Source organism: Strongylocentrotus purpuratus, unplaced genomic scaffold (assembly GCF_000002235.5).
Source record: "Strongylocentrotus purpuratus isolate Spur 01 unplaced genomic scaffold, Spur_5.0 spur5_scaffold_17, whole genome shotgun sequence".
Lineage (NCBI taxonomy): Eukaryota > Metazoa > Echinodermata > Echinoidea > Camarodonta > Strongylocentrotidae > Strongylocentrotus > Strongylocentrotus purpuratus.
Window position 1 is genome coordinate 5944406 of NW_022145602.1, and position 121896 is coordinate 6066301.

Genomic DNA, 121896 nt, shown 5'->3' on the forward strand with positions numbered 1-121896 from the left:
GTGAAAGAAACGTTGTGGAATCGATCAGAAAAGGTTGATCATCTAGCATATAAGTATTGGTGTGTACTGCAAGGTTCTGAAATCATCAAAATGAAAAGAAATTTGGCCCAGTATAATAATTATAATAATAATTATAATAATTTACCAAATATATCAATTAATAGGCGGTTTCTCGGCAAAATGTGTATGATCACGTATTAGTCAAAACACATTCTTTCACATCATTGGTAATAAGAGCTTTCATTTCATTATTTGAGAGGGGGCGTTTCCAAAACTGGTCTTTACTTCTAAGTGCAAGTTCACTTATTATATTGAAAGGTGAGAAAAATACAGGACAGTGTCATCGGCATGTAATTGGACTTGGTACGATTTTATACATTTAACTAAGTAGTTTATATAAATAACAAAAAGCATATGTAACAGACTATGAACCCTTTTGGGACTCCACAGGTTATAACAGATTCAAATGAACGCTCGGAATTTTCAAGTATCTCCCTGGTCTGTCATATAACTTTTCAAACATGCACAAGGGATACCAGTTATTCCTATTTTTAAGCTTCGTAATCCAAATATCGCAATTTACCGTATCAAAAGCTTTTTTTAAGTCAACGAAAACAGCACTCGCATACTTATATCGATTACCTAAAGCCAGTCGTTACGTTCATGAGTGTAGTAAAAATGGCGCGGCCTAAAACCAGATTGTTTGTTGACGCCAAAATGTTTTTTTTTTAAGTAAGCTAAAAACCTGTCGTTGAACAGATAGGACATTAGCGCCGGGCTGGTATCCGAACCCTTTAACAATTGAATTGATGGTGAAGTGAATGAACCACTGTACCACGGCAACGGTGCATAAGCTACTTGCGTTCACAAGTTGATTACCGCAAGTAATAATGCAACAGAATGACGCATTCAGCGTGTTCAGCGTCCATTCGCGGATACGACGAATCATTTTAAACATTGCTTGCGCTAAAACCGTGAAGGCAAATATTGCATACACCCATAACAGTAATGCTCGCGCTGTTCAATTTTGTATTCATAATTTTTAGGAAATATTACTCTCACAAGTCATGACGCATAAAAGTTCGCGCCAGTCTTTGACGGAGCCCTGCGTCAAGCAAATGACGCCTCGTGTTCAACGATTATTGTCTTGCGATCTTGTGCCATACATTTGAATGTGCTAAAGCCAAGTTGATAATATTTGAGTACCAGAAGTGGCAGTGCTAGATGTGAGCAATATACGGGAACCCACTATCGTAATTATGATCATAACTACCCAATATTTTTATTCAATGCTAATTATTAAATTGCCTGTAATAGGTTTAAAATGTATACTAAGAGCAAATAAAATGGCACTCTTATGATTTTCCTTATCTCAAAAGATCTTTTCTTCTGTTTTTTGTTGTTGACGATCTTCCCCAGTTTCTCTCTTTCCGTTTCTCTTTTTCTGTTTTTACTTTATTATGAAAAATATTTGTTTATGATTATTATTATTATTATGCAAGAGTTTCATCAGGATGGCTGTAATAATGATTTTAAAGTTCTTTTATCGCAGCCCAAAGGAAAATTTACCCGTAACGGTTTCGATGTCTAGAGTTTATTATTATTTTGAATTCCAATTTTTGAACAACATTACTCTTTTTCATTTCATATCCCATTTTCGTTCCTTTATTTGTCAGATTGTGTGAATTTATTCTTTTATATAATTTTGAGCAATGCAACTATGTAATCTTTGTATGTATCAGTAGTTGGACTTTAACAAAAATAAACTAATTTACTTTCAATTAATCGACATAAATGAAATACAAAAGTATTCTACGATAGCCTCGTTCTCTAATTACAGCTATGGGACGATGAGATTGCAAGTTTGTCGCAATCGTATGTTAACCAATGCGACTTTGACCTCAACGGCCCTTCTTCAACATGTACGTTAGGCAGGAGCCTCGCCAATGGGCCCTATCAGCAAGATACACATTGGACTATGTTGATGGGAATTTGGCATAATAAGACGGAAAATTATAACTTCGAAGACAACACCTGTGCCGGTGATTGTGACCGTTACACTCAGGTAAGTTTCAAAGCTCAAAACCTGTTCTAGCCATTGGCAATACATACAATTAACTAATAAATTATTCATACCCTTTCCAAGTTTGGTCATTTTCAAGTCTGTGAATTTTTTTTTTTTCTTCCTTATTCATGTTTCCTGAAAATGTGACAAATTGCAGCTTCTGTTCAAAATTATTCAACAAAGGCCTGAATTCAACCAGTCCGCCTTTCATTCTTAAGTTTTAGTTACGAAAATCACACAAAAACATTAAATCAAAAGTTAGTAATATTTAGTGGCGGATGCAGGGGGCACGTGCCCCCCCCCCTCCCCCTCCCCCACTTAGCGAATTTGCAACAGGCGCGATTTTCAAATTTTCGGGGGCAAAACAATTTTTTTTAAATGTCCTCTTACCCCCACCCCCCCCCCCCCCGCTTATTCAGCGGCCGCATGAGTCGTTGTGAAAATTTTCGGCGTACGCTACTGATTTCTCCCAATGCCATTTTGTGCCCCCCCCCCCCCGGTTAGAAATTCCTAGATCCGCCACTGAATATTATTATTTTAATTACCATTATTATTATCATTATCGTTATGTTTCATTTTTGGTACAAACAGATGGTGTGGGCTACAACTTCTTTCGTTGGATGTGGCATGGCCGAATGTGCTGGTTCCAAATATTTATACTGTATGTACGAACCCAGGTAATTTATTGTCATCATGGCATGATCATTGTTCCCATTTTTCTCGGGGATATTGACACACACACACACACACGCAAATAAACACACAAACACATACACTTTTAAACAAGGTTCTTGTTTATAAATGTATATATATATATATAGATATATATATATATATATATATATATATTATATTTGGATACATGTACGCAATATATGATGAAGATAGAAAAGAATAATGCTTTAAAACCAACGGTTTTATTAAATCACGTAACGTAATAAAAACGGTTGGATTTAAAGCGGATGAACTCCTCTATCTTCATCATAGCGTACTTGTATTCATATATATATATATATATATATATGTATATGTGTGCGTGTGTGTGTGCGCGTGTGTGTGCGTGTGCGTGCGTGTGTGTTTGTGTGTATGAAATCCAACAGTTTTTAATAGGTTCTTATTAGATTTAAAGTAAGAAACTGTTCTTTTTATGTTTTTTGCGTCATCCTATATAAAGCTGCTTTAATGATATTTGTGTGAATGTACTTTACCACTTTCATGACAACTCAGAGTGACTTTAGTTCATAAAATCATGAGGAAACAAAGTTGGTCGAGTTGTTCGGATACAGTGAAACCCTACCCTGGACAGCTAGACCCAGTCGAGTTGTCCAGGGCCTGTGGTCGGGTTATCCAGGGTCGAGTCTGTCTGGTGGGCGGGCTGTCCACTCGTATATGTATATACAAAGTTGTATATAAAATTGAATTATTATGGAAATTCGCCCGTCATGGTTATAGAAATATATATTTTTTTTAATTGAATAAATTACAACATTACAAAAAAGTGCAACAAACTGTTAACAAAAAATGAGTACATGACTATGTACATTGCGTTGAAATGGTACATTATGTATTGTTACATCATAGTCATAATCATTTCATATCTATCTTTCTCTACTTGTGAAAATATAAATCGGAGAGACAGGAGATATTTAAGAAATAGAATGATAATTTATCGTCAACACATCAGAAAGAAAAACCAAAAACTTAATGTAAAGTAAACATATATCGTAATGTGCAAAATAAAAAAATAAAACAAAATTGATGCTATATATACAATTCTATAAATTTAGAATAGAAAACGAAACTTAAAGATAAAATCCTCTTCCTCTTCCCTCAAGAAAAAAGTACAATGCATTGTATTAATAAATTTCAACCACAGCTGAAGAAGTTTCAATTTAAAATAGTGAAGAATGATGGGATTATTAAATTAAACTTGTTACTAATGAGTTGAAGTCTTGATATTGAATGGTTCTTTTACTATCTTCCAGTGGTGACGAAACCCAACGCCCATACGAATCAGGTGTGCCCTGTTCTAGTTGCCCTGAAAGTGAAGGAGTTACATATAGCTGCGAGAATAATCTTTGCACCTGTAAGTATTCAATTAAATTCAGTTCAATTCAATTCAATCAAGATTAATTTAAAGGGGAAGTCAACCCTGGGATTAAGTTGGTATTGATAAAAGCAGAAAAATGAGAGAAATAGATTAGTGATTAATTTAGTTACGATTTTTTGAAGGTGTCATCAGTGGGAAACGAATTGGCAACACTGTGACGTATCATGCGAGCTCCTCTCCAATTCTCTCTGTACAGAAAATTTCATAAACTTTCATTTTCTTAGTAATTGGTGACAGAATATAAATTGTCATACGGGGGTTGTATAAAGACATATTTGCAATAATTATATTGAGGGTGAATTTATGATTGAAATCTTTCTAGTACAACCGTGGACCTATTACAAATAGGGACAATTGGAGGAGAACTCATAAGCTACGTCACAGAGTTGTCAATTTGTATTCGATTGATCGCACCTGCAACAATTAATAACTGTCCTATTTCTAATCGGTTTTTGCTCAAACTTTAACTGACCTGTTTCTTTCATTTTTTTGTCTCTATTAAAACCAATACAATATCAGGGTGGACTACCCTTTAAACATGACTGGTAGACACAAACGGAATTGTACATGTTTATACAGTGCAAGTAAAATACAATATTTATACTAGTTGCAGCAATAATAAAACATGTACAATAGAAAGGAATAGGTAAATGACTGTTAAATGCATTTATTTAGCATTGCATCCAATTACCTCACTGCTCTCAGTGTTAACATATTGCACGATAATAAACAGTACAAGGTCAAAGAAAAGGAAGGGTGTGTTTCTGGAAAGATAAGTCCTGCAAGCAACAGCACAGGAGATATTAGATACTGAATAGACGAAGAAAGAGAGTGATGGATTCTATTTGAAACAGGAGAAAGAAATAAAAGTACCTATTTACACCTGGGCTCCGTTTCAAAAACTTACCACCGATGTTAACTTGCCTGTCAATAATATTGTTGTAATACGTGGTGGATGAATTCGATGCGCTATATTTATAATAATAATAATAGTGAACATTTATAATGCGCCATGTCTGTAAAAATTGACACTCCTGGCGCAGTTGTGAAAAAAGTGTATAACTGTGGGCATACGACTATTAAATGCTAAGTCCATTCCAAAATTAATTTGCTTTGAATAGATGCAGAAAAACAAGTAAAACAGAGCCAAAACAATTTTACTAAAATCGGATGACTAATAAGGAAGTCATTATATTTTTTAAAGTATGGAAAACTAGGGAAATTAGAAAATCACTACACAAATTGCCAATTTGGTTATCAGTTTGTGACGTCATTGCCTCACTATTTATCAATTGCTCCATGTATTTTTATCCCATTGATTTCCCTTTTTATCCAAAAAAACTTGATTTCCCCATGCCTTTTGCCCAGGTTATATAATTTGTATGATATAGCGTGCATGACATTTCACAAAAATCTTTTATAAACTTTGAAGAATTTATATTATTTGTTAAATATTTTAAATTCATAATCATTGATTTTTATATAAATGTTTTATCAAAATTCACATCTTTCATTATTTAAATGAAAAAAAATTCCTCTATAATATTAGTGCATCCACACAAAAACCTATTATTATCAATATAATTTAGATGCTGGTGTGAGGAAATAAGATTTTTAGGGGGGGGGGAGGGAATTGGAAATTTATATTATCAATATTAGAAAACATATAGCGGACAGTGCGGCAATGACGTCACAGACTCATGATTTTTAATAGGTTTGTAATAGTTATCCAATTTTGCTAAACCTTTTTTTTATTTGTTTGCCTGAATTTTCTGCTTTTATTGAAAGTAAGTTATTTTAAGGGAACTTGCCCTTTAATTAGTTCAAGAAAGAAGTCAAATACACTTAAGTTTAAGTTTAACATCTTCTCATAATTATTCTCTTTTTAGTGGACTAATGGCTTGGCAAGGCTGACATGACAACGAGATTGGACTGAACTACCCAACGTCAACCCGTTCAAAGGAACTGATTATGTTGTTTTTTTCTTCTACTCATCAAACCGCCGCACAAACCGCGGGGGGGGGGGTCTTTTTTTAAAGGTTAAAACCTGCTGGTTGTGGTTTACTTCAATTAATATATATATAGAGGCCTTCTTTTTATTTTTATTTCGAAATCTGTGTTGGTAATATCTATATTTTTAAAGCAATGTTATATACTGCATTCTATTCAACATTGTCTTGTTCTTCAATGCTGTTTGCAGACATGGGAATTCTGATCTTCTTTCTTAATCTTTACCGTCTATGTCAATGTAACCAGTATTTGTTTTTATTTGATGCTCTCTCCCTCTATTTTACCATTATTTAAATCTTGAATTTGTATATCATCAATGAATTTCATCGTTGAAAGATTTACTTCATTATTATCCCTAGCATATAAATTTATTTCGTTCATTCAATTGTACACTTATAGTTCTTTTAAAATGAGAAGTCTTCTGTCACAACCCAACTGTATAAAACAAATTACGTCACGTTCTAGGGATTTCAGGTATATGCAGAGCGTCCCAGAAAAAATGAAACCGAGAATTATCGATGTTTTATCATAACTTAATCACAATTAGAATTAATAAATAACACATATTTGTAAATCTTAGATCCTCCTATTTCATTTGATGCAACTCATATGATGCATATAACACGCATGGGTGATTAAAATAAATTTGAAGAGAGGTAACCAAAAAGTCATGTGGCGTACGGTATTTGAATTTTTAGAGAGAAAATCACATTTCCAGAGAGTTGAATTTGTGCCCTTTCATATGACATCTCAATCAGGAAAAATGAGCTAGGAATAACGAAGTTCTGTTTGTGTAAAGTAATGCTTGCATTTCCGTAATTTCATTAAAATGTTTCGTTTTCACTGGGTGCCTGCCGTAATAACAAGCAGAATTGACAAAAGATAATAACAAGCAGAATTGACAAAAGACTTAAAGGAGCTACACAAAGAAAATTCACTAACAACTCGTAATTAGAACAAATTATATATGGATGGAAAGATTTTCTCTACAATTTGCTAAGAAATCATATAGATATCATGGAAAGGCGTAAAATGCAATTTTTCAAGAACCTCCTTAGACTCCCGAACGCCCCTAAACGTAAGTCAAACACACAAGCGTAGCGAGCTCTGAATTGTGACGTCACACACTGGACGAAGAGCTCAGTGCCGTGTTGCAGTATGCAGCTAGCCAGCCGTGTCCCGTATGTGACGTCACAAATATTGACGCTCTACAAAGGACCGCTGAAGGCAGAAAATCTGGATCTCAAAACTAATATTTTTAAGAGTTGATTACTGCGGGCCCCAAACATATTTTGAAGAGAAGAGTTGTTGTATTTGATCGGCAAGGCTTCCCCTTTGCAATGATATGAGTTTTGCATCAATTCAAAACACTTTTGATTCTTTGTGTGACTACTTAACTCCGTTTCGTTGACAATCAGCCACGCATGAAGTCTTTCGTCTAATGACTTTTTGGTTCCTCTCTTCAAATTGATTTTAATCACTCATGCGTGAAATATGCATCATATGAGTTGCATCACATGAAAGAAGAGGATCTCAGCTTTACAAATATGTGTCATTTATAAATTATAATTGTGATAAAACATCGATAATTCTCGGTTTCGTTCTTTTCTGGGACGCACTGTATTTACGCAGCGCATGAGATGGTAATAGAAGGCTCAATTTTACAACTTTGGAGGGGATTTTCTTTTCTTTCCGGGAGGCAATTTGTGCTTTAAAATCGGCAATAACAGGATTACTATCATCAGAAAGGGTGTGAATATAATTTACTCGCCTTTAGGCAATAGACCTATTCAAAATCTAGAAGGAAAATGTCTCAAAAGTAGACCTCATAAATTTGATTTTTATTAAAAACCTTCAGGTAACCCACCTTATACATCTGTCAAAGTTTATCATTTGACCTGCATATTCGATCCTCTCTTGAAGGTATTTTTGGTAAAGTTATTTGTAAGCTCAACTTTAATACATTTTGCTGTATTTCTTATGAATAAAAATCTGGTATCTAAAGGGTAACAATTAAATGTCTTTGCATTTGTTATTTGTCTCAATTGGGTTTTGATTTTTAAGTAGGCTGAGAGGCATGGAAATATCCATATTTTCCTCAAGGAAAGAAAGACCTTGTCAGTGATAAACACGCGTTGTAAAGGTTCGGTATAAAAATGTCAGAGGTAAAAATGCCAGGGGTAGAAGAAATGCAAGAAATGACAATTCTACACCATTAATTTCGACAGATACATTTCCATTTTGCCTCCACATTTCCTTTTCCTGGATCAATCAAAAAAGAAACATTCGATGAAGCTAAATTCCCCAACCAAGATCACTGCACTAGATGTTAACTTTTCATTATTTCTTCTTACCCCTTTTCACTTTTAATGAGTGCCCCCTTCACCTCTGATAATTGCCCAATGAAATCTGAGATGTGCCCCTATTACCTCGACAAGTGCCCCTAGTTTTGTGAAGAACGTAGCACTTCCTTGTCTTCATGTTTAAATTAAAATTTCTGTAATGCAAAGCATGGGTACTAATTTTCTCTTTTTTCTTCTTATCTTTAATTCCCGTCCATACTAGTTTAGAAAGAGGGATTAGACTTCCCTGTAAGGACACTCACAGGTGGTTATCTCATCAAATCAGCTCTCAATTAAAATAAGAAAAAGGGGATCTAGGGTGACCACCAGTCACCGATTAGGCATTGTTTGCTATATGGAGGGCACACGCTGAGGCAATATCTACAAATTTAGCTCTATAAACCCGGGGCCAAAGGCTAAATTGTTTTTCCTATGGTTTATCTATAGTACTTGCGTATGCGCAAATGGCAATTTTCCTCGACGACATAAATCTACGAACTATTTCATCAACTTAGTCAGCATTATAGCTATATATTTTGATGCAGCCGCGGAGTAAGGATCTTATTTTAGGGAGGGGCGGTAGTGAGCAGGCGAATTACTTAAAGAGCGCGCAAAGCGCGGAATCTTAGACGTTTCCTTAAATTATTAGGACAAGAAGACTATATATTGTACCGTTCTCGACTGTTAATCCTTGTCTGAATGAAGTCCCCCCCACCCTCATAGCTAGTCTGCAAGCACAAACCCTGGTTAGTCGTAAAAGTGAGTTTGCACTATCAGACTAACATAGGCCATGCACTATAAACCCTGGTCAGTCGTAAAAGTGAGTCTGCACTATAAGACTACCCTAGGCCATGCACTGTAGCTGCTCCTGACACAGACCGTGTGAAACAGTTTTTGGTAAACCTGTACAGACCCTATATTGACACAACCAGTAGGGTAGCTGGGCTAGGCTTCTCTCAAGGCACAATGATTTGTTGATAAAGTGTAAAGTTAGGGTCTGTGCTTGCAGACTACCCCCCCCCCCCCTGAAGCGCGAAAGCTTTGACGTTTCAGTAAATTATTATAAAAAGAAGTCGATTTGCTATACCGTTCTCGACTGTTAATCCTTTTCTTAATCCAGTTTCTCCCCTCCCGCGCAAAGCGCGGAAACTTTGACGTTTCATTAAATTATGAGAAAAAGCAGACGATTCGGTGTACAGTTCTCGACGCTTAATCCTTATCTGAATTTAGTTCTCCCCCTCCCGCGCGAAGCTTTTGGCGTTTCATTAAATTATTAGAGAAAGTAGACGATTCGTTGAACCGTGCTCGACTTAAAAGGGTGCCGAGACTAAAAAAAAGTTGAAAAACGCTGCCTATTCCAGGTAAGACTAGTAAAACTTTCATCACTTCAATTGTCCCATTGAGTATAAACAAGATCACCTCATTTGACTGCCATACTATTTTTTTTTCCAACCCATTGTTTTTCTTCCAAAGGTTTTAGTTGGCCTCCAAAGGTAAAAGATCAAGAGGAACCAAATATTTTTGAAATTGTATTGAAATAATTCGAGCTTTTAATATTCCACTTGCTTTTGTAAAAAAAAATAAGAAATTGATAAATTCTTGTGTGGTAATAACCTAAGAGAGAATAATGCTGTTTAAAAGTAAGGTTATTGATTGACCGGTGGTGGTAGATGTGATGATGAGGAGGATAATGGTTTTTGGTAGTTGTGGTATTTGAATTGAATTGAATTGAAATTTATTTCCATCATCATGACAACATATACAAAGATAAAATATGGAATATCGTAACACGTAACAATATTAAAATTACATATACATTGACACAAGAAATATGAAGGTTTAAACCATAGTACAAATGGAAAATGGTGCATCCAATGATGGTGATGATGATAATGATGATGATGGTGGTAATGTTGATAATGTTGGTGTTGATGGCGGTATTAGTGATGACGATGGTGATAATGATGATAATGGTGATAATAATCGTAGTAGTGAAGTGATGATGACAGTGATGGTGGTGGTGATGATGACGACTACGATTATGGGGATCCAAATCATCTTAATTTAATAGAGGATATAAAATGGGTTGAATGTATGTAATTTGCAACAGCTTTCATTAGGATCTTTAGATTCTTCTAGGCCCTGTATCATAAAACTTTTGTTAAAATCAATATTAACAAGTGTCACATTCATACAAAAAATTTGCTCACAGCAAATCAAATGCTTCGATATTACCAACTTGTGTCAGTTATTGTAACTTGTTATCATTATTATAGTTATTAATATATTTATCATTACTATTATGATTATTATTATTTATCTTATTTATTAATTCATTTAAACGGCGCTTTCAATACATAGAAGAAACAAAATATGGCAACAATTTTAAATAGACACTAGTGCACCAGAGCAAGCGGCCTGGAAAGGATAGGCTCAACTAAATAATCATGGTCCCGATGCCCTCCTTCCTATGTCTGGTACAGTGCACACGTATCTAAACTTTTGTTTGTTTAAATTTACAACATAAAATATATTACATAAGGAGGGAGATTCGAAAACGATACACATACATGAAACACATGAGAATCACAACATAATACAGTCACAGAGGGTAGTCCTGGGGAGTGTTTCACAAAGACTAAGAGCGACTTTCAGTTGGACTTCAATATGACAGGCCATTTATGCCACTGGTTTCTCTCACCATTGGTCTCTTAATTATGATCTTTAGATAATATTTTTTATTTCAATAATGAATTATCAAAAAAGCTCAATGCTATAGATGTGTGACCATGATTTGTACGTCCCCTGAGAGACCATTGCCAGTAAACGGTGACAGCAAACAGTGGCATGAATGGCCTGCCATAGTTAAGTCCAACTTAAAGTCAATCTTTGTCTTTTAAACACCCCCTCGCCTCTTTTTTTCTTTCTTCTTCACATGTCTCAGTGATGTGCGCGCCTGCTCGCACACTTCAAATATGTACAATAGAATTACGCACGAGTTTTTGATTTCTGGTACGTTAGATGAGCTCGCGCACGCACTCAAATGTAAATATTTGAAACGACAAGAATCTGGTCTGCAGGAGGAGCAGAGGTAGGAGCCAATTCTATGAGCACGTACTTTAATATTGATCACAAGTTTTATCTAATGAAACGGGGCCCTGCTCTCGATCGTGTGTTTTTTAGCGCAAGGTACTAGCACAAGATTGGCCCATACATATCAATAAAATCGTATTCAGAACTGAGCATGCGTAATTTGTTCCCCTTTCAATCTTGTCTCGCACCTCCAACGGTGAAAGATACAGAAGTGGAATCTTGTTCCTAAAAAAGCTATAAAAACAGACTGTTAAGGAACAAGATTGCCAAGATATGAAAGAGACTTGACATGGTCAGCTTTAAATTGTGTGAATCATATCAGTCTACAAGCAAGGGAATAAATTCTACCATGTCTGGCGTACTGCGTACAACGGGAGCTCCAAACTGGCTGACCAATTCGAGTACTTTGGTTTCGTTTACGGCAGGCGTCGATGACATCGTCCCGTTGAATCCCTACACTCCCGACGTTGTTATAATATTATCGGTCATCGTAGGAGTAATCATCTTCATAACCGTCGTCGGTAATCTTCTCGTCGTCGCGGCGTTTTGTACGACTCCAAAACTCCGCACTTACAACAACTATTTCATCCTGGGTCTCGCCATCGCCGACCTGCTTGTTGGCGCGGTCGACATGCCTCTGTTCGCCATCGTCATCATCATGGGACGATGGCCGTTTGGTGAGGTCTTCTGTGACATCTTCACCTTTCTCGATCACGCTTTCACTCATACCAGTATGCTCCTCGTCACCCTAATCAGCTTCGATCGTTGCGTCGCTGTCTCCGCTCCAATTCGGCATCGTCAACACTGGCGACGACGCTCTCGTGCGATCCTCATCATCGCCATCGGCTACATTACCCCCGTCATCATCTGGCTGCCAGCGACGACTCTTTGGCAGATCATCCACGGGAACGAACAGCGACCCTTTCCCAAAGACGTCTGCGAACCTTTGTACTTTCAAAGCGTCGTCGCTGGGTTTGTTCTCCCCGTCGCTTACTTTTTCATGCCGTTCGTTTCAACCGCCGTTCTCTGCGCAAGAATCTACATCGTCATCAAGAAATTCTACAAGGGGCGGAAGAAGCTGAGACTTGCATTGGGGATCATGCAGTCGACGACCTCTGTAGAGCCACCTAATGACCTCGGAACTCGTGAACCAACGTCATCGGTTTCCGTCTCAACGAAGACGATTGATGTTGGTGAGGAAGAAAACGCCAAAGACAACAAAAAGAAAGAAATTGGTACAGAGAGCATGAAAGGTATGTTGACAAGGTGTTATAAACACATTTATTAAAAATTGCTTTTAATGATTAACTTACTCTGTTCACATTGATGCATATTTCATATGTATTGTAATTTATAGGTTTATTCGTCATTTCTTGTTTTGTTTAACATTGTATTTTGTTTGTTATTATAATAGCGCTTAGAGACTTCGGAGGTAAGCGCTTTATAAGCACCGTTTTTATTATTTTTTTAGTAAAGAATTGCAGAAGTGCTCCCTTGTCTGAAAACAAATTCCACCTATCTTTATTGAATCCTGATACTCTGATCCATTTGGGATTTTTAATCATGGGATTATAATTCCTACCTGAAATGAATAGTAAGAAATGGAAACAACCGAAGTAATCCAAAACTGTTTTGGCGAGCAGACAGTACATAAATGGTAATATCATTGTTATAGATTTGAAGGAGATAAAAAGACAGGGACGAGGGTAAATTTATACCTTAAAAAAAACTACTTTTTCTGTCAAGGAGGAATTGAAAGGGCAAGCCAACCCAGTCCAAAAGCAGGAACATAAGATAAACAGAATGTTGAAAATTAGAAATAAATCAGACCAATAATAAAAGAAAAAATTATAAATGATTGAAATATGATATCATTAAATGTCAATTTAACAGTCTGTGTCAGTGGATTGTCACGTGGTCGAGAATAACTCTCCCGTTTGTATTGTAAAAGCATAAATATACATTTTAATTTTTTCTCCTGAGTGCTTTCTCCCACAGGGCACTATTCAAAAATAAACAGTGGATAGTAGGCAAATATTAATCGACTACGAGGGTAATGGTGCAAACTATCATCACCGAGGCGATGGTAGTTAGTATCCATTGCCTAAGTAAAGGGGGTTAATATTTGTTTTATATCCCACATCGGCAATAAGGTTTATTTAAAGTGAATTTTACATATTAAACAACTGATTCTGCAGACAGTTAAGCTTCAGCTAGATTTTAGAAAGCACAACATGCGTATATGTAATACAGTCGATGCGCGCTCATTTGACATTGACATTGACATTTCGCATAACCTACTTTGGTATGCTTATTCAATGGGAAAGTGGGGCAACAGCAAAACATTTCTAGACAAAAGTCCTATCGCAGGGAGATAGTACTTATCCATCATTAATCATGTGACCTCGTTTAGACCAATCAGATTTCAAGATTCTTGGTATGCGGGATATAACCAAAATTATTGTTATAAAGCGAAAGCGAAAAGACCCTCTTGACTGAATCTTCAATGTTTTACCGATCAATATTGTAGTCATTTTGTGTGTAGGAACAAACGGGAATGTGTCCGCCACAGAGACATTACCGATTCAGCCTAGAGTGATAACACATTTTTTGTCTTCATAACTTTCTTATTTTTCGTCCGATTTCATTCAAACTTTCACTAGTTTGCTTTCCTCTAGAGTATTCTGTTATCATGGTTGGGATTTCCCTTTAAAGGTACTATGTCCCATTTGCAGGCCCAACAAATGAAAAGGTGAATTCCAACGGCATTCGAAAGATAGTAGTAATTTAGAACTTCCCTAAAAAAAAGGAGGGGCTTGAAAATGTATTTAAGTGGGAAAATAAGGAGTATTAGTTGTCGAATCGACTTAAGAGCTATAGAGCCAATAAGTAATAATCTGATTTTTAGACCATTGTATCGAATGGTTGTACGTATGCTACGCAAAGATTCAATAAGTTTAATCTTGGCCATCACAAGAAGTGGGTTATTGATGTAATAATAATAATAATAATAGTGGGTTCTTATATAGCGCTCATGTCAGGCAGATTTGACCCTACTGGCGCTCCCGATTATTACCCTGGCTTTAGCACGGCTGTCATACGGCGCTCTAGCATTTCAAGCCAGGTATCCATTTACTTCACCTTGGTGGAGTGTGGCAAATGTAGATCAATGTCTTGCCAAAGGACATTAGTGCGGCGGCAGGACTCGAACCGCGGACCTTGTGATCGACAGTCCGGCGACGCATCCACTCGACCACACCACCTCTTATGTAGATAAATGCTCATGTACTCTTTACAGCTCATGTTATGGATGTTATTACCAAGAAAGAAAAAAAGGCCTGTCAGTCACTCAATAGTGTCTGACAGTGATTTTCATGCATAATTTGAATATTAGGACACTGCTATTGTTTAAATTTCACAGATAGGACATACATGACATTATTCATAATTCCTGCAAAGTTCTACAGAATTTAATGTTGGCTGCAAAAGGGACATGGTACCTTTAATGACTGTTACTGGATCTGTTGATTCATGGGTTTCAGAGTCGTCTGTGCCTGGAGGGAAAAAAAGTGACTCTTGTGCCTCTCCGATGAACGCTCCGGCTACATTTATTGAAATTTGTAATTAGTCAAAGTTATCGAGAAGGGTTAGGGTTGAGTCGTGTTTTAATCCAAATTTATGTTTAGGTTTGGGGTTAGGTTTAGAGTAAGGTTAAATTCAAGGGATATTTTAGTGTTGTTTCTGTTATGAACTACTGCGAAGTAAACATCCCTTGAGCTATTCAATTCAGTCAAGTTGAAGAAGAACAAAAACATGTAAAAAACGTGTAGGAAATAGGGGAAACCACCGCCGTATTGCCTTCGTTATTTAAAAATTATTATTATCAAATTATTGTCGAATCAGCGGTAGCATTCTAACATCGTTTACCCATCTGTATAATGAATGAATAATGGTTAGAGTAACAGAATAAAACAACGACAAAAACATGCCCTTGAAAAATCAACTACCAATTACCAAAACAAAAAACGTTATTTACTCTTGTAACCGTGAAAGGATTTATTGTTGGCACGGGGCAGACTCAAGGAATTCGGTTGCTGTTATGAACTATCACGGAGTGAGTGTTCCTGGGGCTCTTGAATTGTGTCAATTCGGACAAAAGAATTTATTTATCAATTACCATGACATTATTGTCAATTCAGCTGTAGCATTCTAACATCGTTGACCCATCTGTATAATTAAATAAGTAAGAAGTGAGAGTAAAATAATAAAATAACATCAAAAACACGCGCTTTGAAGGAAAAAAAATCGATTACCAAACTTACAAAAGGCGAAAGAACCTATAGGTCATGCAAAATATATCTTTCATCTAAACCTTTTCTTTCTCAGGCGTGCGTATCTTGACTTTCATTGTCACAGCGATGTGGATTGCCTGGTTTCCAGCAGTCATCGTTACCGTGACGTCACCTTTTTGCCAAACATGTGTGCCAAGTATCATCTATTCGGTGAGTAAAGATATATTTGTTGCCATGTTAACTGTGCCATACTATTTCACGTAATATTGGTATTCTCTGTAAATTGACATATGTCCCTTCAAATATCTTGTTTATGTTATATAATTCATTAATACTGCCTTATATTTCATATTGTAACATTATATGGGCAAATTCGAAAAGCAATGTTGACGCCATTTTATTATTACAAAAGAAAGCCATGCGTATATGCACTGATTCTTCCTATCGCGACCACACCATCCCTTGTTTTCAAAACTAAAAACTCTAAAAGCCGATGATATAAATATTCTACAAATAGCACTCTTCATGTTTTGCTTACAAAATGGTCTACTACCTTCATACTTCCCCCCATTGTTTAATTTGAATAAAACCATCCACCCTTACCCTACAAGGCAAACTAAAAAATTCCATTTAAGAAATCCTAAAAGCTCATTGGCTCTCAAATCCATTAGACACGCCGGCCAAGACATCTGGAACTCTCTGCCCATTGTAATAAGAAACCTTAGGACATTGTATTCTTTTAAGAAGGCATTTAAAACTATGTTATTGTCTAAGTATTGATCCTGTCGTGTGTAATTTTACTGTATTCATGTTCGTGTGTACATTGACTGTATATTCAACAATGGTGTGTAATCATCCATGATCTAGCATCGTTTTTCCATTCATGAATGAACCTGCATTCAATCAGCAGATGTATGAGATTCATTGTATTATTACCCTCGCTCCGTTTCCCCCTTTCCTTTTCTTCTCTGCAAGTCACACTCTTTTTATTTGTATTTGTATTGTTGTATCTAAGTTGAGGGCTGCTTGTTGTTGTTGTTGTTGGGTTTGTTGGCGCTATCCATCGATTTCGATGATTTCCGCCAGGCTGTGTGTGAGGGCGTCTTGCTCTCACTTCTGCTGCTCTACGTTTCTGTGATTCTGATACTTGCCCAGTGTGTGAGATAAAGATTTATCTTGGCCTTTGTTATTGGCTAAGTGCAAGATTGAAGATTATGGGGGGTTAATGTGCTCGTTACTCATTAATTTTAAGTCATTTATTGTTAGAGCTGGTTGGAATTAATATCATGGAGTTTCGGTGTCAATTTATAGGGTTAATGATAAATAATGTGTCTGATATTTAATAGTATGCGCATTTAATAATCGGCTGCCATCATTTATTCAGGCTTTCGTATGTCCATCATCTCTTCCGCCACTCTATTACTTTTTTAAAAAATAAAAAAAAATCCTGAAAAGCACAAGAATGATAACAACACAAAGCTGCGGGCACGTCAAGCTACTTTACTTATTTATGTAGCCATCCTGCATCTAATGTATGTTAATTATGCATTCAATATGTTTGTTTAATTTCGTTTATTATCTGTATAAAATTATATACACTCAAAATATTGTATCAAATCATAGTATGTTCATGAAAATGTATGATGAAAAAAAGAAAAAAGATGCAGAAACCAATAAATCAAATCAAATCAAATCAAATCAAACTGATTGATAATTGAGATTTAGCTCGCGCGCTGATCCGCTCTAGATTATTACTTAGTTAAAATAAGTCACCTTCCATGTATATGTATTTTTCTTTCTCGTAAAGTATTTGATAGTGAGGAAAGAGCTGCATGGTTCAGCTGCTTAAAGAGGAAGTTGAGTTCTGGGAAGAGGTGACAAATAATTTGTGAGCGTTATCATTGTATTATGCAAGTGTGATCTTCCCTGAAAAGCATGGCTCTTCAAATGCCTTAACATTCTAAATATGGCATGTAAAATTATACAAATCGGGAAGGATTTTTATGCCACATGTTTTTCTTGCTTTTCTCGCTTTCTTAGTCTTCCTTCGTTCATTTTCCCTATCGTAGCATGGCAATTGATACATTTTGTTTAGTCTCACAAGGCCTCTTTAAGAAAGATAAGGAAAGAGAAAAGTAACGATTTCTTCTAGTGAAGTATTTTTTGCGTTGTAAATTTTCTAAAACCAAACTTAACCGTAGTACTATATCGACTATGATAGGAAACTTATCTTTCACCAGGCCACAGAGCTGTCGGTCAGTTATCGATGTTTTTATTCATAAGGCAAAGCGAGATGCGAAATACAATGGTTTGATAAATTGGGGGGAAAAAATCATTTCTATGCCGAGTGACAGATCCAACGCCAGCGACAATTCGCACGGAAAAATAGTTTTGAATACATTTTCGATTGATTTGTTTGTGGCACATCCATTTATGATCTTTTCAACATGTTCAAGGATGGTATCCGCTGAAGATGGAATCTGCTTCTAAAATGCCAAAAAAATAACACTTTCAAATATTATCAAGCAATCTTCAGAATCCAATAAATACATGCCAACCTTGTCACCCGTTCTCCGTTTCACGGAGTGAGTGTTTTATTGTTCAATAAACCTTGTGTTATCATTAAACTTTTTTTTTTAAATCTTCCCATATGTGGTATTGTTACTAACTTTTTCTTGCGATCTCTTCATAGCATTTACTTTTCATAATCTAGATATCTAATTGTGATATAAGATTTATAAAATACTTGATAAATTGATGGTGATCCCTTAAAGAAACATAACACGAGCAGTGCCTCATCTTTAGCCTTTTTTTAAATTGCCCTTTGAGAATTATGTCCACGGCAAACAAAACATGGTTTCGTATAAACGTACTCATCAAAAGAATCCTGAATACATTTGCTTTCTCACGAAAACGTTTTTTGAGAAAAGGCAACAGAAGCTATAATATAGTTTCATATTTCATAAAGAATAATAAATTCCTTTGTGTCCCCAGGCTTGATAATGTCTTGCCAGTTTCAGACTGCATTGTTTGATCTTTTCTTATTAAAAAATTAAATAAAAAAGGCTAAGTCTATATCTCGAAAGTTTGAAGTCTTCCTCTTCCGTCGAATCCGATTCGATAATAACTACATCTGTAAAGCGCTTAGAGACGGTGTTTATTACTGAGCGCTAGTTAACTCCAGGGGGTCTTTCACAAAGATCCTAAGTTGAACTTATCATTAAGTTGGACTTAACAATTATGGAGAGCCGTTAGCATCTTTGAAAATATTTTGTAAAAGTTATTTCAAAAGGCATAAAATGTCGATTCAAATCATTCATATTTTCTATTATCGAGGAAATTTAATGTTCTTGATGTGGAATTTATGAAAAGTCAAAAAAACTGAAATTGTCGCTTTCTGATATGTTTTATTTTAAGGTTACAAATTGCTCTCCATAGTTTATAAATCCAACTTAGAGATAAGTTCAACTTAGGGTCTTTGTGAAACACGTCCTGATCATTATCCTTATGTTTCACTACCATTCATGCACTCTCTCTTGACATGCAGGTGGTGATATTTTGGGGCTATATGAACAGCCTGATCAACCCGATTTGTTACGCTCTTGCAGACGAGGCTTTCAAGGATGGATTCATACGGATCCTGAGCCTCAGATGTCTCCAGGGTAACAGGAACCTGCCTACTCTTAGAGTCGGCGACTTCTAGACAGATCTACCCTCTCTCCTTCGTAACGTACAGAGGCGCCGATATTTATTTTCTTCAGGAGGGGGGGGGGAGAAGAGGAGGAGGGTGTGGGGTGCTCAAGGACCGTTGAATAATAATCTGGACTTTCAGAACGGTGATAGACATTTGCATTTTTTTATAGAGCGAGTTACTTCGAAACAGGACCAGTAATTTTAGTTAGATGCATCGATAATAATAATAATAATAATAATCGTTTAAAGTCCGCTCCAAATTGTATTAAGTTAAACCAAAAATGGAAATGCAGGTGCTATATCAGGGCTGTTTTAAAGCGGTTTGTAATCGATAATAGATTGAATGATTACATCGAATGTTTCCAAACATTGAATTTTGATAAAAATGTCCAATCAAAGATTCACCTTTGCAATGATGAAAATAACGTTAGTTTTTAATATCTTCGCACAGCTACTTTAATACTTGCATACTAAAAAAGATGAAAGAGGGATCACTGTATACCGCTCCTTTTGTATTTAACTTTTGACAACAATTGGTTGAAAACAAGCGGAGAAATACATATATCATGGAGAAGACTTTAGTACGTGTCGTAATATAGCGAAAGTCGATAATGACATTAGCACACTTCGGTTAGAATATGATTTGGGTTAAGTGAAATGTTGAATAACACGGTGCGCATCTTTAAAAGAAATTGAGAATGACGGATGCACAAGATTTATTTTTGTTGTTCGTTCTGATCAGTCACAGTATGCTACAGTTTCTGAAGGACGTCTAGTATTAGATAAAGCAGTAAATTGATGAAATTATCCGCCTGGTTGTTACACATCAGAGTAATATCTAAATTGATTTTAGGTGACCTCTCATAACATTAGCAGTCGACACGTAACGACTTTACTATTAGATGTTTTAAAGTCATCTTGCATAAGACTGAGATGTATGTAACGTCACTGCTGAGTATTTGCTCCCCGAAAAATTCTTGCTTCAAGTTCGCTTAGAAGAAAGATGCAAACACATGCCTAGGTGGATTATAGAATTGTTCAATATTATTTTCCTAAAAGTTTATTGATACGTTTCAAAATGATAACCATCAAATGATAACTCACATATTATATAAATGATACATGTGCATGAGTTCATTATACGATCTATCCGCACTCGAGTTGAGGTTGTGTGTATCTATGGCACGAAGCCAGTATGCTGAGTGCGATAGATACACACAGCATCAACAATGGCGGATAGATTGTATAATGAACGAATGAAAACATGCATCGTTTGTTTTATACAACGAAACTCCTAGATCCTTGTTATTTGATGTAAAAAGAATTCATTCAAGATTGTTTCGTGACAGTATATGGCTGACAAATAAATCTCAAGTTTAATAACGCTTAATTTAGTGTGCACACATAGTATAGTATTAATGTCTGCTTTGAGAGAAATAGTTGTTTTTATACGCTCAAGGGAAGGTTAGAATTGTGCTATTGCCCCGAGGCGTGCCGAGGGCAATAGCCCAATTGCAACCTTCCCGAGAGCGTATAAAAACTACTATTTCTCGAATATTAAAGCAGTCATTAATACTTCTATATGCCGAAAACAAAAGAGGCAACTAATGACACCACATTGGCCTTTCTCTAGTTTATCTGCACGGTTGTTTTTTATGAGTGTATCTTTGAGAGTAGACTAGATCTAGATTCTAGTCTAAGCAAGATATTTTTACAATTTTGGGGGTGGACCGGCCCTGTGGGAAATAGAGTGAAGAACCTGCGCTTTCATATGACACCTCACTTATTGAGTATCACCTTCAGGATCACAACAGATAAAGGTTTGAATCTCGAATTGAAAAAAAAAAAACTTGACTTTTTTTGCATGGTCGCACAATGCACGTAGACTGCATAGAGACTGCATGGCGTGTAATCTCTATGGGAAGAATATAGCACACAACATCGGGTGCGCGATCAGACACCCTGACAACTAGACCTATTTTCGTCTACGTCTATGCTGGTACTCCATTTTCAGCAACTAAACTAACATGTTTATGGATAATTTCACGTACCCTTTTTGTTGTTCTTGCTGTCAGCGAGTCTTGCATTTGATAAGTTGAAATCTTGGGACAGTTTCTTTAGCCATTTTTGTCTTGTTTGGAATTGTCTTGTCTTGTATGAAAATACCGACCAATTCTTCGTACACGTACGGTATCCTCGATCGCTCAAACCATTTTTTAACATGTAAACCTATGGGGTAACCATGGAGACTGAACTATTTTCCCGGTAACCATGGTTACTGGGATTTTAGAACTGTTTTAACCATGGTTACTGGGAATTTTACAGAAATAGTTAAAGTTTATGAGTGCAATTTCGACCAATCAGATGGCTGGATTTCTTAAGTGAGGTATATAACTATAGATATAGCAAGCGCAAGTGCACTAATTACCTCTATACCCGTTTACGCATAGTGTTGCGCAAGAATAGGCTCATGCTCACGCAGTATTAAGCGCTCTAACCTCTACGCGCACTACTGCGCTCTGAAAACGAGTTCAAGAGTACTGGAAAATATAGCACTCCTTTTTATGAAAACGAGTGCAATAGGCTCAGTAAATGAATCACACGTGACCGCGCATGACCAATCATTTGATTAGGATCTGGGAGTGAGTTGTATACAAATTCATATGCACGAACTGTTTCTTTTTTAAAGTGTGAAAATGGTATGCTTTACGTTTTTGTCATGTGCACGATAAAGGAATAAAGATTTGGAAACACATTAAACTCAATATCTGGTATTCATATTTCTTTGATCATTGTTGGTTCTATCACGTTGTCTAGAAATCGTAATGTCTAATTAAAATGAAATCATGGCATTAACTCCAAAGCGATAGATCTGTATTAAGGCGTGCTATTCTGGATAGGACAGGTGGGTCATAGTCAATGCCCATTTTGCCGGGACAATATACCTCTCCCCACCTCACCCTGAGGGGTTAAATTATCATTGCTAATATCACATTCATGCAAAATGTCAGTCTTTTCAGAATAACATTGTCTAGAGACATACCATCATTGAACTGTCGATTTAAATAAATTTCAGACCGATTATTACATCGCTCATATTCACGACAATTCTTTAAAATGTATCGACAGAATTGTTTTCTAAACCATCCCTCATGCCCTTCCCTCCTGTCAACAAAAATGTATTTCCTTCAGGCTATCTGTTTATATCTACATGTACATCATCTATGCTCCTCAACTTGTCCTGTACATTTTTTCGTAATTTTATTTCCATATCCCTCTCTTTGGTTTTACAAGCTGTACAAGATGAACTTATTTCATACTTCTTATGAAATTCCGAAGGTTTGCTAGCTTGAAAACATTTCCAACATGTAACTTTATTAGTTAGTCCTAAACCACATCAAAGTTTAAAGGGCAATCCAACCATAATAGCAAACGACTGTAAAAAAAAAATCACAGAATCAGACTAAAAAAAGTTTGAATGAAATCTGACAAAACATAGGAAACTAATAATTTCCCCTTTCACTTTCTTATAAGAGCCTCTTTTCAGGTGCCAGAAGGACCCCCTTTTTTCCTCTGATAAGTGCCCTTTTTACTTTGACACGTGTCCATTTTGTTTTCTGTACCCTTCCCCTTTTTTATAATCTTTCTTATAAAAGCCCGCTTTTCACCTTTGAGACGTGACCATATCTAAATCTGATAGGTGCCCCTTTTACTTTTCAGTAGGGTCATTTCTCCTTCTAAGAATTGTCCTTTTTCATCTCTGATGAGTGTCACATCTAAGGTTTGAGAAATTGCCTTTTCTGGTTCTGAGAAGATACCCTTTTACTGTGCCTAATTTTTTTTTAAATAAACACAACAACAACCCTTTTACTTTTTCAGGTGCCCCTTTTCCTATTTAATAAGTACATCTGTTTTGAGTACATTAAAAGGGAAAGGGTACATACGGGGAATTCAAATATTATTGATACTTTTGTACATCAAATCTATCCAATTAAATTCAAACGTTATCCACTCTCTTCAAGTTCTCTCATTTCTTGCTTTAAAAAAAAATCGAGCTTGCATTACCTATGTCCCTTTTGCAGCCAACATCAAATTCTGTAGAACTTTCCAGGAATTGTGAATATGGCATGTATGTCCTATCTGAGAAATTTAAACGTTAGCAGTGTCCTAATATTCAAATTATGAAAGGAAACCTGTCTACTTGCTATACTTCACTGTCAGACACTATTGAGTGACTGACTGGCTTTTTTTCTTCTTTGGTAATAACATACATAAAATGAGCTGTAAAGGGTACGTGAGCATTTGTCTACATCAATAACCCACTTCTTGTAATGGCCAAAATTAAACTGATTGAATCCTTGAGTAGCATAAAACGTACGACCATTCAGTAAAATGGTCTGAAAATCAGACTATTACTTACTGGCTCTAAAGCTCCTAAGTCTATTCGACAACTAATAGTCGTTATTTTCCCACTTACAGACATTTGCAAATCCCCCCCTTCTGTAATGAAAGTTCTAAATTAGTATTATCTTTCAAATGCCGTTGGAATTTAACCTTTTCATTTTTGTTGGCCTGCAAAAGGGACATAGTACCTTTAATGCGACTCTCTTACACAAAATATAAAATTGGTGGAAAATTCAGACTAAATTCGTTGTGAATCAAAATTTATTTGGTAAGCAAATTAAAAGTATTTACAAGACCTAATGAACGTTTAGATGGCTATCATATTGCTGTAAATTATCTAATATCCAGGAAACAGAAAAATTATCTAGTAAGGAGAAAGTTTCAAAGTCCCACTAAATGTTGAGGAAGATGGAATCACAACTCGATCATAATAGACTTTATATCTGCATAAGAAACTGGAGTACATTTCATATATAACAGTGGTAAAACTTTGTCGCACAATCTCCATCTAGCGTAAAACTGCTCCCCCTTATATCCTTTTTATAAACACTTGCATGCCCCCCCCCCTCCCGCTTTAAATTTTGACAAAAGTACTTTATAATAATAATAATTACAGTGCTTTTATAGCGCCTAACACTTAATTTGTCAGAAGTCTCTAAGCGCTCTACAATAATGCAGCATAATTACCCTGGCTTTAGCAGTGCAGCTGTTACGCGCGCTGCGTTTCAAGGAATAAATTCCTTATAGGGGGTGTTCGTCAGATAATTTTGTCTCGTGCCTCCCCCCCCCCCCCCCCTCCTCTGCAAATTGTCTCGTAGACACCACATATTTGCTATTCTATAATACATGTCATGAACACATATATTTTGAACTATATACAATTGTAATGTCGTATAAATAACTAGAGTTTTGTTGCAATTAAATTAAATTAAATTTACCATTGCTATTAAAGAACATACATACGCGTACATGAGATAACACATCGTTAAATGAAACTAATATAATACATGTATATACACTGGCACTAGGATATCAAAGTTGTTTGTTAGGTAGCAGCCAGAAAGGAAGTGACCCTTAGAAGTGGTTGGCCTAAAGAACATTTAATTACAAGCTAATTGTATATGTTACCAGATCACATCGAATCATTCCTACAACAACAAAATCACATCACAGTTCATTAAATTATATAACGGTTCGATGAAATTTAAAAACAAAAATGAAATTAGTGAAATATTTTGCAAGAATAACTTTAAGTTGACTTTTGTTTAACCTCAAACCTTATATGTTAGTTTACTTTATTAGCTTGAGATCTTGATTTATCAATATATTGTTTGAAGCCAATTTGGTAGATCCTCTGAAATATCTTTCTTTAAAATAGACTTCTTCTGTTTCCATTGAAAAAAAAGCAATCCATGACGGGAAATCGAAGTTATTACCCCAGACACAAGGACTCCTCCTCCTCCTTGCAGAGCCGAAACCGTCGCAACTTCAAGTTCATCGAAATCGCGGATATTATAATTAACACACGTTTCAATGAGATGTCGGTGAACTTGTACTTAAAACGGTCTCGTGAAACGGTGCCCATGTCCTAAGGAGGACATGTGAGTGATATGCTCCTCAGCCGATTTCTTCATGTTGTCAAGTTCTTTCTCTACTCCTTCGGTCCTACCCTTGACTCCAGCGATGAGGATTTCTTTTTTCTTTGTCAACTGGAAGACTGATTCTTCAAATGCTTTTTCGATATCATCTGTACATTGCTTCTGAACATTGCTCACATGCTCCTTCTCTTCATCAATGAAATCAACGTATTTCTGAAAGCAAGAGCGTTTTTTGTCCACCTTGGATTTGAGGTCCTCGATACTCTTCATATGGTTGCTTTCATAAACAGCTGCCTCGATGACCAAATGTCCTTCGTTCGTATGCTCCTTGGCAGCGCACGCGAAGCAGGCAAATCTCCTGCAGTCGGAGCAGAAGCACTCCTCATCCTCTTTAGGATGTTTCCTGCATTTACGGTACCTACTTACTGACACCTTCCCTGATCGGATCTCACTCATGGCTAAGACTTCATGACTGATGAAGTCTGGCCACTGAGAGTGTTTGTTGTGGCAAGTGATACAGAGACACAATCCACAGTCCTGACAGTAGACAACAGCTTGAGGCTTGTCCTCGGATTCGCAATTCGTGCAAAACTGATGTTGATTCTTCACGTCTTCTATGAGAGACTTCAAAGCTAGATTTGCCGGTAATTTGCTGACATCTTGGTTAGGGACCTGGGTTTCAGCTCGGCAGACAGGGCATCGGAGCACCTGGTCGTTACTATGGCATTTCAAGAGGTTGTCCAGACAGGTCTTGCAGTAGGAGTGAGAACAAGACAGGATCTTGGGATCGGTGAAGGTTTTCAGACATACAGGACACTCCACACTCTGAGCAATGACATTCTTTGATGCCTCAGCCATGATTCGAATTCTACAGGAATACGAGATAAAAGAAAAGGAAAAAACGTAATGATAGTGAAGCTATATCAAATGATTGTATCAAACATTTCATTAAAGACGAGTGTTAATCATAACGCGTACACAGTATCCTTTAATAATCATTACATAAATTCAAAAACTAATCGAAAACCAGTTATTAGAAATTCGTGACCTTTGAACGAAAACAAATATGATCCGTGATTTACCTGCTCGATATGAGAAATATAAACATGCATAAATATTCTTAACATGGATTTCATAGGCTTTGAACAACTCAAAAATTTAGTAGGAAACATTTCGCATTGATTCTGATGATGTTTCAAAAGCAGTATTATATACATATGCACACTGTAATATACCATTTCAAAATGTTATGGAAAACAGGAAATTACAGATTGCTCTGGTTCGGAAGGATGGATTAAAAGGTAGCTGAATAAAACAATAATCTGACACAGACATTTTATTTCACTTACCTCCTTTTCCGTCCCTACGTATGGGTCTAGGTGTTATATTAATCAGGAAACATGTATAGTCTTTGCCTTTACGATGTAGGCCTAGTGTACGTTGCACTAATCATAACTACTACTGTACCGTCCGTATACATGTATGTACTTAGTTTTGCAGTCTATATTTAGGTACCGGGAATTCCCACCGACCTTTGACAGACAAAGAGATTGCGGTTTTAACGTCCTAAGAGTTTTCGCCCAGTAAAAACTCGTTCTCATTTTGCCAAGCGTCTGACGACCAAAAATATGCCCTTGTCAAAATTGAATTATACAATGAAACCTGTCTATAAAGAACACCCAAGGAAGACAAGAAAAGTGGTCTTTATAGGCAGGTGTCTTTAAGCACAGGTTCATTTTACATGTTCCAATGAGAAACTAATTTCAAGGGGGAGGGATTTAGTCTTCGTAGACAGGTGGTCTAATGGGGGTTTGAATTTACTACTGCCCCCCCCCCCCCCCCGCTGCAGTACACAACGATTTTAAAGTTAGACTAAAATTGCTGCTGCCAAAGTCTCATAAAACGATCCTCCTTTTAGACAGTGCAGATGGAAGGTTGGAGATAGCGTTATACATGCTAAACACATCCGGAAAAAAGATGAGTAAAGAAGTTATTAAACTGTGGACCTTTATCTTTATTGCAGTAACCATCATCTGGTTGAGAGAGCTAAGAAGATGTTTAATTTATTATAATTTTGGGTTGTTTATGGGCTTGTTTTTACTTTAAGTTCATATGCCTACAAGACAGGGATGTGATGGGCTGCAGTGCTGTACACCACCCCTCGAGTTTTAAAATTGAAATGAATCTCTTCTGGCACGGACAATTAACAGCCACCCGATTCTTACAGTTGCGTAATATCTAAACAGCCTAGTATTCTATTTATTATGTTTATATCTTATTTTGTGTGCCCTGATTAAAAGAAATTACAGTTGAAAGAAATATTCTCCCAAGCTTCACTAAGTTTTCATATCAACAAATAAATACTGATCAGTGAAAATATGTGTATACCATTAATGATGACAGTAATTTTAATATCATGTTGAGGTTGAGTTTTTATCGTTGTCCTCACTCCTTTCCCCTACATAATATAATGCGCACAAAAACTGATATTCTGTTTCATCTCAATACAACACAATTCGTGTTTTTCATTGATTGAATGTAGTAATGACGCTATGCTGAATGTGAACGATATCAGTATGATCACACATTTTCTAACGCGACAAAAGTTACACCCGGGGTCACGATCAGACCAAGGTTTAGACAAACCTTGGTCTGAAACGCGTCAAAACGCGTCATATGACGCACATAAACCTAGGTTTGTCTTCAAACCTCTTTTGTGAATTCGGGCCTTATGGTCTGGTTTAAAGCTTTGTTTTGTTTTGTTTTGTTTTTGCCGCCTTTTTCTTCATTGTCTACCAAACCGATTCTAAACACAAGCCATTCTCATTTTGGTCTAAGTTCAATTGCTCTCCATAAATCACCTCCAAGACATATATACCACTGAATTATACACAATGTCATGTAGCGAAGAGTTTAGTGATCTAGTCTAACTATTTCAGTCTCAGTAATACGACGACTTTATAAACCAGATACAAACAAAACCCTGAATGTGTCTAGGAGCCTGCTTAATATAGTTTATATAGACCTACGTCAATGTGAAACGAAAATATTGAAAATTTGTACAATTTTTCTTTTGTAAATGAAAGAGTTATTTTAATTTACTCACCTCTTTTTCCGGTATCAATATAGGTGTTATATTATATCAGTAAACAGGTATACTATTTGCTTTTACAATTTAATAGTGGACTGATCATTTGTCAGTCTGTTATTAGGCACTGGGTATTCCCAACAACCTTTGACATACAACCAGATTGAGGTTTTAATCGCCCTAAAAGTAATCGCCCAATAAAAACTCGACCGCATTTCGTTAAGCGTCTGTTGAGCAAATATATACCCGTGTGAATTCTGTTTATGTTACCCCCTCCCCATTGAAAAAAAAAATCTCAAGTGAGAGACAAATTGCTGTTGCAAAATGGCGTTCTATGTGCTAAACACATCCGGGAAGCGTTATTTTTTTATGCGGCACAGATTGGGGCATGGTGCGTGTTGAGCCTATGAGAAGTACGTTCTTTTCCTTCTGAATAGTGTCTGCACGTACGTGAGACTAGTCATGTTTGCTAGCGCATATCGCGCTGCGAAGAAGTTTGAATATCCATCGCGAACTTTGTGTTTAGATAACATTCCTCTTCGTTTAAGTTAGTTAAGTTTTATTGACTAATTATTGTGATGTTCTCCTTATTGACGTGCTGCCTCCTCTTCAAATTTCCAATTTCATTTTAATTGTTGATGTAATGATTTTCAATACGGTAGTGAATTACCTGTAACACTATTAAAAACAGACCTCTACTACTAGTACGCACACGACCACTATTAGTCTGTAAATCAAGACCCCTTTTTAAAAAAAGCCCCAATCTGTGCCGCATAAAAAAATAACGAATCCGGGAAGGAGAAAAGTAAAGAAGGTATTCAATCTTAGACCTTGACATTTATTATTGCGCAAACCATCATCTGGTCGAGAGAGCTTAGAAGTTATTCGATATAGTTATTATAGTTTTGGGTTTTTTAGGGGATAGTTTGTCTTAGTTTCATAGGCGCATAATATTCATACAGCCTATTATACTATGTAATAATATTCATATCTGACTTATATGTCCTGATATGTTTCTTTATGTAATACTTAAATACAATTCAATTCCATTCAGATCAATATTGATTTTATTTCCTTCTTTAATTAATATTCAACTGAAAAAAAATGTCATAATGACAAAAGTCATTTTAAGAGGGCTTAAATCATAACAACATAACCTAGTGTCGGGTACGGCCCTATAGAACAATACACAGCATAGAAGAAGAGTCGTAGAAAGGAAAGAAAATAAAACAAAAGGAAAATAATTTAGAATAAGGAACCTGGAAACGTACTACAACAATTACATACAAAATAGCATACAACTGAGCTGCATAAAAGTTACTTCGTAATTATGACACTAAAATGGCAAGATTGGCACTATGATACTGTGTGACTATTTTTTTTTCTTGAATCTGGAAGTTGATGTTCGAGCTCGACTTTACATTTTCCAAATAACGGTGGTACGACTATGCTGCGCAAGCTCCCTCACGAACTAAAACTGCTAGCCTTTTTCTTTTACACACGTGCCCCTACCCCCCCCCCCCTCCTCCGCCATTGAATTTGATAAAATACTTTTTAAGGGATGAACGTCAGATAATTTGACCAAAAAAAAATATCACATCACAGTGCAAGACATTACAGGTATTACAGATCAAAGAAATAAAAAAATTAGAAGGTTAAAACTAAATATTTTGCAAGAATAACTTTAAATTTGTTTCATTTTTATTTAGTTTATCTGTCTCTTTAATTATTTATTTTAAAATCTTGCTTTTTCAATATCTTGGCGGTTGCCGTTGATTAACTAGCAAATCGTGACGGGAAATCAAGTTACCCTCGTCACATAGACTGGCTTCCTTGCGAAGATGGAATGAATGACGTGTCAGGCCATCGTGTCACAAGTATATGTTCACCAAAATCCCGTTAAAACGCGTGTACTGTAACTAACACACGTTTCAAAAGATGTCGGTGAACTTATACTTAGGACGGTCTCGTGACACAATGCCCAGACCAACAAGAAACCGAATAAGAAATTGCATGTATATACACAGAATGGAAAAGAAATGGTTAAAGTTCAAAATATTCAAATTCGTATTTCCATTTTCAACAAGAAATGGTACAAATTTAATAGTCAACATTTTACAAAGTATACAAAAGTAATGATACAAGTTTACATGTTATTTCTTTGCATAAAAAAAACATCGTTTATATTATTCTTAATTAAGTTACAAAGAAATATAAGATAATCATATCATATAATCTAAATCAAGAAGAAAATTAAAACGTTGCTCTATATTTATTTACATGGAAAGTTCTGTGAGGTTGTTTAGGAGTCGGTTCGGCTTTAACGGGGGTGAAATAATGATTAGACAGCATTTAAACCTAGGGCGTCAATGCAGGGCCACTCTTTGCAACGAAAAGGAGTTTATTATTGACGATCAAACAATAGACTCAACTGCCAGTCACCGACGTCGACTGCTTGATAATAGGGACTTTTCGATTTGCACGACGGGAATGTGGACTAAAAGGACGTCACACGTGACTACCAGTGCCCTAAAAGAAAGTCACACGTCCACGCAAATCGAAAAAATTACCAAAAATTCAAATACAACAATTAGCATTGCATAGCTGTAATTTTATTTAGAGCAATTTCAGTTCCCAACGAAATCCTTCAGATGCTTAAAGTTAAGAATTAAATACAGGTACATGTATAACCTTCAAAATATGTTAGATTAAGATTAAGTAAAAGCAATAACACGAATAGAAATGTAAATAAGGTCAAAGAAATACATAATTTGAGAGAGAATGAGACTAATACACAGTTTTGGATATAAGAAACGTTCTGAAATCAACAGTATTCCCAGTGGATACTAATGCCCATGAAAAAGGAGGGTTTTGTTTTCCTTTTCAAATACAGGGATATATAATAAAAGGGAAGTCCACCTGACATCACGTTAAAGATCGGCACACCTAAATGCGATCACCTCTCCATTTGTTTTTGAAATTATATGGAAAATATCAAAAACATATGTTCATTTTTTTTATTACGGTTTTGATGATAGTGTATTTGTTTTACAGACAGGAGCCCTTATTAGAACATGTTAAAAAATTACATTTCGGCCACATACAAGTATGACCCACGAAATTGCGGGTTGGTCTTTAATACAAAGTGAACAGAAAGTAGCTGTAAAATCATAACTTTTCAGATTTGTCTAAAACTATAATGACCATTTTCTCTAAAAGGAAACACAAACAAATTAAATTTTGAAGTTCTATGCAACTTCTTTCATGTACTTTAACATACAGAAAGTAAACATGGAAAACAGAAATATCACAGTCCATTAAAGTAAAAAGAAACCCTTATTTTGAAGATTGATTTTACAATAATTTTGCAATATACATCATACAACCAATAGGACGACTTTCACAAATCTTAAAATCTTTAGTACACAACTCGAGAAATTTCAAGAAGTAGAAATTACTATGAAAAAAGTCGCATTTACTCTCATAAATCTATGTAAGAAATCAATCTGATTTGATAAATCGGACGGTGGTTTAAAATGCATTGTATTATATTAACAAAATAACAATTTCATTGTATATAAAAGCTTTACGATCACATAGATTCCATTACTTGAATGATTATCTCCTACTGCAAAATAATCTTTAAGTCTACAATTGCATTGAGTCAACATCATTTATACATTTACAACAGCTACCAAAAGTCAGATTCACATATTTAGTAATCATCAACAACCAAATCTTGAAAAATAAACACATCAGAAATATATCAAAAGAAAGATTACTTTTGATATTTAAGTAAGGTTCAATCATTCAAATTGATAAACACAATCTAGGAATGTCATTTACATAACAGTCACCGAAACTCCTTTTTACCTAGTTCATGATATAACTGATACCACTGGATGTATATACTTTATCTAGTCATAGAAAACCAGGCCTGTTCGAAGCTTTTGAAAGTGGGTCCATTTTTCAACGAAAAATTACGTTATTCTAATTTTTCAGCGTGGCTCTTTTGACGGGCCTGAAGGCAGTGATATCAAACAGTGTAAGTAAGGAGGATTCATCTATTATTTTTAGTGGAATATGTACAGTTTATCACGAGTACAAAATGCGATCTCTCCTGATCTGTACTGCTCGAGATAGTGCCACCGTTTCTGGGCCTTCTCAATCTTGTAATTATTGACGAGGTTCTGGACATGCTTCAACTTGTTAGTGTACTCGCCAATGCTGACCAAACCTACATTGTATTTCAAGGTTGCTATGAGGATTGTATTCTCTTGAGACACGGCAGCGCTTAGGTAATAACCCAATTTCTTTAATTCACACTTTAAAACACCTTGTTTGTCAATCAATCGTATCGTATTCCACGATGCAGTGATCAGGTAATCATTATAACTAGTAATCTGCACAGGTATATACCCATCACATGGTAACTCCTTGATCGCCTTCCCACCTGCTGGTGAGAATACCTGGATCTTCTTGGCTTTCCTGTAGCTAACATAGATCTGATCACCACTGTCTACAGTGAGCTTAGCATTTCTACCTTCATCGCAAATCAGAGTCTCAAACATTACATTCAACTTTGTGTAGTCTGGTGTGTACAGTGTGATATTGTTTGAGTAATCAAGTATAACATACCGATCATCAGAAAGGAACCCTACTCCACGAATCCTAACATCCTTGAACAGTTCCTGCTGGTGTTGACCATCAGTAGAGAATATCTCTACGCCACCTGTCCAACAGCCCACTGCCATTCTACCGTCTGGTGTACTAACCATGGCGCTCAAGCTATTTTTAGTAGGCAAAGCGGTGTTCTTTGCAACTGCATTCACGATCTCACCAAGACCTAGCTCGTTTTTTCCAAGGTTTCTCTTCAAACTGACATTTCTTCCTTTCTTGCTTGATTGCCTCGGCTGCTTGTAGTCAGGATCTTCCTGTTGCAATGCATCTTGTAAGTTTTGACATAGAGTGTCGTGTGCAGCTAAAGCATCCATATCTGACGGTATCTTTGTCCTATTGGTTACCACGTCAGCTATGGTGGTCAAATGAGTAATGTGCTCCATAGCCGATTTCTTTATTTCGTCGAGTTCTTTCTCTACTCCTTCGGTCCTTTCCTTGACTTCACCGATGAGGATTTCTTTCTTCTTTGTCAACTGCCAGACTGATTCTTCAAATGCCTTGTTGATATCATCTGAACACTGCTTCTGAACATTGCTCACATGCTCCTTCTGTTCGTCAATGAAATCAACGTATTTCTGAAAGCAAGAGCGTTTCTTGTCCACCTTAGATTTGAGGTCCTCGATACTCCTCATATGGTTACTTTTATAAGCAACTGCCTCAATAACCCGATGTCCTTCGTTGGAATGCTCCATGACAACACATCTGAAGCAGACAAATCTCCTGCAGTCGGAACAGAAGCACTCCTCATCCTCTTTGGGGTGTTTCCTGCATTTACGGTACCTACGTACCGACACCTTCCCTGATCGGATCTCACTCATAGCTAATTGCAATTTTTTGTTTGTTTAAGTCGAATTTTGTAATTTTTCTATAGTTATTTATATTTTGATGTGTTGATAAAATGTATATACTTGTTTGTGTCATGAAGGGCCTCAACGAAAACCAGTACTTATCTGCTGATTGGGCTCCCCTTCTTTTTAAAGATGTGTATTAAAAATGATAATGTGCTCGAAAGCATTCACGGAATTTCTTTCTGCCGGGTTCTCATTCACTATACACCTGGGTTTGGTGGAGAGTTGCAAATGTATAGTACTGTCTTGCCAACAGACATTGGTGTCGTGTTAGGACTCGAACCGTGAACTATGTGATTCACAATCAAGCAACCTATCCACTATAAACGACCACAAACCTCTACATGTATCGCAACTGATCATGCTAGTAGAAACTATACAAATCATAATTTGTGGTATCATTTGAAGCACATAGTTAAAGGCGAACCGTGGAAAAAGATATATATATATATATATATATATATATATATATATATATATATTTAACTATCAGAAATTTAGTTTACATTCACATTTTAGCACTCAGATAAATAATCATTACATAATTTCCTAATTAATCGCAAACCAGTTTTTAGAAATACGTGACCTTTGGACGAAAACAAATATGATCCGTTATCTACCTTCAGATAGGATGCATATAAACAATGGAGGAATGGAAATTATAGATTTCTCTGGTTTGGCAGAAGGGCTGAGTTGTATAAACCAGATACATATAATGCCTCAAAAGTTTCTGGGAATTTGCCTTATGTAGTATTTACACTTCGATGTAAAACGAAAGTATTGAAAAAATGTCGCCACATTTCTTTTGGAATTGACACAGACATTTTAATTCACTCACCACTTTTTCCGTCACTACAAAGAGGTCTAGGTGTTACATGCAACCAGTAAAAATGTATACTATTTGCATTTAAGATGTAGTATTGCACCAGTCATAATGTATGTATTTTAGTTGGCATTCTTTTTTTAGGAACTGGGAATTCCCACCGACTTTTGACAAACAAGCAGGTCGAGGTTTATCGTCCTAAAAGTGCTCGCCCTATAAAAATTCGATCTCATTTTGCCCTGCGTCTGGTGGCCAAATATATGTTATATGCCCCTTTCAAACTAGAATTATACAGCGAAACCTGTCTGAAAAGACCACCAAAGGGAGACAAGAAAAGTGGTCTTTATAGGCAGGTGGTCGTTATGTACAGGTTACTTTAGTACATGGTTCAATGAGAAACCATTTTCAAGGGGAAAATATGTTCTTCGTAGACAGGTGGTTCTTCTATACAGGTGGATCACTAAAGCAGGTTTGATTGAATTATTGTAAACTAAATTAACAAAAAAAAACCTCTCCCCTCAGGTGCGGATCCACGGGGGGGGGGCGACGGGCCCTGCCCCCCTGGCCTTCAAAAAAATGGTTTGAAATCATTTGTTGTAGTTAGTGCTCACACTAACCCCCCGCTCCCGCGCAAAGCTCCCAAGCTTGTACGTTTCATTAAATCATGGAGCAAGAAGACGATTCGTTGTACCGTTCTCGACTTTTAATCCTTGTCAAAATTCAGTTTTCCCACCACCTGCGCGAAGCGCCGAAGCTTTGACATTAATTTAATTATTAGAGAAACAAGATGATTCGTTGTACCGTTCTCGAAAATGATCCTCGTCTGAATACAGTTTTTCCCCTCCCGCGCGGAACGCGGAAGATTTTACGTTTCATTAAATCATAAGAGAAAGAAAACGATTCGTTGTACCGTTCTCGAAAATAATCCTCGTCTAAATACAGTTTTTCCACCTCCTGCGAGAAGCGCGGAAGCTTTGACATTTAATTTAATTATTAGAGAAACAAGATGATTCGTTGTACCGTTCTCGAAAATAATCCTCGTCTGAATGCAGTTTTCCCCCTCGCGCGCGAAGCGCGGAAGCTTTTACGTTTCATTAAAGAAAGAAGACGATTCGATGTACCGTTCTCGACTCTTAATACTCGTCTGAATTCAGCTTTCCCCTCCCCCTCCCGCGCAAAGCGTGGAAGCTTATACGTTTCATTAAATCATTAGAGAAAGAAGACGATTCGTTGAACCGTTCTCGACTCTTAATCCCCGTCTGAATTCAGTTTCCCCCCCCCTTCCATCCGCGCGCGCGAAGCGCGGAAGCTTTTACGTTTCATTAAATCATTATAGAAAGAAGACGATTCGTTGTACCGTTCTCGACTATTAATCCTTGTCTGAAATTCAAAAATGCTTTTTGTCTGCTCCTTTTTCTTCATACGTCCTCTTCCTTTTCTCTCCTCTCTTTTTTTTTGGCCGGCGTTTTTTTTTTTTGGGGGGGGGGGGCCGCCCCTACTGCCCCCCCCCCCCCCTGGCTACGCGCCTGCGGTCAGATGAACATCTTTTGATACCATATCCGCTCCCGGAAACTCACGGGATGAAGGCAAATTACGGTCAGATAAGTATTCAGGGGCCCGCCTCAGGGCCCCTGGTGGGTTTTTTTTTTTTTTTTTTCGGTCTCGAAATTTGAAAATTTGACATTTTTCTTCGTTGGGGGGGGGGAGCGGGGTAAGGTCACCTTTTTTAGGTTAGCCGTGGGCATATTTTTTTTTTTTTTTTTTTTTTTTTTGGTCTCGAAATTTGAAAATTTGACATTTTTCTTCGTTGGGGGGGGGGAGCGGGGTAAGGTCACCTTTTTTAGGTTAGCCGTGGGCATATATTTTTTTTTTTTTTTTTTTTTTTTTTTTTAATAATAATAAAAAAATATTTAAAAAAATAAAAAAATCAAGGGGGGGAGGTTTACACACATAAAAATACAAAAGGGGGGGGGGGTTTGAACCCCCCCCCCCCTGCGTACGCCCCTGTTTCACAAGCATCGTTGATCATCACTAGGAAGAGGATTGGGCCCAATTTAGTTCCTTGGGGTACACCAGCATAATTAGGTAAGTATTGAGATAGAGTGCCTTGGTATTTGACTCACTGTTGACGGTGTTCCAAAAAACTAATAATCCATTCAATGATGCATGGCCGTACATTGAGTTTGATCAATTTTCTAATAAGAATGTTATGATCCAGCCTGTCGAAAGCTTTGGTGAAGTCAGTACACACAACAGTGGATAAGCTCTTGCTCTTTTCGCCATTTTCATAGAGATTGTGGAGCGAAATAGCCAGATAATGAGTGGTCGATTAACGAGGGCGGTTTCCAAATTGTCTGGCGTCAATTTTGTCGACGATATCCTCAAGCAGCCATTTGGCTATGAACGATTCTGCAATTTTCGCAAATTGACTTGTTAGTTGCAATTGGTCGGAGGTTATTAATGGTTGCTGGTAATGATTTCGGAATAGGCGTTATTTGAGCTTGTTTCCACTGTTGCGGTACTATCCCTTGTTGAAAAGATGAGTTTATCAGATCTGTTAAAGGTACACACAATTCATATGCATATTCTTTCAAAATCCGAACAGGTAAGTCATTGGTTAATCCAGCTTTACTAGTCTGTAATTTTCTTAATTTTGAATACACCTCATAAACTTGAGCCTGAGGACATGAACATGGACATGGTAAAAAGGCAGGTAAAGTCTCCCTGTCAAGAGATGGAAGGTCAGATGCTATTGACACAAAATGGTTGTTAATTGCATTCGCTGCTACTCTAAGTTGTTTTGGATCAGTACCAGGGATATCAATAGTTACTGGGTCAGTATTTCTATTAGTAAGTATTTTTATTTGTTTGTACCAAGCTGATGGGTTTTCAGTTTTTAGATTACTGACACGAGTGCTATAATGATGACGTTTAGCCTCAGATAAGGAATGAATAACTTTATTCCTGAGCTTACGCCATAATGTTTTGTTACCTTTCTTGAAGGCCTTTTGCCTACTTTGGATTAGAGATTTAACATGTGGGGTTATCCACGGTTTATCAACATTGTAGGTATGTACTTCTTTTGTTGGAGAGTTTGCAGTTTCTTAATATATTCTTTATCACATAAATTAGAATGTCTGCATTGTCAAAAAGGGGTAAAATAATTGCTTTATAGATCAAGTACAAATTCGTCTCATTAATAAAGTAACGTAGTCTAGCCAAATATTTTACTAGGTTTCCAACCCTCTTACATAATTTATCTATGTGGACATCTCACTTAAGTTTGCTGTCGATAATGAACCCGAGATATTTTACATTATATCCCACATACTAAGAATCTTGCTCTACGATTGGTGAAAAGTAAATCACGTGAGGAAAGATAGTTCGCCCATTATTGATGGGAGAAGCAAAAAGTTCGTTACACTGTGTAGATAGTACTACTATCTACACAGTGCAACGCACTTTCATTGAAGATAGAGGTACTATCTACAAAAGGCAACGTACTTTCACTGAAGATTATCCAAACGCGCACTAAAACAGGCGTTATTAAGCGCGCATTACCAATGAGCGCAATTAAAGAAAACACATGCGCGCACCTAACCCTCTAGGGGTTGGGTTAAACTTAAACTTTTTTGGTGTGAATTTTGGGCCTAGGTGTCTTTTATGTAGATGCATACACGTCCTCTTCTTTTTGTAATTAAATTGTTTTAGATGTGGAATATAAAGCAAATAATCACCTTTTGGTTTTCAGGCGATGGCAAACTATCACTTCCTCGTCGATCAGAATATATACGCTATCTTTCCTCAGCTTCGCTTCGGAAAGATAGCTACATCCAGATCGCCTCGGAAGTGATAGTTTGTCCCATCACCTTCACCAACGGTAATTATTTGCTTACTATCAGTCTGTTGTATTGCAATATTATTTATATATGCATTTACTTTAGTACATTTACCTATAAAGCTGTTACATTAACTGACCAAATGCTAAAATCATTATTATTACACCGGTCACTGGCTTAAATTACTATATGCTGCACAATACATTGCACATCCTCCACTCCCTGGGGAGCATTCGAACTATTCACCTATTTTTACGGGCACACATATACCATTCCAAGCACAAAGACGTTCGCATCCTATAGGTACCAATTTCATTCATTCATTCATTCAAGATGGTTTATTTCAAATAAAATGTCATCGCGGCGTTTAGCCGAATTACACAAGTTTACAGACAAAATTTACAACACATAATGTAATATATAACATTGCATAACATGATATATTGAATCTGAAAAATAAATCAGTATAAATACGCGAAATAAAGCTTATTGTAACATATGGTAACACAAATCAGAAAGAAATCAGAATTAGCATAAAGTATCATAGTTCTTCTGAAATCATGTGGAAGAAGGACTGGAGTAAGTAGTAAACGGTATTGGAGCAAGTGTATTTGGTGGAAAATATGGAGAGTAGAATTGAAAAGTGGGGAGTAATGTTTGCAAATACAATGTAAATTATTGAAATTAAGAGTGGGAGAAGGGGAAGAGTAAAGGCTGAAAGGGGGAAATGTATAGAAAAAAGCAATAGAAAGCAACAATGGAAACACATGCATATAGGAGGATAAGAAAAAGAGGGAAAAGAAGAAGAAGATAATGCAGAGGTCGAAGAAGATGAAAAAGAAGGGGGAAAAGGAAGATCAAAAGAAGAAGAAGAAGGAGGAATATAAAGATGAAAGTGTTAAAAGAGTAAAAGAACAAAACAAAGTGAAAATGTACAACTATTTCTAGAGTGTACAAGATATGGGGGTGAAGAGAGGTTATAAACTATTGTCATGACAGATTCAGTTAAGTTCAATATGGTAAAACTATGGTAAAAATGGAGTGTAAATATACGTCATTAATTAAACAAATACAAAACAAAATTGGTAGGAGTGTAAACACAGGCATTAACGGTTCTCGGACAATAACCCCAATGGACAATAACCCCCGGCCAATTACAAAAGGGACAATTGACTCCCCAAAATTCTTAAAGGCCCACTGCACTACTTGTAGCTACTTGCGCCCTCTATATAACAAACGATGCCTAATCGGTGACCATTGGTCCCCCATGATCCTCTTTTTCTTACGTTAACTGAGAGCTGAGTTGATGAGATAACCACCTGTCTAATGACCTTGCAGGGCGGTCTAATCCCTCCTGTAAACTATGGCAGATAAGCTTTAAAATATTTAATTTCAAGAACTGACACTTGAGATGCGGTATATCAAACAAATTTTGACTGTATTTTTTCGGGTGACGATTAAAACTATTGCTCCTCGGGGACCTCGAGACTGCAATAGTTTTCCCCTCGAATTCAGTTTGGAGCACAGTACAGTTTCGAGATTACCTTGGGCAATGATTTTAACCGTACCCCTCAAAGCAGTCAATATTTGTATACATGTAGGCCTACTACAATTTATGGCATTCTTCCTGAATTAGGAAAACAAAAACGAATTGAAGTAAAAATCAAATTGATCAAGATTCGAGCTTCCATCAAAGATAACACAAACTATATTTCAGAATGTAACATCGTATAATTAATAATGATTGCATCAGAATATATGAAAATTTATAAAAATATCTTTAGTTATAATATAATTATATAGCATCTTGATTGTTGGATAAAACATCTATTACAAAATAGTATACTACATTGAAACCATGAAGGCAGGTCACCAAAGTTCAATATGATTCATACATGTATCGAGACCCCTCAAAAATCTCATGCAGACGCAGACGTAGACGCACTCGCACACACACTCACACACGCACTCAAACACGCGGTTTCCTTTCCAAACAAAAAACACATTGTATAACGACTAAGGATTCGATCGTGGTCCTTTAAAATAGGTACTGGAGATCACGGCAGGTTGCCAGAGGTAGATGCGAATCACACACGTCTTTAAAACCGAAGATATAAGCATACGTCCACTAGCACATACGCAAAAGCGCACTTGTGGGCTTTTTTAAACGCATGTTTCTCGATCATACACGATTGTACTTCCTTTCAAGCTATTTTCTTCACAACCAAATGATTTCTGTTCAGAAACCACGTTATTTTTTCTCGCCTCCATCTTTTTGCGGTAGAGTTCAAACGTCACAAGACGGTGTGGGGCGAAGAAGCGTTGATAAACAGGAGCCATTAATACACACAAGCCGGATACAGTGTACATCCCAATGAAAGCCCAAATTGCGTACGTGTAGGAACCCGTGGTATCAATACTCTGGCCTAGAAGACAATGAGACGAAGAAGAAGAAAAAAGTATTGTAGCTCAACATTTTATTCATAAGATTTGTATTTACTATCGTTTAAAATGTCTAAGGGTGCGTTTAATCGACACTTTTTCATCCTAGAATCACGGTTTTCAAAGACGTTTAGTTTAAAACGCAATTCGTTCAAGCGATTTTTTCGTCGGTCTTAAAAATAAACGTGTTTAAAAACACAAACATGAAACGCTGAAAAAGATGCGTTTTGTATCATGATTCTGCAGAATCACGGTCGCTAAAATTCGATTGAACGAACGTAGTCTCAATCATGATTCTATCGTGGCCTGTTCCGGTTTGGGCAAAAACCGCGCGCCTGCCTGCTTTTCATGCAATTGCGTTCACTATACCATGCTCTTTATCGTGGCCTGTTCCGTTATGTTATTCCTTGTTTTCCTTCTATCGTTTTCTCTTTCTGTCTTTCCTTATATTATTCTTTGTTTCTTCCTTCTATTCTTATGTTATTCCTTGTTTTTTCCTTCTATCACCTTTTCTTATGTAATTCTTTGTTTTAAGCATTCTATCGACTTTCTCTTTCTGTCTTTTCTTATGTTATTCTTTGTTTCTTCCTTCTATTCTTATGTTATTCTTTGTTTTTTCCTTCTATCACTTTCTCTTTTGTTATTCTTTGTTTCTTCCTTCTATTCTTATGTTATTCTTTGTTTTTTCCTTCTATCACCTTTTCTTATGTAATTCTTTGTTTTAATCATTCTATCACTTTATCTTATGTTATTCTTTTTTTTAATCCTTATATCACTTTCTCTTTCTGTCTTTCCATATGTTATTCTTTGTTTTTTTCCTTCTTTCACCTTCTCTTATGTTTTTCTTGGTTTAAATCATTCTATCACTTCTCTTATGTTATTCTTTGTTTTTATCATTCTATCACTTTCTCTTATGTTATTCTTTGTTTTAATCATTCTATCACTTTCTTTCCTGATGTTATTCTTTGTTTCTTCCTTCTATTACCTTCTCATTCTTTGTTTTATTATTGCGATCTATGCTCAAAATAGCAGTCGACAGTCGGCCGTAAACAATTCCGAAAAAGCGCGCGCCAAGGTTGACCTATGCTTCCTTGGTCAACTGCGCAGTGTGATGCACAGTGGCTGGGCTCGAAATGAGCTAGAATCAGCGTTAAAGAGAAATCGCTTGAACGCAAACCGCAGTGACCTTGTTTTTTGTAACGGCGTTTTGATTTGTGATTCATGTTTGTGTTTCTAGCTTCGAAAAATCGATTAAACGCACCCTAAAAATCCTCATCAATAGTAGTTTAATTTTTCAACATTCACAGCTTTGGCTACACTGTCTTTAGAATGATCTTTCTCTAGCGGGTTTCTGCGTGACCTTCGCTCCCCGACGGAAGCGCTGAAGGGCACCGAACTCACTCACGGTCGCCTTTTATACATAACATAATCGTATAAAACTCTTGATATCCTAAGTTGCCATGTAAAATCGCTCAAATATGACTTGATATTATTTGACTGCAGTGGGAATCACTGACAAAATAATGCAGGGAAATATTTTAAATTCATAATGGATTTCCAACAATACTTCCAAAAAGGCGAATGTTACTAGTTATAGATAACAAAAACTATTATTATTTTAATTACAGCTAAAATTATATAGCACACGCATCCATCCCGGGCGATTCTCAAGGCGCCTAACAGTAGTATTATTACCCTCACGTTCGCGCAGCTGCCTCAAGCTAAGGCACTAAAAGCATTCGAGGAATAAATTCCTACCAGGTACCAATTTATTACACCTCAGTGGAAAGTGTCAAATGTAGATTAAATCTTGCTATAGATTACTACAGCGAAACTCAAACTGTGAACCATGTGATCAACAGTCCGGTGACGCAGGCGCGGATCCAGAATTTCTTAGGGGGAAGGGGCCAAACTTTTTTTTTCTTGCTCCTGAAAATTTCAAAATCGCGCCGGCCGAAAAGTCACTCAGTAGGGGGGGGGGGGGGGGGGGGGGGGGGTGAGCACCTTTTTTTTTTCGGTCCTCGATAATTAAAAAATTTGCACCCCCCCCCCCCCCCTCGAGCGCCAGGTAAAAATCACGTGTTTTTACATGATTTTTTCTCAAGGGGAGGGGGGCCTGGGCCCCCCCCCCCCCCTGGATCCGTCACGGCGGTGACGTACCTAATAGACCATGGCACCTCTGTACGTAGTCCCTTGAAAATTTAGATGATACCGATAGAATATCATAATCATTACCTACGAGGGATCCAAGAACATATCCTGAACCATAGGCGAATAGAATGACACCTGATGTCTCTAGCGCCCTCTCAGGACCAAAGAACTCTGATGCCAGGCTATATGTTATGGTGTTTGTCGTAGTCATCGTGACTCCGCCAACAACTATAGGGTAAAGAAGAACGACGTAGCATATTCAATGCTACATTAATGAGGTTAATGATGCCTGGTTAACAATAATAACTATAATGAGAATCATAATAATAAGATAGGCTTCTATAACATATTTCATCTTCGGTGAAAAAATCAATACGCTTTACAATAATAACAACCCTGATATCGGGCACATGAAGGGGTAGGCGGGCATATCTACAGCGATGGGATGTTTTTTTTTTACTACGTACAAAACGTAATTTTTTGCATAATCCAAAGCAAATCAATGAAATAAGTTGAATGGATATTTGCGAAACTTAGTTGTTTATTGGGAAACTTTATTTCATCCGTTATCTCTCGGATATTGAATATACAACACTATTTTAGGCATTAATAAACACTTCCCTTATCTCGGGCACATGTAGCAGCAGGCGGTGATGTTTTGACAACGTCAAACACGTATAATCCAAAGAAAATCAATGACAAGAAGTTGAATTGATATTTGTGAAACTTAGTTGTTTATATATATATTTATATTTTTTGTGTTATACAAATTTTAGTTGGTAATTTTTTGAAGTCAGACAATGGTGCGCTTAGAAACACCTGTATTAAGCGCCTAATAAATGTTATGTATTATTATTATTATTGATTGATAGTTGGAAACTCATTTGTATATTAGGGCGCTTTTACGTCCGTTTAATATCTCTCGGATATTAAATAAACATCACGACTTGTATGCCTTACTACACTTCCCTTATCTCGGGCACATATACAGGTAGGCGGGCACGTCTGCAGGAAGGTGGTTTGATGGTTTGACCGACGACCGAATCGACCACGTGCTCATTGGAGTTGAAAACGACCAAAATAATCGCCAAATCGAAACTCAATAAAAAATAATTAACACTCAAATACTATTACTGCGTAACCACAGACAATACACCTGTACAACGGTAAGATTTTGCCCCTGATTGAACTGCACCACTGTGTTGCAAGTTCCACCTTCATACATGACATCAATCTGCACGTACGTACGTACGCGTGCGCGGTCAAGAACATAAATATTCATGAACTGACACGACGTCTGCATAATTATTGACCTCCTTGTAGATGTGCCCGATTAGCTACCCAACAGCGCATCTGGCGAAGGAGTTTATTATGGAATCATACGGCTACAGCTCACCTGAGATGGCGCTAGAGGGTACTTGGATATAGTGTTTTTAGTACAGTATGGCTTTAATGCGGGACTGCACTACTTGTAGCTACTTGAGCCCTCTATGTAGCCAACAGTGCCTAATCGGTACCCGTTGGTCCCCCATGGTCCCCTATTTCTTATGTTACTTGAGCGCTGATTCGATCAGATAACCATCTGTCAGTGGCCATGCAGGGAGGTCTAACCACCCTGACCAAACTAGTGCAGATAGGCTTTAAAGCGTATCTGTACTAGTTTATAAGAGGGATTAGACTACCCTGCAAGGTCACTGGACTGGTGGTTATCTCATCAACTCAGCTCTAGATTAACATAAGAAAAAGAGTATCATGGGGGACCAATGGTCACCGATTAGGCATTGTTTACTATATAGAGGTAGCAAGTAGCTACAAGTAGGACAGTCCCGCTTAAAGCCATACTGTACTAAAAACATGACAGCAAAATACCATCTAGCGTCATCTCAGGTCAGCTGTAGCAGTATGATCCCGTAATAAACTCCTTCGCCAGATGGCTTGGTAGGACTAACTTACCGACAGCTATGCAGTACATAATAATAACATTTCTGGTGAAGAGGATGACGAGCATGACCGCGATGCTGACCACGCTGGAGATGACGAGAAGAAAGACTCTGGGGAATGGAATGTATTCTCCGATCACCGACATGCCGATCTTCCCGATGAGGTTTGAGAACCCGAGTAATGACACGACTCGAACCCCTGTCGGCTCTGGGAAGCCTACCGATACCATGTAGTTTGTCTGTGAAAAGAAAGCATAAAGCCTCGGTCAGAAATGCCATTACGAACTGCTACGAACGCCGTACGAACGATTTTCAGACAATGGAAATTCGGGAAGACAATGGAAAAACAGGGAGATTCGTACGAAATTATCTTTCGTAAGAACCTTTGTGACCGTATCATAAGGTACACTGTTATCCATAGTGCAGGATCCCCCCTACCCTCTCTCAATTCATGAAATAATTGTGGAAAATAATTTATTCTTCATAGATCAAATTTATCTCTTTTCAAAACTTCATTGATCAAACTCGAGAGTGAAAAATATTCATCAATACAGTTCTGAGAAGATGGTGAACTTTACCTATGAAGTTTAAATCATATTGGATATAGGTTTCCCGGGTCGTATACTCGGCAAACATATTGCTCCGGTTGTCTCATTTACGCTCGCTGGAACATTGCCAGCACAAATCACTGACCTCTACCTCCTGGACTGATCCTCGCCCATTCCCATTCGCTATACGTTACGTACTAAAAGGCTGTATTGTCTGACCGTTCATGAAATTCATGTTTTTGCTTACCTCGGCAAAATGTTTGCTTTTACTAAATGGAAAAATGACGGTGGGGGTTGGATGGAATGGACATAATGAACCAAGCAGAAGTGATCTATGATAATTCATGCTTCTTATCCTTCGTGTGCTTGACCTATAATCTTAAAATCGCTTGGCAAACTGAGTCCAAAGTTCGACTTGTTTCACATGTGTATTATAGGCAATGGCGAGCTTGCAACCTATTTTTATCAAATTACGGTGGGTAAACTTTCAAAAGTCAATGGGACATGAGGGTTCCAATGAAAGAGCTAGTGATAACGTACGCCGGGGCGGATGTTCTTTCGTTTAAACAAAAAAATGGATTTTTAACGATTTTTTTTTTTTCCCCCTAAAATTTCATAGGCTAACATGTTAGGCTGCTGACTCTGACGACAGGGGGCGTTTGTGAAATGAGACTAAACGGAGCTATATGGATCTTTGCCAACATCGCCCTGCTGTGGACCCACGTATATCAAACAGGTATCCTGGGAGACTTGGGTAATACTTACTACAGGGACCAAAGTAAAAGCAGTATCAACAGATTAGAGATGGACAAAACTTCACTGAACAGTAACATGCCGTCACAATAAAAAAAAAAAAAAAGTGTCTTTAATTCAGATTACGAAATTAAGTGCACACTGAAATATTGCATAATTTCATTTCTATTTCAAATATGAAATCTAGTGCGAAGAAAGGTTTGTCACGGTGATCAATTTGTGACTATGTATAAAACGTAAATTTGCTATTATTTACAAGTCAGTGTTGAAAGCCATGGAATAAAATATAAACAAATTCTGATTTGATAAGTTTGAAAACCTAAGGTTTCTTAGACAAACAGTGTTACCTGTAGAAAGAAATGTCTATTCTTCAGTAAGTATCGCTTCCAGGCGTGGGTTGAGAGCTGCCAACTACAAAGCAAGAAACCTAGGAAGCTAGTAACCCATTGATACTCACCCAATTAACTAAGTAAAAACAGTCTCCTATCCCATTTAGTACTGTCGATATTGATATCAACCAGAGTTCGGGGAAAGTCAGAGCGACCAGTATTTTCCTGGTTATGCTTTGATCCGATGCTGTTCTTACAGGACGCGTTTTATCCTCCCAGCGCATCTCTCCATTCCTACAGGGATCACCAGATTCTGCGAGATCATCCTCGAATCCAGTGGGAAAGCGCTCTCTAGAGGAAGTTATGTCTTTATCATTTATGTCGTCGTACTCATTGTTCATACGCGTAAATTTTACAGGTACACGGGCAACACGCTTTTCATCCCCGGACTGGGAGCATTGAGATTTCTCGTTCACAGATAAGGGTTTTGGAGAATTCTTTAACATTTTAGAATCGTCCATCAACTCTGAGATTTCTGCGATCTCCTCCTCGTTTCGCAGATAGATGATGTTCTTGTCTCCGTTCTGGTGTTTACGATCGCCTGATGGGTGAGAAGGTTCTACGAAGGTTAGGGCGCAAGGTAGACCAACAAAGAGGAGAAGAGGGCCCACGATCCGAAGAAGAACTCTCCATCCATATCTTGAGATGATGAAAGACATTAAGGGTGTAAATGAAAGCAGACCTATGGCAAAAGGGGAGTAAAATAAGAAGAAATGGAGTTACGTAAACTTTACACTGAATTATAAATGTAATAAAACCCTGCAGCTGAGTGAAAGTTTGAAACATTGAGTCTTGAAAAATAATTTGTGAAAGAGTTGAGTTTGAGAAAATTCAGTATGCTTATCGGATCTCATTTTGTTATGACGTGATGACGTAATATATTCGGATAAATAATGTGATTAATTTTCCATTCTTTGTATTAAATCAAAATTAACCCTAATCCCTACCACATTTCGTATACAAGTTTTGCATTTGAGTCCGAACTATTGGAGCACATATTAACCAAAGACCCATCCTCAGCTCATAAGGGAGAGCGTTTGGAAAACTTTGCAGTTTTTTCTACGAAGTGGAAAGCAGATAAACTGAAAAATGCTATCATAGTTACACTATTATCGCTCATATCCAATTGATGTTGTAACATTTGTATTTGTGTGTGTGTTTGTTTGTGTCTGTCTGTCTGTCGGATCTAAACCGGGCTCTACGTAAACTTAGGTAATATACAACAGCGTCTAGCTGAGCTACCAATTTGTCTTCACAAGGCCACATTCTTGATGCAGTTAAGAAAATTATAATTTCTTTTAATACTAACCAAAGCTAGTTCCAGTCAGTAGCAAACCCATCGCTCTCACGTTGTTCTCCTCGGGGAAGTACAGAAGCACCGCATCGTAACAGCAAACAGTCATTAGCCCGCCCCCTACGCCGAATACTAGGCCATAGGCGATGAACACCGCGATCAGACTCTTAAGGAATGACGTCACAATGAGAGCACTGGCTGCGACTATGGTGCCAATGATGGCGACGGGTCGACATCCGAAGCGCTCGGTGAGGATGTTGACTAGGGGGGCGATGAGGAGAGACAACCCGATGGAGACAGACCCGATCCAACCTGTAATTAAATAGAGATTAACGGTCAGATGGGGAAGGGGTATTCGATTTAGGAGGAATCGAAAGGTGCATTGCAGGGTTGTAACAACCGTTTGACCCCCACTTCTCCGCCCCCTAAGCTGGCTTGGTGCATTCATTATTTCTGTAACGATCAGTACGATCATTTCAGTTTCTCTTGTCGTACTGAATATGATCTCCAAAAGCGTACTCTACCGTTTATAAAAAATGTGTTTGGATAACCCTCCGTGAAAATTCCCTCCCACGTACAATCTCAATGTTAAATATATAAGAACTCACTGATCTCTATAATACCTAAACATGAGTACGCAACCATCAAGAAGTGTTGGCCGAATATACAGTGCGTCCCAGAAAAAACGAAACCGAGAATTAGCGATGTTTTATCATAACTTGATCACAATTATAATTAATAAATGACACAAATTCGTAAAGCTTATATCCTCTTCTTTCATTTGATGCAACTAATATGATGCATATTTCACGCATGGGGGATTAAAAAACAAGTTTAAAAGAGGAAACCTAAATGTCATTTGGCGGTCGGTATATGAATTTCAAAGAGAAAATGACATTTCTAGAAAGCTCATTTTCTGCCCATTCATATGACACTTTTTCTGAGACGCACTGTACAAGAATACTTGTAATCCGAAGATGATATAATATGCTGACACTTGAACTTTAAATTTATATGCATGATTTTATAACATAAATAGAATTAAGATGGCAATCAAAGCAAGAACAAAATAAGCCTTTAAAAACATACAATGATGCGTAATAATTGTGCCACATGTTGATTATAATAAAAGATACACTTTAACATGCACTTGAAAACTTATGACCTACCTTTAAACTTTGGACTGGGATAAACATTAGTCATAAAGATGTAGCATTTGTTATTGATAACAAGTTTTATGGAACAGGGTCCACAAACCCAGTATTATAATAATAAGGAATTTTATCGCACGTAGGGCGATATAAATAGTTTACGACCATCAAAGACAGCACCCGTCAGGCCGTGCGGCATCTCTTTTGTGGTGAGCTTTAGCGGCATCTTGAGAGAAAACAATAACATGCAGGCGCCCTTTGTGTCAGAATCTTTCATGTGCACGTAGCTATAAACGGAAATTGTGTGCGGTATGTTTCGAATCTATATATGGAATTGTATTAGCCGGGATGTATTGTGTTCCCACTGTGCGGGCTTGAGAATCCTCATTCACCTTGCGGATTTGGTAGAGGATGGATGTAGAAATTAATCGGTGGCAAATTAATTTACCTTCCACCACCCCCAATTTGATTTTCCACCTCCTTCGATATATTCGATAGTATGTTTTACTAATATTAAGTGGTCAGGAAGTGTGTCAAGTCAGGGACGGATCCAGGGGGGGGGGGGGGGGGGCACAGGGGGCACGTGTCCCCCCCCCCCCCCCCGGCCAAAAAAAAATATGTTAAAACCAGCCCTAAATTCGCCCAAAATGTACTGAAAACCAGGGGCGTGCCCTCCCGACCCAAAGAAATTTATTTTAAAAATTATTAAAAAAAAAAAAATTAAAAATGCCAATGGCTGACCTAACGGAGCAAAATGTCAAATTTAAAAATTTCGTGACCAAAAAAAAAAAGTGTCTTCTTACCCCCCCCCCCCCCCTCCCCCCCCCCCCCCCCCTATTTAATCTCAATTAAATCTCTGAAAAGCCATTGTACTCCACATAAAATGATATCATCAGGTAGATGGCTAGTTGTTAGGTCGAAAACTTCCGACTGTCAAAGCTTTAGATTACGAGTTTCTAGAGAGATGTTACTTCTCTGACAGACACTAAAATAAAACATATTTTATATTCAGTAGACTTAAGGTTGCACCATGTGAGAGAGCTGGGGGAGGATACAAGAAAGAGCCCTAATTTTTTTTTTTGCACCCTACAATTTGAAAAATCGTACCCCCCCCCCCCCCGAATCCGCCACTGATATGGCTCATAAGCTTTCCGTTCATATATAATGTATTCTCATAAATTTCTTAAATCCGAAAATGGTCTTTGACACGAACAATAACAAGTTCAGTCACGTAGTAGAAAAATACACATGTAAACAAATAGTTGATGTAATAATATGACTATCCAATATATCATACCAGGGAGGTGAAAGAAAAGGAGGCGAAACTCTTGTAATTTATTCAAACGCATTCTTGAGTTCTAAAGCGTAACAATGGGATGTGTAACATTCCACTTGGCTTTGAAGTTCCATGCTCCGAACCGCGCTTCCACTGCGGGGAATTTCGAAAGCCAGGCACCAGTTTTACATTTATTACAAAATATTAAATTACCGGCAAAATTTCAGTGTAAATCAAAAAACTTTATATGGGGATTTTATTGGGAATAGTGCATCAAACAAATTTTCAAATTTAGAACTCCGTCCTTTCTTTAATTTGTGTGCCAGAGTTGGTAAAAGAAAAATTACATCCTGTCAAAAACTCAATATTTTAGGATGATGCGCTAATTTGTGCATGCTTTAATGTCCCGTTATTTGATCCATGATTTACAATCTTCAATAACATTAAGTTTGCTAATGCGTGTTTTCGCGTGTTTTTTGTATTTTTCAAGTTTAACAAAGGATGAAAGTACACAAGTTTGTGTTCGCTCGTTCTACTCTTTACACATTCAACAATGGATGAGAAATCATTGGAAGGGACAGCGAACAGTTGCAGTGATACCATTTTCTGATGTAGGAATTCTAAATCCTGAAATTTCATGCGCTCTTTTATCTCACCACCTGGTCAACAGTTGCAGATTAGCGCATAACTTTTCGGCGGCTTGGAGCATGGGGTCAAAGGAGAGCGGCTTTATTCCTGTCCTTCTCTATCACGTCCCTGATCATACGCAGGCAGTCATATAAGCAGATAAGAGAGTATTGATCAAAGACATTATAAAACACGGTTCAACATCCTACACAAGTGTGTGGGTATGAGAACGTGATACTTCCCTATCAGGGCCCCAAGGACATGAACATGACACAAAGGGTCCAAAGACTAAAAGAATCCCGGCAGAATTTTTTTTCCCGCTTTGTAGGTCACTTTATTACGGCTTTATTACTAAGCACCCTTGTTCATTCGAAAGATTTATTCACAATACATAATATTTCAGAGGTATTTTTTTTTAATTTGTAGCGAACACGAAGAAGGCGTCCCCAAAAGAGGCCCTTTTAACGCAAATAGTATTTTATGAATAAAATTTTAAGGAAATCTTAAACCACCATTAATTTGGTGTCATACGAAAGAAAAATAAATTATCTACATTTTGATGGAATTAGGACGAACTTATATCTGAAATTTAGGTTAAAAAACATAATTTTTGGTGGCTTTTTGATTCCAACAAAAACTATATTTTTGCCCACACACGTATGCATATACGTGTATTAGTGTATTAAGGACAATAGATTTGGTGTCAACAGATACATAATCAAAATACCTTCAAGTTGATATCAATTTCATTGAGTTATGTAGTGTGTGAAATATAAATGTTGAGCCTAAAAAGGTGCTTTTGGGGGAGGTATTTTTCCTTTTAATTTTGGCCGGTGTCTCGGTATATTAACTTTACAAAAGTGATTGAAAATTTAGCATTGGAGAAAGTTCAAAGGATTTGGAATGCTGAATGCAGTTGATAAGTAGTTCTTCTGTAGTGCATTGGCAGCTTCCCCCCCCCCACACACACACACACACACACACTATCAACTATAAAATATTTGGCGCCTCTCTCTACCTGACCAGTTAGCTAAATCTTGTCATGGTAAAGACAAATATTTCATCATAATCAAAGAAGGAAACTATTTTAAAAATCCTGCTTCCTATTTAGCTGGGATTATATAGACAGCCTACGAGACCAGCAGGTCTCTTGAACCCTCAGAAAGATTGTCAGAATGCCCATAAACCTGACATACCGGTCTTGGGAATCCTCAGGTCATTTTTCAGAAGAACATGCAGGATGCTGGAGCGTTAAAGTGGTGTATTTGGATATCAAGTCTGAGCCAAAAATGTGTTGTTTTTGCCATTATTGAAGAAAAATCATATAGAAATGAATAAGTTTTACTCCTGAAAACTGATCTGTATGAATTTCCTCCTTTAATTTGTTGTTTAGTTGCGTTTATAGCTGATACCTTTATTCTCTCAAATTAAAATTAATTATTTGTTAAGTTGGAAGGAAACATTTCTTATCTTAAAACCATTAGAATACAGTTTATCGAACTGATATTTATTTATTTTATAAACATACATCTATGTACAAAAAGAATGTGTATATACATTTTAAAATAAGAAATAGTTTTTTATTAAAATAGTGAAAGGAGTCTTACTTTCACATGTGATGAGGGCATTACTGTGATAACTACATGTATATATATAGATCTAGTATTCCATGAGTCGTGCATTCGTCTGGTTGCAAGAGACATCGTTCCAAGGCGCCCAACAGGGGTGCCAATATTAATGCCCAAACTAATGTCCCAAACCGAATCCCAGTACTTGTATAGAGTTTAAATAATAATTTGTTCGCACCCGAAATTGTTGGATTTGAATGTTGTCTTGCAATTTCAACATATCATCCCAAGGACAACAAATGTCATACTGGCTATTTGTCATCCCAGTTGGGGCGTGGCCTAGGGTACTCGTACATGTATTTAGAGATAAACTTGAGTTCTGGTTAAAAAAAAAAAAAAAGGAAAATAAATTCTCGTAGAATCAAACGAAACTTACACTGAATGTTCAAGTTTACAAACAAAGGTCAGTTGCCAAACGAATTTGATAGAAAATGTTTACTGACTGAGTAATGAGCATAGAAAGAAAAGGAAATCAAGGTTAGTAGCCCCGACACCATTTGTGTAGTCCCATATACATCCTTCTGTGTAAAGTGCTTGTTACTTTACCAAGACTGGGTCAAATATATTTATGAATTTTGCAATACACAATCAAAAGCTTAGTGTATTGCTCCGACCGACAGGAGAGGATTTGTGAAATTTTGGAATTGTTTTTCTTCCCGCACGGGAACACTCATCCAGGCCTTCATACTACTAAAAAGGAGGGGTCCGCAGACCAATGTGTTACCCCTGGATTATGTTTAGTATATTATTTTATTTCATTATTCACTTTGGATTCGACCAAGCAGAAAGTAATGAGATTATGAAAATGCATTAACTTGCCTTTCTTTCTAACTTTGGACGACTTCCGATCACTCTAGCACAACTTCACTATCAGAATTAATGCGGTATATCTTTGAATGCCGTTTCAATGAGGTAAAATGAATTAGAACAACAATGGATTCCTATCAACTAAAACAGGTTTGCCGAAAGATCGAATAACCAGATAACAATAGAGTAGTCTAGTTACTAGACCTTCGCTGTGTTCTCCTCATTGCTTTTTTTTTTAATAAACCGACATTAGCAGTAAGCGTAGAGTACTTTTCTCTTTCTGTCTTAAATTCATTATGTTATGTTATGTTTCTACCTTTTATCACCTTCTCTTATGTTATTGTTTTGTTTTATTATTCCATTATTTCCTTTTCCTATCTTTACTTACGCTATTCTTTGTTTCTTCCTTCTACCACCTTCTTTTTTCTGTCTTTCCTTATGTTAATCTTTGTTTTTCCATCTTTCATCTTTTGTTCTATCTGTCCATTATGTATTCTTAATCATTTTCTCTTTTTATCTTAATTCCTTAATGTTATTCTTTGTTCTATCATCCCTTATGTTATTGTTTGTTGTTATCATTCTATTATTTCCTCTTCCCCTCTTTCCTTACGCTATCCTCTGTTTCTTCCTTCTACCACATTCTCTTATGTTATTCTTTGTCTTTATCATTCTCTCATTTTCTCTTTCTGTCTTTCCTTCAGTAATTATTGATTGTTTCTTCCTTCACTCACCTTCTCTTATGTTATTTTTTGGTCCGAAGCGCGGAAGCTCTGAAGTTTCATTACATTATTAGAGGAAGAAGACGAATCGTTGTACCGTCTCGACTCTTAATCCTTGTCTTAAATAAGACCCCCCCCCCCCCCTCCCGCGCTTTTTGCTGTTTCATTAAATCATTAGACGAAGAAGGCAATACGGTGTACCGTTCTCGACTCTAAATCAGTGTCTTAAATAAGACCCCCCCCCCCTCCCGTCCTTTGCGCTTAAGCTTCAACGCTTCATTCTCGTCGTACCGTTCTCGACTCTAAATCATTGTCTTAAATAAGACCCCCCCCCCCCCCTCCCGCGCTTTTAACGCTTCATTTAATTATTCGAGAAAGAAGACGACTCGTTGTACCGTTCTCGACTCTAAATTCTTGTCTGATTTCAGTTCCCCCTCCCCCTTCCCGGGCAAAGCGCAAAAGCTTTGACGGTTTATCAATTATTGAGAAAGAAAACGATTCGTTGTACCGTTCTAGAATCTTAATTCTTGTCTGAATTCAGTTCCCCACCCCCCTCCCGGGCAAAGCGCAAAAGCTTTGACGGTTTATCAATTATTGAGAAAGAAGACGATTCGCTGTACCGTTCTAGAATCTTAATTCTTGTCTTAATTAAAGTTTCCCCCCCCCCCTTCCACTCACGAGCAAAGCGCGGAAGCTTCAACGATTAATATAATTATTCGAGAAAGAAGATGATTCGTCGTACCGTTCTCGACTCTAAATCCTAGTCTGATTTCAGTTCCCCACCTCCCTCCCGCGCAAAGCGCGGAAGCTTTGAAGTTTCATTACATTATTAGAGAAAGAAGACGAATCGTTGTACCGTTCTTGTTTTAATAACACCCCCTCACACTCTCGCACAAAGCGTGGAAATTGAATTGTTTTCGCTTCTCCCCTTTATAATTCTCAAGCGCTGGTGATATTGGAATTCATTTTTTTCTCATTCATTTCTTTCTTTCATTTAATTCCGTTCCATCAGCGATATTTAATAGTTTTCTCATCTCTTTCTTCCGCGATCTGTTTCTTTTTATATTTCTCAAGCGCTGGTGATATTGGCAGTCATTTTCTTCATTCATTTTTTTTCCTACGTTGGCTTACTTTTTGTTAAAGGTGAAATTCAAAGAAAATCACAAATTTGTCAACTAATGTATCACTAGAAACTGGTAAGCTAACAGATGGCCATCGTACAAGTTATAGGTCAACTACATATCGGGTGATTAATAAAAAATAAAAATACAACCACCTCCATAGCAGCTGGGATATACGAGAGATTCGCCGGGAAAATAACGATGTTTTAATGACGTCACTATATGGACCAACACTGCCCAAGCAGACGACATCTCATAGAGAATGAACGTAATTGCAAAGCTATTATTTGTCAAATTATAATGAGTTTAGTTTATATAAATGTAATGGCATGTCAAACCATTTAAAACGGGATATGACCCGATTCTGATAACTAACATCTTTTGCTTGTAAATACACAGGATAGGGGTTAATTAACAATCAAAGAAACCAGACTTTCAAATTGAAAAACCCCGGAATCATATCAAGGACGGCATTTGTTCCCTCTTGAAACGCCGAACATACCCCGGTGTGTGCAGCTGAATATACAATGGCGTATTATTTTGTTTACAAGCGACAAATTCCTTTATTTTTGTATCGCTGCATTTGTCATCAAAATAAAACCATGCGCGGGGTTTAGAGTGAGGCAATAGATTCTACATTTAGCCTGACGGTAGTGAAGTAAGAGAAAGAACTCAAGAAAAGATGAAAACACAGGCACTGAAAATGTGTGAGATGTCATGGGGCATCGTCTGCTTGTGCAAGTCATGTCCATACTGTGATCTCACACATCTCAGCAGCGTTCGGAGAGCTCTTCAGGTGCTATATGCCCGGGCTGTATTTAAGCGTTTTGTAATTATAATAATCATTACTTCGAATGTTTCCAAGCATTAAATTTTGATAATCTTGTCGAATCAAAGTTTAAACTTTGCAATAATGAACATAAAGTTAGTTTTTAAAATCAATGAATATCTACTTTAAAAAAATCCGGTATCATCAGCGATATTTAATTGTTTTTGCTTTGCTCTCTCCCGCGATCTGTCTCTCTTTATATTGCTCAAGCGCTTAATTGTGATATTAGCATTCATTTCTTTATTTCCGTTCCTTCACATCAGCGACATTGAATTGTTTTCACTTCTCTCGATCTCCCGCAATCTGTCTCTCTTTATAATTCTCAAGCGCTGGTGAGATATTGGCATTCATTTTCTTCATTCATTTCTTTCTTTCCTTTGGCTTACTTGTTGTCATGGAGCCGGTAACATCACCGTAACATCAGCGACATTGAATCTCCCGCGATCTGTCTCTCTTTATATTTCCCAAGCGCTTATTAATGTGATATTGGCATTCATTTTCTTCATTGATTTCTTTCTTTCCGTTGGCTGACTTTTTGTCATATATAATAGATGGTAGCATCAGCTAAATTGAATTGTTTTCGCTTCTCTTTCTCCAGCGATCTGCATTCAATTTATTCATTCATTTATATCTATCTGTTGGTATTTGTCATATAAAATCTGATAACATCAGCTAAATTAAATTGTTTTCGCTTCTCGATCTCCTGCGATATGTCTCTCTTTTTATTTCTGAAGCGCTGGTGATATTGGCATTCTTTTCCTTCGCTTCATTTCTTTTTTTTCCGTTGACTTACTTTTTTTCATAATAGACGGTAACATCAGCTATTGAATTGTTTTCGCTTCTCTCTCCAGCGATCTGTCTCTCTTTATAATTCTCAAGCGCTGGTAGAGTTGGAATTCATTTTTTCAATCATTCGTTGCTAACTTTTGTCATATTAAATCCGGTAACATCAGCTAAATCGAATTGTTTTCGCTTCTCTCTCTCTCCCGCGATCTGCATTCATTTTCTTCATTCAATTCTTTTTTCTGTTGGCTTACTTTTTGTAATAAAGCCGATAACATCAGCGATATTTTAATTGTTTTCGCTTCGATCTCTCCGCGATCTGTCTCTCTTTATATTGCTCACGCGCTTAATTGTTATATTGACATTCATTTTCTTCATTCATTTCTTTCTTTCCGTTGCTTACTTTTTGTCATGATAGACGGTAGTAACATCAGCCAAATTGAATTGTTTCGCTTCTCTTGATCTCCCGCAATCTATCTCTCTTCATAATTCTCAAGCGATGGTGATATTGGAACTCATTTTCTTCATTCATTTCTTTCTTTCCGGTGGCTTACTTTTGTCATGAAGCCGGTAACATCAGCGACATTGAATTGTTTTCGCTTCTCTCTTTCCCGCGATCTGTCTCTCTTTATATTTCTCAAGCGCTAATTATTGTGATATTGGCATTCGTTTTCTTCTTCCATTTCTTTCTTTCCGTTGGCTGACTTTTTGTCATAATGATAGACGGTAAAAAACACGAGCTAAATTGAACTGTTTTCGCTTCTCTCTCTCTCTCTCTCTCCCGCGATCTGCATTCATTTTCTTCCTTCATTTCTTTTTTTCTGTTGGCTTACCATTTGTCATATTAAATCTGGTAACATCAGCTAAATTGAGTTGTTTTCCCTTCTCGATCTCCTGAGACATGTCTCTCTTTATATTTCTCAAGCGCTGGTGATGGAGGCATTTATTTCTTTCATTCATTTATTTTTTTCCGTTGGCATCATTTTTGTAATAAAAGCCGGTAACAGCGATATTAATATGTTTTTGCTTCTATCTCTCCCGCGATCTGTCTCAAGCGCCGGTGATATTGCCATTTATTTCCTTCATTCATTTCTTTCTTTAGGAATGCAGCGTCTCGTAAATGTGCTATTTACACTTGTTGTTCGACTTGAGTTCCAAAGTTGCCAGTTGCTGGTACCACATCTAATTTACTTCTAGCAGGTCCAGGCTGAAACCAATAATTATTGTCTGAATTCTAGACTAACCCAACGCTCTAGGCTCACCTTACTAAACGCAAGCTCTGTTGATACAGGGATTGTATTGACAGAGGGTTAAGTTCATCAGCAGTTAAAGGAAGGGTCTTGTTTACTTCTAGCATTAGGTTCATGCTTCTAGATAAGGTAGATATACAGAATCTATATGTGTATCTGTGCTTCCACCCCCTTTTGGGGATGGCATTCTGGACAGCCAGGAAATTTCCAATATCTTGTCAGGCTGTCAGCAAACTCCGTTCGCATCAGCCCCAATCCATAATCTTATAGTGATGCTATAGAACTGGGGTTATAAAACTTTTTTTTTAAAGTCCAGATATAATTTCTATGAAAGCTGTAAGATCCGAAACTTGGGATACCATTTGCCTGTAAATTCTTAATGTCGATCTTATACTGGAAGCCGGCACGATTTAAACATTGCTCATTTTTGTTTGAGGCAATCTACTCCTAATAACACTTGTATAATGCAGATAATGAGGCTTATTTTAGGTCTATATCTGATCCAAAGATAACTGCTACAGTTTTTTAAAAACAGAGCCGCAAGCGCTTTCACTTGGTTGAAAGGAGTTTCCTGAAACAGAAAACACCCAATTTCCTGGAATTTGATGGAATTTTCATCAATCTTAAAAAAATTCTTTAAAAAATGCCTCTTACGTGGATTTGTTATTTGGATGAATTGCTACTGGAGACAAAAGTCATACGACTTGTATGCGACAGCACCAGATAATAAACTTTAACCTCCAAAGTTTGCAAATAACAATTTATACTTCATTAAGAACAAAGGGGTAAAGCTATACATTTCTCAGCGCCGGTTCCAGGATTGTTCAGGGGGGGGGGGGTCGAAGGCAACGAGTGGGCGAAGCGCAATGCAAACGCCCGTAAAACGATAACCCTACTGGATAGGGTCAAGAGGCAGAGCCCACATACAGAGCACATTATATTTATACATGAATTATTTATTGGGGCTTATTCTGATAGATCATATGGCAAAGATCGGGGGCCTGGCAGGGTCCCTGTCGGGGTTTCCGGAGCAGAGCTTCTAAAATATTGTGTATTTCGTACGTCAACATCTTTCGAATGAACAAGGTTTGCTTAGTTTGTGTGGTAGTACGTAGCAGGCATATCCCTCTTGTTTTACTTTGGCCCTCTGCTTATACAAAGGAAATGAGAAAGGGATAAGAAAAGCTCCAGATTTGCCCTAATTAATGATCTACATAACATGAAGGGCACCTAGTTAACGTACCAGAAATACATGTGCACATCATTAACAATAGCTATTAAAAATTAACATCGTAGGTATACAGATAAGGTAGGCATTATACTTTGTACAGGTTATGCTGGTATTTTTGGTAGGTTGTTTTTCAGTCAGCCTTGAATGACAATGGGCTATCATTCTGATGTGTGTTTGTACAGAGGGATTATTTTCGGGCCGCCTTGGAATATTGAAATATATCAAGGTGAATGTTTGCAATATAGAATAATCAAATATTTAAAGTACAATACCGAGTAACAGAAAATAAAGATATTTAAACAAATATGAAACAGACTATTGGTGAGTATTTTAGGTGCCATAGAATCCCTTATACGTCCAATGACTTGAGATACTGTTTAAGATTAAATTTGAAAGATACCAAAGAGGGCAACTCCCGTAATACCCCCACAAAAGGGCACTAATATAGCACATCGACACGGTTTTGATCCTGGGGCCTCACAGTTACGAGTTATTTCTTTGCCACTGAACCATGAATGTACGCAGCGGGGGTTAGGGTAGAGGGGAGGTTCCCATATATAAATACAACAACAAAGAAAATGCTATAAATAACCAATAATTTATTGCATTTAACCCCGGCCCCCAACATACACACATCTTCTGTGTGCCCATGCCTTGAGCCATAATGCTGTTTCTTGTTACCTGTTACTGTATAGCTGCTGTTGAACTCCTCCCTAAATGCTATAAACAAAACATTGTAGCTATATAATATCCCGTAGAGAACAGTGTATATGAAGAACGAGGCGCCGACGACAACCCATCGCCAAGGCGGCCGTAGCCGCTGGCAGAGTGGGAGCTTCCCGCCTGGAGAAGTCATCATTAAATTCCTCCTCCGCTGTAACAATGAGAATGGCCCCCAATGGGTTATTAATATCGACGACTGAACTATATAGATATATTCAAGGATACGTTTGCGTTTCCCTGTACGATGAATCAGAATGGCACGCTCACGAACGTCGACGATTGTTCCGATGATATTTTTATGTCTGCATGTCTCCATTCACCGCATCCAGATAGACACCGGAGTGCATCGTAAATAAGCCGGCGCTCCGGGGAAGGGGGGGGGGGAGGGTGCACAGCAGGCGCGGATCCAGGATTTCTTAGGGGAGGGGGCCCGACTTTTTTTTTTTGCTCCCGAAAATTTGAAATTCGCGCCGGCCGAAAATTCGCTCAGTTGGGGAGGGGGGGGGGGGGGGGGGGGGGGGGGGGGGGGGGGGGGGAGATAGTGAGCACATTTTTTTTTTTTGGTCCTCGAAAATTTAAAAATGTGTACCCCCCCCCCCCCCCAATTGAGCGCCAGGGGGGGGGGAGAGGGGGGGCCAAACCCCCAAAAAGGTACAAATCACGTGTTTTTACATGATTTTTTTCTCAAGGGGGCCGCCCCCCCCCCCTGGATCCGCCACTGGTGCACAGTGACCCTAAACTGTTTTCAGGTTCCCCTAGAAAGCCCAGTTAAACATAACTTAAAGGGCCCTCTTTTACTTTGGCAAGTGCCCCTTCCAATTCTAATAAGTGCGCTTTTCCACCTCTGATACGTCCCCCCCCCCCTTTTTTTTTTCTTTTTACACATGCCCCCTTTTCTCGTGATGAACCCCCAACCCAACCCCCCAAAAAGGTAAAAATAACGTGTTTTTACATGATTTTTTTTTCTCAAGGAGGGGGCCGGCCCCCCCCCCCCCCCCCCCTGGGTCCGCCACTGCTTTACTTCTATGTGTAAATAGAAGTGAAGTAGTTATTAATTCAAGTACGTGCAGATAACATGTTTATGATCGAGTTCAATACTATCTTTATGCTTCTCTTTTTTGTCTTATATCAAAAATTTTAAATTGATATCAAGAATATTTTCAGTACTTCATTATCCTGCTCTGTGTCTAGGGTTAATTTGTATTATCTATCACATATTTGAAATATAACGATTCACTGTTATTGTTACATGTATTACCATTAACATAACGCTTCTACTACTTCTTTTTCTTCTTCTTATCCTTATTATTATTATTATTCGAGTAAGCACATGTCCACAAGTGAAAATGGTAGATCTGCTTCTTCCACCACTGTAAGTGAAGCCAAATCACAAAGCATATTGACATTTATACAGCGCCTACTAAGATTCTTGCAACCTCATTGGTCAATTCTTGATCACATGACATGCGCTAAAAGTACCATTGAACGGCATATTTCTCCTGCCGTGTAATTCCGTTTGATCCTTTCGAACCACTGCACTCTGACGTCACTAACGATGTACAATGTATATTGTGAGCTGAGAAAGAGTTATTAATAGTTTTTGAAGGAAGCAGACGTGTTTTTCAGTTGCTCCGAGTTTTTGCTGTCTAACAAGGAAAATAGATATTGTTTGTGGATAAACTTTACATCTTTGAATAGCGGACAAGGTGACGATTTTCACAATACTTTTAATTTATTATTCGTGCTATCAGCTTTCGAGAAATTACGGAATTTCCGAACATTTTCGTCATTGTTTTCCAACGATATAACTTTGAAATGTGTTATTATAGGCGCGTAAAAAACAGGTTGCCAAATAACTCTTAGTTTACGCAGTCTATTACTATACGCCATAAATCAGCAAGGGTGCGTGACCATCACCACGACGCGGATTCTTATATTGCGCCCTAGAAGAGAGCATCTTTTGTCTACGTCACTATGGTGACCTTAGATGATATTCAACATCTTCGTGTCAAAGAACTTCGTAGCGATCTTCAAAAGAGAGGTCTTGACAAAAGTGGCGTAAAGGCAACACTAACCGCTCGTCTCAAAAGAGCCTTGGATCCTGAGACCGCAGCACGAAATACTGATGAAGAAAGGCTAGAAGAAGACACTGCAGAACAACCGGGCAATCACGTTCTCCTGGAAATATTGGCCATCGTGAAAAGCATTGACGGAAGTTAAACGTCTAGAAACGAAGGCAGAAGTTCGCGACGCCACGACTAACACTACCTTTGTAGAAGAGGGCATCGTAGACGACACTGACGACACTATCCTTAATAACGATATTGAGGATCTGCCCGGAAACGACGAAAATCAAGACATAGGTCTAGTGGAGATAATTACGGTGCCGACATCTAACCGCTTCGAAGTTCTTGCTGTTCAAGAAACAATAACAGAAGCTTCGCCGTCAACACCTACTACTACTAGATCTAGGCCTACTTCTACTTCACCACCATACCATGAGCAGATAGAGGGATACCGCCACCGACATAGTGTGATCCGCAACAAACGAGATATGGTTGTGGTCGGTGATTCCATGATAAAAAACATCGACGGAAGACATCTCTCCCCCAGCAAGAACGTGAAGTGCGTCTCTCTCCCCGGTGCAAAGGTGAGAGACATCTTCACCTCGTCACCTTGCGAGTTTCTCAAGCCAGGGGGAGAACTGATCATCCACGCCGGCACCAACAACATCTCTGAGGGTGCTGGTGAAGTTTGCCACCAAATCACAGACCTCGGCAAGTCTGTTGCTGCCGAGGGGTTTACCGTCTCAGTCTCTACGATCATCCATCGTAGATGGGAGAGTGAAGCGGACAAGAAGCGGGTTGATGAGATCAACTATCTGATGAAGTTGGCAGCCAGCGAGAACAGATGGGGCCTCATCATCAACAATGATATCAGCGAGCAGCATTTCGGGCGTGATGGCGTTCACCTCAACAGAGCCGGTCAACGAATCTTGGCAGGCAACCTGAAACGCCTCATCAACAGTGCTGACCAACCGACAACACGAGGCCATGGCTGGACTCAACGGTCGTCCGATCAAGAAACAGGCAGTGAACCTCGAGCAAGGCGGCATCAAGCCATCTACCGAGAAAACCGGAGTCTTCATTCTGATGAGGAAAAAAGCAGCCCCGTAAAGTCCTACGCCGAATCTGTTTCTGGGAGATCTTTGGATTTCAGTGCAGTCGATCAGAGGTCACGACTGAAAACAGCCTTCAGACCATCCAAGGTGGACATGAAAGCGAAATATCTTCAATTTGTAAGAAGGGTATTGAATTAAGTGAAAGTTTGACAAAATCAAGTGATGATCCGAAAATTATAGTTGACGGTCGAAAAAATAAGTTCCCTTGTGGGAACTGTGATAAGCCAGTCAAATGTAATCAACACGGCCTTCTGTGTTCTTATTGTAAAAAATGGTTTCACACTAATTGTCAAGCTATCAGTTTTTCAGAGTACCGCAGGTTATATTATGAATGCCCTGATGAGAAGTGGAATTGTTTAACATGTTGTCTGCCATCTTTTTGTGACTCATTATTTAATGACGATTGTTTAGAGAAAGAAAGCCAAAACGAGGATAGACTAAAAGAAAACTTTTTTAAGGTAACGCGCGTTACACCTGAAAAGCAAGCGATAGCAAGGATAATTCAGCCAAACCTCAGGGATGAAAACACTTCTCTTTATCAAGAATTTGAAGAAAAGTTTAAAGTTAAAGGTCTTCATTTTTTACACCTTAATGTGAGGTCTATTCTAAACAAGATATCGGAACTTTTTAAAAGAAAATGGCTGTCTATTATTGCTTTCACTGAAACATGGTTAAACAATTCCATAAATGATGAAGAAAATGAAATGGACGGATATAAAATCATACGCCATGATCGATCCTCTGGCTCTGGAGGTGGTGTATGTTTCTATATCAGAAATGATATTGCATTTAATATTATGGATGATATAAGTACTGGAGATACAGAATCCCTGTGGATAAATTTGCTTATACCAAGATCAAAACCAATTGTTGTTGGCGTTCTGTATCGACCTCCGAAAAACAATTTGTTTATCGAGAAATTGTCCAATATTCTTGATACATTAAAGAAGGATGACGAAATAATTCTTTTAGGAGACATGTATATTTTTCTTCTTCAAAAATCGCCACTGGCTAAAAAATATATTGACTTGTTGAGTCTTCATGGGTTTAGTCAACTCATTAAAGAGGCAACACGCGTTACACCTACATGTTCTTCTCTATTGGATCATGTTGGTTGTACCAAAGAAAATAAAATAAGTGAAAGTGGTGTCATTGATCTAGGTATTAGCGACCATTCTTTTACTTTCTGTACACGGAAAAATATTAGACGGGCTATAGGTCATCACAGGACTAATTATATCAGATCCATGAAAAAATATACAGAAGAGTCTTTCAATCTTATGATATTGCATTTAATATTATGGATGATATAAGTACTGGAGATACAGAATCCCTGTGGATAAATTTGCTTATACCAAGATCAAAACCAATTGTATCAGATCCATGAAAAAATATACAGAAGAGTCTTTCAATCTTATGATATTGCATTTAATATTATGGATGATATAAGTACTGGAGATACAGAATCCCTGTGGATAAATTTGCTTATACCAAGATCAAAACCAATTGTTGTTGGTTCTCTATTGGATCATGTTGGTTGTACCAAAGAAAATAAAATAAGTGAAAGTGGTGTCATTGATCTAGGTATTAGCGACCATTCTTTTACTTTCTGTACACGGAAAAATATTAGACGGGCTATAGGTCATCACAGGACTAATTATATCAGATCCATGAAAAAGTATACAGAAGAGTCTTTCAATCTTCAACTATTTGTTGTTGATTGGTCACGAATAACTGACTGTACAGATGTAAATGAGGCATGGTCAATATTTCAACATGTTTTTATCTCAAATTTGAATATGATAGCGCCACTGAAACGGATAAGAATAAAACAAAGATCAGAAACTTGGGTGACTAATTCTTTCCCTAATTCAAGAGAGAAATATAGTATACAAAAAATTGAGGGAAAGAGCAAAAGATGAGACGCTCTATAAAAGATACAGAGTATTAAGAAATATGGTCCAAAGAGAGGTGAAAAAGGCTAAACTCGATAACTTACAAAACAAGATAGAAGAAAATAAACAAGATTCGAAAAAAAATTGGCAGAATCTAAAAAGCTTAGGATTGACAAATAAGAAGCGAAAAGAACAAGAATCTGTCATTAAAAGTGATAGGGAATTATGTCATGATAAGATGGCCATCGCTGATGAATTCAATTCTCATTTCACAAATGTGGCTGCCAAATTAGTAGACAAACTCCCCTCTTCCAAAGACTTTTTCAGCGCAGAACATGATTGTATTCGTGAGTTTTACGAAAGAAAAGGTGTACGTGAAAACAGCTTCGAGTTATTACCAATCAGTGAACAATTTGTTTTCAAAGAGTTACGTAAGTTGAATGTATCAAAAAGTACTGGGTTAGACTTGATTCCAGCTAAATTTCTAAAAGATGGTGCGAAGGTTTTATTTAAGCCTCTAAGTTACTTACTGAACCTATCTATCTTGACGAGTACTTTTCCAGAGGACATGAAAACAGCAAAAGTGACTCCACTTTATAAAAAGAAAGATAAAACTGATGTTAGCAAATATAGACCTATTAGTGTTTTAAGCGTAGCATGATCAAAGATTCTAGAAAAATCGGTCTGTGTTCAAATTGAAAGATACTTCAAAGAAAATGATATAATTTATGAATTTCAATCTGGTTTTCGACATGATTATTCGACTGAAACATGTCTAATTCATTTGACTGATTATTTGAGAAGAGAAACTTCCCAAGGGCGCTTTTTTGGTATGGTGCTCCTTGATCTGCAAAAAGCTTTTGATACAGTTAATCATTGCGTCTTATTGAAGAAGTTACAACTAATGGGTTTTGATAAGGCAAGTTTAGATTGGTTCAGATCGTACTTATCTAATCGACACCAAGTAGTGGCCATTCATGATATTCGTTCAAAACTAATGCCTATAACATGCGGTGTTCCTCAGGGAAGCATTTTTAGGCCCAATTCTATTTTCAAGTTATATAAATGATATGTGTATTTGTATAAAAGACTTCAAACTATTATTGTACGCAGATGACAGCGTACTACTCTATTCAAATCCTGATCCTAAATATATTGAGGAAAAGCTCAGTGAACGTGTGTCGATTGGATGACTGATAATAAGCTTTCTTTATACTTGGGAAAAACAGAAAGCATTTCCTTTTGTTCTAAAAGTAGTTCTAAAAACTATAATAAAAAATAATCAAGCAATCAAGGGAAAAGAGTCTCTGAAGTATTTAGGCATTGAGTTGGCTAGCGCAATTTCATTTTCATCTTTAGTAGAATCAGTTGTAAAAAAAGCAAATTCTCGTCTGAAATTTTTGTACAGATATCAAAGTTGTATGGATTTAAAAGCAAGACGTACACTCTGTTTTGCTCTTATTCAATGTTTATTTGACTATGCTAACCCCGCATGGTATAGTAACATAAACAAGTCAGATCAAAAGAAGTTGAAGATTATACAGAACAAAATGGTGAGCTTTATCAACTGTTCTGGTCCAAGAACTCATGTTGGCTACAGCGAACTTTCTAAAGCTGGTTTTCTTGAAGTCGACCAAAGATCAAAACAACTCGTATTGCATCACGTGCATAAAATATATCATACTAGGTCGAATCATTATATTCGATCCAACTTCGATCTTGTTACTGACGTACATGATTATAATACAAGAAATAGCCGATTCAACTTTAACTTACCAGAAAAAGTAGGTAGTATTGGAAATTCGTTTTATTACAATGCCATAAAACATTGGAATTCCCTTCCCAATGGTGTAAAAGAAATAGGAAACTATGATCATTTCAAGAGGAAATTAAAGGAATACCTAATACTTGACAGTCAGAGAAGAGAAGTGAATGACATGTTATATGATTGAAATTTTTATTCTTCTGTCGGTTCATACGTTTTCATGTTGTATATACTTATGTTTTCGTACGTTATAGAAATTCTACAAATTCATCATTATTTTCCTCTTCTTCCTTCTCCTCTTTTTCTTCTTCTCCTTCTTCTTTTTCTTCTTGTACCTAAAATCATTTCTATTATCAGTTTAATGTTGATAATATTATTAACATCTTTAATAAGTAGTTCTTTTAATTGTCTTATCTGTATGTAAATATTACTATTTTAACTTATTAATTTTATACATGTCTGTAAGGGACCCCACTGGAAATAAGCTCTCGAGCTTTCGTGGGTTATCCTGTTCAAGCTGACTTATTTTTGATCTGTTATTATTGTGTATTGTTGTATGTTGGAAGCTTGTCGAATAAAAATCAATCAATCAATCAAGTGACATGAGAGTGCGAAGGTGCGAAAGGATCAAACGAAATTGCACTCCGCGTCAAAATAAACATAAATTTTTGTATGCGCGGCGCATGGTATGCGCATGGTTTGCTGCCTAGTGCGCGCTCACTATCGGCAATTTCGTGAATTAAAAAACAAACAAAAAATCGCTGTGATTTAGGCCCAGATAAACTGTTTTAAGCCCATTAAACGTTCGAGGTGTTGTATAAAACAAATAGTGAATGGCCTTATTCGTGCATGGAACAAGATTTTGCATTCGTTGAATAGAGCGTCTCTTATCTTACCTCGTGCAAAATCTTGTACCATTGCACTCATGGGCATTCACTATTTGTATATATTATGTTGCATTGTACCATGTTATATTTGTTTTATATAGAATTCTACGTCAAAATTTCAAATCTAAAAGAAAAAAACAAAGGATAATTGGGGGAGGGGGGCACTCATTGCCTTCCTATTATCTGAAGCCATATGGATCAGGGGGTTGCTGAACAGAAAGAAAGAAATCGTAGGTACAGCCGTCCGGCGCATTTTTTTTTTTTTTTTTTTTTTAATCTGATAGATTCCCTTTCTCCTTCTTTGTATTTCCCTGTTTTTCCTTAGTCTAGATCTATGATCCTCTCAGCTCTTCAATTATATATTTATATGTTCTTCCTTTGACGTATCCTCTTCTCTTTCCTTATGTATTTTCTTGTGTTAGTCCTTCTCCATATCCTCTCCACTATATCCTTGTTTTCTCCTTTCTATCATCTTCCCATCCCTGGGTGCGTTGACGACCTAGACTCTTTTACCAGAGCACTTCTTGGATTTTTTTTCGCGAAAATGGCTAAACAGTTGTGTAAAAAAAAATATGCGCCGCCCGGCCGGCCCCGATAGACTGGGCTACGTCTCACGAAACCGTCATAAGTACAAGTTGAGCAACATCCCATTGAAATGCGTGTATTAAGTTTAACACGCGTTTCAATGGAATGTCGCTCAACTTGTACTTATGACGGTTTCGTGAGACGCAGCCCTAGTGGCGTGATCATATGTTTATCACTTTGTTTACCGTCACCCATGGTTGCTCCCGTATGCATCCTCAACCTTGACGCATGATGATAACTATTGTGTGTACTTCACCAAGCTGTACACTACTCCCCGAAGCAGACAACAACAAAACAACGACAAATATTATGCTGCGTATCATACACTGCTATAATGCAGTGTCTATTTTGTCTTGATTCCAAGCGTCTCACACATCATACACAGAAAACAAATTGTTTGTATATTGCTTGCGCTGCGTGCGTTCATACGCACTGTGGCCCAAATTCATAGGGGAGGTAGTGTTCGGGCCTTTACTTGACTGAATGATAAATAATACCATAGTTAAAACGTACACAGACTCATGATTTGCAAGTCATACATTTGGAAAGAAAATATAGCTGTGACCAGGCCGACAAATTGGATTAAGACACTCAAGAGGCAGATAATAATATTAATAATGTTACATTTATATAGCACATTCTACTAAGAATACAATTCTCCATGCGTTTTTACATTTTACACCTGAGAAAACATAACAATAATACCAAAAAAATATAAACACAACTGAAGGAAAAGATCGATAAGTCGGGCTTTCCTCAAGTATCGAAATATCGATCTACGTGTAGCGCATGGACCAACGGATTCAATTCGTCCTTGTTTTCACGAAGTGACGGTAGTGAGGAAAATCGTCACGCAAAGTGAATGCAATTTTTTTTTCACTACCGTCACTTCGTGAAAACAGCGACGAATTATCGAAAAGATGGCAACAATTAAGCAGGGACTAGAATATACTAAATGTTGACGAATGGACAATCTGACACCTTTCATCAAGGAGTAAATGTAAGCTACCAGGTTGCAGGTTCGAGGATTACATCATGATGTCACCTGATGTAAAACATTTTTAAAAAAGACAGAGAAAGAGCAAGAGCAAGAGTTGGTGATAATAGTCAGGTTTTGACTGATTGCCATTACAACAAAAAAACAACAACAACAGCAAGAGAAAAGGGGCATATGGGGACCTCATACAGGCCATACACTTTCTCCCCTGATCGCGAGCCCGATGCCCACTCCCCCCTCCCCTCCCCCCCCCCCCCTCTCTCTCTCTCTCTCTCTCTCTCTCACTCTCTCTCTCTTTCTCTCTCTTTCTTTCTCTCTCTCGATCTCTCTCTATCTCTATTTCTTGCCCCTCTCTCTTTCGATTACTTCGTCTCTCTTTGTTAAAAAAAATATATTGAATTACTATTTACCTGTTACTGTATAGCTGGTGTTGAACTCCTCCATAAAGGCTATGAACAAAACATTGTAGCTATATAATATCCCGTAGAGAACAGTGTATATGAAGAACGAGGCGCCGACGACAACCCATCCCCAAGGCGGCCGTAGCCGCTGGCAGAGTGGGAGCTTCCCGCCTGTAGAAGTCATCATTAAATTCCTCCTCCGCTGTAACAATGAGAATGGCCCCAATGGGTTAGTAATATCGACGCCTGAACTATATAGATATATTCAAGGATACCAGGGTGCACAATGACCCAACACTTTTCGAGTTCAGATTCAGATTCAGATTCAGATTAATTTGATTGGTCCATTTGGAAATTCATTTGTTGGCATATACATAAAGCACATGAACAATACAGTATACAATATAGTATATAAATAATGAATGGTTATGAATTCAATAGTGCGAATATATTCATGAGTTGAAAGTTTAACATTCTATTCAACTCATGCGTCAGCCGAGTTGAATAGAATTAACGTTAATCTTTCAACGAATGAAAATATTCGCAGTATTGTACGAATGAAAAACATTCATTATTATTATTTTTTTTTTTTTAGCAGATGTTTCTGCATTTATTGATAAATCAAATATAAAACATTCAAATAACAATAATAGTATATAATATAATAGATTTACATCAAGAGTGACAACTTAATACACACAAAATAAAATATTTTTTTTAAAAATACATAATTGAAAGCTTGAAAGTATGGAGGTAAGTAAAAATAATCAAGATAAATGCAGAGGCCAACTATCATAAGCAAGGAAGCTTGAGTCGATAGCAGCCGGGAAGGGGGGGGGGGTACATGGCGCTGTTTTAGGAGAATGTAGGGGAATAGAGAGTCACATATAAAGATTTTGTTCAGAAAGTATCTGAATAAAAAGTGGAAAGAAATTAATAAAAGAAAAAAGAAGAAAAATGAGCAAGTGTGTGCAAGTTGGTGTGTGCAGGTGAAGTAAGTGTTCGATTCGTATTGTTAATGAACTTGTCATCTAAAATTAATTTAAATAAAGAATCAAAACCTCTGAGACCCTTATGATGTGTAGCCCTCGTTACTTTTGTAAGAGTAGGGTACCAAAAATAGAGATGAGATGAGTCTGTAAAACAGGAGGCGAAGAGGAGATGTGTGATGGTTACACTCGTGACACGGACTCCCTTTTAATAAAGTAATAATATATATAACACATAATTGTATATTCATATACAAACAAACAAAGTCACATAATCTAAACACAAATACACTCCTATAGTTCCTATCCTACTTATATATAGGTTTACATCCAAACTTAGCCATTAGATGAAATAGCAAAGTGAATATCAACAACATGTCCCTTTCCAATATTTAACGAAACAAAGACTTACCATTCACTAGAATGGATAATGTATAGTAACTATTAACTTAATAACAAATACTCGAAACGTATAACTGCTGAATTACGAAGATAACCAATATCTAACTCGACTAAACCTAAACAAAGTAAACAAGACGATAACAAATATGTACTAACTAATTATAACGAAGAAACTATAACTAACATAATACGAATAGACTAAATGGATTTATACATGTCTGACTAATAATATACAACTGGAGACTACTGAATGATAGATATATAGTGCTTTCGTAAACTGGACATATATCGTGCAAATGAATAATAATTGTTGCTCTCTAACTTAATTCATTATTGTAAAGGGCGGAATAGATAAATGAGCGTTTTGGTCTTTTGGACCATAATAAAACCCACTCTACATATATAATAGTGACGGCTAAAGCATATTTACTTCAGCTTCTAATACTATAATACCTGCTCTATACAGATTACAGAGTTGAGACAAACCTAGAAAGCCCAAGTTCCTCTTTGTCAAGGTAATACTTGTACTGGTACTATTAGTTAAAAGTTGTAATCCTTTCTTTGTTCTCAACGATGCGCCCACTCCGTACACACCATGTGAACGTACATAGTCTAATCACGCAGACACCAATGTATCATAGATAAAATATGGTTATAAAGTTATACGCCGATTCTACACCAATCCCTGGTATATCGGAACACATATAAACATGATTATTATCTTGGCATGATAATGTAAGATCCTAAACAAATAAACGACTTAATAACTCGATACATATTATAAGAAATAAGGACTTATAGACTAGCAAAATCTGGCTTTTCAATGTCAAATCGAAGGTTATATCCTTTTGAGATGGAAATCTCTCAAAACGTTATCAAATCGAATATGGAAAATCGTAACAATATCTCCCCAACTAGAATATGTCAAATGCTAACTAGAATCACACTAGTGGTTAATAAACGACAAAATATTGATTAGCTCATATCTTTAAGTAAGAAAGCTAAATAGATAGTTATATACAATGTGAAATATATATATTCGTGGGTACCATTCACCCATACAGTATAACGCTTCACAATTAGTTGTAAGGAAGCTATAGCTTTTCTTAACTTAAATTCTTCCCTTAAAACAACGATATCTACAAATGCGAACATCAGAACAAATCTAATCATACATCAGTACAACCGCACAAAGTTATATAACATGATAATAATGATTTACTTAAATATAAGTATGATACAAAATATGGTAAATTACCTGTAAAACAGGAGGCGAAGAGGAGATGTGTGATGGTTAAACTCGTGACACGGACTGCGAGGAGTCAAGCGGGTTCACGAGTTCAAGGTGTTTACATAAAGTGATGATGTAATCGAGCATTTTATGTGGAAACAGGATGTTGGTATGTGACTAGTCTTTATAGAACAGTCACCTGGTTACAGATGTTTTTGAATATGTAGATATTAAATATTTTTTCATCGATGCTTTGAATGAATAAAGAGTTGCAGAGTGTTTAATATTGTCAGGTAAAGCATTCCAAATGTCTGGACCATGATGTCTTATCGATTTATAGACTAGCATGCAAATGTTGTTAATATGACTATTCCAAGTTAGGTTTGAATCAATCATTACACCTTTGTTTTATACAACATCAAAGAAGATCTAATAGAACGTTAATCAACAAATTATGCTCTACTCCTTATACTAAAGTTAACTTAAAGTTGGAGTCAAGCATTCTCGATTACATTCAGATTGCCTTCGCGTCAGATACACGCAGGGATACGCGCACGGCAGAGAGGTACGCAGTCTGCATATAACCAAAAATACACGGCGAATATAACCGAAAATACACGGCGAATATAACCGAAAATGCACGCCTGTGCAATAGAACATCTATCGAATACCATGTGACCAACAATCCTCCAATCAAATGACAATGATCCACGTAGGTGTTGTTTAAAAAATAATATACACAGATAGTCAATACACAGTAGCAAACGTACAATGACATATTCATATGAAAACACGGATATAAATCGTTTTTACATTGTGGAATAATATAAGAAAATAGAATAGTTCCCCTAGTTCACCAAGAAAGCCCAGTTAAATATGAAAAGTGCCCATATTTAGAAGGAAAGGTGCCCTCTTTCACTTTGGCATGTGCCCCTTCCCATCCTAATAAGCGTGCCCTTTTTCACCTCTGATAAATGCCCCCCCCCCCTTATTTTTTATTTACAAATGCCCCTTTTTCTCAAAAAGTTGATCATGTAGTATTGGTGTGTATTGCAAGGTTCTGGAGTCATCAAAATCATAATAAATTTGGCCCAGTCTTGTAAAATTAACGAGCACCGTACACAGAAAGATGTATACGGGCCTACACAAATGGTGTCGGGCCTATACACCTTGATTTCCTTATCTTTCTATGCACATTACTCAGCCAGTATACATTTCTATCAAATTGTTTGGCAAATGACATTTATTTGAAATCTTGAACATTCAGTCTAAGTTTCGTTTGATTCTGTGAGAATTCGTTTTCTTTTCTTTTTTTACCAGAACTCAACTTTACCTTTAAACTTTACTTTGCATTATAATGATGTGTACTTCTATTTACAGTCCCTTTCCAAGGAAACAATAAAAGAAAGCACAATCATTATAATGTCGTTATTCTCCATATTATAGTCGACAAAGTGATTTCAAAGGATTCATTGAAAACAACACAAGGTCAAAAGAAAAGAGTCTGCTTCCGACAGAATCTACTTATTCCATTGTCGATAGTAATGATATCAGCTATCAGACAAAAGATAATAATAATAATAATATTCAATTTTTATATAGCGCTTAATACAAAGGTCTCTAAGCGCTTTACACATATACTATTACCGTAATTGCACTAAGATCGTAATTGCACGATATGTAATCGGTTTTGGAGCCGACCTGGCTTCCCGTTACTGTTTTGAGCGATACGTCATTTAATACACATATCTAAAATAACAGGACAAATACCCAGGGTGTATTTATACTTTGTCGGATCTGTTGAACCGGTATCGGTTAGAGTTCAAAGACCCTTTCCGATAAAAATACACATTTATATCAAAAGAAAGATGAATGAACGTAGAATACTAATATGATGTAAACAAATTATATTTTTCAAAATCGGTATTGCACAAAAGCAAATCAAAACCTCATTTTCCCCGCCCCTTTAAATCAGAGGCTAACAGGGGTCAAATTTATCGCAGTTGGGGTGCATGACGACATAACAATGGACCCGATCGGCTCGCCTGTATATATGTATATATAGCTGAGTCGATGAGCCGTGCTTGGCTATAACTCCATGGTTAATGCAAGTCATTATGAATATAAGATCATGTCGTCAAGTCACTATCTGTTTATAGAGCTGTTACCCCTCTGACAGTCTAGCATAACTATAATTCAAAGTATTGTAATACGAGGGGCGCCCTCTTTTGAAACCCAATATGTCAATCTTTCAGACCGAATAAGGCACCCGAAAATTAGTTAGCCAACTTTTTAGCTTGCTTGTCAGAATTTTAGATTTTACACGATACACACGTTACCGCTCCTTCGATGAGAGGGCGTTACAACTGTAAATTGAAATGAAAAGATAGAGAACAATGGTCAGTCCATGTGTATGGGCATCAGCAACAATGATTTATTAGGAGCTTGTTTCAAGGCAATACGTCAAGTTACAATTACTGTTTACATTATCATGGATGGACTTCATCCTTTAATAGTCGACTTATGATTATTCTACATGTAGTTCATAAACAATCAAGAAAATGGCGATGCCCATGTCTTGCTGAGAAACTGTACTATATTCTTGCTTTATGCCTTTCTCATACACTTTGGTGGGGAATCTTCTAGATTGATTGGCAAAAATGGTTAGTTCTCCATCAAAGGTATTACAAAGTTTTGGTATGGGGTCATGAATTTGGTTCAAATGAACATATTGGAAGCATATGCGATTTTACAATATTCAATGATCGTTGTCGCGGTTGAAATCGAGTCTAAAGTGATGAAATTATAAATAATACACTTGTTATATGTTGTATAGCGCCCTCTCAAGACTGATATTACTTTAGCTCTTGAACAATATTTCTTGACTACGATCGACCGATTTGCTATTCCCGTTTTGAAATTATATATCAGAACTGAGATTATTATGGTCGCAGCTACCAGAAAATGACCTTAGGCGCTATTTGAAATATTTGAAATTTACCCGGAGCACCGGTAAATGTTTGATTATTCAATTTCTCGGAAGCAGATGTGTTTTAGGGGCTAAATTTTCTAGTGCTTGTAATGCATCGACAGGGGCATCCAAATATGTCAACATTTAAAAAAGTTACTAAAATCAAACTTTCAAAATTTCCCCAAACGTTGCATTACCTTTAATGGACCCACTCGCATGCCCGTAGCTTAGTTAACCTAATAGGTTTGTATTCACCACTTTTATTCATTAGAAAATAGCATTCATATTTAAATACATGAATAATTTGTAATACATAACCTATAAAGCATAATTAGTATCACGAATAAGTTTGTTTTTTTTGATCGACAGATACATGGAATCGACATAAGTTTTAATAAAGAAGTACGTATATATGATTACTTCAAATGTTTCGAAGTTGATCAACGATAATTGAGCTACTTGTAAATCGCACAATAATATTTATGGCGAATCATATATGGCACTAATATAGCACTAATTATAACGTAATTTTTAATGTAACTTTTTTGGGGGTATGTGGTTTGAAGGTTATAGATTAAATTCCTTTGGAATGTATTGCAAGTATAACATTAAACAAAAAACAAATGTTCGGACACCATAGTGCGTCATATCCCCATTAATGAGCGTCCACGATAAGTTATAATACTCTATTCTTAATAAATCATGAAAAACATAGTAAATCGAAAAAAGAACACATAACAAGGCAAGATAATACGTATTTCAAATTAAAGATGTATAAACAAAGAAGATAATAAAGCTTGTAATATTTCGAAAATAAGGTTATTTCAAGAGCCAATGGATCATTCCTTTTAGGGATTATCTTTTTATTTTTTTATTCTTCCACACTAAGATTTAAATTAGAAAGCTCATAATTTGTCACCAGTTAATATTTCCGTGGTCCCTAAATTCCTAAGTCACGTTCAAATCAAGACTATTATTACTGGGGGGGGGGGGGGTGTTTCACAAAGATCCTAAGTCGTACTTAACTCTGAGTTGGACTTAAAAATTATGGAGAGCCATTTGTAGCCTTAAAGATAAAGACCAGTTATGGTTATGCGATTGCATTGTTAAAGAAACGTTGTGGAATCGGTCAGAAAAGGTTGATCATCTAGCATATATATTGGTGTGTACTGCAAGGTTCTGGAATCATCAAAATGATAAGAAATTTGGTCCAGTCTTGGTAAAGTTACAAGCACTATACACAGAAAGATGTATATGGGACTACGCACACGTGCGCGACACGTGCGTTTATCTCTCACACACCAATAGATAAACTAATTTACCAAATATATCAATTAGTAGGCGGTTTCCCGGCAAAATTTGTATCATCATGTATTACTAAAAACATATTCTTTCACATGATTGGTAATAAGAGCTTCCATTTCATTTTTTAAATTGTGGCGTTTCCAATACTGGTCTTTACCTTTAAAATAAAATATATTCAATGGTGAAAGTTCAAGTATTTTAGACTTTTTATAAATTCCACATCAAGAACATGAAATATCCTTGATAATAGAAAAATTAACGATTTGAATCAATATTTTATGCCTTTTAAAATAACTTTTACAAAATATTTTCATAGATGCTAACGGCTTTCCATAATTTTTAAGTCCAAGTTAGAGATAAGTTCAACTTAAGATCTTTGTGAAACACCCCCAGTAGTTTTGTAACACAGGGTATCACATTTGTATGGATAGATGACTTGGGCTAAAACTCTCTTTAGCGTGACTTCTGTGCCACATGCCTCTGTGTTACGATCGCACCGCCGAATGTATAAGCTAACTGTCATATGGTCCAAAACCTCATGAACTAATTCCAACACAACGTCAAACCAAGGAGTTCTAAAAGCTGGAGTTATATCTAGCTTATTCCCTTTGATCCATCTTCGATGCCGCCAGGAGAAAACATGTCAGGCATGTGCTTAACTCGATCTTCCTTGCAGATAGGTAGACAAAAGATTCCTGCCTAGCTGGAAACTAACTTGTCTGACTTGATAATATGACGAGCAGTACAGAGTGCTCACCTTTACAGGAGGCAAGGGAAAGAAAATGGAGCAAAGTTTCCTGACAATATTAATCAAAATTACTCGACTGGGCATGTGTGGGCACTTATCTGACATAATAGGGACTTTTAGATTTGCACGTCGACATACTGGACTGCTGCATGTGACGTCATTTTAAGGCAAAGTACTGACGTCACACGTAGCAGTCCACTATATCGACGAGCAAATCTAAAAGTCCCTAATATTTGATAACATCATAAAGAACTGTACTTGAACAAATTCACTTTTTATTTTCGTGTGCAGGAAGTAATCGGAAAAGTGTCTGCAAAATGTTACTTTTTTAACAAATTAAAACTGCTATTATAGAATGTAAGCAAACTTCTTGACCGAATTAGGCTTTTGTATTCACATTTTATCATCTGTTTGATTTCCCCCCTTGTTAGTTCAAATAAAAAGTGAAATATTAACGATATTTCTTTGTGAACAAAATCAGTACTCAAGCTTTCCAATATATTGGTGACATCAAACCTCAGACATCAAAGGTAAGAGCACACCTGTAGATAAAATTGTGCAACCTTAGAAAACAGTTGCTTGAAATATCTTTTTGCCAGTTGGGCCTCCAGCTCTTAGAACTCCTTGGTCAAACAAAGCTTTCATCTCTGCATAGTTTACCGGCGGTACGTCACGCTATTTCAAGTGAGTTTGCCCGAAGTAGAAAACGAATTATACAGACTATTGGTTCATCAAACACATGTTACTCTTTCGCTCACGTTTGCCTTGGCCTCCGATTTGTTTTCACTTTTAGGATTTTGCTCCAATATAAACTTGTTCTTTTGTCTCGCCTCCCTCTTCTTGCGGAACAGGTCAAAGGTGACGAAACGCTGCGGGGCGAAGTAGCGTTGATAAACAGGCGCCATTAATACACACAGACCTGATGTAATGTACATCCCTACGAAAGCCCACATTGCACTCGAGTACGAGCCGGTGTTGTCAATACTCTGGCCTGCAACAAAGACACAATATCAATCATGACCAAGATGTTGACTAGAAGAGCTTCGTGATTCTCTTCTTTTCTTTGATGTCTCTCAAATATATTTTAATATTATTATGTTCATTGAAATCGTTTTATCGCCTTTTTATACATTTGTTTTTATTCATAATGCCCTACATTATATTTTATTTTAATTATTATTTAATTTCCATGCAATGTTAAAGCAAAAAGCAAAACACAGAGACGAAGGGAAAATAAATTGCGACCGAGGATAGCAAAAAAGAAAATAATAGTGGAGTTTTCCTTAAATGTTGTTATGTATATGTTTGTAAACCACCTAAATATTAGGTGATTTACAAACATATACATAACAAAATTTAAAAGTTCAAACAATCTCCATTTAACATAAAGATAACAGTAAAGTAATAATGAGTATCTACAACAGGAGACAGCTCAGTTAATAGGCCTTAACATTTTAAAAATACATATATCTGGAGAAATATATATCGGGCCCCTCTCCCTTCGGCGCTTCTTCTGCTCGTTGGCAAAGTTGCAGACAGGAGGGCAAGCGCGGGGGGGGGGTCCCGTTTTGTCATGGATTTTTTTTCCCTCGGGTATCTCGTCAGCCCTCTCAACGTGCCCCAGACAAGATTGGGACCCCCCCCCCCCCTCCTTCCTTACATAACAATTTGTAGCCTTAACTTCATTTCGTGCAAGTAGGGAGCCGCGCATTTTGCCCTCCCCCTGTGAAATAATAAAAATAAAAAGCATTCGCAACAGGAGACAGCTTAGGCCTAAACATTTTCTAATTAAATGTATCTGAAGAAGTATGATCGGGCCCCTCTCTCTCTCCTCAGCACATCTTCTGCTCTTTTGTAAGGTTGCAGATATGAGGGCAAGCGGGGATCCCGTTTTTTCATGGAATTATTTTCCCTCGGGTATCTCGTCAGCCCTCTCAACGTGCCCCAGACAAGAAAGAGACCCCCCCCCCCCCATAACAATTTGTAGCCTCAATTTTATTTTTGACCAAGTAGGGAGCCGCGCAGTTTGCCCCCTCCCCCTTTTCCCCTGACTCCACCAATAGGGACTTTTAGATTTTGCACGACGAGAACGTGGAATGCCCTTTTAAGGCAATGTGACGTCCTTTTAAGGCACTGGCAGTTACGTCACAATGCCTTAATAGTGCAGTCCGCGTTCTCGTCGTGCAGCATCTAAAAGTCCCTAGTGCTAGGCCTACTTACCTATAAGAGAGCCGAGGGTAAAACCAAGACCGTACATGAAGATAATAACGGATGAAGTCTCTAGCGCCCTCTCAGGTCCAAAGAACTCCGAAGGAATCATGAAGGTGATGATATTTGTGATGCTCATCATAACACTACCAATCACTATAAAAGATATGCATAAAATTACATCAAATCGGCAACAATTTTTTTTAAAACCAACAAACATACATAAACAAAACGTAGATATTTGGGGTATTATATAGATGTTTAGGTATGGTTGTCACGGTACAATTTGATGTAGGTCATATTTTTCAAAACATTCGTTACCATGAATGATATTGGTTTAAAGGTATAGAAATATATCGTGTTTAAAACAGTTTAATTCAGCTTGACGAGTTCCAATCACTTAATGAATCATTGTGTACAGTAAGATTTATTTTTTTAAAGGCTAACATATATTAACGCATTCTATGGGTTAATGGTTAAGTAGTATAAAGACAGAAATGATAACTTTAATGGAGCACGCACGGAGCTCAAGCCGAAATTAGGTTCCGCGCGTGCCCCATGCTACTGCACTACGGGTCCGTCGACTAGTCTACCCATGAGTCGTTCTTGTGGTTTATTGAGAGTGTATTATTTGAACTTGTAATATCTCTTCATAGAGGAAATATAAGACGGTGTGCACCTCCTTTGACCGACTCACAACTGCAGAATATCATTCTCGAATTAAAAAGGTGCGTTTTTAGCAAGTACTTGAATTGGTCAAGAGAATGATTATTATGTAAGTGCGCTGGTAATTTATTCCAAAGGATAGGGGCATTTACTGAGAAAGCTCGATCGCCATATTTTGTAACGGTACGAGGTCCAAGGGTTAACTGCAAGGTTGATGATGATCGAAGAGGTCTTAAAGAGGTCTTAGAGAGAGCAAGATATTTGTTGATGATTTGAAACAATTTAATACTAACCGACAGCGATGATATACATGATGATGCGATTCCTGGTGAGCAGGATCAGGAGCATGACCCCTATACCGACCAAGCTGGAGATGGCCAGGAGAAAGACTCGGGGAAACGGGACGTAGTCACCCCCTAAGGACATCGTGATTCGCCCTACCAGGTTGGCGAACCCTAAGACCGTCACGACTTTGACTCCGAACTCTTTTTGGAAGCCCACGGATAACATGTAGTTAATCTTTGATCGACAGAGAAAGATGAAGAAGGTTTCGTGTCCATGGAAGTTAGTGATCTTATTTCTGATTGATAACATGGCAATACAGTCTTATTATTAAACAAAGTTCGTTTCTATGAAAGCAGAGAAGATAAGAGAAACAGAACGGCGAAAGTTAGACATAAATCGGACCAGATAGTAAAAAGAGAGTTAGAATATGAGATCATTAAATCTATGCGAATGTCAAATTGACAATTGACAATTTGAAAAATGGGTTGCGACTAAATCACGGAAAACTCTCCTTTCTTTTCATAACAAACAAAATAAAAAGAAAGAACATTATCATAAGAGGCTTAATACATTGAAAACAAACAGAGAGAAATATTTTTTGTGAGCGTCGAAATCGACAGCCTAGCATAGCCGGGTAATGTTGGAGCGCCTTGAGGACCTTGCAAGGTCGATACGTGCGCTATATAAGAATCCAATATTATTATTATTATTATTATTATTAATTAGAAAAGATGAGTTTTCAGACGCCTCTTAGAAGCTGTGGGAGTATAGTCATTGTATATCTTCTCCTTTCTTTCCAATTCGAATACACACATGTCGCATTAGGCCACAGGTTTTGTTCAAACCTTCCAGCTATTTGTCGTCATATTTCGAATATAGAGCGATCGAAGCGGAATCACTTGGGAGGACATTCCTATTATGTCAGATTTCTAATATGACGTAAGAAGAATGAGAAAGCTCCAAAGTTATACCTGAACCAGAACCGAATTTTCTTTTTAAGTTTTGTATTCACTGCCATTCCTTTTTAATCCCCATCCTCTTCGTAATCTCTCAAAATAAATGACTAGTTAAAAACTCACCAGATTAACAAAGTAAAAACTATCTCCTATTCCATTAAGGACTGTCGATATCGATAGCAGCCAGAGTTCTGGAAATGTTAGAGCGACAAGTGTCTTCCACGCCATGCCATGATCTGAACGTTTCCCCTTCTGTGGCGTCAATGTTTCACAGCGCTTCACAACGCCACAACGCGACTCTCCATTGAGGCAAGGATCACCCTCGCAAGGAATCTCTCTATCAAAAGAGCGTGGGTACCCCTGTTCATCGTTTAATGTGGTGCATTTAGCACAGCTCCCTCTGCGGTGATCTGACGACGTTTTTGCTTGATGATAGGTCTTCTTTTCTTCAACCAGATCGTTGTTCTCGAGTTTTTTTAAGGATCCAACGTTAGGGATCCAGACCGCAGCTTTGTCACTGTGGTACACCTGCGCCTCTTTACAGGTACAGTTATTCGCGTCCTCAAGGGCATCTGTGACTGGTTGGAGGTCTTGATATTTGTTCTTGTCATCATCGGGTTGGTGAGATGAGTTTGGTGGTTCTGCATAGGTTAATACACACGGAATACCAACTAAAAAGAGAAGAGAACCCATGATCCGAAGAAGAACCCTCCATCCATGTCTTGTGATGATGAGAGACATCAGGGGTGCGAAGGTTACCACACCTAGAAGAAAATGAATGAATACCAATATAGAACAACATGGTGATGCGTACAGGGACATACAGAGACACACTGGCCACGAGGAGTTGGGAAGATTTTCAAAGGGCCATTAGATATTTTAGTTTGAGGGATAGGGCTAGTCGAGTTATTGTCTGAGAGCCGGTTTGTGAGTATCTTGTTCGTTGAGGGGGCAGCTCATATCGCAATTCCGTAACCGACTTTTACTCGATAGAGTCCGCCCCCTGTGGAAAAACAAAACTTCTTATTTGTCTACTTTTCCCTCTTACCTAACTTTCTTCTCCTCCTTCTTCTTGTTGTTCTTCTTTTTGCTCTTGTTCGCCCCCCCCCCCTACTTATTCTTCTTTTTCTCACTTTTTGGGGCTCCCTCATTCACCTCTAGACACTTTTTCAGGTTAGCAGGGAGGACAAATCGAATTCAGAGTTTACTTTGGATTTCAATATTACAATGGCTTTTGTCAAATTGCCAGTGTATTTATTATGGTTGTTGAATTAAAATGATAACCTATACTAACCTAAACCGGGCCCTATCATGATCATGGCCATTGCTCTTACGCTATTCTGCTCTGGAAAGTACAACATGACTACACCGATAGAACTAACAGTCACCAGGCCGGCCCCGATGCCAACCATAACGCCGTACGACAAGAAAGCTGCAAGTACGTTTGGTAGAAATGACGTCACAATGAGAGCACCGGCTGACGTCACGATGCCGACGACGGAAACGGGTCGGTATCCGAAGCGCTCGGTGAGGACGTTGACCACGGGAGCAATAAGCATACTCAACCCTAATGCGGTGGAACCGATCCAACCTGCGTACAACAAGAACACAAATTGTTAATAAATAATAATTATTATTAATAAGGTAACAGTAACCAAATCAACAACAAGAACAATAATAATGAGATTATTATTAATATTTATTTGACCAATCGGAAAACATACAATGCGTATACAAATCAGATAATACATAGACATTTCATTATATAAAAGTGGAAAGGAGAGGGGGAGAAGGATACAATTTGCTGGTTAGGGTTGACAAAAGCAATTGAAATTGCTATTACTCGAAAGCATGTCATCCCCAAATCTATAAGCAATTACTCACAGTTTTTGTCTTTTTCAAAAACTCATTCAAAACACGATCATAATTATATAGGGGAAGTCCACCCTCATATAGAGTTGGTTTTAATAAAAGCATAAGAACAAGAGTAACAAATAAGTGAAAGTTTGGGCGATATCTGATTAAAAATAGAAAAGTTTATGAATTTTTGTAGATGTCATCAGTGACATTGGCAACTCGACGTATCTTGCGAGCTCTTCTCCCTTCCCCAATTAACTCTGTACATAAAATGTCATAAACTTTCATTTTCTTAGTTATAGATGACGGGATTATGTTTCAAACAAGGGTTTTATCAAGCATTTTTGCAATGATTATATTAAGGGTAAACATATGATTCAAAATTTTCTTTAGGGGAAATATACATTTTTGAAGCTTTTCAGTACAGGACTAATGGGGACCTCACAAGATACGTCACAGAGTTGCCAATTTGTGTTTGATTTATCGCACCTTCAACAATTCATAACATTCTTATTTCCAATCGGTTTTTGCTCTAACTTTCACTGATCTGTTTCTCTCATTTCCGTTTCTAATAAAAGCAACTGAATGTCAAGTTTGACTTCCGCTTGAAGGGAAAATTTATCATTCTGTTCTTCTTTGAATTGGCAATACTGATGGATAAAATGTTACATCGTTCTAAATGAGTGGTGCATAGGATATGAACAGACATAGAGGGAATTTTTGCTTGGAAAAGCTGTTGGCCGATTTGTACAGAAAACGGTAATTTTAATTTCGTCACGATGATGCAAATTAAGGGTGGTTCAATTTTTCTTTTTAATGACATATTACGTCATTATGCTCAAATATTTGGTAATTTCCAGGTCTCTGAATCACAAGTTTAATATCGAAACAAACACAAATGTTGGCAATTTCTGCCACAGTTCATTTATTTATATATTTATTTATCAATACAGGCTGAAGCGCTGTATAAACGGCAGCTAGGCTAAAGCCGGGGTAATAATAAATGTGCCTCGGAATAGAATTATCTAGATAGACGGCGCTATAGAAATGCCTATTATTATTCTTATTATTAAGGAGTCAATTTACAAACAGAATACTGCAATATATTATTGACAATTGACACATAGATTTAGATATACTTTTCGTGTTATCTTAGATATGTGTATTAAATGACGTATCGCTCAAAACACTAAAACAGTAACGGGAAGCCAGGTCGTTTCCAAATCCGATTACATGTCGTGCAATTACGATCTTTTGTCCGATAGCTAATATCGTTAAGATCGAAAATGGAATACAGAGATTCTGTCGGAAGCAGACTCTTTTCTTTTGACATTGACATTGACATTGTGTTGTTTTTAATGAATCCTTTGAAATCACTTTGTCGACTTTATTATTTACGATGACGACATTATAATGATGTGTGCTCCTTTTATTGTTTCCTTGGAAAGGGACTGACTAAGAGAGTCTACACCATTATAATGTTAAGTAAAGTTTAAAGAAATATGGGGGAAATTGCTTCATACTTCCCATCTAGACATTAAATATGTGGCATTATTTGAGTCTCCTGACATTTCAGTTTGTTACATACTTTATAAACTTTCACCCTCTTTTCTCTGCAATTGTTTATTACTTTCTAATTCACTCGTATTTGTCACTTTTACCTTATCTGCTCTCTGTGGCTCCCTTTCTCTCTCAGTCTCCCTTTCTCTCTATCTCTCTCTCCCTCTCTGTATTTTCGTCCCCCTCTCAGTAGTCTAAGGATGTCTATGGAGTCATAACTGTATTGTTTGTTTTATGAATTATGAATTATGATATGAAATATGAAAAATGTAAATCCATAACGTGTATGAAGTATAGATATGAATATGGATCCATAAATATGCATAAATTATGAATAAATTAAGATTAAAGATATGGATGACGTCACACCAACGACGGCATGAACATGACGTCATGCTCTATAACCAACCATGACGTCATAGTATTGCGACAGGATTGCGAAATGGGGAGGGTCGGCAGGCCTGGACTTGGAGGGACGTGACGGGGCAGGAAAAGGAATAAAACAAAAGGGGGGAAAATCGAGGGAAAAGGTATAAAATGGGGAGGAGAAATGCCCTTTTCATCAAACCAGATAAGGCATCCACAACTACGAAGAGAAAATTACAACGAGGGTAGACGAATTACAACAAGTGTATTACACCTGGACAAAAGCTAGCCGATAGCGAATGGTGCCACGAATTCCAGAAACAGGTGGAAAAGGCGGACTTGCTCATGGTGATCGAATATCTCACGATTATCGAGGTTTTCAAAGACATAGCCAAACATCCCAGCAGTTGGATAGAAGACATGGTGAAGGACAACCCTCAGATGAAAGTCCACCATGCACTACAATACCTGGACCCTCAGAAGGTGGCAAAGTTTTACCCCCATGTGGCGAGAGTGATGTGGTTAAAACCGGAGCTGATGGACCCCGTCCTTTTCACAGAGTACCTCAAATTTCTTCTGAAGGGCGACACCGAGAAGGAGTTGAAAGAAAGGAGGGAAAGAATAGCTCTTCACATCGAGGGAGTGGACTCGGCTGTGCGTACGGTGTACCGTGCCATGGGGGAGGAGACGGGGCTACCGGAGTCAACTTACGTATAGAGGGAGCAGGGAGGCAACTGTTGTCCACGATCATTCAAGGTACGAGCGCAACGCCCTGCTCGGAAATCGATCTTTCAAAACTGAGGGTCCTGTGTCAACGCATTATGATGAGGGAAGATTTTCAACGACTGGATAAGATTGAACTTTACCCTGATGACGATTTCAAGGCGTTTGCACAAATTCTTCTTTCGAATTGCATCGAGGATAAATCGTACACCAAAATAAGGGAACGGGCCGCCGTTGCTGTATGTTATTTCCTTAACATCCATGACGCCATCGCCGAAGAGAGTAAAGTCATACCTAACTGGATGGTCATCCAGGGTAAATATAGCTGGGGAATTATCTGACCCATGGGTATCTGATTTTGGAGTTCCTCAAGGGTCAGTTCTCGGACCGATCCTTTTTAGTATATATTACCCCAATATCTGATATTATTAATAAATATGGTTTACAGTATATTTGCTACGCTGATGATATTCAGTTATTTACTTCTTTTGACCCACGCTCTCAAACATTAACGAAACACTCCACCAAATCTCAATGTGCATTGCAGAGATCAGCACTTGGATGTCGTCGAACTATCTCCAACTTAATAATAACAAAACTGAATTCATGGCCTTCTGTTCTTCCGCTCACCATCTTCAATATATATCAGATGTACAGCTTAAAGTAAATAATCAATTCATTCCTCTCTCTCCTAAAATTACAGATCTTGGTGTATGCATCGATAATATGTTCAAATTGACCTCTCATGTAAACCAAGTAGTCCGTAATAGTAATTTTCATCTCCGCAATTTATGGAGGATTCGCAGATTTATTGATTTAAAGACATGTCACCATGCTGTCCGAGCTCTTATTATTTCTAGATTGGATTACTGCAATAGTCTTTATACTGTTTTATCTGCTAAAGATAGAAGGAAACTTGAAACTGTCCAGAATCGTGCCGCTAGATTAATTTTTGGCCTTGGGTCAAGAACTCATACTTCACCTTTACTTAAGGAGCTCCACTGGTTACCTCTTCACCAACGTGTTCTGTTTAAATTCTGTTTGTATGCTTTTAAAATACTCAATCATCTGGCACCTGAATATCTTAATGACACCCTCCAAATATATACACCAACTCGTAATCTTCGTTCAGCAACCGACACATGTAAACTTAACATTCCAAATCTAGACTCTCAGTAGCTGAAAAACGCTTTGCAGTAGCTGCATCAAAGACATGGAACAGCATCCCTCTTTCCATAAGGAAAATTACCTGTCTTGCCACCTTCAAAAGATCCCTCAAAACTCACCTTTTCCCCCAATGATCTATGTGATATACTTCCTGTACTGTACTTTCTTGTCCTCTTTACATATATTTGTATTTGTAAGCGCTATGGTACTTATTGTTTTTAGCGCTCCTAAATATTCGATATTATTATTATTATTATTAACAAGAACTGTTGAACGCTTTCATCAAAGAACTTTGTAAATACGACGTGCCCTGGGTTTTGAAATCCGCAAAACCGTGTAAATACCCATGGCCCTGGGAAGCGGGGGTGCTGGGGGTGCAGCACCCCCGGAATTTTTCCAGGGGGGGCATAGCACCCCCTGCAAATTTTTTCGGTATGATATATTAACTGTATATATATACGAAATTATAACGTTTCTTTCACAAAATCATATACAATTACCCCTCGAAGCTTTTTTTAGGTGATACGTACGTAGACGTATCACCTTTTGATTTCGTCAAGATTTTTATTATTATTTATTTATTAGGTGATACGTACGTAGACGTATCACCTTTTGATTTCGTCAAGATTTTCTTTATTATTTTTATTATTCTGCCATGAATTTGTTCGCAGGATATCTCAAGAATGAATTAAGCCATAAACATGAAACTTGCCATGATGATAAATCTTAGTCTAACTTAGAACTGCGTGATTTTTCAAAGACTCCAGGTTATCGTGACGTCATCCAGGCGCCATTTTGTGAAAATCAACTTATGATCATATCGTCATAACGAAAAGGAATTTCTCATTCATATTTATCATGATTAAGATCAATATCCGTCCGGTCAATTTCAGGTCAATGAATGCGCGCAAAAATGCGCGCACGCCTAGATGTGCGCGTTTACGCGCGCTTAAATTTTTAAATTGCTCAAAATCATTCCAAATTTTTTTTGCATACGTTTTAGGCCATTATAAGCATTTCATAAAAAATCGTGCAAAACACGCATTTTTGCGCGTTTTCGTTTGTCACGGCCGAACGAAAAATAATTCCTTGTATATTTGTTTTGACAGGATATTTCTCATATTTTTCTGAACAATTTGATACCATGTTCATCTCTTTATCACTATTAATAACGGAATGAGCGTCCGTTCAAGAAAAATATCCGTGCGCGCGAGGCAATGTATTACATAGCATATATGGGCAAAAACATGCCTATAAAAAGTACATCGGGATGAATAAGGACTGCCATTTTTGTTTCATATTTAGATACAGTATGAGTCGGAGATATGATTTCATATCTTATTAGGCCATGAAATACATCTTGACGTCATCATAATGGCCTTGAAAGTCAAAATACTAAATTGCATATTATGACGTCATTATATTTATGGAAAATTTAGTGTATTTCTCATAATATTGACTGATTTTCTTCCAAATTTCAGTATCTTGTAGTTGAGGCAATTGCCTTCAAGATAAATACACTACTTTTTATTTCATTGACGTCATCATAGTGCAAAATTCAATTAAAGTGAACATTTCAGAATTTTCTTAATTTGCGTGTTATGCCTAAGGAAGGTGAATTTCGTTCACATCATGAATCTTCATGACATTGATCTTTGGGCACTATCTAGCTTATGAGTACTCTATGTTCTCCCAAATTTTGATACGGTGTAGCTAATAAATTATCTACAATATTGACGTACATCATTTATCATTTCGTTGACATCATCTTAGTGAAAATTTCAATTAAAGGCGACATGTCAGAATTTTCTTAGTTTGCGTGTTAGGCGACTTTTTCTGAAATCCTGATTCTACAAATCTCTATCGAATACCTGAAGGGGGCGCTATACCACTCTTACTCATGGTCTTTATCGTATTTATGATCATTATCATTAGATCATCATCGGCACACTTTCATGATAACAAAATAGCACGTATCACCTAATTCGTCAAAGTGACGAATTAAAGTCTAGTTTATTTATTATTATTCTTCCTCGAATTTGTTCGCAGGATATCTCAAGACTGAATAAAGCCATTGTTATGAATCTTTCAATGATGATAGATCTTAGTCTAACTTAGAACTGCGTGACTTTTCAAAGACTCAAAGTCGTCGTGACGTCATCCAGGCGCCATTTTGTGAAAATCAACTAATGATCATATCTTTATAACGAATAATAATTTTTCATTCATATTTATCATGATTAAGATCAATATCCGTCCGGTCAAGTTGAGGTCAATAAACGTGCGTAAATGCGCGCGTGCACGCTCGTCCGCGCGTTTACGCGCGCGCAAAAATTAAAAATGCTCTAAATCATCCCAAATTTTTTTTGCATACGTTTCAGGCCATATGGAGCATTTGATAAAAAAATTACGCACACGCGCATGCGCGCGCATTTTCGCGCGTACTGGCATTTTGCAACATAGAATCGCCGATTTTTTTCTGTCATCATATTTGGTACATCTTTCCAAGCATTTTGATAATTTGTTCACCTTTTATTAACGCAATGAGCGTCCGTCAAAGTTGACAGCACGCGCGGATTTGCGTTATCTTTATCCACAATACATGGGCAAAAACATGCCTATATAAAATTCATTGTAACTCTTTAGAATAGATAGAAACTCCTAATATTTTGTCATATTTAGATAGATTATGAGTCGGAGATATGATTTCATATCTCATTTGATCCTCAATTAACTCATGACGTCATCATAATGGCCTCCAAACTCAAAATTTTAATTTGCATATTATGACGTCAGCATATTTTTGGAAAATTGATTGTATCTCTGTAAATATGGATCAATTTTCTTTTTAATTTTGATATGTTCTAGCTGAGACAATTTTCTACAAATGTAATGTTCACAATTTTTATTTTTGACAAAAGTATCATGGTGTATTTTTGCGATTAAAGGAGGCATGTCAATTTTTCGCATTTTGCGTGTATTCTCTATGGGACATGACTTTTTCTCAAAACTGGATTCTACACTCCTGTCTTTCGCGAGCAAAATCTCCGTTGTTTTAGCTATGTTTTCGCTGAGCTTCGGATATGTTGTAGCTGAGACAATGAGCTATCACAAATGTGCCCTTTATTTTTCGATTAGATGCCGGGATCATGCTCATATTTCACTTGCAAAGTAGGATTTCTGAATTCCATTTCCTGTTTACGTGTAATCGCTATGGGAGATGTTTTGGTAAATCGTTAACGCACTTGACTTCCAACCTCGAGATCCCTGGTTCGAGTCCGGGTGTCTCCAACACTTTTTTTTTCACTTTTTTTTCCTTTTGACCTTCACTGTACCATCTCCTTTGATTATTTAAACACGTAGATTCGCAAATAATGTCATAAATAACCCTTTTTACTTTATTATTACCCTATTTTCACTTAATCCATTACTTTTTGCGTGTAATCTCTATGGGAAATGACTTTTTCTCAAATCTGGAGTCTACATTCCTGTCTTTTGCGAGCAATATCGCCGTTATTTCGGCTTGGATTTTGTTGATTTTTGAGTATGTTGTAGCTGAGATTATATGCTATCTAAATCAACCCTCATTTTTTCAATAAGATGTCATGATCGCGCTCATGATCATGATCATCACGATCATCATTATCATAATGATGCTAATCATTTATCAATTACATTTTCATTTCTTTGAATAAGATAAAATCGTCAAAAGGTGTTCTTCATGATGTAAATTAGAGTCAAATGTGTAACTGGTTACTGCACAGGGTCAAAGGTCATATATTGGTTCAATCTATCTTCCCTAGATCCATGATGATCAAGGAGACACAATTTAATCTTGACATATGAATAGATCATAATGGGAGAAGCATATGAATGGGAGAAGCAAAATAATATATCGTGTAATGCATTATTCGTTATGTAAACCATTATCATACGTATCACCTAATTCGTCAAAGTGACGAATTAAAGTCTAGTATTTATTTTGTGTCTGTATAGAAGAAATTATTATTATTCTTCCTCAATTTTGTTCGCAGGATATCTCAAGACTGGCTAAAGCCATTATCATGAAACTTGCCATGATGATAGATCTTAGCCTAACTTAGAACTGCGTGACTTTTCAAAGACTCAAAGTCATCGTGACGTCATCCAGGCGCCATTTTCTGAAAATCAACTAATGATCATATCTTCATAACGGATAGTAATTTTTCATTCATATTTATCAAGATTAAGATCAATGTCCGTCCGGTCAATTTTAAGTCAATAAACGTGCGTAAACGCGCGCGTACGCGTTCGTGCGCGCGTTAATGCGCGCGCAAAAATTTAAAATGCTCTAAATCGTCTTAAAATTTTTTTACATACGTTTCAGGCCATTTAAAGCATTTCGCAAAAAAATCGCGCACACGCGCATGCGTGCGCGTTTCTGCGCGTACTGGCATTTTGCAACATAGAATCGCCGAATATTCTCTGTCATCATATTTGGTACATTTTTCCAAGCATTTTGATGATTTGTTCACCATTTATTAACGCAATGAGCGTCCGTCAAAGTTGACAGCACGCGCGGATTTGCGTTATCTTTATCCACAATACATGGGCAAAAACATGCCGATATAATATTCAATATAACTCTTTAGAATAGATAGGAAATCCTAATATTTTTTCATATTTGGATAGATTATGAGTCGGAGATATGATTTAATGTCTCATTTGACCCTCAATTAACTCATGACGTCATCATAATGGCCTCCAAACTGAAAATTTCAATTTTGATATTATGACGTTTGCATATTTTTGGACAATTGATTGTATCTCTGTAAATAATAATTGTTTTTCTTCCAAATTTTGATATGTTCTAGCTGAGATAATTTTCTACACATGCAGTGACCATAATTTTCCAGTTTGACAAAGGTATCATGTCGTATTTTTGCGATTAAAGGAGGCATGTCAATTTTTCACATTTTGCGTGTATTGTCTATGTGACATGACTATTTCTAAAAACTGGATTCTACATTTCCTTCTTTCGCGAGGAATATCTCCGTTGTTTTAGCTTTGTTTTCGCTGAGCGTTGAGTATGTTGTAGCTGAGACAATAAGCTATCTCCAGTGTGCACTTCATTTTTCGATCATATGCCGGAATCATGCTCATATTTCACTTGCAAAGTAGGACTTCAGAATTCCATTTCCCGTTTACGTGTAATCGCTATGGGAGATGTTTTGGTATATCAGTAACGCACTTGACTTCCAACCTCGAGATCCCTGGTTCGAGTCCGGGTGTCTGCAACAATTTTTTCTCCACTTTTTTTTCCTTTTGACCTTTCACTGTACCATCTCCTTTGATTAATTAAACACGTAGAATCGCAAATAATGTCATAAACAACCCTTTTTACTTTATTATTACCCTATTTTCACTTAATCCATTACTTTTAGCGTGTAATCCCTATGGGAGATGACTTTTTCTAAAATCTGGAGTCTACATTCCTGTCTTTTGCGAGCAATATCGCCGTTATTTCGGCTTGGATTTTGTTGATTTTTGAGTATGTTGTAGCTGAGACTATATGCTATCTAAATCAACCCTCATTTTTTCAATAAGATGTCATGATCCCGCTCATGATCATGATCATGATCATCATGATCATCATTATCATAATGATGATAATCATTTATCAATTACATTTTCATTTCTTTGAATAAGATAAACATCGTCAAAAGGTGTTCTTCATGATGTAAATTAGAGTCAAATGTGTAACTGGTTACTGCACAGGGCCAAAGGTCATATATTGTTTCCAATCTATCTTCCCTAGATCCATGATGATCAAGGAGACACAATTTAATCTTGACATATGAATAGATCATAATGGGAGAAGCATATGAATGGGAGAAGCAGTTTACAAAATAATATATCGTGTAATGCATTATTCGTTATGTAGACCATTATCATACGTATCACCTAATTCGTCTAAGTGACGAATTAAAGTCTAGTATTTATTTTGTGTCTGTATAGAAGAAATTATTATTATTCTTCCTCAATTTTGTTCGCAGGATATCTCAAGAATGGCTAAAGCCATTATCATGAAACTTGCCATGATGATAGATCTTAGCCTAACTTAGAACTGCGTGACTTTTTAGAGAGTCAAAGTTATTGTGACGTCATCCAGGCGCCATTTTGTGAAAATCAACTTATGATCATATCTTCATAACGGAAAAGTATTTCTCATTCATAATTATCACGATTAAGATCAATATCCGTCCGGTCAATTTCAGGTCAATAAACGTGCGCAAATGCGCGCGTGCGCGTTCGTTCGCGCGTTTACGCGGGCGCAAAAAATTAAAATGCTCTAAATCATCCCAACATTTTTTAGCATACGTTTTAGGCCATATGGAGCATTTGACAAAAAATTATGCTCACGCGCATGCGCGCGCGTTTTTTGCGCGTACTAGCATTTTGCAACATAAAATCGCCGAATTTTGTCTATCATCATATTTGGCACATTTTTCCAAGCATTTTGATAACTTGTTAACCTTTTAATAACGCAATGAGCGTCCGTCAAAGTTGACAGCGCGCGCGGACCTGCGTTATCTTTATCCACAATACATGAGCAAAAACATGCCTATACAAAATTCTTTGTAACTCTTCAGAATAGACAGGAACTCCCAATATTTTTTCATATTTAGATAGATTATGAGTCTAAGATATGATTTTATGTCTCATTTGACCCTCAATTAACTCATGACGTAGTCATAATGGCCTCCAAACTCAAAATTTCAATTTGCATATTATGACGTCAGCATATTCATGGAAAATTTAGTGTATTTCTCGTTATATTTATTGATTTTCTTCCAAATTTGGCTATGTTCTAGCTGTGACAATTTTCTACAAACATAGTTATCACGATTTTCCATTTTGACAAAGGCATCATGGCGTATTTTTGCGATTAAAGGAGGCATGTCTATTTTTCACATTTTGCGTGTATTCTCTATGGGACATGACTTTTTCTCAAAACTGGATTCTACACTCCTGTCTTTCGCGAGCGAAATCTCCGTTGTTTTAGCTTAGTTTTCGCTGAGCTTCGAATATGTTGTAGCTGAGAACATAAGCTATCACAATTTTGCATTTTATTTTTCGATTAGATACCGGGATCATGCTCATATTTCACTTGCAAAGTAGGATGTGAGAATTCCATTTCCCGTTTACGTGTAATCGCTATGGGAGATGTTTTGGTGTATCGGTAACGCACTTGACTTCCAACCTCGAGATCCCTGGTTCGAGTCCGGGTGCCTCCAACAATTTTTTGCTTCACTTTTTTTTCCTTTTGACTTTCACTGTACCGTCTCCTTTGATTATTTAAACACGTAGATTCGCAAATAATGTCATAAATAACCCTTTTTACTTTATTATTACCCTATTTTCACTTAATCCATTACTTTTTGCGTGTAATCCCTATGGGAGATGACTTTTTCTACAATCTGGAGTCTACATTCCTGTCTTTTGCGAGCAATATCGCCGTTATTTCTGCTTGGATTTTGTTGATTTTTGAGTATGTTGTAGCTGAGACTATATGCTATCTAAATCAACCCTCATTTTTTCAATAAGATGTCATGATCGCGCTCATGATCATGATCATGATCATCATGATCATCATTATCATAATGATGATAATCATTTATCAATTACATTTTCATTTCTTTGAATAAGATAAAAATCGTCAAAAGGTGTTCTTCATGATGTAAATTAGAGTCAAATGTGTAACTGGTTACTGCACAGGGTCAAAGGTCATATATTGTTTTAATCTATCTTCCCTAGATCCATGATGATCAAGGAGACACAATTTAATCTTGACATATGAAAAGATCATAATGGGAGAAGCATATGAATGGGAGAAGCATTTTACAAAATAATATATCGTGTAATGCATTATTCGTTATGTAGACCATTATCATACGTATCACCTAATTCGTCTAACTGACGAATTAAAGTCTAGTTTAATTTTTTTTTATATAAAAATAAAGAAATTGTGGTAATTGGTGACCAAAAATGACAGACCTTACCCCACCCCAATACCGATCAAACAAATTTTCAAATTATGGAGATATTGTGCGAGAAAAAAAATGACCTCCTACCCCCCCCCCCCCCCCCCCCCCCCCGCTTATTCAACGGCTGGCTGAGTCGTTGCGAAAATTTCGCAATATATATATATCTCAGCGGCTTCGGTGAAAAAATCGTTCCCAGGACCCTGAGCACCCCCGGTGAAAAAATCGTTCCCAGGGGCCTGTAAATACCAGTCACTATTTCCTACAGTCGTGTATATATGCATTGTAATTGGTTTTTTAAAATCTCATCGTGTGATCTGATTATCATCGTCAAATTATTATTATTATTATTATTATTAGTGTTACTATAAGTACTAGTATTATCATCGATTGTTTCAAAATATTTTTTCATCATAATTATAATTATATACAGCACAAACATGTGTCTAAATTGTTATGATGTGTCAGTGAGTGTCTTTAAAATAAAGAGTGTGAACCGATGAAAGTCCAGTGATAGCCGAGGTATTGAAAGAGAGAAGACAGAAAGTATGACTTGTTTAGAGGATACCTTACGTAAACTTTATTACGACCCTTCCAACGAGGGTAGTTTTGGCGGTGGTGTGAAATTGTGGAGGTCCTTGAAAAAGAACGGCTTTGAGAAAGTACCCTATGAAACGGTGAAAAAATGGTTAGAAAAACAAGATACTTATACGTTACATGCTCCAGTAAGAAAAAAGTTTGCGCGAAATAGAGTGGTGGTGAGAGGAATCGATGACAATTGGGAGGCTGATCTCCTCGATGTCCAGAATTTGAAGAAGTATAACAAAGGGTACCGTTATTTGTTAGTGTGTATTGACGTACTGTCTAAGTATGCGTGGGCCATTCCACTAAAAAACAAGACTGGTAAAGCTATAACGGAAGCTTCCAAGCAAATAACGAGCGAAGGAAGGGTTCCCCTACCTTAAAGCCCATGACATATATTTTTTTACCACGGAGAATGAGGTCATCAAGGGTTCGGTTGTGGAAAGGATGAACAGGACTATTAGGGAAAGGCTCTGGCGCTATTTTACTTTCACAGATTCTTACAAATACATTGACGTTATACACAAATTAATGCAAAGCTACAACGATACCTTTCATACCAGTATTCGTATGTATGTCAATGTATTTGTAAGAATCTGTGAAAGTAAAATAGCGCCAGAGCCTTTCCCTAATAGTCCTGTTCATCCTTTCCACAACCGAACCCTTGATGACCTCATTCTCCGTGGTAAAAAAATATATGTCATGGGCTTTAAGGTAGGGGAACCCTTCCTTCGCTCGTTATTTGCTTGGAAGCTTCCGTTATAGCTTTACCAGTCTTGTTTTTTAGTGGAATGGCCCACGCATACTTAGACAGTACGTCAATACACACTAACAAATAACGGTACCCTTTGTTATACTTCTTCAAATTCTGGACATCGAGGAGATCAGCCTCCCAATTGTCATCGATTCCTCTCACCACCACTCTATTTCGCGCAAACTTTTTTCTCACTGGAGCATGTAACGTATAAGTATCTTGTTTTTCTAACCATTTTTTCACCGTTTCATAGGGTACTTTCTCAAAGCCGTTCTTTTTCAAGGACCTCCACAATTTCACACCACCGCCAAAACTACCCTCGTTGGAAGGGTCGTAATAAAGTTTACGTAAGGTATCCTCTAAACAAGTCATACTTTCTGTCTTCTCTCTTTCTATACCTCGGCTATCACTGGACTTTAATCGGTTCACACTCTTTATTTTAAAGACACTCACTGACACATCATAACAATTTAGACACATGTTTGTGCTGTATATAATTATAATTATGATGAAAAAATATTTTGAAACAATCGATGATAATACTAGTACTAATAGTAACACTAATAATAATAGTAATAATAATAATTTGACGATGATAATCAGATCACACGATGAGATTTAAAAAAACCAATTACAATGCATATATACACGACTGTAGGAAATAGTGACTAGTATTTACAGGCCCCTGGGAACGATTTTTTCACCGGGGGTGCTCAGGGTCCTGGGAACGATTTTTTCACCGAAGCCGCTGAGATATATATATTGCGAAATTTTCGCAACGACTCAGCCTGCCGTTGAATAAGCGGGGGGGGGGGGGGGGGGGGGGTAGGAGGTCATTTTTTTTTTCTCGCACAATATCTCCATAATTGGAAAATTTGTTTGATCGGTTTTGGGGTGGGGTAAGGTCTATCATTTTTGGTCACCAATTACCACAACCCCTCTCTCTCTCTCTCTCTGTTCGTCTCTGTATGTCTCTCTCCCTTCTGTTCCTCTGTGTCACTGTCTCTGTCTCTGTCTTTCTACCCCCCCCCCCCCCCCTCTCTCTCTCTCTGTTCGTCTCCGTATGTCTCTCTCCCTTCTGTCCCTCCGTGTCACTGTCTCTGTCTCTGTCTTTCTAACCCCTCCCCCCCCCTCTCTCTCTCTCTCTCTCTCTCTGTTCGTCTCTGTATGTCTCTCTCCCTTCTGTCCCTCTGTGTCACTGCCTCTGTCTCTGTCTTTCTAACCCCCCTCTCTCTCTCTCTCTCTGTTCGTCTCTGTATGTCTCTCTTCCTTCTGTCCCTCTGTGTCACTGTCTCTGTCTCTGTCTTTCTAACCCCCCTCTCTCTCTCTCTCTCTGTTCGTCTCTGTATGTCTTTCTCCCTTCTGTTCCTCTGTGTCACTGTCTCTGTCTCTGTCTTTCTAAACCCCCCCCCCCCTCTCTCTCTCTCTCTCTGTTCGTCTCTGTATGTCTCTCTCCCTTCTGTCCCTCCGTGTCACTGTCTCTGTCTCTGTCTTTCTAACCCCCCTCTCTCTCTCTCTCTCTCTCTCTGTTCGTCTCTGTTTGTCTCTCTCCCTTCTGTCCCTCTGTGTCACTGTCTCTGTCTCTGTCTTTCTAACCCCCCCCCCCCCTCTCTCTCTCTCTCTCTCTCTGTTCGTCTCTGTATGTCTCTCTCCCTTCTGTCCCTCTGTGTCACTGTCTCTGTCTCTGTCTTTCTAACCCCCCCCCCCTCTCTCTCTCTCTCTGTTCGTCTCTGTATGTCTCTCTCCCTTCTGTCCCTCTGTGTCACTGTCTCTGTCTCTGTCTTACTAAACCCCCCCCCCCTCTCTCTCTCTCTTTCTCTCTCTCCGTCTCTCTCTCTCTCTCTCTCTCTCTATCTATAATAATAATAATAATAATGAACATTTGTATAGCGCCTTTTCTACAAGTAGATACAAAGCGCTTAATTAACATATACAATGAACAATTAACATAATAGAAAGATGCTTAACAACAGACATGTATGTAACAATATAGGAATGAACAAAATAAAGGGTAAGACAGGTAATAGAAGAGCAAGAACAAGTGCTGGTAAGCGGGCATTAGTTAAACAAGTGTGTTTTGAGGTGTTTTTTGAAAGTCATTAGAGAATCAGCAGTTTGTACAAAATTGGGGAGATTGTTCCATGATTTTGGAGCAGTGGCTATGAATGCCCGCTTACCAGCATTGGTTCGACACCTTGGGGTATCTAAAACTGTACGAGTGTTGGATCTTAGGTTGTAACTGGAGTGCCTAACATGAACGAGATCAGTAAGATATGAGGGAGAGAGATAGTGTAACGACTTAAAGACAAGGGTGGAGGTCTTGAAGAGCACTCGCTGTTGAATAGGAAGCCAATGCAGAGAGTTCAACAAGGGCGTGGTGTGTGTGCTCTTTGGTTGTTTGAAGATGAGGCGTGCAGACTGGTTCTGGAGAAGCTGAAGACGGTGAATGTTCTTTGCTGTTGTGCCACTCAACAAACTGTTACAGTAATCAAGACGAGATAAAACTAAGGCACGGACTGCAGCATGAGTGGTACTTTCGTCAAGATATTTTCTAATCCTGCATAAGTTCCGGATATGATATTTGACAGTCCTGACTACATTTGAGACGTGAACATCTGGCAGCATGAGGTTGTCAAAGACGACGCCAAGAATACGCAGCTTCTTTGACGGTTTAATCACAGTCCCATCATGAAGAGTTAGAGTGAAGTTCTGGAGCAATCGTTGATGGACTTTCGAAGCAAAGACTACTAACTCAGTTTTGTCTTGATTAAGTTTCAATTTGTTGGATGTCATCCACCTGTAGACATCTCTCATTGCATCCCGTAGTCTGCATGCAGCATGATCAACAGAGTCCTGGCTAGAAGGGTCGCATTGTATATACACCTGTATATCGTCGGCGTATACATGATAGCCTATGCCATGACTGTAAAGGATATCAGATACAGGTTTCGAGTAGAGCGTAAAGAGCAGCGGGCCCATCACCGATCCTTGCGGGACACCGAACTCCAACCTGGTGTCTAGTGATTTCACTCCTCTGATTCGCACATGTGATAGTCGGTTGCTCAGGTATGATCTAAACCAGTGCAGTGCTGTGCCAGAGACACCATATTCATCCCGAAGCCTTGTCAGCAAGATCGTGTGGTCAAGAGTGTCAAATGCAGATGACATATCTAGCGACAGTAGAATGACGCATTTCCGATCATCCAGAGCACATAGGATATAATTCTAAGACTCACCAATGCAGTCTCAGTACTGTGATTTTTCCTATATGCAGACTGTTTAGGATCACCAAGGCTGTTGTCTTCCAAGTAGTTGGCTAACTGTGATGAGACGACTCTTTCCATAAGCTTGGCTACAAACCTTATGTTCGAAATGGGCCTGTAGTTTTTCATTCTTTCTTTGTCAAGTCCTGGCTTCTTCAAGACTGGTGTCACAGATGCAACACCTAGAGATGATGGAAAATCGCCTGATGCCAACGATGCGTTGATGATATGCGTCAGCTTTGGCAGCAAAACAGGAAGGTGACGCTTCAGGAGCCACGTTGGAAGAGGATCCAAAGGACATGTCTTGTTGGGTGAGCGTTTGATCAGCCTCTGAACCTCCTCTGATGTGACCAACTGGAACTCCACGAATGAAGGGGCTGAGATTGCCATACCATTTGGATTGTCCAATTCGCCAACGTTTAAGTCATCTATACATCTCCGCAAGTCTCTGATCTTCTCACTGAAGAATGTGCAGAATGTAGAGGCAAGCTCAACTGATGAATCAGCATCTGGGAGAAATCGTTTACTCTTATTCAGAAGATGCTTCAGTTCTCTATACATGTCCTTTGGAGTACTTTCAGAAAACAGGTCATTGTAGTAGAACCGTTTAGCCCTTGACAGAGCTTCAGCTGCAGCAGCTTTAGCTCCACAGTAGGCCGATCGATCGTTATCGGGATTGACTTTAAGGGATTTACGCCATTTCCGCTCCTGTCTTCTGCGTTCACGTCTTGCAGCATCAACTTCTTCGTTGTACCACTTTGGCCTGTGACGAACTTGCGTGGTGCGGAGACATACAGGCGCATGGATATCCAGGACACGCTCCATGTCTCTGTCAAGATTGAGCACGCAACTGTTTACATCCCCCGCCAAGGGTTGATTGTCAAGGAAACTGGCAAGATCATCGGCAAACAACGTGTGATCAATGTTGCTGAATTTGCGATATTCCTGTGGCCGTTCATCTGTAGATGGTCTTTCACCACGGATCATGCAGCTCACGGCTACATGGTCGGACATGAGGCTCGGATCTGTACGTATGGAACAGAGAAGATTCTCATCTTCCCTCGCAATCACTACATCCAATGTATGGCCGTGTCGATGAGTTGGCTTTGATATGTACTGCTTGAGTCCTGCGGATTTCAGCGTATCTACAACGCGTGCGACATCAGGTCTCTCGGGACAGTCATAATGGACATTCAAATCACCTAAAAGCAGTAGCTTCCCAGGAGTCTGATTCATGTCATCGATGAAGCTGTCAAATTCTTCGAGGAACGTAGATGTTTTCAGACCATTCGTGCTGGATGGTGGTGGACGGTATACAGCAACATAGTTCACCGAACGAGCTTTGTCTGTAATAATGCAGTGCTCAAATGTTGTAAAATGAGGATCAATAGTCACTTGATGTAGTTTCAGATCAGACCTGACCAGAGCACCAACACCTCCGCCACGACCGCCAGTGCGTGGAACATTGGTGAAAGTATAACCAGGTGGTGTTACCTCAGCAATTACAGCGTCATCATTTTCAGTCAGCCATGTCTCTGTGACAAACATTACATCAACTTCGTTGGTGATGACATAGTCTTGAAGAAGAAGAGATTTATGTCTCAGTGAGCGAGCATTCCAGTGACATACATGCTGTAATGTTTCATTTCCGACATTTGCATCAATAACAACATTGGAAGAGTCAATTCCCGTTGACCTCACTAGTTGTTTCCTTCTTGCTCTGTTACCAGCTCGGCAACCTCGATACCTCAGAATGCCATTTTCCTTCAGTAGGGATAGTACATCTGCTGATGGTGTGACCTTAGCACATCTTGAATGTCTCAATGCAATCAGGCTGGACCTTGAATACCGGAGACCATGAATGGGCTTTGTCTCCATTGTTGAAGGGCTTTGATGCACGGTCCAGTGTCTATTCAGACATAAGACTCTAAAATGGTCAAAGTCTTTGTCAATGTTGCTATTCAAAATGCAGTCCTTTGAACCTCCGCATAATAGGTGCTCTGTACTGTAGCTTAACACTGCTAGCAGTACAAGTGAAAGTGCAGCAAAATCAGTCGAAAACATATCCTAAAATCTCGCTTTAATCATTCATGAAAAACCACTCAAACACTGTCCAGTAGGATGACAAGGTCCCAAAATGAATGTTGATATAAAAATTGAAGGCAATAGTAGTCAGGAAACACATATAGTAACACAAAATCAGGAGAGCATCCTGAGAGTGGCAGCAGTAGTAAACAGCGCCTTACAAATGTGAGTATCTCTCTCTCCATATGCTGATAAATAACTCGAGATGGAAGAGGGTGCCCACTTTACCTTTAATATTTTGCCAGGCTCCGTTCAGGGATTGTATCTCTGTTCCCATATTACATGAGAAATATATGCAGACGTAAAATTTGAAAGTAGGCCCAAGATGGGAGTGGGACGTGAAAAGCCCATCACGTGCAAACGATTACCCTCCCCCCCCCCCACACGCACGCACACCTTCACCAACGCCCACATACTAAATCTCCCCCTCTCTCTCTCTCTATCTGTCCCTATCTCTCTTATTTTTTCTTCTTTTTTCAATAGTTTTTTTTTATAGATTCCAAACAATACAATCTTAGAAATAAAATACAGTTGTTTTTCCTTATCATTTGTTCAAAACATTTTCATTACGTAGATTGTACAATTGATGAAACCAAAAATGGAATCAGTTGTAACATAAACAAATAACCCCATCCAACCAAACACACTACTAGCTCTGCCATGTTGTATGGATCCATTAGAAAGCAAAATAAGCCCACTCAATAATTAATATATATTAAAACGTCATTGCGATTCATCCAAATAAGAAATCCACGTAAGAGGCATTTTGAAAGTTTTAAGAAAAAATTCCTTCAAATTCCAGGATATTGGGTGTTATTTTTCAGGAAACTCTATTTAAACGAGTGGAAGCACTGGCGGTTCTGGTTTTTTTTAAACTGTAGCAATTCTCCTTGGATCAGATATAGACCAAAAACAAGCCTCATTATCTTCAGTATACACACTATGAACATAACGGACAATGAAAGCGGACAAAATATACAGTTCCTCATGTAGACAAAGGAACATCCCTTCACTGCTATTATGTAAAAATGTGTAGAACAGGTGAATATGCATGTGACATGTTCTACACACTTTTACATAATAGCAGTGAAGGGATGTTCCTTTGTCTACATGAGGAACTGTATATTTTGTCCGCTTTCATTGTCCGTCTTGTTCATAGTGACAAGTGTCGTTTCGGACCTTACAGCTGTCATAGAAATCGCTTCTGGACCGTCAAAGAAAAAGTTTGAGAACCCCTAGTCTACGCATTATAAACATAAGGACCAACTTGACAACTTGCCAAAAATTTGAGGGGGGTACGACCCCTCCCTCGCCCCCTGCGTACGCGCTTGCATGTGCATCCCTTCCTCCTTATTCCCTTATCCATCGTTACCGTCACTACCATTTGAGTAGGGCCGGCCCCCTCTTCAATAACGGCTTCCAAGCCATCAAGAATGACCCCATAATTTATAGATTACCATTCTGCCGTTCTTTGGAGGGGCCGGGCGGCGAATTTTTTTTCCCAAACAGGTTTACCTACGAGAGTAAAATCCTGCCTCCTGATTGGTTCAGAGGTATACGCATCATGAATATTCATGACTGAGCTGAAAGATACTAGTAGTATTACGCATGCACGTGACACCAGGCGAAGCTGCTCATGCAGCTCATCGAAATCCAAGTTTGAGTTCGTTGATGCAGCGCAGCTATAGTACGTAGGCTATACACTGCATGCATGGATATGCATGCGCAGTGATTGGCTCTAAGTTATAACTTTCACATGAGCTATAGTATTATGGCGGAGTCTACAAGTACAACTCTCTGCAATTTTGGTCGCTCTAAAGAAGAGAATACCGATTTCTTCTGCAAGAACCATACAAGTCTTTATGTAAGTACCACAATATTATTGTGAAATTGTAAATCGGCCCATCCCATTTTTATTTTAATGCTTTGAAATTGTCAGTATATAGTGTCAGTAGGTTATGTTATTATGTATTCTGAATTAGTCTCAAAAGCAGTGACACATGCATGCAATATAATTTATATGGAGTCTCAAATTTAGTTGACAGAGGCAGTGAAATAAATGTATGTGGGGATTGTATCTTAATAACAGAAAATGTAAAATCATATCCTGTGCATGTCATATCAAGTTTAAATTCATGAAAGTAGGTCAAAGGTTATGAACCTGCTGTTTGTATTTATTGTTGAAAGCTCAAATTAATGCAATGAAATGGATGTCCTTTAAATATTGTTTTGATTCTGATTTAAGTAAGATAATCTTGAGAAAAGAAGTTTGAAGATATAAAGATTGAAAAGGACTTAGTCAGATATTCATGTTTAAATAAGAGATGAATCAGTGTAATGTGCACTTGGTATGCATATTAATAATAAAAGCTTGTCTTTGACATGTGTGTAGAGCCTGTATATATTACTTTATGTCCTTTGTTTTCTTTGGCCAGGTTCATCTGTCACAAAGGAACCAGAACCACTGATATGTTTGTTTGTTTTGTTTTATTTCCACTTTTTCATATCAATACAAAGAAACATACAAATAAATATAATGAATAACATGTAAGTTTGACAAAATTTGTTTCTAGTTAAAATAAAAGTTTCATACAAAAGGAACAAGCAGGAGACCACATGTCGTAAGCGTAAATGCTTGAACATGACCGTGGCCTCTGCCGAGTTAACAAAATAAAAGAACAACCCATGCAACTGCATTGTATTCAATGTTAAATAAGATATAAGTGAAGTGATTAAAAGTGAGCATGGCTGAATTAATTTGGAGTGAAAATAACAAAACAAATTTAGTGAAATATTTCATGTTGAGAAGTGCATTTGTGCAAGGTGCAAAAATTAGCTTGGTGGAACAAAAAAGAGACTAATACCGTGATATTAATTGTGTGTTGGTTTCAGTTACGGGTGATAATATTAAATGTTTGTCAAGATATCATGCTCGGAGCAACACAGTGGCTTTGACCCACATCCAACCATCTCATGTCGGACCATCCTGATAAGATAATTCATACCCCTTGTGTGTGTCTATTGTGTATTCTTGACAGCTAGTGTGTGCATTTGTTGCTTATGTGTTTGTAAATACATGAGGGTGGGTGGGTGTGTGTGTTTATAGAGAGAGAGAGAGAGAGAGCGAGAGAGAGAAAGAGAGAGAGAGAGAAAGATAGTGTTTGTATGTATAGCCTATGTGTGAAATTGGAATATTAGTGTGTGTACTGTAAGTGAACTCTTTGAGAAAAAAAATCTTCAGTGTAAAACTATATAAACCAAGTACCAGAATAACCAGAAATGTTCAAAAACAAACAGACCCCCCCCCCTTCCCCCAATAAAAATCCCCTCGCACCACAGCTAGCTCACATACATTTTGTACACCTAAATGGCCAGCAAAACTGAAGTCCACGCGCATGCGTAATACATATACTAGGTACTGCAGCTCAGCCACAGTGCTGTGAACTCAGCTCGTGAATATTCATGACGCGTATACCTCTGAACCAATCAGGAGGCAGGATTTTACTCTCATAGGTAAACCTGTTTGGGAAGAAAAAAAATTCGCGGCCGGGCGCGGCCTTTTCAGGAGTGTTTCTACTCTAACCTTTTCATGCACTACGGCTTAACATAAACAAGCATGCTAAGATTTTTTTGAAAAGAAGCATAATTCCGACTCAGTTTCGCATAACCTAAAAATAAGAATACGGCCAGTCAGCCCTCCCCCCTCCCCTCAATGCATCCGCCTTCACGCCCCCCCCCCCTTCCCCTTGTCTTTCCCTTATTCGTCGTTACTGTCACTAATTTTTAGTGCCATTTCGTTTTCTTTCTTTCTCCCCGGCTCCTAGCTCTCTTCTTTTTCTTTCCTCTTGTTTGAACTCTCTCTCTTTTCTTTTCTTTTTTCTTCTCTTTTCTTTTATCTTCTCCTTTTCCCCCCTTTTTTTTTTTTTTTTCCTTTTTTTTCCTTCTCAATTTTTTTGCGCCGCCAATAGGGGGGCCGCGGCCGTTTCGGCCCACCCCTGGATCCGCCACTGCAATTGAATCTAGTTCAAACCGGTTCACATGTCGACTGGCTAAAATCAGCCGCCAAGCTATAAGCAGGGCATACATCTTTCACCTTTATAGCACGAGTATGAATTTCAAAAACAGCCTCCATCGCTGTCCATTGTATGGAAGGCCTGTATATTGGTATTGGACAACAATAGTGATATGTTTTTGTAAATAGTTGATGTTCGTTAAGCGTGACACTGAAACTCGAGTATTGTTGCATACCCGATATCAATAGGTATACCCTTTCAATGAAATTATAATTGAATTAAGCTACGGTCACAAAGGTTCGTACGAACGATGCGTTCGTATGAATCTCCCTGTTTGTCCATTGTCTGGAAATCATTCGAACGGAGTTCGTAGCAGTTCGTAATGGCATTTGTGACCTAGGCTTAAGCCTGTGGGTGGTTGTTGAGCACAAGCGGATTCTCCTCGTTAGTCCTAACCTACTCCAGTGAAACCTGTCTATAGCAACCGCCCAAGGGAAACACAAAAAGTGGTCTTTGTAGACAGGTGGCCTTTGAAGACAGGTTCCTTTAGTACATGTTTCAATGAGAAACCGTTTTAAAGGGAAACAACAAATGTGGTCCTTGTAGACAGGTAGTCTTTGTAGACAGGTGGTCATTAAAGCAAGTTTGACTGTAGTAACCTAACCAAACCTAACTCACTCACATCTTCCTGCCTAACCTGATCTTTTTGTATGCTATCTTAACCTGTCCTGTATATACTGATATACATCAGTTTATATAAAAGACAAGCTATAATACCCAAAAATAAGTAATGTGTTTGGTGATTAGTAGGTAAATCAACCAATCCAAAACCATATATTTCTTAAAAAAATCATGAATATTGATATTTTTCTTCGCCAACTCTGTGGTAAATTGGGTTATATTTTCAGTTGGCTAATTAATTGCCCAAGTAATTTTACCGATGAGATATTACCCTTATAGGTATTTTAACAACGGTTGAGTAAGCTTATGGTATACCCAATCTATTTTGCAAACTCAATTTTTATATTTCTTTGAAGTTTGAACCACCAATGACGAACATGATATCCACCAACCCTTTGGGAGATAAGTGATAAGTACTCATTGCTAATTCTCTCTCCCCCCCCCCCCAAACGCATTTACCCAATTTATATTTAGTAATCCAAAGGCTATTGGGGGGGATTTCTGCCCCCTTTTATGTTCTTTTCCCCTAACCTGGGTCAAAAGATATAATACAGTTTTCTCCCAGTTGTCAATTCAAATCTCTCCAACTCTCCCCATGCTGTGCTCAATATGTGGATTGCACCAAGGCCCTGTGAAAACGTATACACATAGATATCGTTAAAGAATATACCACTGAAGATTATAGCAGAATTTAACTTTTAAAATGATTTCAAGGTATATACCAGTTTTGGAAACGCTCCCCTCTCAAAAAATGAAATGGAAGCTCTTATTACCAATCATGTGAAAGAATATGTTTTGATTAATACGTTATGATACAAATTTTGCCGGGAAACCGCCTACTATAATTGGTATATTTGGTAAATTAACATATCGATCCGGCCTGAATAGATATCGCGAATGCACTTCAACTTTGAACATTTGTGCATATATTTCTGCTTTTTTTTGCGACTTTCAGTTGAAGAATTGCCAGCTAATTAAGCCTCTGAAGGCAATATTTAAACAATATTGAATGGATATATTTTGCACCCTAAACCCTTGAACCGCAATTTTACTACTACAGAATCGAACTTTTAAAATGATTTGAGTCCAACGTAACACAAGCATGATCAGGGCCTCACCAACTTGGTACAAGGAGATTCTGACGGCAATCTTTAAAAATCTTGGTTGCTCAGTCATCCGTGGCAGAACAAATATGATTAGGATATCATTAGACAGAAACAAACTACTCTTTACCATGAAATAGATGTCAAGGTTACAATGATTATGACTCGTTATTCATAAGCAAGCAATGTTAGATATACTTTTGTGTATATACACACCGTATAAATAATGCACATATATAATTTTCAAAATGCAAATGTAACCTTTGAATAATAAGGTATCTAAACTCTCGATATGCAGGCAGCACCCCTTTAATATTGAACATTGACCCCTCATCATACTTTCCACTTCAGAATGTGGTACATTGAACTTTGAAGGGAAGATATTTACATGTATTACCAAAATGAGATCATGCTAGTCAGATTAAACATCGGTAGCAAAGTTATTTGGTAATAATAATATCATGTATATACTGTTTATGCGTTATCAAGGTTTGTTTTGCTTATGTCAAAATGTATTGTATTACCCTCTACCGGAAATGTGCATTGTATTTGTTAATGTGTTGCTATCTTCCCAATTTATACTTTTATATACTACCATAATGTGATATCTATGTGTATGCTTTTGATTTTAATTGGAATTGAAAATAAGCGATTCCCCCCACTAACCCCCCCCCCCCCCCCCCCTCCAAAAAAAAATGAAAATAATGGGCTCATTGCTAGTATATGGTGCGGGGTGGGTGAGTCCTTAACTGTTAAGGAATTTTTGTTGTTGAAATGTTTTAATTCTAACTTAAACATGTATCTCAATGCATTTCGCTAGGATACAACTGAGGCATGCGGCTTGCCGTAGTTCAAAACTCGCCTACCCACAACAACCAAATTTAATGAATGTAGGTTGAAGATTTGTCAATATGTCGGTTAATAGACCATTTGCGTAATGTAAACAAATGTAATTTATTAATGTTCATTACATGCCATGTGACATATTATGTCATTCACCTGTTACAAATAATTGCATTTTAATAGTCATAAGGCGAATTGCACACACTTATTGTTGCTAGGTAGGACAAACATTATGGCTTGTCCTACCTAATACCACTTGCCAATACCATCTAGCGGTTAATATAGAGTTTATATACATCTTACAGCGTCAATAGACGGCCTTATGTAGTGAAAAATAGGGACTTTTAGATTTGCGTGGACTGATACGTGTGACGTCCATTCAAGGCAACGCATTAAAAGGACGTCGATCGTAGCATAGACCTATTGTCTTCGTGCGAATCTAAAAGTCCCTAATGATTCATTCAGTAGACTTGGTCATTAGCAGGACATTTTCGTGTCATGTTAACGATTTAACAATAGAATTACTGCCCTCTGCGTACGTTTGAAGGCAGAGGAAACTTAAGGGCCTCACAAGAAACAGTGGCCCGAATTCACAAAGCAAGGTTTGAGCTCAAACCTCCTTTTGTTTCGCCAAACCTCCTTTTGTTCTTTACAAACCAGGTTTGTAAAAAAACGCGTAAAACGCGTCATATGACGTACGAAAACCAAGGTTTGTCGACAAACCTCCTTTGAGAATTCGGGCCTATATGTTTAATCATTAGTTATTAGTTTAATTAGTTATATTGTTTTTAGTTTATGGTTAGAGTTAGGGTTAGCATTAGGGCAATGGTAATATAACAGTTTGTATGATGCCCTGTTAATGTACCATTTAGGGTTATACATAGATGTCCTTTTAATATTGCAGCATGGTACATGCTCCCTCCAGATATCTTGGTTTCTGCAACAGCAAAAACCTTCCAGGGAGCCCTATTCCAGAAACGCCATTGATGGCTGAGAATTGTTTTTACTTGCACCTTGTACATAATACACCAACTGACTGCACTGCACAAGAGCACCTTGCCAGACATTTCAATATCCTGACTGATGGATCCTGTCAAGTACCGACGTAGAAGTAGAAGTACTATATATATATATATATATATGTACCATAGAATAAATTACTTAAAGTGGGAGGTAATTAATGCAGGCGTATGCAAAAGAGTTTACCTGTCATGGTGGCACTGCTGTCGAATTCTTCCTGGAATGCTACAAAGAGGACATTAAAGCTGTTTAGGAGACCAAACAGGACCGTGAAGGTAAGGAAGGTAGCGGCTACGACAATCCAACGCCACGGAACCCGCGGGCGACGGCACATCGATGGGCATGTCCTCACTCGATCAGCAGGCATCGTGGATGTGTGTTGTGCGTGAGTGCGCATGTATGTGTTGAGTGAGAGTAAGTTGTGTTTCTGCCGATGTGGACTCACTTAGACATGATTCAAATATACAATGATAAAGGGCATCGCTCGCGAAACCGTATGACGTATTAATGCGAACGTATTGCCGAATCCATTCTACACAAACATAGTCATTTCATGGGTGCAGTACTCATATTTCCTATTGTTACATGTATGTAGCCGATCAACCTTGACGGTAAATATATAGCAGACTTTGAACTAGTGATGACGCTCGAGTACGTACCAGTAAAATGTTTATACCATGTTTTTTAACTTAAAGGTAAAGACCAGTAATAATAATAATTACAGTGCTTATATAGCGCCTAACACTTACTTTGTCAGAAGTCTCTAAGCGCTCTACAATAATGCAGCATAATTACCCTGGCTTTAGCAGTGCAGCTGTTAATGGTCATGCGATTGCATTGTGAAAGAAACGTTGTGGAATCGATCAGAAAAGGTTGATCATCTAGCATCTAGCATCTGCAAGGTTCTGGAATCATCAAAATGATAAGAAATTTGGCCCATTCTTCGTAAAGTTACAAGCACTATACACAGAAAGATGTATATTGGACTACCCTATATCTCTCACAGACCATGAGAGAAACAAATTTACCAAATATATGAATTAGTAGGCGGTTTCCCTGCAATTTTTTTATCATCATGTATTAGTCAAAACATATTCTTTCACATGATTGGTAATGAGAGCTTCCATTTCATTTTTTGAAATTGAGGCGTTTCCAATACTGGTCTTTACCTTTAAAAAAATCACTACCAGTAAAAACAAATGTTCAAAGTGCTCCATAAACCAAGGTTAGAATAGTAGAATATTGATTGGGCTAGATGCATATATGCTTACGGCAGTGATAATAATGTACTGTACGGTAGCTCTCAGTAGCTTCATATCTATATTTTTTAGAGCAAAAACAGCTGTCGGAAGGAAATATATAAGTTAACATTTATGCAATGAGGTATCATGGTCTAGACTAGATAGACTATATCTATGTATCTTAGGCCTGTATATACTTTCTGATGACAATGATGTGTAATCGTCCATGACCTAGCATCGTTTTTTTTCCATTCATGAATGAACCTGTATTCAATCAGCAGCTGTATGAGATTTATTGTATTATTACCAACGCTCCTCCTCCTCCTTCTTCTCTCCCCTTTCCTTTTCTTCTCTGCAAGTCACTCTTTTTTATTTTTATTTGTATTGTTGTATCTAAGTTGAGGGCTGCCGGCACGTCAAGCTACTTTGCTTATTACTGTAGCCCTCCTGCATCTAATGTATGTTAATTTCCATTCAATATATTTGTTTAAATTCAATATATGTGTTTAATATCGTTTATTATCTGTATAAAAATTATATACACTTGAAATATTGTATCAAGCCATATTATGTTCATGAAAATGTATGATGAAAAAAAGAAAAAAGATGCAGAAACCAATAAATCAAATCAAATCAAATCAAATCAAAATCAAATTATCACTATATATGAAACAGTGTCAATCCCTCTCCTTTCCCGCGTGCTTTGGTAGGAACTTACTGGAAATTTGTTTTCTGGCATGAGACGACGTCATCCCCTAGTTTAAAAAAAAAACATCCTGGGGGTGTTTCACAAAGATCCTAAGTTGAACTTATCTCTAAGTTGGACTTAACAATTATGGAAAGCCGTTAGCGTCTATGAAAATATTTGTGACGTTTTTCTAAAAGGCATAAAATGTTGATTCAAATCATTCATATTTTCTATTATCAAGGAGTTTTCATGTTCTTGATATGGATTTTTTTAAAAGTCTAAAATACTTGATACGCTTTTGAACATACATGTATTTTATTTTTAAAGGGACATGGTAACAGTGTTTAGATGAGAACAAATGGTGCTAAGGTAGTGACTTCATCGCTAGATTTAAAATTAAAGATAATCTGAAAGTTTGCGTGAAAACAAACCAAAATTGTGCTTTTGGCCATTGTTACTTTCGTGCCTCCGACCTAGTGTCCGGTTGAGTTGATTACTTAATGTGGGGTATTTTTTGGTGTAGCATTGAAAACAATGCAAATGAGACTGCCCAAAACAAATCGGTAGTGACTGTTTCGTTGTAGTTTAATTATTATACATTACATACACTCGACTTTTTAACATTTTCTTGGCCTGCATGGCTGGTTTTGTTTTGTCAATACATACACAAAAATGCTTGAATAAGCATTATGGCGATGTAAATGCCCTATTTAGTATGCATTCTTAAATTGTGTTTTTGGCCATTGTTACTTTCGTGCCTCCGACCTAGTGCCCGGTTAAGTTGATTATGTAATGCGGGGTATTTTGTTTGGTGTAGCATTGAAAACTTTGCAAATGAGACTGCCCAAAGCAAATCGGTAGTGACTGTTTCATCGTAGTTTAATTATTATACATTACATACACTCGACTTTTTAAAAAAATTTGGCCTGCATGGCTGGTTTTGTTTTTGTCAATACAGACACAAAAATGCTTGAATAAGCATTATGGCGATGTGAATGCCCTATTTGGTATGCATTCTTAAATTGTGTTTTTGGCCATTGTTACTTTCGTGCCTCCGACCTTGTGCCCGGTTAAGTTGATTATGTAATGCGGGGTATTTTTTTTGGTGTAGCATTGAAAACTTTGCAAATGAGACTGCCCAAAGCAAATCGGTAGTGACTGTTTCATCGTAGTTTAATTATTATACATTACATACACTCGACTTTTTAACATTTTCTTGGCCTGCATGGCTGGTTTTGTTTTGTCAATACATACACAAAAATGCTTGAATAAGCATTATGGCGATGTAAATGCCCTATTTAGTATGCATTCTTAAATTGTGTTTTTGGCCATTGTTACTTTCGTGCCTCCGACCTAGTGCCCAGTTAAGTTGATTATGTAATGCGGGCTTATTTTTTGGTGTAGCATTGAAAACTATGGGAATGAGACTGCCCAAAACAAATCGTTAGTGACAGTTTCGTTGTAGTGTAATTATTATACATTACATACACTCGACTTTTTAACATTTGCTTGGCCTGCATGGCTGGTTTTGTTTTGTCAATACATACACAAATTATGGCGATGTAAATGCCCTATTTGGTATGCATTCTTAAATTGTGTTTTTGGCCATTGTTACTTTCGTGCCTCCGACCTAGAGCCCGGTTAAGTTGATTATGTAATGCGGGGTATTTTTTTTTTTGGTGTAGCATTGAAAACTTTGCAAATGAGACTGCCCAAAGCAAATCGGTAGTGACTGTTTCTTTGTAGTTTAATTATTATACATTACATACACTCGACTTTTTAACATTTTTTGGCCTGCATGGCTAGTTTTGTTTTTGTCAATGCAGACACAAAAATGCTTGAATAAGCATTATGGCGATGTGAATGCCCTATTTGGTATGTATTCTTAAATTGTGTTTTTGGCCATTGTTAATTTCGTGCCTCCGACCTTGTGCCCGGTTAAGTTGATTCTGTAATGCGGGGTATTTTTTTTGGTGTAGCATTGAAAACTTTGCAAATGAGACTGCCCAAAGAAAATCGGTAGTGACTGTTTCTTTGTAGTTTAATTATTATACATTACATACACTCGACTTTTTAACATTTTTTGGCCTGCATGGCTGGTTTTGTTTTTGTCAATACAGACACAAAAATGCTTGAATAAGCATTATGGCGATGTGAATGCCCTATTTGGTATGTATTCTTAAATTGTGCTTTTGGCCATTGTTTTGGTATGAAATTGTTGTTTTTCATATTATTAAGGAAATTCAATCGTTGCAAAGGTATTTATTTTGAGATCGTTTTTTCCCGTTACTTTTGTAAGCTCAAACAGTTAGAGTCGTATTTTCTTTGGATTTTTCTTTCTGAAGATACCGTAGCAATTTCTTTCACGGTGGTTTTAGTACGGCATGTTCAGTTGTCACTCACTTTCATTTCAACACGTTGACAGGAAGGAATTGTCAGCTCGTCATCATTTGCTCATTTTCGGCATGTTAATTTGTGTCCCGCCACAGAAGTAAGTTCTTTGGATTAATGATATAATTATGTAAATAATGTGTTGATGATGTGATTATGTAAAACAAGAAGGAAAAGGAAAGTTATAAACAAAAGTCAAAGTTCTTGGTAAATAATGTACACGTGAAAATAGGTTGAAGTCAGGAGCACAATTTTTGTGTAAAGGAATTTAAGGTAATGTGTCAGTGAGTGAGTTGTTAGTGATTTAGTTAAAGATATGAAGGTGATTTGAAAATTGGTTTTTGATAACAAGCAATATTGTCTGCTACACTCATACACTTAGGCAATTTAGAGGATATGGGTTATTCATTAATCAGGCATTTGTAGATTCTTTTCTATGTATATAATTATAAGGAAAACATAAATAAGAACCAGGTCACAAAAGGAATTGTACATTTCAAACCATTTATTAAGAACATGTCAGACTCAGAGTATGAACAAGATAACTCAAAATATGTTATTTTTTGTGCATTATCTTTACAGATTGAATAAATACCTACACCAGTAGGAACTATACATTCTAACGGGCACATCTCGGCTTGTTCACTGATCCAAACATAATTCAATTTCTCACGAAACTCCGGGATTGGAATCAGACGGACAAGATGGCTGAAACTGCAGGCGAGCTGAAAGTTAAGAGGAGAACGGCAAAAGGGAAGCTCACAAGGGGTATGAACCAACTACAGGCCCTTTTGAACACTGAAAGATCCATCAAGGAGGTAGATGAGAGCTATCACGAATTCCGCAAACTGTATGAAAATGTGGAGGCAAAGCATGATGCCTATTCTGAGGTTCTCGATGACACCGCGTATGAAGCAGAGCAGGCGTGGATGGAGGAGTGCATGAATAGCTTCATACAGATGAAGTTGAAGGTTGTGGACTATGTAGGCAATAGTACCGGCGCGGATGACACGGTTGACACCACAAGAGAGGTTGAAAGCCCAAGGTCAGAAGTGAGAAACACAACAACATGTCATGTACAGATAGAGAAACCAAAGTTGCCACGTTTCTCAGGAGACATCAGAGAGTACCAGACCTTCAAATCGGACTTTAAACATCTTATCGAGTCCAAATACTCGGAGAGGGACTGTATAACCATTCTGCGTACTAGTTTACAAGGCAAAGCACTTGAAGTGATTCAAGGCATAGGAACAGACTACAACGCAGCTTGGGAGCAACTAAATGTCATCTACGGTGATCAGAGGAATGTCGCAGATGCTGTCATCTACGACATCACAAAGTTCAAGAACTTGAAAGACGGCGATGATAAAGGGTTCATTGAACTAGCAGGGTTAGTGAGGAGGAGCTACAACACTCTGAAGGAAATCAACAAGGAGGAGGACATGAACAATTCTCACATGTTGTCATTGATAGAGCGAAAGCTTACGAATGAAGATCGTAAGATCTGGTTACGTCAACAGAAGTCACCAACTTTGAAGTGCTTAATGGAATGGTTGAGCCAGGAGTTGCAAACTCGTATCAGGGCAACTGCATCGATTCGAGAAGGAAGGTCAGATAGCAAGCCAAGGCAGGGTGCCTTCATACACCATCTGACACAGGAGGACAAAGGAAATGAAGGTCGCAAACCAGACTTTAAGTGTTGGCTCTGTAAATCCAATGATCATTGGGTCGATAAGTGTCAGAAGGTCGTTAAGATGAGCCAGCAGGAGAGGTACGAGTTGATGAAGGAAAACAGGGCTTGTTTTAGCTGTCTGAAACGGGCTGGCAAGGAACATCGGATGACTACATGTCGGAGAAGAAAGAAGTGTGATCGATGTTCTTCCTTTCACCATCCTTTGTTACATTCAACCATAAAGATCCAGGAATCTACTGTGGATGTTGCAAGCACCGGATCGAGTGAAACTCTTCTGCCAATTCTTACAGTCAAGGTTCGTGGTCCAAAGGGAGCGGTCATTGGCAACTGTTTACTGGACTCGGGTTCTCAGGTGACACTCATCAGGAAGGGAGTAGCAGAGAAGCTCAACCTGGAGGGTGATCCGGTTCAAATAGTGATCACAAAGATCGGCGGAGATAGAGAGACTACTAATTCTAAGTGGTATCGGGTGAAGGTAGAGTCTTTGGACAATCATCGAGTTGTTAATGTGAAAGCTATTGGACTAGATGTGATCAACGACAACATCAGAAGTGTTGAAGTTCGGGAGCTTGCAAGGATTTTCGATCTTGATAAGCTCAACAGAGGAGACGGGTCAGTTGATCTACTCATCGGTGCTGATTATGCAAGACTACATCTTGGTGAAGTCAAGTCAAGAGAAAGAGGACATCTAGTGGCTACGCGAACTCCACTAGGTTGGGTGGTATTTGGCGGCAAGCCAGGACAGAGCAGTGGAAGTGTACTTAATGTACAGGTGGTTGGAAATCCTATTGACCTGCAGGATTTCTGGACGACGGAGTCCATGGGTGTGGCATGTCCAGCTATGGAGACAGATGAACAGAAGTTAATCACCAAGGCCTGTCAGAAGAAAGGACAGCAGTGGCTGGTACCGTACCCATGGTTGAAAGATCCTAGAGAACTTCCAGACAATAAGGTTCTAGTGGAGAAAATGCTCTGTGCTACTGAGAAAAGGCTGATGAAGGATGCAGAGCATGCAAAGGCCTATGACCATCAAATCAAGGAGATGGTTCAGATGGATTTTGCTAGGAAGCTAACGGCTGAGGAGATGGAGTCGTACAACGGTCCTGTGCATTACATCCCTCATCACGCCGTATTGAGACCAGAGAAAAAGAGCACACCGATACGAATTGTCTTCAACTCTTCATCAGTGTACCAAGGCAAGTGTCTCAATGATTTCTGGATGAAGGGGCCTGACCTGTTGAACAATTTGTTTGGAGTCATCATACGATTTCGGGAGAAGCCAGTAGCAGTCTGTGCGGACATCTCCAAAATGTATCATAGGGTGCTGATACCGGAATCTGATCAACACGTACACAGATTCTTGTGGAGAGACTTGCAAGTTGATAGAAAGCCTGATACCTATGTGATGCAAGTTGTTACCTTCGGTGACAAACCGGCTTCAGCAATGGCGCAGACAGCATTGAGGCTCACTGCAGAAGAGGGACGCACTCAGTCCCCAGAGGCTGCAGATGTGTTGAAGAGAGACTCATACATGGATGATATCTGCACATCTACAAATACGAGAGAGGAAGCTCAAGCCTTAACTGAGAGCATTGACAATATTCTCGCTAATGGTGGGTTTAAGGTGAAAGGCTGGACTTCAAACACACAGCTAAAGGGAGCAGGAGGAGATGAAATGGAGAAAACTCTGATGGAGAGTCTAGCAGAGGAAAAGGTGCTAGGAGTCTTCTGGGACAGAAAAAGGGATGAGTTCTCTTACAGGGTGAAAGTTGAGAAGTTCTTGGATAAGGAGCTAACCAAGAGAATCATCCTAGGCCAGGTTTCTCGAATCTTTGATCCTATTGGCTACACAGCACCGTTTGTCATCCGAGCAAAGATAGGACTACAGAAGATGTGGGAAGCTGGCTATGACTGGGATGCAGTTCTTCCAGAGGAATGCCAGATAGAGTGGAAGAGATTCTTTCAAGAGATGGAAGAGCTCAAGGAAGTAACGTTTGAGAGATGTTTGACTCCGAAGGATGTAGTTGGGAAGCCGCTACTATGTATCTTCAGTGATGCATCAATGCACGCCTTCGGAGCATGTGCATACCTGAGGTGGGAGACGGAGGATGGAGACTACAAGACAAGATTTGTGGCAGCGAAATCACGAGTGGCACCACTGAAGCCACTGACGGTTCCGCGCCTTGAACTTCAGGCTGCAGTTCTTGCCAGCCGACTGTACAAGACGATAGTAGAGCAGCTGACGATGGAGATAGATGATGTCATCCTCTTTACAGACAGTATGATAGCCCTCTCATGGGTGAGGTCTAAGGCAAGGAACTTCAAGACGTTCATTGCTACTAGGGTAGGAGAGATCCAGAGCAACACAGACCCCAGCAAATGGCGACATATCTCAGGAGTAGACAACATAGCAGATGTGTTGTCAAGAGGACTGAAGGCAAGTGAACTGAAGGGGTCATGGCAACACGGTTCAGACTTCCTACAACAGTCAAGATCTGATTGGCCTGAGGAAGTGAAGGTTCTTACGAATCTACCTGACGTTGAGAAGGAGAGGCGTCATGAGAAGACGGTTCTAGCTGTGGGTTTAAGTTGTGACCTAATCGATTATGAGAGGTTCTCCAGCTGGAGGAAACTGGTCAGAGTCGCAACATTGGTGTTAAAGTTTGTGAAGAAACTAAAGGCTAGACGGGGAAATCAGGAGAAAGAGACCAGTAAAGGAATGACTCCCGCAGAACTAGAGGAGGGAGAGAGGTACATCATCAGAGACGTACAGAAAGGCATGGAATCACGAATCAAGAAGGGAGAACTGAAGTCCTTGAGTCCCTTCATTGATGACTATAGAGTCATTCGAGTAGGAGGCAGGATAGATAAAGCGATGACATCATTCGAGCACAAGCATTCTGCTCTTCTTCCGTATGGACATCATGTTTCCAAGCTGATTACTCGTCATGTTCATGAGATGAGTCATAGTGGAGTAGCTGCAACCATGGCAAAGATAAGGCTAAAGTACTGGATTCTACGGGGCCATAAACTTATCAAAACGCTCAAGTACAGGTGTACTAAATGCAGAGCTTTTCTGCAAAAAACTGAGACCCAAGAAATGGCCCAGCTACCTAGGGAGAGATTAGCTCCGAATACACCACCGTTCCACTTCACATCGTGCGATTACTTCGGGCCACTAACCGTGCGAGTGGGACGCAACAAGACGTCGAAGCATTACGGAGTCATCTTTACCTGCTTGAACACAAGGGCCGTTCATCTCGAGCTGGCAGTAGATTGCAGTGCCATGGAGTTTATGCAGGTACTGCGGCGTTTTTTCGCTGTGAGAGGACAACCGGCCAGCATCCTAAGCGACAACGGCACTCAGTTTGTCGGTACTGAACGGGAGTTAAGCAAGATGACTGAGGGACTGTCCAACGAAGAACTTCAGGACTTTTGTGCTGAGAGAGGTACCGTATGGAGATTTACCACTCCGGGAGCACCACATCAGAACGGCTGTGCGGAGGCTTTAGTCAAAAGCTGCAAACATGCTTTGAAGAAGGCAATTGGGGAGCAAGTGTTGGCACCATTTGAGCTTTTAACTTGTCTGGCTGAGGTGGCGAATCTGGTCAACCAGAGACCAATTGGCAGGCTGTCGACCGATCCAGATGATGGCGGATACATCTCACCGAATGACATGCTTCTAGGACGAGCATCAGGGAACGTAGCGCAAGGTCCATTCTTGGAAACGCGAAATCCGAGGCACAGAGTAGAACTGGTTCAGCGCATCGTAGATTCATTCTGGCAACGCTGGACGCGGGACGTATTGCCACTGTTAACTCCTAGAAGAAAATGGAATGTGCATCGACGTAATGTACGCGTTGATGATATCGTTATGTTCGCAGACGCGAACTCTGTGCGTAGCAAGTGGACAATTGCTCGCATAATCGAGGTGTTTCCGGGTGATGACGGTAAAGTACGGAACGTGAAAGTAAAGACTATGAACTCTGAGTACCGTCGCCCGATCACGAAGATTGCTGTAATCTATCCCGCAGAAGGTTACGAAGATTAAGTTACACGAGAACTTTAAGTTTGAAACATTGTAAACTTAAGAACAGATTAATCTTTGCATTTTTTTTGGATGTAAGATTTTCTTCATTTATATCATGAGGACAAATTCCCTCATTGGGTGGGGAGGATGTTTTGGTATGAAATTGTTGTTTTTCATATTATTAAGGAAATTCAATCGTTGCAAAGGTATTTATTTTGAGATCGTTTTTTCCCGTTACTTTTGTAAGCTCAAACAGTTAGAGTCGTATTTTCTTTGGATTTTTCTTTCTGAAGATACCGTAGCAATTTCTTTCACGGTGGTTTTAGTACGGCATGTTCAGTTGTCACTCACTTTCATTTCAACACGTTGACAGGAAGGAATTGTCAGCTCGTCATCATTTGCTCATTTTCGGCATGTTAATTTGTGTCCCGCCACAGAAGTAAGTTCTTTGGATTAATGATATAATTATGTAAATAATGTGTTGATGATGTGATTATGTAAAACAAGAAGGAAAAGGAAAGTTATAAACAAAAGTCAAAGTTCTTGGTAAATAATGTACACGTGAAAATAGGTTGAAGTCAGGAGCACAATTTTTGTGTAAAGGAATTTAAGGTAATGTGTCAGTGAGTGAGTTGTTAGTGATTTAGTTAAAGATATGAAGGTGATTTGAAAATTGGTTTTTGATAACAAGCAATATTGTCTGCTACACTCATACACTTAGGCAATTTAGAGGATATGGGTTATTCATTAATCAGGCATTTGTAGATTCTTTTCTATGTATATAATTATAAGGAAAACATAAATAAGAACCAGGTCACAAAAGGAATTGTACATTTCAAACCATTTATTAAGAACATGTCAGACTCAGAGTATGAACAAGATAACTCAAAATATGTTATTTTTTGTGCATTATCTTTACAGATTGAATAAATACCTACACCAGTAGGAACTATACATTCTAACGGGCACATCTCGGCTTGTTCACTGATCCAAACAGCCATTGTTAATTTCGTGCCTCCGACCTAGTGCCCGGTTGAGTTGATTCTGTAATGCGGGGTATTTTTTTTTTTGGTGTAGCATTGAAAACTTTGCAAATGAGACTGCCCAAAGCAAATCGGTAGTGACTGTTTCTTTGTAGTTTAATTATTATACATTACATACACTCGACTTTTTAACATTTTTTGGCCTGCATGGCTAGTTTTGTTTTTGTCAATGCAGACACAAAAATGCTTGAATAAGCATTATGGCGATGTGAATGCCCTATTTGGTATGTATTCTTAAATTGTGTTTTTGGCCATTGTTAATTTCGTGCCTCCGACCTTGTGCCCGGTTAAGTTGATTCTGTAATGCGGGGTATTTTTTTTGGTGTAGCATTGAAAACTTTGCAAATGAGACTGCCCAAAGAAAATCGGTAGTGACTGTTTCTTTGTAGTTTAATTATTATACATTACATACACTCGACTTTTTAACATTTTTTGGCCTGCATGGCTGGTTTTGTTTTTGTCAATACAGACACAAAAATGCTTGAATAAGCATTATGGCGATGTGAATGCCCTATTTGGTATGTATTCTTAAATTGTGCTTTTGGCCATTGTTAATTTCGTGCCTCCGACCTAGTGCCCGGTTGAGTTGATTCTGTAATGCGGGGTATTTTTTTTTGGTGTATCATTGAAAACTTTGCAAATGAGACTGCCCAAAGCAAATCGGTAGTGACTGTTTCTTTGTAGTTTAATTATTATACATTACATACACTCGACTTTTTAACATTTTTTGGCCTGCATGGCTAGTTTTGT

General features: G+C 37.9%; 6 protein-coding genes across 13 annotated transcripts; 2 read left to right on the plus strand and 4 right to left on the minus strand.

Moving 5' to 3' along the window:
- The first annotated feature begins 11969 nt into the window (after positions 1–11969).
- LOC588917 (muscarinic acetylcholine receptor M3-like) lies at positions 11970–19615 on the plus strand. The gene is made up of 2 exons (XM_030988136.1): positions 11970–12873; positions 19521–19615. The coding sequence occupies exons 1-2, from the start codon at positions 11970–11972 to the stop codon at positions 19613–19615; spliced, it is 999 nt and encodes a 332-aa protein (XP_030843996.1).
- A 5075-nt stretch (positions 19616–24690) lies between these two features.
- Positions 24691–35720, minus strand: LOC588891 (transcription intermediary factor 1-beta). Of its 3 annotated transcripts, none has more exons than XM_011670426.2 (2): positions 35062–35720; positions 24691–26475 (listed from the first exon to the last, which is right to left on the minus strand). In XM_011670426.2, exon 2 carries the CDS (start codon positions 26463–26465, stop codon positions 25566–25568), a length of 900 nt encoding a protein of 299 aa, XP_011668728.1. In that variant the 5' UTR covers positions 26466–26475; positions 35062–35720; the 3' UTR covers positions 24691–25565. The 3 variants fall into 3 exon arrangements, with proteins under 3 accessions (XP_011668728.1, XP_003730311.1, XP_011668727.1); XM_003730263.3 differs by lacking the exon at positions 35062–35720 and adding an exon at positions 28714–28938; XM_011670425.2 differs by lacking the exon at positions 35062–35720 and adding an exon at positions 26957–27384.
- LOC105440378 lies at positions 32769–34193 on the minus strand. The gene has a single exon (XM_011670428.2). It carries the CDS (start codon positions 34191–34193, stop codon positions 32769–32771), a length of 1425 nt encoding a protein of 474 aa, XP_011668730.2.
- A 4940-nt stretch (positions 35721–40660) lies between the features above and the next one.
- On the minus strand, positions 40661–73862 carry LOC593204 (monocarboxylate transporter 9). 5 transcript variants are annotated; one of them, XM_030988556.1, is made up of 7 exons: positions 72908–73862; positions 70268–70460; positions 48418–48714; positions 47177–47790; positions 45432–45657; positions 43563–43706; positions 40661–41311 (listed from the first exon to the last, which is right to left on the minus strand). In XM_030988556.1, exons 2-7 carry the CDS (start codon positions 70443–70445, stop codon positions 41049–41051), a joined length of 1722 nt encoding a protein of 573 aa, XP_030844416.1. In that variant the 5' UTR covers positions 70446–70460; positions 72908–73862; the 3' UTR covers positions 40661–41048. The 5 variants fall into 5 exon arrangements, 4 of the variants coding, with proteins under 4 accessions (XP_030844416.1, XP_030844415.1, XP_030844413.1 ...); XM_030988555.1 differs by having other exon boundaries at positions 70268–70466; positions 71401–73862; XM_030988553.1 differs by lacking the exons at positions 70268–70460; positions 72908–73862 and adding an exon at positions 60506–60908.
- Positions 73863–78324: 4462 nt separating this feature from the next.
- On the minus strand, positions 78325–110464 carry LOC588000 (monocarboxylate transporter 9). The gene is made up of 6 exons (XM_030988557.1): positions 110247–110464; positions 83314–83610; positions 82143–82783; positions 81072–81297; positions 80125–80268; positions 78325–78895 (listed from the first exon to the last, which is right to left on the minus strand). The coding sequence occupies exons 1-6, from the start codon at positions 110455–110457 to the stop codon at positions 78636–78638; spliced, it is 1779 nt and encodes a 592-aa protein (XP_030844417.1). The 5' UTR covers positions 110458–110464; the 3' UTR covers positions 78325–78635.
- A 3723-nt stretch (positions 110465–114187) lies between these two features.
- Positions 114188–121108, plus strand: LOC100891895. 2 transcript variants are annotated; one of them, XR_004064577.1, is made up of 2 exons: positions 114188–120542; positions 121025–121108. XR_004064577.1 is itself a non-coding variant. In XM_030988558.1 (2 exons), exon 2 carries the CDS (start codon positions 115085–115087, stop codon positions 120122–120124), a length of 5040 nt encoding a protein of 1679 aa, XP_030844418.1. In that variant the 5' UTR covers positions 114188–114480; positions 114963–115084; the 3' UTR covers positions 120125–121065. The 2 variants fall into 2 exon arrangements, 1 of the variants encoding a protein (XP_030844418.1); XM_030988558.1 differs by having other exon boundaries at positions 114188–114480; positions 114963–121065.
- Positions 121109–121896: the final 788 nt, after the last annotated feature.

Bases quoted from the DNA above. Each gene is read 5' to 3' on its own strand.
- LOC588917 (XM_030988136.1), top strand. From the start codon at position 11,970: ATGTCTGGCGTACTGCGTACAACGGGAGCTCCAAACTGGCTGACCAAT. The intron at 12,874-19,520 runs GTATGTTGACAA...ACGCTCTTGCAG, and splicing joins TGGTACAGAGAGCATGAAAG to ACGAGGCTTTCAAGGATGGA.
- LOC588891 (XM_011670426.2), bottom strand. From the start codon at position 26,465: ATGGCTGAGGCATCAAAGAATGTCATTGCTCAGAGTGTGGAGTGTCCT.
- LOC105440378 (XM_011670428.2), bottom strand. From the start codon at position 34,193: ATGAGTGAGATCCGATCAGGGAAGGTGTCGGTACGTAGGTACCGTAAA.
- LOC593204 (XM_030988553.1), bottom strand. From the start codon at position 60,863: ATGGAGACATGCAGACATAAAAATATCATCGGAACAATCGTCGACGTT. The intron at 47,791-48,417 runs GTTAGTATTAAA...CTTTTGCCATAG, and splicing joins ACTGACTGGAACTAGCTTTG to GTCTGCTTTCATTTACACCC. The intron at 41,312-43,562 runs GTAATGATTATG...ATTGTCTTCTAG, and splicing joins TGTTCTTGGATCCCTCGTAG to GCCAGAGTATTGATACCACG.
- LOC588000 (XM_030988557.1), bottom strand. From the start codon at position 110,457: ATGCGCACTCACGCACAACACACATCCACGATGCCTGCTGATCGAGTG. The intron at 83,611-110,246 runs GTAAACTCTTTT...TGTTGTACGCAG, and splicing joins CAGCAGTGCCACCATGACAG to GTTGGATCGGTTCCACCGCA. The intron at 80,269-81,071 runs GTTAGTATTAAA...TATCTTTTATAG, and splicing joins CATGTATATCATCGCTGTCG to TGATTGGTAGTGTTATGATG.
- LOC100891895 (XM_030988558.1), top strand. From the start codon at position 115,085: ATGGCTGAAACTGCAGGCGAGCTGAAAGTTAAGAGGAGAACGGCAAAA.